The sequence below is a fragment of the Podarcis tiliguerta genome, assembly GCF_965153285.1.
Source record: "Podarcis tiliguerta genome assembly, chromosome: 1".
In the NCBI taxonomy this organism is placed as follows: domain Eukaryota; kingdom Metazoa; phylum Chordata; class Lepidosauria; order Squamata; family Lacertidae; genus Podarcis; species Podarcis tiliguerta.
Genome location: NC_139534.1, coordinates 27,156,539 through 27,300,717, shown reverse-complemented (window position 1 = coordinate 27,300,717; position 144,179 = coordinate 27,156,539). Strand labels below are relative to the sequence as shown.

The window sequence follows — 144,179 nt, the reverse complement described above, 5'->3', positions numbered from 1 at the left end:
ACCCCAACAAAGGACCTTGCTGCATTTCAAGCCGCTAATGTGTCCATACACTTCACCTCATTGAGCATAGAATTTACTTGCATGCATATGGAATTGTGCAAGTGTGATTTGACTCTCAATTGCTTTTCTATCCTATCCAATATTGCTGGGGGAATCTAACCCTTCAGCTATTGTTGGACTACAGCTCCCATCATCTCTGATCATTGACCATGCTGGGTGTGAGTTACAGTCCAACAACATCTGGAGGGCCACAGGTTCACCAAGCCTACTATATTTTTCCTTTGAATAAAGTGTTTGACTATGTGCTGCTGTGATGCACAATCTAATTTCAATGAATTTCTTGTAGGATATCTGTTGGAAAAAACTGTGCTTCCCTAGTCCTTAAGACTGAAGATGTATGTGTGCCATTTTTCTGCTGTCAGTGACTTTGAAGTAATGAATTACTGCTTAGCTTTCATTAGCTCTTTACCCATTCTCTAGAAAAGGAATCAGAGATGGAGGTCAGTTGAACCAGTAACACAACTATCAACTTCAGAAAATCTGCAGAGTTTTAATCCAGAGAACTCTAAAGAGGAAAAACACAGGGATAAGTAAGATGTAACTCATTTTAATCATTTTAAATTAAAATAAATGAAACTTAAGCAGCTGGCAAGGACCATGGCCAATCTAAGCTGTTACTGCTGAGAAGGTGTCTGTCTGTTGGGAGAGGGCTCAGCCAGTACTGGCAAGATGTGGCGGCAGTGGTGGTAGTTACTCTACAGGCAAAAGGCTGTGCCCTCCTGCAGTAAAGAACATGAGCTGCCAAAGTGGAAAAGCTTGGACAGCTTTTTAGGGCCCTGGCTAGACTGGAAAGTGGTGGTCCTGGCGAGTTTTGGCTTTATGCAGTTTTGTGTATGTGCACTCTTCAAGTTACAATATTGATTTTGTTTCGCTTAATTTCTAAGACTTAGTGCAATTAAAGATAAATGCTTGGGTGTTGTTGTTTTTTGTACAGTTGCATACCAGAGGGTATAATAAACTCATTACCTACTGTGCTGGTTGGAAAATGCAGCAGTTTACTTGATCCAGGCTTGCAATGTAGACTCTGCTTGAAGATCTTTCACCTTGGCCAAATGACAAGATTCTTGCCATGTAATCACAAGGTAAATAAAAGATACAACTGCCCAGCTCCCCCCCCCCCCCAAAAAAACCTCTTATTGTCATATGCCACCCAATGTTACTTCTGATACAATGCTTTTAAGCAGAGACCATTCAGGCATTCACACACACCTACCTGAAATGCAGGAGGTTGAATTAGATGACCCTCAGGGTCCCTTCCAACTCTACAATTCTAGGTGTGAGTTAAGAGGTGTTTACTAAGGTTGTGAAACAAGCTAAAGACTTGGTGGATACTTCATGTTTGGGTGCCAAATTCAGCCCTTCTGTCCAGTCCTTGACACATTCCTTAGCCAATGTTCCTCACTATTCCTGCGTTCCACCTCCCTTCCACCTCCTGTCCTTGAACTGTAATAATGTCTCCTGCTTGTTGGAATGGAGTATGTGTGTATGTGCAGATACGTCTGACGTTTGCATGGCTGGAATATAGCCTGCTGCACAAAGGGAAGAATCATTTCACTTGCTCCACCCACTTTTTCTGCTGGCCCTGCCCACACTGGCATGCAGTTCCTGGAAAGTTGCTTATGAGGGGCTGTGGCTCTCAGGCTAAAAAGATTTTCTCAAATAGAACTAAAGACCAGCAGCTGTCATACCATAGCCATTTCTCCTGTTTTTAGGAACCAAGCTTTCCCCATTGGTATATAATTTGCTAATTGGAGTGTTAGAGCAGGCTACATTATTGTTCTACTATTTGTTGTGTTTTTTAAGATTAGAAACATGATGCAGTAATTGAAACTTGTTTCAGCACATAATATGGTTCTTGTTCTCTCACGCACAACTCAGCACTACAGCACATGCATGACATGCAAATATGTTTATGGGTTCTTCACTGGAATCTCCACTTAAAGGATCTCAGGTATTGAGGCTGGGATAGATCAGTGGCTGAGGGTTTGGTGACCTGCTGCCAGAGTATGCAATGCTGAGTAAATGAATCAGTCTTCAGACTCAGTATAAGTCAGCTTGAGATGTCCAATTTTTAAACTAGTGTAGCTTATTGCTGTCCAGTTTTTAACCAAATCTTTTATTTGTATTATATTTTATACCAATTTATATGACCCGCTTCAATAAACAGTTGCACTGGCTAGCATTCAACTTAGCAGTTCTGCTAGTGCAATGACCTCCCTGCACAGTGTAACTTCCCTACTCTGTCCTCTACCTGTACACCTTCTGAATTTGCTCTAGTGGATCGGAGAAACCACCATAGCAGATTTTGCAGGGTACATGGGGGTATGTGGGGATAGGAGAGGGTGGGGAAACTATATTATGCAGCTGAAAGTCATTGTGCTAGCGTGACTTAGTTCGAAACCATCCATTGCTATGTTTATAATAAATATGCTCTATAGATTTCTTGAAAGAATGGAAAATAGAGTAACTGGAGAGCACTAGCCTGCAATCGAAGAGATGTTAGCAATGGATTTCAGAGAGCATTGGTTCAGTCATGGAATTTGTCTCAGTTAAGAGCACCATGGCTATTTTATTGATTTACAACAGTTTATAGCATTTGAGCAAATGCATTTCCCACAGTATATTAGTGTGCTTGGCCTGATGCTCCCAAGATAAGTAGGTTTGGATCAGTATTATTGTAATGGAACCTTTTAAGTTGCTTCCGATTTTCTCTAAAATGGAAGGAGAATCTGACCACTTTGCAAATAATTTGTTGATGCTAAATACCCTTTTGTCAATGAAGAGTATTTTGGTGGATAATTACTGATATATAATATATTATGGGTTTGTTTTTTTAGTTCCATAGGAAATGCATTGACAATTGGTTGCACAAAGAAAATGCCTGCCCTATTGACGGACACATTGTGTATAATCCATTAACCTGGGAGAATGTACGAAGCAAAGGTGAAGTAACCCCAATTATGTCTCAAGCAAAGAATAAGTTTACAAAGCAGGATGAGCAGGAGCTTTTTATACCAGGGACAGGATTGATTGTCAAGCAAATGAAACCTGGCCACGATCTTGAGAAGTCTCAAAGTCATATTCAAGTGCGTTGTAAGAAGAAAAATAATTCAGAATGTGAAGAGAGTCTAACACGGAATGGCGTCAACTATACTTGTACAAGAAGCTCTACTTCTAGCCAGCACCGTACTCAGACAATCAGAAATTTGAAGTTTTCTAGATATGCTAAGGGTTTGTCTCTTATTCCAAAGCCTCATGCTGATGTGTTTACACAGGAGGCAATTGGCACTGCCTTGAGAGGTTTATCTGTAACTCGAAATGCCTTTTAAATTTCCATTCTGTGCACATTTACTTGGGAGTAAGCCCCATTGAACTCAGTAGGACTTACTTCTGAGTAAATGTTTATAGAATCAGGATGCAAGTTTAATATATTTCAAAAGAACTATTTGAATTTATTATATTCTTTTTCGCTCCTATCTCATATTAGGAGGAATCTGTGCGAAATAGCCAACTTGGCTTAACTCAGTACTTAATCTTACAGCAAATTATGTCTGGCAACATTATGCCTGCACAAGTCATATACATCCATATTGTTTTCGTTAAACATGATGAGAAAAAAAATCTGTTAGTGTATAAAGCAGTAAGACATAAATTTGCCATTTAAATTTTGACATTAATACAAAATATTTTCATTTGATCCTGCATATCAAAAATTAGAGAGGAAGTCATGTGCACAAATGACTGCTGTGCATGTTTTCCCTCCTGATTTAGCAGCTGGAACTGCAGATATGTGCCATTTTAAAAAGTTTTGAAACATCATATAGTGGCTGCTCATGTGGGCAAAACAAAGGGTTGAGGTTTTTCCCTACCTCAGGTTTTTACTTTTAAAAAGTTTACATATGTGCTGTGTTGAATTGGAGCCACTATTTCTACAGCACTTCATTTTACGTAAGTACTCAGAAACATGTATAGTGGATGAATGAACTCAGAACTACACCATGTAGAACCAGGAAGTTTCAAGCAAAGGTTCAGCGCATATCATAAGGAGCCTGAAATTGCAAGAGAATAGGTATTAATGAAGAATGCCTTAATTTTGATCCCCTTGCCTTGGTTTGTCAGGTGAGATTGTTTTGCAAAATTTGTGAGTAGCTTCTGGATAGCATTCCTAGGAATGGAAGCCAAGCTTAGCATATCTGCTGCTTTGTTAATTTATATCTGTTTTTATTAATACAGCTCATTTATTGGGTAATGCTTATTTCAAGCAAGTATACACAGAACCTAATGTGCATCCTTAAAATCAGTTGATTAAAAACATGAATCTTCTTTGTTCACAGAAGTGGAAAAATGAATTAAAATATTATCTTCCACAATGAAAGAACACCCAGCTTTATTTTGTAACATCAAGGAAAAAATTATTAACTAACATGTCTTAATGCATCTTTTGGTTTTCATTAAATATATATATATATATACCATGAGGTTCCAGTTCTGTGTACAACTACTTCAGAGCAAGCGCCACTGACTTCTGTATAAGCGTGTTACTCACTTCTGCATAAGCATGTTTTTTTGGGGGGGGGGGGATAGCTTTACATGAGCAATTCGCTTTTTCATGAGAAGAGTGCATTGCTAGTGAAATAACAGTGATGCATTATCATGCGAGTCCAGGAATTGTTTTTTAAAGGACCAATAATCACAAAGGCTATATTTGCAAGTTTTTAAAATATTTTTATTATATTGCATGAACTCTTTTAACATCTTATAAATTTTAAGATACACTGTAGCAATAGATCATTAGTACCATAGCAGTTACACAAACATGATATGCCACCCCTGACAGAATAGAAAAATGGAGATTTTTTTTTATTAAAAAAAGATTGAGCTACAGAAGGTCATGAAATTGAAATGAGAATTAAATAGAATTCTAACTGTGTCTCAAAGAATTAACAAGTGGCAGTGGACTGCTTGTTCTCAGTATTTACAGCTTATAAGTGATGACCAGTATTGGCTTGGGAACACTCAGGCTGGAACTAGTCTTCTGAGATGCTGTGTGGCTCAATGCTGAAAACAGCTCTGCATGTTGAGTCCTTCTTTCCTCCCATGTTACATCCACTAAATGGTAGTTCATGCAGTTGCTGAGAGTGGAGGAAACAATACAAGGCAGTTACTTTTGAAGAGCATCAGCTGAAAAAGGGCACTTGCTCTTATTGGTGAGGCAGAAAAAGCAAGGACAGCTGGGGCTACAGTAGGCAGGATCAGTACTCCTGTATCAAGGACTCCTTTCAGTGGCAGCCACACAACTCTCATGTCTGGTTTCAGACTCTGTTCCTAGTGATTGAAGCTCACAGAACTGGGTTCCTGATTCAATTCATGCTCTTAGGCAACCATCTTATGTACACTTACCCAAGTGTAAGTTTTCTTGAACTAAATAGGACTTGCTACTGAGGAACCATGTGTAGGACTGCAGTCTTGGCATACAAAGAACAGAAAAACTTCCCAACAGAACATCTTGTATGTAAAAATACTCATTTTTTACAAAGACACCGCATTTGTTGAAGTACAATAAACTGTTGTGCTTTAAAGTAGAAGAACAGTGTATTAGCAAGTGGAAAATGTACAAATATTTGACAAGTCTTTTATCATCTGCAAAGTTACTTTAAATTTCAGTTGGTAAAACGAATTGATATAAAATTTCAAAAATGCTAAGAATTATCAGAATTGCTTCAGAAATCTTATTATGAAATGCTTTATTTGAAAGGGGTGGGATGGCTTCAGATGCTTACCAGCAATAATGCTTTTAAAGTTTTTAAAAGATAAAAAAGAAAAAGTTAAAATAAGTTTTAAAATATTTTAATATTCCAAATGTTTAGAAAGTTCAGTACAACCAAACCCAACAAGTGTAAATGTCATAGAATTTGAGGAAAAACATTAATATTTTATAAGGCTGTAATCCTAACATTACTTAGATATAAATTCCATTTAAGTTACTTAGAATAATTTTTCTAAGAAAATGTGCTTAGGATAAGGTTGACATTATCTTGCTCTTAATTTTTTTGTGCATACTCCAAAATCAGTGACAGAGTTAATTGATATATAAGTGGTAGCTTTTTCTGAACAGTGCCAACAGAGTGCAGGTTGTGTGGTGGTCACATGTTTGGGTATTCCATGTGCGTAGAAAACTTAAGAAATCTGAAAATGTTCAGCCTATCCTCTCTGACATGCATTTTTTCTATGTACTTCTTTCCTTTATATATTTTCTTAGTTACATTTCATGCAATCATTTCTTTTGGTAACTCCCCCCCCCCCCAACTTTACAATAAATTCTACTCCAAGGATGGCTGTTGTCCTATAGGCCAGAGCCACAGCTTACCTTCTTCATATTCAGAAACACCAACAGGTAGTGCTGAAATGTGTTCCTAGTACACAAATTAGGTTAGGATACACTTAGAGTGCATACAGACAAATATACTGTGAAAGGTGAGCTAGGAGTGAGCTCAGGAAAATGCTGATCAGTTAGTTCCTGCGGTATCACCCGCTCAGGCTTCCCAGAACCATTTTTAAAAATAATAAAACACAATGATTTTAAAATACACCAAGAGAAGGAACTTTCATGCTATGTTTTAAGAAACACAGCCCATCTGAAATATGGGAGAATAAAGTCATACTAGCTTCTACATAAGTACACTGGCATATTGTTTGCACTGCATAAGTGGAAGGAAGCCAGCCTCACTATACAGGGAGAATGCTTGCTTTCACTCCTGATCTCAGAGGAGTCTTAAGACTTTTAGGCCTTGAACCTGGACATTTCTACTTGGAAGTACATTCCGCAGAAATTAACTGGATTTACTAGATAAATGTGTTTAGGGCTGCAGTGTTTGTTATTTTCCACAGAAACAGAGCAGAACCAAATAAGTTCAATACAGGTTCTCTTCCGATCTGTTTTCTGGAATAAGAGAACTCTCAATCATAAACAGAGACAGATCATTGGGCCATTGAACTCACTGCAGACTATGCTGGTTGGCCCTGGCCCTCCAGGACTTTAGAAAGGAGTATTACCCAATTTTAAGAACTCACTGCACCATGTGGTCCTTTCCCCTTCACTTTGTCATTTTGACAGGCTTGCTTTCAGACTGGAGAATTTGCTTAATACAAAGACTGTTCTGGACTGGCCCTACAAGGCCATTTTCCCATGCAAGAAAGACATTGGCTAAATATATGGATACGTTTATTCAGATAGGAAGTCCAAGAGATTTCAAATGGCTCTTTTCAAGCGGCACAATGGACTTGCAAGACTGGGACCACAGCAAAAAAAGGAGGCACATCATCAAATTGCTTAAGTACTACTCTGTCTCTATCTCTTTTAAGGCTATTCAGTAGCATGGGGTTGTTTCTGGAAGCAATGTCTTCTACAAAGCCATCATTTTGGCTAAGTTCAAAATAATATTTATCTTGGACACTGAGGGGCACATTCTGCCCTAATGTACAAACCTAGTTATTCTAAAAATGGAGCACAGTTTGGCTCAATACATACCGGAGCAGCACATGAAAAGCAGAAGTCCGCATACTTGAAATACCATATGGATAACAAGTCCCTGAATTATTATTTTTGCCCCAAGTATATACAGAGAACAATGCGGTGGAATGTTATACAAGGTATCAAAAAGGGTTCTGATCTTGCATTTTAGATGAAAAACGGCAGCTTTTATCTCACTGCCTTGCAGGACATCTACATGAAACATTGTATGGTAAAATAACCATATCAGACACTGATTGTTAAAAATAAAATCTTGTTGTTCACTCACTGTGTGCCTCTTCCCCATGACGATGCAACCCAGCAGTGCTTCTTCCTTGTCAAATGTCTGATTCCAAAGCACACAATGAAGGTTGCATTCGGGCTTCTTCTGCAGCATGTGTGCACACCCCAACAGATGTATCCCAGCACATTTTAAAAACCAGAAGCTTTGTTCACGTAATTGCTGAAAAGCAAGAAGAGCTGGTTTGCACTCTTAGGAAGGTGTAACCTTCTCTACGAATTGAGAAATGGAATGTTACCAGATTCTGGTTGTCTCTTATACACTGAACATTTAAGTTTACAAATGAGACCCAAAGAGCCAAGGGGACACCAGACAGACCAAAATGCAGACATAACTGTAAGTTTAATTTATTGGAATAAGTGGCCTCTCTTCTCTCTTCTTCCAGATATTGGTCTTGCTGTCTCTTTTAGTTAGAGGTGGCCTTCCCCGTTTCTTAGCTGGAGGAGGGCTAGCCTCATGGTCTTCCGTTTCTTTCTTCTTAGGCACCTCTTGTGTGTGCTGCTCTATGACTGGATCAGTCCCCCCATCTGGCATGTGCTTCACAGTCTGATCTTCGGGGGTACAAACTGTGGTTCCACTTTCACTACTACTGAGATCCAAGTCTTCCAGGTAAAGGACCTTAGAATGCTGCATGCTTTTGATGAAGGTTTTCTCCCTCTCCAGTTTCCGACTGGGATTATGCTCATTCATGTCCACCCCAGAGTCCAAGCTAGTATCGTTACTCTCAGTCTTCCTGCCCTTCTTGAGGTCTATGAATGAATGCCTCACCTGAGCTATTGGCTTGCCATCCAATGAAACAAACCATGCCCGTGGATGCGGAGATTGTTTTCCTTTTGAAAGCTCCAGCAAGGTTTGCTCTGAAATGCCTTGAAGTTCCGATGAAAATGGTGTCATGACCACGGCTTCGTTTAGTGTCCCTGGAACAGAAACTGACTCCAGCAAGCTATTGGTGTAGCGCCCCCAATTTGCAGCTTGAGGAGATAAGCCTTGTTGGCTATCTAATGCAGCTGATTCATCTCTGGAGGTTGGCACCTGGAGGTGAGAGTGCATGGGCATCTTGGGTAATGTCTGGGTATAACTTTCCCGACTCATTGGCTCCATCATTGGGCTATAGACTAATTGCCCTTTCCTTGGCAAAGTGGCAGACTTGGCAGCATGCAGCTGCTCTGGAGAATGGAAAAGGTCAGATGTTTGAAGGATAGCAATAGGTTGGCTATAAAGATGCACCAGTTGCTCTGGGAGGGGAGTGAGACCATATATTTCCTCATGCATCGAGAGGTAGTGGTTCCGTTCTTGCAAGTCTCTAGCAGGAGAAATGCTGCCACCAATATGTTTTGCTGGCTGTAAATGCCTCACTCCTATGCTAGGTTCCAAGGATTGGGGTGAGCTACAGTGAGAATTTTTGCTGGAGAACTGGTATGAAATACCTTCTGTGTAGATTTTGAAAGTGTCGCAGCCTTTCCTCTCCTCCCCTTCAGCTGAAGCCCCTCTCTGGGGACTATAAGAGGATAATGTGGCTGAATACAACTGAGACTTGTCATCTGGCTTCAGTGACCCCTTGGAAATGCCAAGGTGATTTATGTGAGTTGTTGATGTTGTCTGGTCCTTTTTGGAGATGTCCCGTTTTGTCATATTTCTCCTCCTCTTTTTTGACTGACCACATGTATCCCTAAGAAAAAAAGTGGGGAACCAATAATGTTAAAAGCTCTACCTTGCCCACCAGCTGAAATCCTGACTGCAGTTAGGCTGACATCAATGGGATTTAAGCTACCTGTTCAGGAGAGTAGCCTACATATGTAACACATCCATTTTGTGTCAAATGACACAAGAATTACACACCCTTATAGGTTATCTGCATTCCTTTATTCTACAGTGGTGCCTCGCAAGACGAAAAGAATCTGTTCCGCGAGTCTCTTCGTCTAGCGGTTTTTTCCCTATTAGCGGATTAGCGCTATTAGCGGTTTAGCGGCTATTAGCGGCTTAAGGGATTAGCGGATTAGCTGCTAAAAGGCTATTAGCAGCTTAATGGGGAGCGAGAGAAAAAACGCAGGAACTCTCAAGACATTTTCGTCTTGCAAAGCAAGCCCATAGGAAATTTGTTTTGCGAAGCACCTCCAAAACGGAAAACCCTTTCGTCTAGCGGGTTTTCTGTCTTGCGAGGCATTCGTCTTGCGGGGCACCACTGTATTTATAAATGTTGCTTAGAAAACAGGGAAGCGTTGTACAGAATCCTAGAGCTAGAATCTTCTACACATATGACTGCATGAACATAAGAACATAAAAATAGCTGGATCAGGCCAATGTCCTATCTAGCCCAGCAGGCTGTTCTCAGAGTGGCTGAACAGAGGACTGCAAAGGCCATACCTCAAATATCTTTTCAAAACAAGACTGAACCATCATTCCAAGACTCCAATCGACAAAGGATGAAACACATGAATACATTGTGTCATAATTGCACATCACTATAATCTTGTTACTTACCTGCAGTAGCAAAGGAGAACTGCAAAGAACCCAATGATAATGACGATGGTGCCTCCCAATATGGCTGTAAGGAACACTGTGTGGTATGCAGTTATATCCTTAGTGACCGAGGCAATGATGGAGTCTAAATTTATAACCATTGAAAAAGGAGAGAGAAAGAAGGTGATTTCTTGTGCAAAACTGGATCCAACAATATATGGTGTCTTCCCATCATTTGTTTACTCTGTTTTTCCTTAACATTGTGTCACTGGATGTGCTGCTGATTTTTCCAGTCCTCATGAACACAGGGGTGGCTCACATGGGCAGAGATGATGTCCACTGTTTAGAGCCATGTTTTGGCATTAAGCAGTACCTATATATACATATATACACACACATTCAAGCAATATTGATGGGAATCCTGCCTCAGTCAAGACACCTGAAACGTTGGAATGGGATGCCTTTTTTTAATGAGTATTTTTCATGCCTTAAATAATATAGCCCTGTTTGCATATTGTTTGTGTTGGTTTCTGTGTATTGCCACTGTGCAGTGCTTGGAGTCACAAGATTCCAGAGATTCCAGGCTGTTGGAAGTCTCACGGAAGACAGGAGACGGATGTGATGTTACTGTTTCCTGTTCCTTTGTTTTTCAGTTGTCTCTCTGCTCTCACAGAGAGAGCATGTTTATTTCTTTTCTGTCTGCGTAGTTAGAAATAAAACTCTTTGCAATATAGTTCATATTTCTCAGCTCCTTCCCTGCTGCTGGATACTCTGCGTAATGAGGGAACGTGCCTGGAGCCTTATCAGAGGCTCAGGTCGTTAATCATCATTGGAGGCAATTCCGAAGGACTCAACCGGAGGAGTAGATCAGTAGTAGCGGAGTAGCGGAGGCTCCGACAGTTTGTGTATATGGCTTCAGTATGAGGCCTCGTTTTAGCCTTGCCTCTAAATCTATTTCTTTCAGTAATCACGTTACACATGGTTGTGTGAGAAGAAAACCCCAGTGGCCAAGCTCATGCTCCCAAGTAGGGGATGAAGTGATTAAGACACTTTATTGAATGAGGCCCATTTGCAGGGAGGAGCTTGCATGCTGGCCTTTCTTCTCACACAACCACACAGTTACTGGATGACAAAGGTGCAAGGTTTGAGGGCAGGGCTAAAAAGCTGCTCATTACTACACAGAGATGCCCTACAATCAAGTAACCTGTGAATCGTACTTATATTTCCACTAGACCAGGGAACAAAGCCTATGATTCCTATTAAAGTTGGGAGGGGGGCATTCTTCCCTATCCCATGTTCTGACCGCCAACTTGCACATAATTATTCTCCTGCAAACTACAACAGCTAAGTTCCATTCAATGATTTCACATTTCCATGGGATACCTCTGGTTCCAGGCAGTGGAGCTGCTATCCAGTAACCAAGACTTGGAGCACTGTATGTCCATACAAGATGATCCTGTGCATCCTTCACCATGCCCAACCCGCGATTCACCCAGGCACCTGGGAGAAAGAAAGGCTTTCTTTTAGAAGGGCAAGATGCCTTTAAATCAAAGCACAATAAGCCCTGTCTAAAACTCTAGAGGTCAGATGTGCCCGTGATGTTCCCAGCTGCATGAATGGGGAATCTGTGGCCCTCTTGTATTGCTGGACTCCAGCTCCTATCATTCATGGGGAGCTGTCTTCAAACACTAAAACAGCTAAGACCTTTCCTGTTCAAAAGTTCCAAGTACACATCAAAGATCTCCATGTAAACGAACAAGATGTCAGAGTGGAGAAACAGCATGTACTATGAGTTATGCCAATTTGGATTATCCAGGTACTCTTAAAGACATACTTAATAAAAAAAAAACAAAACAAAAAGCTGTCAGGATTAATCCAAGCTCTCATGTGCCTAGTCATTAGGTTCCTGCTATGTATGAGTGGGACCTGACGGAGAAAGTCAAGCTACTTTAGTCTCCAGGTGGGGTAAGGTAAAGGTAAAGGTACCCCTGCCCGTACGGGCCAGTCTTGCCAGACTCTAGGATTGTGCGCTCATCTCACTCTAGAGGCCGGGAGCCAGTGCTGTCCGAAGACACTTCCGGGTCACGTGGCCAACGTGACAAGCTGCATCTGGCGAGCCAGCGCAGCACACGGAAACGCCGTTTACCTTCCCGCTGGTATCTACTTACCTTCCCTATTTATCTACTTGCACCCGGGGGTGCTTTCGAACTGCTAGATTGGCAGGCGCTGGGACCGAACGACAGGAGCGCACCCCGCCGCAGGGATTTGAACCGCTGACCATGCGATCGGCAAGTCCTAGGCGCTGAGGTTTTACCGACAGCGCCACCCGCGTCCTACTCCAGGTGGGGAAGGTAAGCTAATTGTTAACTCTGCTTCCCGCTTTTAAGGATTTGGATCCCTGGAAAGGACACCCACCTGAGGTTGAAGGGGGTGTTATGGCAGCCTACTTGTTAGCTTCTGGCAAGGCCCAATGACCATGTGCTGCTCTTTGTCTTAGACTAAGTGAAAATCCTAAAGCTACACAGCTTCAGCCCTGTGCTAATGCAGAACAGAGAACACACTCACCAGTTTTCATGTCAAAGGTCCATGCTGGGATAGGATCTCCTGCTTTGACAGCACTAGTAGGTAGGAGAGGCAATGTTATCTGAATGGGACCATCTACGTTCAGTTCTTTCCCAGCCGAAAACAGGTTTACACATATTGCAGCAAGGGGAGTTAATTCAATACTTTTGAAACCTAAACATATAAACAAGGAGATGATTTTATTTCATTTTCAGTGTTCCAAATTAGTCATCTGGAACCACAAAAGTTATATAGTCATAACATTTCTAAAATTTCCAATATGCAAACCAAAGGCTTATTCTACATATATGTACAGCTGTTTAAACTGTCTGCTTTTTATTATTAAAATGGAGAAAGATGGATATTAATGCATTTCCAAATTAACATATATTGGTCCTCTAAAAAAATATCATTTCACAATAATTTATCGGGAAGAATATTTCAGTGAACATTCTAGCCAGCACCTCCAAAATCTCAAAATCTTTCCAAAAGGAGCAAATCAGTATTCCACCCAGCAGCCAGACTAGTTTGTGGAAGCAAACATTTCCCTCGTCTCCATTATACTTTTTGATTATCTGGCAACTGATACATAATGGACCTAGACCCATCACCACCACAGTAATAAAAAAATAATTAGGAAAATATGTCTCTACACACGCTCAATTTCAATAGCCATTAGTAGTGAAGGCAGTACAGAAATAAACCACTAGATGGTGATAAAAGGCATCAAAATAAGCTTCTATATTTAATCTTAATTATTTAATAGTATGACAGCACTTAAATAGTATGGAGCAGCACTTATTAAGAAACTGCCAGATTATTGGTTCACCTAGCTCAGGCTTCCTCAATCTCGGCCCTCCAGATGTTTGTGGCTTACAACTCCCATGATCCCCAGCTAGCAGGACCAGTGGTCAGGGATGATGGGAACTGTAGTCTCAAAACATCTGGAGAGCTGTTTGAGGAAGCCTGATCTAGCTCATGTTGCTGAACTACAACTCCCATCAGTCCAGTAAATATAGCCAGTGGCCAGGCATGATGGGAGTTGAAGTTCCGCAACATCTGGAGGGCCAAATGTTTCCTACAATTTTGCACTTCAGGATTGCAAACAAAGATCTAAGGCGAAAAATCTATTTTGCAGGTGGCAGAATTGTCACCATCCCTCTACAAAATGCAGTATGGTATCTGTACTATGGTTTCTGTATTTGAGCACATAGAGTAGGGTAAGTGTACAATCGGTAGCAGGGCAAACAAAATTCAGAAGTAAATCCACTAAGCATGATACTCGGGGGCCTGCAAAAGATCAGTTCAAAATGAATTTTGAAGATGTGTGGATAGTAAAGTGCTTTTCCACTTTGGCAAACAACAGCAACCTTGGAATGGATGAATCAATGTAACTCCGTTAGCTCAGAGCAAACACACACTAATCTGAGAGGCTGAGCATTAACCAACCCTTTTTCTAATCTCAGCTTTCTGACATTCAGTTTATAAACATGGGATCTACTTATAAATATGCAGGGGGAAACTGAATCAGAACACTATCATGTAAAAGAAAGAAAGAAAAACAGCAATTAATTAATATGCATGTTTCCCTGCAGCATCTGAATACTTAAGACATCTTAAAATATTAACTGTATCAACTAAAATATTCATTAGCTTAACATATCTATATATATATGTCCAATACTTCTGCATTTAACCATAAGAATTCTAATTTCTACGCCCAGTCAAAATGTTGTGAAAACCTTCCAGATGCATGGTGTAATATTACACATTGTCACATTTGTCACTCTCCCTTTCTACAAGCTTAACAGACCTGTGCACAAATGGCTCATCTTGGCACAGCTTGCAGAGGGAGAAAGAAAAGCTCAAGAACAGAATTAAATATCTGAATCCTTCTCAAAATGTGCACAATGTTAGATGTGGGTCGTAAGAAAACTGTCAAATATCATGTATCAATTAACTTCCACCTGCCCCTAGGATAAAAGCTGGGGGTTTTTTTTGCAGGACCACATAAATAATTTAAAAAGAAACACATCAGAGAGATTTCAGGAGGATCAAGGGGAAAAAATGAAAGCTGCTTTATTTGCTGATTCGTCAGCTGCAAAAGGTGTAGGCATACATTATTAATCCCTGTGTGTCTCAGTGTGTTCAAATACCTTTGAAAGAGTAGTGATCAGTGGCAGAAATGGAAAAAAAAAACTAGGCAGCCATTTATTGTTTGTTTATTTTAAACATCATTGATTGTCATTCATTATACAGCTTAATAATGAAATCATTTTTTTTGGGGGGGTGTACATTGTGCTAGGAGAAGGATTCCCACTAGCGCAAGGGGAATTCCAATCCCCCACGGGGGGGGGGGGCATGCCCCCAGAGGTATCTCCATATCTGCTCTGAAGGGTTGGAAGCAACATCCAGAACAGATTTAGGGGATGCCTTGAAGGTTCTGTTGTGCAAGAAAAGAGCTCGGGCTGATGGAATACAAGCCACACACTGGCACAGAGACTTAATTCAAAATAAAAGAAGGGAGAATACATTGAAATTTTGGTGACAGCACTCCAGTGTACAAGGAATAAAACTAGGACCCTCGTACCTATGAGGCCGCCTTTCCTGGTACACCCCACGGAGGACCTTACGGTCTACAAATAATAACACCTTGGAGATCCTGGGCTGGCCTCGGCCAGGGCCTTTTCAGCTTTGACCCCGGCCTGGTGGAATGCTCTGCCACAAGAGATCAGGGCCCTGCGGGATCTGACATCTTTCCGCAGGGCCTGCAAGATGTAGTTGTTCTACCAGGCCTTTGGTCAGGGCTCAGCCTGACTCCCCTTTTCTTTTTGTATAAGAACTAATATGAAAGAGGTCTTCCAGCATTCTCACAGGCCATATAAGATCAGCGTAAACAGTTGGGCCGATGAGCATTTAGTGTTCCCAACCCTAACCCTGCGGAAAGCCATCTAATTAGACCTTAATTTGATTTTGACCTGTTTTTAGGAGGTAATTTAATTATTGTTTGATTTTATACTAATGTTATATATTTGATGTTAGCCGCCCTGACCCTAACTTCGGCTGGGGAGGGCGGGATATAAATAAAAGTTTATTCTTCTTGTTGTTTAGAATACAGTATTCTACACTGACATTTTTCTTTCTGTAAATGATGTGGGGATCTTGAGTTGGTAAGAATTTGTACAATGGTACTGTTGCCAATATAAATGGAGATTTTAAAATTTCTATAGTTATTGGCCAATCAAAGAAGGTAGAGAGAAATAACTTCCCTTCTCTCTTGCAACAAGCTGGGGATGACAAATCTCTGCCAGCAACAAATGTAGGAGTGCGTGCTGGCTCTGAGCGTTCCCCAAATTACAAGATGAATCAGGGTAATTCAGGGAATGTTCTCGTGAGTTGGATCACACAATTAACAATGTGTTTTGAGAAAAATCAGAGACTCTTTACACTTCCAAGGTGGATAAATTGTTATTCAGCTACAATATTACATTTCAAGTCCTAACCTGTGGGTCTAAAAACCTATGCCGCTAATGTTTTAAAGGGATAGTCTTCAGATCCCTGCTGTATAACTTCAAAAGCTAGTGGAAAATCTGACATACCTGACTTATTTAAAAGAATTCCAGTTGTATAAAGAAAATGGTCCACTTTCAAAAACTGCTGTGGCACTGTAAGGTAGGCTGTAACATTTGTGATATGGTGGTTCATAGGAAGTTTTATTAAATATTTTGGAAACTGAACACTTGGTTGAGATTTGGCATCTGAAAAAGAGGAAGAATTCAAAGCCAGCAATTTCACAGTGCTTCTTTCAAACAGTTAACACTTTTGATTGGCAAAACTTTTAACTGTCATTCAAAGATTAATGTTCAAGCATGAACCACTTGCACCTCTTATCAATGTGCATCTTATATGTGCATTCAGATAATATGCTACATTTGGGTGTCGAGATCCATAGGAGTATCTTTGTATAGAACCTAGGCTTCTATCTATTCCAGACTTTCAATACAGTATGTCTAACAAAATGATTTTTAAACTCCCTAACTATAACCTTGTCATACCACAGATACCCATGCCAGCTAAACCTTAAAGTGTGACCTTCTAATTTCAAAATTCTTTTATTTCTCAAGGTCACCCACTTCTTCATCTAAACTAGGCAGCTGGCTGCAAAGTACAGTTTCAAGTCAGGCAGTCCCAGTCCTCCCCTTTCCTTTGCATCTTGCTGTAACGGTAAAGATAAAGGTACCCCTGACCATTAGGTCCAGTCGTGGACGACTCTGGGGTTGCGGCGCTCATCTCGCTTTATTGGCCCAGGGAGCCGGCGTACAGCTTCCAGGTCATGTGGCCAGCATGACTAAGCCGCTTCTGGTGAACCAGAGCAGCGCACAGAAATGCCGTTTACCTTCCTGCCAGAGCAGTACCTATTTATCTACTTGCACTTTGACATGCTTTCGAATTGCTAGGTTGGCAGGAGCAGGGACCGAGCAACGGGAGCTCACCCGGTCGCAGGGATTCAAACCACCGACCTTCTGATCGGCAAGTCCTAGGCCCTGTGGTTTAACCCACAGCGCCACCCACGTCCCTGCAGCTTGCTGTACTTTCAGTTTAACATGTGCTTTTTTACCTTGCCATAAAAACTTACATAAATCTTTAGTACTGCTGTTACTTACCAGAGAGTTTCCCAGTAATTAAAATTGTATCATCAAACAACCATATATTTGCCTGGCTTTGGGGGAACAGTGAGAGTGTGACTGATGAATATACTGTGGGAAGACAAAATAATAGGAATATATTACTACAAAGGTTTATGTACTGGAAAAGAAAGCTAGAAAAAAGACTTACAGTTCTGCAGAGTGGTAAAATTTAGGACACCACAGTGATGGATACAAAAGAGGACTGGTATTTCACATGGAAACCAGGAAATCAAAAGCCTTTGTTTCCTGCTGTAAATTTGCAAGAGTTTCTTACTATGTGCAAACTGGGTTTATGACCCTTACTTTAAACAAAACTAGAGTTTAAACTAAGCAGAGTTTCTCCACTAAGAATATAATGAGGCAATCTGATTAATTTAAAGTCATCAGTTTCAAAACTATATGCCTACGCACAAGCTGTTATTTTTATGCATTAGTTTATGTTGAGAATTTGTTTTAGCCTTTCTGCTTTGGTATTTTTTTTGGGGGGGGAATAATATAACAAAACAGAAGAGGGTATAAAAAAAGATGCTTTAGTTGAGATTTCTGAATTGCATGGGGTTGGACTAGATGACACTTAGGGTCCCTTCCAACTCTATAATTCTATGACCTATAGCACAGGATAAGAATTGTTCTATTCCCAACTCATCAGAAAAACACATGATTATTGTTTGAGACAATATGCTCCAGTTTCACAAACTGTTCAGCCTCCTTCAAGATAATCTGTATTCAATATTTGGGGCAGACCCGCATTAATTACAATATTTAATGGAAGCATTTGATATGTATTTTATAACTCTTTCAAGACGGCGGCATTTACCTTTGCAGTTGCATTCAGCACAACATACTTTGTGTGACTTCATTAAGACACATTCATTTGATGAAAATTAGATGGATTACCGAAAAGAAGGAAGAAAGTTCAAGTGCATTCAGTTTAATAATAGGATCTTAAAAGGGGCTTACTCACTTGGCATTCTTCCAGTCTTCCAAGGCAAAGGTGTTAACATATAACCATCTTTATAAGATGCAATAGTTAAACTTAGACCTAGTTGATAGGGAACTTGTATCAATACTGCTCCATTATTTCCAGTCAGCGTGGAATTTGTTTTTGTGTAGTTGACAAACACTTCCACAATCGCTTGGCTTAAATATTGATGGCTGATGATGTCATTGACTTGCACTTTCAGTGTAAACATAGATCCTAAATAAGACAAAAGGAGAAAGACAATAATCAACGTTATATATGCTTTGAAAGCTTGCTAGGGATGGGCTTTCCTAGTTCAAATGAATGCTTTTTTTCACTCCAGAAGAAAATGGTCCAACTAAGATAAGAGAGCTGGAGACTTTAAATCTGAATTCTTGAGGAAATACACTAATGTAGTTCACACAATGGTAACTTGATTAGGAATAAGTGCACACATCTGCTTAAAACAGGTCAGGATCAGACCGAGAAGAAAGCACAGTTCATACATTACAGGGTTGTGGACTTTATTCCTAGAAATAAACTTGCTTTTCACCACATACCTCCAGTAAGTCATGCACTGGTTTTGCACATACAGTGGTACCTCGGGTTACATATGCTTCAGGTTACATACGCTTCAGGTTACAGACTCTGCTAACCCAGAAATAGTACCTCGGGTTAAGAACTTTGCTTCAGGATGAGAACAGAAATCGTGCTCCGGTGGCGCGGCGCAGCAGGAGGCCCCATTAGCTAAAGTGGTCTTCAGGTTAAGAACAGTTTCAGGTTAAGAACGGACCTCCGGAACGAATTAAGTACTTAACCCGAGGTACCACTGTATCCACTGAACAGGACAGGTTCATACAACTTTCAAAAAAGGAAGAAAAAGGAGAAGATATGGACTGGGCCATTGCACATGCACAATGCATCCAGCTATGTTGCACAGTGCAAGAGGTGCATAGTGGAGGGGAAGGGCGAGTATCTAATACACCACCAAGCAAGGTGGACTAAATTTAACCAAGTTTCCCATTTCAAAGCTCAAACATTTCCTGAAGAAGCATACAGTCTCACTGGTTGCTGTAACAATGAAAACATGCTGGTTTGCGCCTTTATACAATTTAGGATCTTAATCTAAAGCCGTTGCTCATATAGGCTTAATGCTCTGTAGAGTGCTATCTGCTTAGAGATGAGCCTTTTGCTTGGTTATTTCCACCAAAAGAGCACTAAGGTCCTGAGCATTCATTTGCCATGGGATAGGTTCTCCTACCTAGATGTGTTTAGAAATAGCAGCTACATTCCTTATTCCCCCTCCACTTTTCCCACTGGACATCCTTGCCTCCCGGCGGTGCCATTTGCTGCAATGTCTAATGCTGAAATCCTGCACCTACTTGTATAGGAGCAATCCTGACTACTCTATAAATATGGGCTAGTAGGAAGTGGGCAAAACAGCATTCCCCTACAAGACAGAAAGGAAATACCCAAGCTCTCTGCATGTCAAGAACCATATACATTCATAACCTGAAAACTAAAGCAACTACCATGCTTTAGTAAGGAGAGGGCAAAAAAGAGGAGTGCAATATCATTCTGTGGCTTATCCTGTGAGATATGGAATGGCATCTCCCAGATACAAGAATCTGTGATTGTTTGATAGTCTCTGGATCTAATATTTTTTATTGCTATATAAGGTGGCTTATATTACGGACGTGGGTGGCACTGTGGTCTAAACCACTGAGCCTAGGGCTTGCCGATCGGAAGTTTGGCGGTTCAAATCCCCGTGACGGGGTGAGCTCCCGTTGCTCGGTCCCAGCTCCTGCCAACCTAACAGTTCGAAAGCATACCAGCGAAAGTAGATAAATAGGTACTGCTCTGGCGGGAAGGTAAACGGCATTTCCGTGTGCTGCTCTGGTTTCGGTGCATTTTAAACTGTATTCTAACTTATATTTTAATCAACTGTTTTTGTTTTGTTTTGTTGTTTTTGTTTTTACTGTATTTATATTCAGTGTTAGCCGCCCTGAGCCCGGTCTTTATTTATTTATTTAAAGCTGTTTCCCTGTCCTGCACCCAATTTTCACTTGTGTCTTTGGAAATTTATGGTTTGTTTGTTCAAGATCTAAAACACTATCTTACTGAGCAGTGAAAACAGTTATTGTACCAATATATTCCAAGAGGGGATGGTATTAGTGAGTTTTCTTTTTATTCATGACTGGTTGAATAAATCAGTTGTGTAGGAGTGAAAACATTTGTGAGTGTGCGTCTCTGCTTCAGAGACTGCTTTAATCACTAAGGTGCACATTTACAAAAGCAGAAAAGGGAAGGGGGTGGGGGAAGAATAATGGAGTAAAGCAATTTTAAAAGCAGTTTAAAAGTTGTTTTGTTTGCTTGTTTGTTTGTTTACAGCCTGCCAATAATCCTTCGACAGAGTGACTCAATTAGAAACAGAGTAAAACGGCTCACTGTACCTTTTCCTTGGATGTTAACTCATCAAGTAAACTGTATATGCAATACTGTCTAACAAGCATTCATTATAATCACTGCTAGCAAAGTGATGAACACTGAAGCAGCAACACCAACAATGGATGATTTTCCTGTTAATTTTCACTGGATATATTTTGTGCCACGTTATACATTACACACAAGTGCATTTATTAACCCAACAGCTACTTCTTCTACAGAAAAATGGCTTCTGGAAGGGCAATTGGGGGGGGGGGGATAAATAGAGGGCAGAGAGGTGAAGAGGGGTGCATCAGTCTTTCTCCATTTGCCGCTTTCCATCTCCTCCTCTCACCCCTTCTCCACTCCAAACCTCTATACCTGAAACTGCTCATCCCTAGGATGTTTGTAATGTTTGATTTGGCTTTTTATCTTACCTCCTCCTTCTCTGCATGCAAGATTTGACATAAAATCAGTGTGGTGATCTTTTCTTCCTTTTAAAAATCTCCCCTATTTTGAAAATGCCAGGCATACGCTTACGATTTATTCCCCGAAGGCTGCCTCCAACATGCATTTCCATCTCACAAGCGAAGCAGCTGTGAGCCCCCACACTGGGTGATTTGTTTGGTCTTAGCTGACTGAACAACCATCATTTTCCATGTCTCACTTTTGCTTTTGTAGAACATGCTATTTCCTGATCAGCCTTATTAGGGATACAAAAGGTGCACTGACCTATAAAGAAGAAATCAGTTATTCTGAAGATAATCAGGCCCTGTAAACCCAGCATGCATAGTGTTATTATAGGGCCAACAAGAAGGGAATTTATACGGAGTCAACACACAACATGTGTGGGGTTTTTTTTTGGGGGGGGGGGTTCCACGCCAGTGGTTTTCCTGAAACCACATTCCCACCATTTAATATCACTTATATCCTTTCTACCTTTAACTTGCCAATAACCCTGGTAAGTAACTGTGGGATAGAGGAGTGGTAGAAGGCCCAGCTGATATAGTTACTATATACAAATATACTGATGTTTATTAATTATGAGATTTTGTAGCGTACAAGCAGATGTGGTTACTTTATGATGTGGATTCTCCTCCCTTGGAGGTTTTTAAGCAGTGCTAGATGCTTAAATCTGTCATGGATGCTTTAATTGAGATTCCTGCTTTGGAGGGGGTTGAATTAGATGACCCCCCCTGGGCCCTTTCCAAATCTATGATCCTCTGTCTCTCAATAGAACAAACGAGTTTACTTGACAAGTCACAGGACTAAGGTAAAATTATCTATAAATTGGTAGAAGGGCAATGTGTTAAGGTTGCTTTTGTTTGTTAAACTGCCAATTGCATATAAGTGTGCTTTACTTTGATACACAGCCTTTTTGTATGACATCGTTACAATATACATTTCAGGAGAAGAAAGTTCTGAACTGGCCATACATTCATTTGAATGTGATTTGCAAATCTTGGATTTGAACTTTATAATGCACACAAGCTATTTTAAATCAAGAGGAGAAGACAGGTTTGTCAAAACTTGTTCCTCCCCATGAAAAATGCAGGTCACAAGCCACCACACATCGGAAAAATCTTGAGAGCTTTCTTCAGTCAAATACACCCCAAAGGCTATATTTAGCATACCCTTGCATCAAATTATTTAATTCAGCATTTAGAGCAGGCATTCTCATATTCTTATTCTACGGGGGGGGGGGGGAGTCAAGCCTCATCTCAATTAGTGAAAAAAACAAACAATGGGAGACAGCTGGTACATATTCACTTAATTACTGCTACTGTTCAGTGCTTATTGAGCAGAATGTAAGCTAGGTGTTATACAAATGTGTCACAAAGTCCCTACCGAGAGGGCTTACCGGTGAAGCTATCACCAGTTTGGTCCCACTCGAAAAATGCTTTCGTTATGTCGTTAGAAATGCAAGTTCAAATGTTGCATCTGCAGACCAGTACAATATTGTCCAGTGTAGTTATCTCTGTTTGGGGCTGTTTTGCTTCTCCTGCTAATTATGCTAATTAGGACCAGAAGTCTGCCATATGGAGTGCTAAGAATCAGCACAGTCTCTGTGTAGCTTGCAGGGCAGAGGTGGCTAACCTGAGGCCCTCCAGATGTTGCTGGACTTACAACTCTCATCATCCCTGACCAGGGCCAAAGCTGGCTGGGGCTGAGGGGAATCCATCCTCATTTGCAGGGCCACAGGTTCCCTCTCTCTGAAGTAGTACTGGACACCTGAATCTCCATGCATCACGGACTCAACCAATCCTTTGTCTGAAGCAGCTGGAGTAAACTTCTATTGCAAAGCAAACAGAAAATGATTTCCCCTCCACTCCCCAGCAGAAGGCATATGCAAAGTATACAATACTAGCAGTATGATAGAAATAAAAAAAGAGTAAATGGTGTCCTTTTAAAAGTAATTTCTTTTTTGTCAAAGAGGGTAGAAGGTAGAAGAATATATATTTTTAAATGAATGCTTTACATAAACCATGTAAGAGGTTTAGCTGATTGTTATTAAAATTCTGTTGAATAATAACAATAATAAAAACCTGTGTGTCTCATAAACTGTTTTAATACTATATACAGGAGAGAATAATTTTCAATTGTCCTTTATCTCCAAGGCAAATGCTTTATTTATTTATGGAAAGATCTTTTATCCAGCCTTTCCATTTTAGCAAAAGCACACAAGGCAGCTAACATTCATTAATTATAGAGGCCAATCAATAACGAATTAAGAATGAATGTTAATTAAAATATTAACAAATGAACGGGGGGAGGTAAAAAACATTTCTGATCAAAAGTTAAAAATAATGCCTGCCAGCATAAACATGTTTTTCAAAGGACATTAAGTGAAGTCACCAAATAAATCATAGCACTGTAGAGCTGGAAGGGACCACAAGGATCATCTAGTCCAACCCCCTGCAATGCAAGAATCTTTCACCTAAAGCAGGGCTTGAATCCGCAACCCTGAGATTAAGAGTCTCGTGCTCTACTGAAATCGCCCAAGGGGCAACTGTTCTACAACCCAGGAACTGCCATGGAGACCCCTCCCTTTTGACTCATCATGGTCAACTGCATCTCAGGACAAAAAGGCCTTCTGAGTGATCTGATTGGTTGGGGAGGATCGCACAGAAGGAGCTAATCCTTTGAGTACCTTGGTCCCAAACCATTTGGGGTTTTTAAAGATAAGGAATGGCAGTCTGTTATGAATGGCAAAATTTTGTAGCACCACCACTTCCAAATTTGCATGGGAAACCAGTGGCCCTCCACACACTGTTGCATGACAGCTCCAATCATAATACCATTGGCCATGTTGGCTGGGGTTAATGGGAACTGGAGTCCATCAACATCTGCAAGGCCAGAGGTTCCCCATTCCTGCTTTGCCTAACTATCTGTGCTTTGCCCAACTTATATAGCAAGGGTAGAGGGAGAACATAACCAAGGAACAAACCCAACTCTAGTTGTTAAGTATTGTTTTGCCAGGACTGTGATAAGACAAGGGTTAAACTGACCCACTGGCAATTCTGAAGGGTTTTTGTCTCAACCATTACAACAGCTAATGAGTTTTTGTAATATACGCTGCAGTAATTTATTCAGGAGAAATAAAACAGCTTGGAAGCCTTCCAAAGTTTAAGAATTACCCTGAATATATATGTGTGCGTACCATGAATGCTGCACTAACACAAAAATGGTATTGAACATCTTGATATATACCCAGGACACATTCAACACTCAATCATGGCCACATAAAGGAGCTTTTTATCTCCTGACTTCATTTTAATGACCTAAAAAGCCAGTGAGTTTCTCTATTTTCTAAAACAGCATTATCGCAAGCTTTAATGGTTAGCACAGAAGAAAAAGCCTACAGTAGAAATAAAACAAACATTCCTTCACAACCCAGAAGCAACAACCCTTAACAGTAAGTAAAATGTGCTACACAAGCACAGGTTTCTGGAACTGTGTGGTCCCCTACTGTGTAGTAAGTTACAAAGAAAATGTGCACACTCAAGAACTCTTTCGGTAATAGGAAAGGCATAAATAACCTGTGCTAAGTGATCCTGCATTGACATTCTTGGGTGAGAACAAAAGAATTACTTTGCTGGATCAGCTCACAGTTCAACCTACTCCAGCACCCTCTGCAAAATTCTCAGCAACTAGCAAGTTGGAGATGGTACATTAAAAACTAGACAGCAGTCCCCCAAAGGGCCACAGATGACCTTTTGCACCCATCACAAAAACTACATTTGCATTCCTATTACGTTTTGGGGCAGAAATCAGCCTTGCAAATAAAACCACAAAAACCCGTCCCCTGAAAATTAACAACCCGCTGGGGTTTCCATCATTTTTCTAGTCGCCTATTCCATTCCTCAGATCGTGAAGCTGAGGCTCCAATACTTTGGCCACCTCGTGAGAAGAGAAGACTCCCTGGAAAAGATCCTGATGTTGGGAAAGATGGAGGGCACAAGAAGAAGGGGACGACAGAGGACAAGATGGTTGGACAGTGTTCTCGAAGCTACAAACATAGAATCATAGAGTTGGAAGAGACCACAAGGGTCATCGAGTCCAACCCCCTGCCAAGCAGGAAACACCATCAGGGCACTCCTGACATATGGTTGTCAAGCCTCTGCTTAAAAACCTCCAAAGAAGGAGACTCCACCACACTCCTTGGCAGCAAATTCCACTGTCAAACAGCTCTTACTGTCAGGAAGTTCTTCCTAATGTTTAGGTGGAATCTTCTTTCTTGTAGTTTGGATCCATTGCTCCGTGTCATGAGTCTGTGTGAGTCTGTGTGAGTCTCTGTGACATGAGTCTGACCAAACTGCGGGAGGCAGTGGAAGACAGGAGTGCCTGGCGTGCTCTGGTCCATGGAGTCACGAAGAGTCAGATACGACTAAACAACAACATTCCATTCCTCTGATGGGGTTGGAGGCAGATACTTCCTGTGGCAGCCCACTAGGTTTCTCTGATGTGCACAGAAGGCAGGCAGAGCATGCCATCCCCCCTCCACCATGCACTTGGCTGCATGCAAATACTTATCACCTGTGCCCACCAGGCGAGTGCTTAAATGCAAGGCTGGCAGAACTAAGCATTACATGCATCTCGGTGTAAGGAAAGCTCAGTGTCTCAGTTTTCTTTGGAAACAGAAAATGCACTGTATGTGTATGTATGTGTGTGTATGTGTATGCTTAATGCTTTTCTAGCAGAAGCAGCTGATGGGGCCTTCTTGCACACATCTGTGTGCAATATGGTGGAAGGAATATGTTCTTAGAAGTGGGAAGGCATAGCTCAGTGGCAGAGCACATGCTCTGCAGCACACAAGAGTCTCAGCTTTAATCCTGGCACTTCCAGTTTAAAGATTTCAGCGACGGAGGCCTGATCTGTACTGCCAGTCAAAGTTGGAAGTACTGAGCTACAGGGGACCAATGGTCAGACTCAGTTTAAGACAGCTTCATATATGAATGCTGGAGGGATGGAGTAGGGAGAGAAACATAATTTTTGTCAATAAGACTTTCCAGTGAAGGCTATGGGCTATTTACAAGCAAGTAAATAGAGGAGACTGCTTCTTCCCACCGCCACCAGAAAAAGAAAACCCATCAAGGCTACTGCCTTAAATTTTAGGTTTTGGCTAAAAAATCATTCCAATACTAATCTAAGCATACCAGAAAGTAAAGGGCAGCACCCCTTACCAAATTTTTCATGGCAAACTGGCTATCTGTCAATGCTGGAGGAGTGCAGTAATACTAAAACAAATGTATGGCCAGGACCTACTAACAGCTGCCATAAGGCAAGAAGCACCATATGGGGCACGGTGTCCACAAGTATCCCTGGAGGTTAACTGAAGCTGAAGCTCTGATCAGCAACAATTAGGTATGAAATATATAATGGAGTACAAGCTCTTCCAGTTTTCCCCCTTCCCTTTCAGTGACAAAGCATGGAAACAAGCCTCAGCAGACAGACTAGACCAGCTTCCAGATCCAGCTTACTAGCAGAACAGCTTGTGTGATTTTGCCAACGCATTTGGACGTTTATTGATTGTGAGTATTATGCAGCAAACATCACCTTACATTGCGCTATTCAAATCAGGCGACGGCATGCACAAAGCTGGACATTTCTAAAAAGATATGCTATTTCCCAACATCCCCTTTTCCGTTTCACAAATGTTATGTATGAGACACCCACTGTCAAATTAATTCAGGCTCTGCCCATGGAACTTAAAAGCTACATCCACTATAATAAATAATATATGTCCAATAAAATATTTAAAGGCCAAAGTTGATATTTACATGAAAGCAGGCTGATTTGTGGAAACAGTGTTTTCTCTCAACATTGTTCACTAAATTTTTCATAGGAGAATAATCAATGGAGACAAATATAGAGAGGCGCGAATAAAGAAGAGGGCAGGCAACCAATGAGCTTCTCAAAAGAACTATAATAATGCGTTGGCTCGACTCCTTACATACAATCGTCGTGAAACAGACTCTATAATTCAAGAGGAATTATAAACTCAACATTTCAAGGCTGCCTTAAATGCCAAGAAGGTCTGCATACTGTCGTGACAAAAACAAAGCGATTAAGAAAAAAATTAACAGAAGATCTAGACTTCAGATAAATAATCAAGAAGCCAAGGGCTCTCTCCCAACAATTATTTACTTTCCACACAATGAAGACATAATGGCTGCTCATTTGTTCTGGCAGATTCAGTCATGGTCCATCAACATAGTATAGCACCTCAGTTGTGGAAGGCTGGAGGAACAAGGGTGTGGGATGGGGTACAGGGGTGAGGAACCTGTGGTCCTCCAGCTGTGCTTGAACTCCTACTCCAACCGGCAGCAGCCAGCATGGCCAATGATCAAGGGTGATAGGACATTCAAGTCCCAACCACATCTGGAGAGCCACAGGTTAACCACCCCTAGTGTAGTAGATCATGTCAGACTTTTGATCAGAGATCTGGGTTGTGCGGCAATGGACCTTCTCTCTCAGGATTAAGAGAATAAAATGGGCATATGTTTTAAACTCCTTGAAAGAACAGCTGCCCACAAATGCAAGATTAATATTATTCACAGATATAGCATTGCCATTGCCCCTGCAGCCCTTTTTATTCTGATACTACGCGCTGCATTGCCACATGGGTTAAAAGAACCCAGAGGACCTTCTTGGCAGGAATTCACAAATGCCATTGCTATTGGCAACCAGGATTCTCTTCCTGGTAACAGCTTTGTGGACAAGCGTAAGACAATAAAGTCCTGAATTAGTCACATAACACAGAACTCACCGGGGGGGGGGGGTATCACTTTGCAGGAGACAGACTCCCTGCCCCAAGTCCAGGCTGCAAGGCACATTTTAAATGCAAAGAGCGATCTGTTGCAAATTCATGTTGCTTCTCCCTGTACATCAATTCAGAATTTTCCCATTCCTCTGCCCTTGGCTAAAGTCTCAGTCCATACTCTAGTAATCTCCTACCTCGACTACTGCAACCTTCTACCTTGGTCTTCCCATCACAGCCTTCTCACATCTATCAAAAACTCCCCTGACAACGTTTTCCTACACTGACTCCACAAGACATCCCTTCCTCAAATTCTGTTGCTTGGCTTCCGGAATGGACTCCATGCCCTTACCTTTAAAGGTTATTGTCAGGGGTTCAGGAGCAGAGGCACAGGAGAGGGAGGAAATGGAGAGCGAAGGGGAGGAGTCCGAAGGAAATGTCAGCGACGACAGCGATCCGAGGTCTCTGAGTCTTTCCAGTGAATCGGATGATTCACAGAAAGGGGCTCCCATGGTCAGGGCAAGGGGGACACCCCAGGAAGAAGGGGCCAGAGGGGACTCAGAGAACAGCAGCTGGAAATCTGGACCAGCGTCCACACCAGAGAGCAGAAGGGGGGAGGAGTCCCAGGCATCGGGATCAGGCAGCGCGCTGCCAGCGGGAGAACACGAGGGAGGATTGACCACGCCTCCGTCGGGGAGCGAGGAAACGGTCCAGAGGAAGGTTGAAGGCTGCGCGCGCGCGCCAAGTTCAAATGTACAGGAGGGCGGCACTGTTGGCAGCCCGGATAGGGAGCCAGGTCCTAAAGCCCGACGAAGAGAGAGGGAGGACTCAGGGGGGTCAACGTCTGCGTCGGAAGAGTCCAGGAAGGAAGGAACCTCGGGGGGTAGCAGGACCCAGAGGAGAAAGGAGAGACGGAAGAGGTGGAGTAAGGCTAGAGTCTTAAACTGGTGTACAGGGGGCGGAGATTCAGACGGAGCTTCGCCGGTCTAGACTCTAGACGTAGAGCTGGGACGCTGAGGCTTGGAAATGGAAACTATTCTTCAATAAAGACTTTGATACTTTACTACCGGCTAGTGTTGGTCCTTTGTGAGCTGGGACCAGGAGCCAGCTCTGACAGTTATCATGAACTTACCCACTCTAGTTTTGGTTTTTATTCCTGTTACATACCTGTTCTATTATTATTATTATTATTATTATTATTATTATTATTATTACTTCCACTCCCCCATTTCTATCCTCAGCTGCCTAAAGGTATCTTGCTTGCTAATAGGGCTTCAACCATCCTCCCTCATTGCCTTCTATGCTAAAAGTATCTGCTTGAATATTCATGCAGTGCTACCTTTCACTCTTCACTTCTCAAAACACACCTTGTTTTGAAACCTTTGGTTTCAAATCAGCTGTAACTAAAGTTAGGTATGTATAACACCATTTGCTCACTTTCAGCTCTTCCTGCCTTTGTCTCTCCCTTCCCACCCACCTGTCTTATTTTAGAATGTGAGCTCCTTGCTGGCAGAAATAGGTCTGATGTTTCGTTTATAAAATCATGCAATGCATAATGCATAACCCAAAATAATAAAATTAGGGTGGAGACACAAGAGTGCGCGATCTTGTTAAATTCTAGGTGGGAATTCTAGGCAAGGGGGAATTATTCCCCAAGTAACCTAATTGGCATAACTACTTTTGATACAATTCTAAAGTATAACCATTCCATGGACAGATGAATGGTGTTTTGGTCATGACACAAGATTAATCCTGAGAACAAAGGACAAAAATGAAAGGACAAGACTGGGACATCAATTCAGAAACATAAAGCTCTGCTGTAGGAATAATTTCTTTAGCCCAGAAGAGCATTTTCTGTTACCTTAAATGACTTCACATTTCTGATGCAAGCAATTTATAGTATTTCATTAATACTAGTGGTAACACAACTGTAGTGTGCAAGGTTTGATATTAGAATATGTGAAATATCTAGAAAGAAAATTTAGCGGAACATGAAATGCACGTTTTAAAGAGGTATAGGCAATGCAATTCTATTTTGTCTAATCAGAAGGAAATTCCACTGACTACAGTGGGACTTACGTGCCATAAGTGTGCACAAGATTGCAGCTTTAACTTATTTACTCTCCTATATGCTGGCAGTATAATTGTATTCTTAGTTAAATAAATGGATGCCAACTTCAATACAGTATTAGTCAAGCTTGGCAATTTCAAAGTTTTAGCACTGTTCACTTAATTTGAGTATAAACATGTTAAAGCAGATCACTCTCTAGGCTAGGGCATCTTTTTTTTTTTTTTTTTTAAAGCAGACTAAATATTTCATAGTGCAAATTACCCTAGGAAAATTACCCTAATTTGAATCGGAAAATTTTCAAAGGCAAATTTTCCCAGAAAACCCACATTCATGTCTAGAGAAGGGCTGCCTTGTTGCTTCCCAGCTACGGTATCTGAAATATCTTTGAAGACAGTTCCCACGAACACTTTCCAGCACACATAAAATGTCCCAGCCAGGCCAAGCCTATGCAGAGGCATTGTTTGTATATATTGGCTTTTTTATATCATGATTGTACATGCTGACGCCATCGTTTGTATCACCACAACCCCATTTCCCCCCCAGTCTGCCACAATCATGCTAATCCCAGGGGTCACAAACACTGTGCAGCACCCACAAGAAGCCTATTGTTTACACAAAAGGTGAATCTTGCTTGGCCAACAATGTAGCAGTCCTGTAGATGCCCAAGGTACTTGAATGGGGGTCTCTGGGGTGTGAGGATAATAAATGATAACAATAACAACAATATTATACCCCACCCATCTGGCTGGGTTTCCCTAGTCCTTACTACAGTGTCAAGGTTTCAACAATGTGAATAGAGGGTGCCAGCTCAGAATCCAAAATAATGTGCCATACGATGGTTCAACAGGTAGACGTAGAACCTTAGGTCCAATTAAAGTATTAATAGTAACCGAAATCCCCAGAGAGATGTGTTGTGTGCCGACTCTGTGTGTACCCCAACTTATGAGGGGAACTGGGGTGATTGTGGGAAGGTTCTCGAGTGTAAAATCTTGTTGTTAACAAGGCATCTAGAGACAGACCACAGACTCTCCAATCTTCTGTATAATGCCCCCAAACAGGGTTCAAAATTACTGGTAGCATTTTCCTTGGAAATTACTTTCCCACATAAAAGCAGATGGGCAGCAGCAACCCCTGTTTGGAAATATGTGGACACCACACTGCACCAGCTAGTTTTCTGGGTCACAGCAGTTCATCTTGGCAGTGATGACACAGCTGATGACACTGCTGCTATATCTGTCAAAGGCAGCTGAACTTGTGAAAATACTGTCATTTAATAATGTCCCATTGCAATACATAGAAGGAAAGGGAGGGCTCATGCGCAGCACTCAAAATGTGCCGTATCAGCCTTCCCCAGTCTGGTCGCTCTCCAGATGTTTTGGACTAAGATGCTATAGTCCCTGACTATGAGCCATGCTGGGTGGGGCTGATGGGAGTTGGAGTCCAAAACATCCACAGGGCACCTCCTTGCCACATCCTCCCCTCTCGAGGTCTACATGCTTCTGCAATTAGTTTGGTTTGTTAAGAAGAAGAAGAAGATCAATTGTATATTTTGGGGGCAGTGTTAGAAACTGGGATGGAAAAGCTAGGAGCCAAATGGCTCCTGGGACCTGGGTTGTGGGCGCCAAAACAGAATGTCAAGTCGCCACTGGGGGACACACCACTTTTTATTTATTCTTTTCATAAGCATAAACCAATATGCGATTCACATAAGTGACACATTGTTAATATCATATTTTTAACAGAAATTGTTAAAACATGTTTAATATAGTGTTTACAATAAAATATAACGTATTTTTCGTCCCATAGGATGCTCCGTCCCATAGGACGCACCTAGTTTTTTGGGGGGGAAATAAAGGAAAAAAATGTTTTCCTTTATTTCTCCCCCAAAACCAGGTCAGGGAACAGCGGGATGGCGGCGCTGCGCCTCCCCGCTATCCCCCGAGCTTGTGGGGCTGGCCGATGTCTGCCCGGCGCGAGGGGCTCTCTGCTTCAGGGCTCCCTGCGCGCCGGGCGGCAGGCTGCTATCACGCTGCGGATGTCTGCCCAGCACAAGGGGCGCTCTGCTTCAGCCCACCCGGCGCTCCGGGAAGCAGGCTGCTATCCGCAGCCTAGACAGCCCCGCGGGAACTCCCGCAGGGCTGCCTAGGCTGCGGATGTCTTCCTGAAGCCTGGAGAGTGAGAGGGGTCGGTGTGCACCGACCCCTCTCGCTCTCCAAGCTTCAGCGAAAGCCTGCATTCACCCCATAGGACGCACCCAGATTTCCCCTTCATTTTTGGAGGGGGAAAAGTGCATCCTATGGGGCGAAAAATACAGTACTTCACTTTTCAAAACACTCTACTCTTTATTGTTAAACTCCTTAACATATTGTCTATGCTGAACAAGGTTTCAAAGGCTTCAAAGCACAAACATTTCAGTAATCCTTGAGCCAAGCACAAAAAATGGCATCCAGACCTTACCATCCATTTCTGATACTGTTTAAATTGAGTAGAGAATGTAAATCCTGCTGCCTTCCAGTAGATCAGATCCACCTGACATGATATCCATGCCACAGAACAAAAAGCGGTTCCTGACCCCTGCTCTATATCATTTATGAATAAATTTAATAATGCCAGTACCAATACAGATCCTTAGTGGATCCAACTTCTTACCTTCCCCTGTTTTGCAAACTGCCCATCAGCTGTTTCCTGTTATTCAACCAGTTACCACTCTGTAAGAGTTGCCCTCTTTTTGCAATGCTAAGTATATTCATGAGAAGCTTTAACAAAAGCTTTCTGGTAACTCCCAAAGGCTGCCAGAGCAGAACGTCCCTTTGTAGAAGCCATGTTCATTCATTCTCTGCAAGGCTTATTCTTCAATGTTTTTAATCATTGTAGCTTCAAACATCTTTCCACCATTTTACTTGGGGCAGATGTGAGGCTACTAGACCTGTAATTTCTTGGATTCACCTGAGATCCCTCATTAAAAGCTGGTAATAATATTGGTTATCTTTCACTCCTCTGATAAGGAAGCTGGTTTCAAGAACAAGTTGTCTAATTTTTTGCTAGAAGAGCCAACAGTTTCACATTTGAATCCTTTCAAAAAGTTCAGGGGTTTGCCATCTACACTAGATAATTTACTAATTTTAATGTACTGATGAACAGAATTTCATCTAGTCATTTCTATTTCACTTTTGTTTTATTGTGCCTTTCTTCAGAAAATTGGGTTGAGAACTATTTAACATCTTCCACAGTGAAGACAGATGCAAATAATTAATTCAGTTTCCCTGCAATTTTCCTAATTCATTCACCCATCTGTTGCATAATGGTCTAACTGCTTGTCTGATTTTCAATACATTGAAATAAATTATCAACCTTAATGTTTTCAGCAATATGTTCCTCATATTGCATAGGTCTTAGTGTTGGTTCTCCCCGTCAAGTTTTGTGCTCCTTCCTATTCTTTTCATTTGGCTAACATTCAGTCTTGTATTTAGGCATTCTAGCTGAAATTCCTGCACTGCAGAGGGTTGGACTAGATGACCCTCAGGGTCCAAATTCTGTGATTCCATGATATGATTCTGTTACTGTGATTTTAAATAATCTCAAGAGCATCATTTTGTCCATCCTGAGCCTGGAACCAACATATGTAAATCGGGAAAAAATAAGTCATAATATAATTTAGGAGGTGTATAAACAAAGCACAACCGCTACAAAGACCTTTAAAAAACCACTGTTTGTTGTCCATGGTCATATATTTGGCATCCAAATGTGACTATCATGAGTAAACATGTTTGCTCCCCTCCTCTTATTTTAGCCACATTTTCAAGAGGTTTACAACACCACAGCATTAAGAGCAACAATTATTTTGCTCAAGCTCAATGTAACTTAAACTGCTCTTTTTATTCTCCATGGAATAAAATGGGAAACATTTTGGAGCTGAAGCACCTTAACTGTAATGGTTTAGTCATATGATTATATGTTTCACAGGAATACCAGCTTCCTTAAGCACTTAAAGAAAGTGCCATGGCTTCATTATGTAACAAGCATCTCGTTGAACCTGCAGCTATGGACCTCCTGTTGTCCCTGGACTACAACTCCCATCATCCCTGCCCACTGGAAATGATGGCTAAGGCTGATGGGAGCTGGAGTCCAACACAATATGGAGGGCCCTCAGTTGGCCATCCCTGCTCTGAGGAGTTATGGCTCTACTTAAGGCTTAAATAACAAGGATCTGAAGGAAGTACAAATCTACAGGCATCTTAGTTACAAACAAGGATTCTCAAACAAAGCTTTAATCACCAATTGCTATGGTACAGGAGCATTTGCAATGCAAGGCTGATTCTAGAAACAAGCCAGAAACATCACATTTCTGCATACGCTACTGCCAGGAGGGGAGGGAAATGACACATTTTCTTGCTCAGCAGAGTATTCTGAAAAACAAGTGAGCTCATAGATTTTGCCAGTCATCGAAGACGTTTTAACATACACTAGCCATTTCGCACAAATTGACTGAGCTAAGCTTAACAAATAGTATTACCTTGGAAGCTAAAGACTAAGCTAGCACATCTTTTTGGATCTTGACCTATTTCCCTTAAAAACAACAACAACACTGCTGTATCCAAAGAGTAAAAAACAAGGGAGAGAAAGCCAACAAGGGGAAAGGGAGAGAAGAAGAATTCTGATTAGAAAAAGAAAAAAATACCATTATTTGGCATTAGAAAATGCAGACAGACACATCAGCAGCCAGTGTTTCATTTTTGCAAATTAGATCACCAATGATGTATCACGAATCACCAGATGTGCAACTTCCTTGTTGGATGTGTCACACTCTGCACATATATTTGAACTCATGCCAAGTGAGAGCACAAGACCCATTAAAACAAAAAACAAAAAAATTTATAAAAATTATAAAATGGTGAATTCAAACTCCAACTGATTTTCCTCAATATACGATGTTCGGGTAAGAAAGCTCATTTTGAGCTGCAAGAAATCCCAAGACACTTTCATCTCCCTTCTAGTTAAACAACATCTCTCCATCTTTTTTTTTAAAAAAGGAGTCTTCCGTGAGTAATACAAAATATTTCCCTTTCTGCGGATAGAAGGGAATGGTTGAAGGAATATCACATCACAATACACCAATGGAGCTGCTTTCAATATCAGCTTTAAAGTACAGCATAGCAGCAGCTGCTCCAGGTCAGCTATTAAATCCCCATAGAGGGAAAGGAACAGCAACTGGAGGGCTAATTCACATCCCCAAGAGGCAAGGAAGCTGCTTCATTCAACACACAGTGCCAAGACCCCCTCCTCAGCAACACTATCCATAAATAACAAGCAGCACATGCATGGTCTAGGCTAGGGCCAGTCTTCTGGGAAGAGGAAGGGAGACTGCGGGATTTAAAGGGGAAGCAGAGGCAAAAGGACCAGAGAGAAATAAGGGAATCCACCCAAGTGAGGAAAGCAGAGGGGAGCTTTGGTGTCAGTGTATAGGTGCAGCTTTAGAGAGGAAAGGGGAGGAGATGATGCAACTCATGGACGGGGCACATACAAACAAGGCAATATGATGAAATTAATGGTGTGAATAAAGAAATAGATTGCATTATGGGGGAGGGGGAGAGAGGCATGAGGCAACATTGGGAGGGGAGAGGGCTTGTGCATTAGATGCATCCCACTCAGTGCCTAATTGGAGGGGGTGGGAGCCGTGGGTTTTGCCCCAGCTGAAGCCTCCAAAGGAGAGCTATTGACGCTCCCATCCTGGGGGAGGGGTGTGTGCCAAACTGGGTCTTGTGAAAGAAAGCCTAGTTTCATCCCTGATCCCGCTGAAACTGCATCCTCCTGTTCCCGGGGAGAACACGCTGTCCTGTTCTTTCTATGTAGCATTTTAAAAAATGAAGGTCGCATTTGCAGTTGATGTAAATACATTTTACCATCCTGATCGCACTCATCCATCTGCATGGAAGAAAAGAGACGGGTATAGTGGCAAAAGTGAAAAACGTCGGGTGGGGGGCGGGGAGAGAGGGAGAGGGGGGAGAGAGAGAGAGATGGATGGATGGATGGGGATGAGAGGAAGCCGGTCTGGGCTTGCCATGTAAACTCTGCGAGAAAGCGAGGAGGCCGTCTATAAAATTGGGCAACCTCTCCAAGCAACTCGCCAGCCACTCCAGTGACACCGCGCTGTTCAGGCAAACCCCATACAAAACATAACAAAACAAAACAACCCGATGCGACATTCCCTCCCCAGATCTTAAAACAGGGGTGATGTTGTGGCAAGCTAGCGAGGGCAGATCTACTACCGCAAGCCCTCCACGCTAAAGGGGCGAATGCGCGTTCCCCAGGCGGGCTACTTAATACGGATGAACGGCATAAGGCGAGAGCAGAGCAGCACGCTGCTAAATACTCATCATCATCATCATAACAACAATCCAGATCAGAAGGTTAAAGGGAATGAATGGGTCTTTCCGTCCACTCATAAGGGCGGAGAGAAGGGATAGTGTGTGCATGCATTGCAACCCGGGGACGGGGGCGAAAAGGTGCAACGCGAGGGAAATAAATGGGGTGCGACGCAATACGGGGAAAAATGTGGGTGTTAAGTGGGGGAGGTTGTTTTTTTCAAACGGGAGCCTCTGGGTGCAAATACTCGCATGTTGCGCGGTCAGAGTGCGGGGAGACGTACCTGGAGCAGCGGCGGAGGAAGATGCCTCCGCCAGGGCGGCTCGCTGCGGCTGCTGCTTCGGAGGGCGCCTGGCGAGGTCGGCGGCGCCGGTGGAGGCTGCGGAGCCCGGGCGCCCCTTCAGAAACAGCAGCAGCAGAAGCAGAAACCCCGACGCGGCAGCCAGCCCCCGGAGCGAGAAGGACGGCGAGCTCCCGCGAATGCCCGGCATGGCGACCACCAGCCAGCGGGCAGCGGAGGCATATTGCGGGCCGAGGGAGGGCGGCCAGAAAGGGAAGGAGCGCGGACGCCCGGGCCGGCAGCTGAGCCGCGCGCGGCCACAGGGTCTCCCGCTCTACGCCGGTCCCCCTCACGCGCGCACACTCCCGCCCGCCCCTCACGCCCACGTGACGGCGAGGAGGAGGAAGGCGAGGCGGCCGTCGACGAGGCGCCTCAGCCCGCCTCCCCGCTCCCTCTCCTGGGCTTCACTTTGGAGAGCAGGCGCCCAGTCCGCACAAGCACGGGTCCCCTTATTTGCCCCACCCCACAGGGGCACCGCCCAGCCCGCCTTCTTCATAACCGGGGGCTCTGCTGCCGTGTTCCTGCCTCCCTCCCAAGCAGCAAGGGGCCTTGGAGCTCTCCCTAGAGCAGGCACCCCCAAACTCGGTTCTCTAGATGTTTTGGGACTACGATCCCCATCATCCCTGACCACTGGTCCTGTTAGCTAGGGATGATGGGAGTTGTAGTCCCAAAACATCTGGAGGGCCGAGTTTGGGGGTGCCTGCCCTAGAGGCAGCCCGCTCTCGCTGAGGTGTGGCTTCTCAGTGACTGGACGGGGGTGGAGGGTGATGGCGTCTTCTTCCCCCTAGCACCAGGGCTTGTGCCTCAAAGGTGCTCCTGGTGTTTCCCAAACTTGGGTCTCCAGAGTGGTGGTGGTTTTTTTTGGGGGGGGGGACTGCAGTGCCCATCGTTCATGACTGTTGGCTTTGCCAGTTCGGGATGATGGGAGTTGTAGTTCCAAAACAGCAGGATACCCAAGTTTGGGAAATGCTGTTTGGTGTATCTCTTTAACATCCCCCTCCCTTTCTCACGCACATAACACACACATCTCATGGCGCCTTCAAGGTGAATGTGTTTGCTGAGGACCTCCATGGGCTACAGGGGAAGGGAATCCTTTCCAAGCCAAGGTGCACATCCTGCTGGACAACATTCGAGGACCGAATGCAGGCAATGGTCAATGAACAAAACTGGGCAGAGCATCAAGCGTAAGGGCTTCTTTAAATGCCCCTCTCTGTCCTTCATCCAGGTAAGCCTAAGGCTGCAGAGATAAAAAACATAGCCAGGAAAAAACTCAAGGAAGCTGTGGAGTAGGGTCAATGATGGCTGGGGCTGGGGAGCCATGTGGGGTCGAAAAGCTGGACTTGGAGAGGAGGGCTGCATTTCAACCCCAGACCTGAGATGTACATTAAGCCTCATCCTTGATTCCTGCATCTGACAACGTCGGCTCTTGTTCACAATAACAGTTGTGTGGCAGACGGAAAATTGACAGGTGAAGCCATTCCTATTATAGAGATGGCATCATTAGCATGGATTGATAGGGAAAGTTATATTTCCTTGACCATCAAACAAGAGCTTACTTGTGAGTGAATGCTCTGGTTTGCTTGTTTGTTGCAGTCAACCCAAAGGTGAAAAATCAACCAGAACGCAGGTATTATTGTAGGTAGTACAATAAATGATGATTTAGCAGTCGCATTTTGTGGTCAAGGCTAATCAGATGGCTGGAGATTGACTTGATGAAAATTTCCAGGGCACCTGGTTCCACTTGACAACTATTGTTTTGCATTAGAAAAGTTTCCTGGGGAAATTGAGAAGAGCCATGCAGACGGGCCTGACTATGGGATATGCTATTCACACACGTACTCCCCACCAGCATTGGGATTACACTGCCAGTGCTTATGTCAAGGAAACTTGAGAAAGATAATCTTACCCTGTTAAGTAATTCTTAAACTGATCCATGGACTACTGGTGAATGACAGAAGCAATAGAGATGAATGCTACAGAGACGGAGGCTTCTTTGAAGTGTCAGTTGCAGCCATGAACAGTAGTGAAAGCTGAATTTAAATGGCTTCTTTTGCTCTCAGATATAGCACTGGGGTGAGGGGACGGCTACACACGGTCCAGTTTACAGATGCTCAAATTCAGGCATGATTCCTGTGTCATCGTCAGTCATCCAGCGGAAGGAGTGAGAAGTGCTCCTCCATATGGCAACATCAACGTGCTGGAGTTATTTACCATGCAAGTTGCCTGAGATAGCTGTGCCTTGACTGAAAAATGCCTTCGGCAATGGGGTCACGTGCAAACCTAGCACCAACCTGATTCCTAGCTTCACAGTTCCTTCCCCTTCACCCCTTGTGTTCGTTGTTCCAAGTGGAATACAATATACAGCTTTACTGTAGGGGAGGAGGAGGCGAGTTTCAATTCAGATGTTTTTCAAACAACCTCTGCACATAGCAGCTGTAATAAAATTCACAAATAACAAGCAAATATGGGCCTGCCGTACAACAGACTGGAAGCACTGCTGAGGGAGTGCAATTGTCTGCTAAAAAGCATGATCATCCCAAACAGTTATGAGGGAATGTTAGTTCAGTATGTATCACTAGTATTGTAGGTATTGTAGTATTGTAGGGAGCTGTGACAATGGACAGCAACACACCTAATGCCAATTGAGCAAGACAGTGGTCAATATCAGTGTTTAGTAGATCTGTACCAGAATCTACTTGACAACTATGGACTGATGGCATAAGCACTTAGGTTGTGCAATCCTTTTTGTTTAGCACTTAGAGGTTTAGGATGCTCTGGGCATAAGGCTGAGTCCTAAACCATCTGGCTCTTAGCCACTAACGGCCCTATCACCCAGGCATTTGCCGAAGTATTTTGAGTACAGTAATGTACTCACCCAATCTAATTCTCAGCTTCTCAAAATGCAGCTTTAAGGAGGCAGCAAAATTCTCTCTCAAAGCAAGCAGTGTTATTTTAAGCCCTGAAGCAGACAGAAAAGGAAGATATAACAGTTTTAGGACAATAGGATTTGGAGGGGGAAAATGAAAATGTGTGCGCACAGCCTAGAGATTCGCACATTGGCATTATCCTGACAATCAGTGAGCTAAGCTGACCCTATTTCCCAACCTAATAAATTTCGCTACTGCATTTGTAATAGTAAATATAGCCAGTGCAGGAGAGAAATCCTGCCACCACAATCCCTTCTGCACTGCTCCATAAACTACCGTATTTTTCACTCTATAACACGCACCTGACCATAACACGCACGTAGTTTTTAGAGGAGGAAAACGAGAAAAAAAATATTCTAAACGAAACAGTGGATGTATGATTTTTGTGGTTCATGCTGTGGCCACAGACATGTGATCTGACAGTGAGTTTGGAGTAGCCCAATGCAAAAATCCTGAGGATCCATGCTTTGTAACCATGTTTTAAGTGGGGAGGGAAGGAAAAGCACTCAAGGGACAAGGAGCATGCGTGGGGTGTGTGGAGAAAGATGCTGCTAATAATGAAGAAGAGGGGTTTAAGGGGAGAAGGCTTCTCTCCCCTCCCGCTTTGCTTCTTTAAAGCAAGCAGGCTCTCTGTCCCTCTCTCCTCCCCGCTCATCCCCGGCTTAGTGAGCTGAAAAACTTTGCTGCTATTTAGTGAGCTGAGTGGGGAGGAGAGAGGGACAGAGAGGCTGCTTGCTTTAAAGGAACCAACTGGACAGGAGCCGCTTACACTCGTGTAAGCAGCTCCTCTCCTCTCCCGCTTTGCTCCTTTAAAGAAGCAGGCTCTCTGTCCCTCTCTCCTCCCCACTCAGCGGCTATTCTCCCGCTTTGCTGTTTCAAAGCGAGCCACGGAGGAGGGAAGGAAGGGGAACCATGGATCCTCTGCTCACGACTGCACCAGATCCCCCCGCAGCCACCCGTAGGCATTCCCTCCATAACACACAGACATTTCCCCTTACTTTCTAGGAGGAAAAAAGTGAGTGTTACGGTGCAAAAAATACGGGTAATCAGAGGATAGGTGAAATGATGTGATGCCCAGTAAGCACTACTGTATTCGGTAGGATTCAGTCTTAAGCAAGGGTGTACACTGTATAGGATTGGAAGATGGCTCACTCAGTAGAGCATGAGGCTTAATCTCAGGGTCGTGGCTGAGCAAGATTCCTGCACCACAGGGGGTTGGACTAGATTACTCTTGTGGCCCCTTCCAACTCTACAATTCTATGATTTTAAGTCTTCTTTGGCCAAGGAAGTTTTCACTGAGGGAGAGTAGCTCCAACTTTTTCCTTGCCCTAGCAGATATTTGGTTAAACAACTGAGTTACCTTCCAACAGAAAAGGCTGAAGGATTTCATGGTGAAACAATACCTGTGAAATTGTGAATCTTGTCTCCTTTCCTCTTACTAAAATCAAAAGGCTGCTGACTCCTAATGTCCTGAGCAAACTGGGGCAACTGGGCATGTGCAGAAAAAAAGGGCACAAGGACAGCTCCTCGCCAAGGAACTAGTGCAAAACTGTTGCAGATAGGCTTGGTTTACAGTGGGGGGGGGGGCTGTGCTTTTGAAGGAAGGGACTAACTTGCCTGCAATGCTGCTAAGATAGTAACAAAGCAGACTGAGCAGTGGCGTAGCGTGGGTTGTCAGCACCCGGGGCAAGGCAAGTAATTTGCGCACCTTAACCTGGGGCAAGGCAAGTAATTTGCGCCCCCCCCCCGCTGCACTGTCCCTCCCCCAGATAGTCCCTCGCTCTCTCTCCGCACCGCACACCTGGCACCCTCCCCTCCACAGTGGGCGGCGACCCGGCGGCTCGGATCGGATTCGCACAGCCAGCACTGCAGTGAGAGAGAGTGAGTGAGCCAGGTAGGGGCAGAGAGCTGCGAGTGCGAGAGCGCCCCCCCCCCAGATGTTGCGCCCGGCCCCCCCTGCACCCCCCATGCTACGCCACTGAGACTGAGACTGACTATAAAGAGGTCAGCCAGGATTTTGTACAAGATCTTGGGACCCCTAAAGTGTGGGGCCTTGGGGGTCAATGCCTGGTTTGCCACTGCCCCCCCCCCCCCCGATACGGATCCTACCAAGCAAAGTGTTGGTAAGCTTACTTCATCCAATTCCCTGCAACGTCATATTCTTACATAATGTTCTCTTTGCATGCCTTATTAGAGCTGGTCTGTTGTAATGTTCAGTGTCTATAGGCCTGCATCATAATAGCACAGTGAACATTCTTTTCCCCAACCACTTAACTAACACCCATGCACCAGTCTGACTAGCTTTTGCTACATTAATGTAATGCATTAGTCCTGGGCAGTCCCAGCTAGTTTTATATCAGGAGAAAATGCAAAGCAATTTTGCGAATGTGAAGTGGTACATATCCTGATATTTGTGTTTTGCAAATAAATCCAAAGGACAGAGTGAAATAAGTATTTTATTCATCAACGAACAAAGAAACATTAGTTATCCTACTATTTACATTAAAGATTTCTTCGATTGATTTATGCGAACAATTTAAAAATATATCTGACTTTCTTTTCCAAGTGTTTTAACTTCAGTGGATTTGTGGATTAAGGGATGGGCAATGTAGTAAGTCAAGTAATACAGCTAATGTATCTCCTATAGGCTATCTTTACAGATGCTGTGAGTGACAACAATGATTTATTTGTTTTCAACATTTAAAATACTATTAATTCACAGAACTTTTATAAGGCTTAAAGTGTAAGTGCTGGTGGATTTTATTTATTGCTTTTCCAAATGCATTTTTTTAAATTCCTGAGCATTAACAGTGTCACCATCCTGTTCATGCACAGTCAAACCCAGTTACTGATGTTTCAATGTGTTGTTATTTTTTTTAAGGAAACATATACTCTTATTTCTAAGAGAAAGTCTAAAGTGCATTGAAGACTTCCACCAAATAAATACACAGAAAATATTTTGGATGCATCTACAACAGCACCTACAATTCCCAGGCTTCTTTGGGGGAAGGAATGACAGTGAAATTGGAGTAACAGGTGCAGGTATATGGCATAACATATATTATTTCAGCCTATATCCTATGGAATCACACATAGGAAATTAAAGTGGGTTGTGAGACATCTGAAAAGAAATGTTTGTGTGAGATGTTTAGATAAACAGACTGATGGGCTGAATAGCACTGCAGCGTCCTGAGACAAGAGGGCACATCGTAACCAGAAATTCGTATTAGCAAAGTGCATTTATGATATAATCAAGAAAAGGTCGTATTTTTTGCTCTATAAGACGCACCAGACCACAAGACGCACCTAGTTTTTGGAGGAGGAAAACAAGAAAAAAAATATTCTGAATCTTAGAAGCCAGAACAGCAAGAGGGATCGCTGCGCAGTGAAAGCAGCAATCCCTCTTGCTGTTCTGGCTTCTGGGATAGCTGCGCAGCGTGCATTCGCTCCATAAGACGCACACATGTTTCCCCTTACTTTTTAGGAGGGAAAAAGTGAGTCTTATAGAGCAAAAAATACGGTATGTGTAGTTACACTGCCAGTCATTGGTTTGTTTAGAAAATGACGCACGTGTTTCACAAACAATAAATCACTACATATATATAAAAAAATTAGGAAATGGTGAAATAAAACTAAACATATGGTGAAATAAAACTAAAACTAAACTAAAACTAAACACAAACTAAACATCAAGACCACAAACTTAGGTTGGAATCCAAAGATTTATCTTAGACCTGCTGAAAGTCTTGTGCTTACCCCATTGGGATGTTTTACTTTTATTTTTGCCTAACAACCCTCCACCCCATGAGAGATCATAAATTGCTTTTGCCTTTCCTTTGTCATATTAGCCAGATGTTACAGACAACTCCCTCTCTCCTATCCCCAGTTCCCTGTAATGTCTAGGCCAAAGATGGAGAACCCAGGGCCCTCCAGATGTTGTGGATCTCCAAGCAACATAGCTCCAGCATAGCTAATGGTCATGGACAATGGGAGCTGTAGTCCAACAACATCTGGAGCACGATAGGTGCCCCACCTGTGGTATAAATAGAAACACAGTACAGTGATGTGACATAATTGCACTGTGTTGTGCCTCACCTAATTCAATGTTGGCCAGCTGGGGCAAAGCAGAGCACAGTACAATAATATAATACCATGTGTGTCTTCAGACATTGCAAGGAACCTCTGGCAATGCTGTTCTTATAATGTCTAGTTAATCCCCGAGTTTGAAAACTCAGCTGTGCAGCATGAAGGACTGTCTAAAGAAACAAACAAATTAAGCAGCCTTAGATGAATGGATATTTGGGTTCAGGCCATAGTCTCTCACTGGTTACTATTAGTGTTAAGTAAAATGTGTGTTACTTTTTTAATGGTGGGTTAATTGATGTTGAATTGACATGGAACATTATTGTAAGGTCAGTATATTTAGAGGAATAAATGTCGGACACAATAGTTGCAGTGTACTATCAGCTCAGTAACAGTACAGTCATTATTTTACTTGCAAAGTTATAAAAAACTAGATAAGTTTGCAACTAGCAAACATTGCTAACGTACGCAGTGTGTCGCCCAATGTGGGCAATCACATTTCTAGAGCAATTATACAGACAAGGAGGCTGCAAACCTAAGTATTCTTACTAGTGAATACGTTCTGCTGAAAGCAATGGAGCTTACTTCTGATTAATCCTGTGGGTGATCATAATACTATCTAGAGCAGTTACATAGTCACTGAGGTTGCACGCCTAAGCAGTATTATTAGTGCACAGGTTCTACTAAAAGCAGTGGGGGTTGGCTATGAGTACACCTACTTAAACCTGCAAGGTCAGTTTAGTATATTTGCTCTCTGCCCTGCTGACCTCTGGGAGACAATATATGCTACATTCATCTCAGGTCAACATGTGTGTGAGGTGCCACATTTTATGCTTGTCCTGGGTTTGGCTTTGGTACTAATTCTGTAGCAAGGAGACACAGGGAAAAGACAAATGGAAGAGACTGACTTTCAATCTGAAGTGTTTGCACCAATATAAAGTCTTCAGAGAGCCCATAAGATGCACTCAAGTACTTCCTCTCTAGGTCCCTGGAATTCTTTATGCAAGTAAAAGAAAAACCCTAAGTGGAATGAGTATATAAATGCATGTTCAACATCAGTGATGACTTGCATAACTATAAGAGATATAGTGTATGAAACGGAAAGTGGAGTTTTCTGCCCAGAAAGTGTTTTGGCTCCCCCCACCACCACCTCTACAAATATTTTCAACTGAAGCAGTTCATACATACTGGGTTAAGTTCATGCATGCTCGTTGAGTGTATTATATTTGCACATGGATATTCCACTTCAACTTCACACACACAACATTCATAACATAAAATCACTTGATACTGCCTTTGAAATAGCCATCACAGGTCAAGCAGGACAGATAGAGGTTTCCGTATGACCTTAAACTCATTTAAAATAAATAAATAAAATTGGGTGTCCTGTGGCATGTAACAAACCTGCAAATGTGAATGAATTTTAAGTGACTAGAGATATGCGTAACAGGGAGAGAATGCCCCGACAGAATTACAGCATCTGGTTTTTCCTTAGTGAGGCCTGTATATGTTGATAATTTGGCAAGGAATTAATTAAAACTGGTTATAAAAGATGAATTGCATTTGATATATATATTTTTTAAAAAAAGAGCAGCGAACTCAGAAAAACATCATGCTCCATTCCCAGCCCGTTGATTCAGTTATAATAACATTACATTCTGTTAAATAATTCAATCAACTCAGTACCTCTCAGAATATGCCATGAAAATGAAGCAGTGGTGCACCCATATTAAAGCATAAATGCCTTATGGACAGATAGATAGCAGCTCTATCTGCAATAGAATGACAGTGTCTTATGAAGAATGGGTGGCTGGTTTCTGGAAGGGATTTTTATGAAGAGATCACACAGCTCTGTTGATAAGAGCATGAGACTCATAATCTCTGGGTCATGGGTTCAAGCCCCATGTTGGGCAAAAGATTCCTGCATTGCAGGAGGCTGGACTAGATAGCACTTGTGGTCCCTTCCAGCTCTACAATTCTATGATTCTATGGTTTGTTCTAATGCTGTGTATAATAACTTTGAAGGAAATATCATACTATATAATACCACTTTGTATTTTTTTAAAAAGCGGTTGCCTATACATAGTTCATTTGATTATTAGGGAGTCCTATATTAGTGATGGGACGCAGGTGGCGCTGTGGTCTAAACCACTGAACCTAGGGCTTGCCGATTGGAAGGCTGGCGGTTCAAATCCCTGCAACGGGGTGAGCTCCCATTGCTCGGTCCCAGCTCCTGCCAACCTAGCAGTTTGAAAGCACGTCAAAGTGCAAGAAGATAAAAAGGTACCACTCCGGCGGGAAGGTAAACGGCATTTCCATGCGCTGCTCTGGTTTGCCAGATGTGGCTTAGTCATGCTGGCCACATGACCCAGAAAAACTGTCTGCGGAGAAACGTCAGCTCCCTCGGACAGTAAAGCGAGATGAGCACTGCAACCCCAGAGTCGTTCACGACCGGACTTAACTGTCAGGAGTCCTTTACCTTTACTATATGAGGTATACTTTGGCAAAAAAGCACTGATGTTGCAACATAATGCCTCTCAAATTATGAAACCTCTATCTCACACCCCTAACACCACACAGAACTGAAAAACCCAGTGCTACCTTTATGTCTTTAATTAATGCATTTTGTCAGTTTCCTAAATCTTGTTGTTTTCAGATATTTAAATTTAAAGATGTCAAAACTCCCAACAGCTGTTAGCTGTGGGAGCATAGGACTGAGTTGTTAAGCTGCAGAGAAAAGAAATTCAAATTTCTAGTTAATAATACAAATTGGCAGATTGCTAAACGATATACCACTCGGAAATTTATGCTTTTTGTAATACAGGACACCAAGATGTGTCTATTCAACAATGAACTTGATTGATTACTCACTCTGGGTTGCAATTCTGTGCACACTTACCCGACAGTAAGCCCCATTGAACAGAATGGGACTTACTTCTGAATGCATAGGATTGTACTGTTAAGAAGGATACTTTCAGTAACAGCTATGTCTAGATACAGACCAATAGAACCACAAGGCCAGAAAAAAATATTTATCTCTTATCTTAACCATAAAGGTAAAGGTACCCCTGCCAGTACGGGCCAGTTTTGACAGACTCTAGGGTTGTGCGCTCATCTCACTCTAGAAGCCGGGAGCCGGCACCGTCCGCAGACACTTCCGGGTCACATGGCCAGCGTGACGAAGCTGCAGCTGGCGAGCCTGCACCAGCGCAGCACACGGAACGCCGTTTACCTTCCCGCTATAAAGCGGTACCTATTTATCTACTTGCACTTAAGGGTGCTTTCGAACTGCTAGGTGGGCAGGAGCTGGGATCGAAAGACGGGAGCTCACCCCGCCGCGGGGATTCGAACCGCCGACCATACGATTGGCAAGTCCTAGGCACTGAGGTTTTACCCACAGCGCCACCCGCGTCCCTATCTTAACCATATTTGCTTCCAATTAAGCAGACTTAAGTGACAGGACATAACCATTTGGTTTTGGTTTGGGGGGTAGCATTTTTTGTACATTTTGATGCATAGGCTTTTGCTGTGTACAAAATATATATTCTTCATGAAAAATTATTAAGTATAAAATGCTTAATATATTTCATTTTGCCTACTTCTGTGACATTCGTTCCTTTAAAAATATTTACATACAGTACAAATTCATTCATCTGAATGGTCTAGGAGGGGATATCCAAGAAAAAAGAGATTTGGATAAACTAGAGTACTATTTACAAAGTGTTGCAGCGTCATTGGCCCTTATGGAAGAACACCTGTGTATGTGGCAAAGCAAAACTATCCAATAACTCAGGAAACTGATACAATCTGTTGTGTTTTGCAGTTGCAGTTCATGCTTATCAAAAAATCACCTCTTTCAGTATGGCATTTGTATGGAAAGTGCTACTTTGAGCCCCATAGAAGCAATTGTCTTCTCTTTATTTTCTTAAGCCTAGTTCACACCTGCATGCTCATCACTTGATAACTTGCCTGTATGAAAGGGCCATCAGATCTGGCACCATGGCATAGATAGAGCTCTATTTTTCCAGTTGCTCCTAAGTTCACACATTCAGCTAACAGTCATCGGGTACAGTAATCAATATCCCCCCCAAAATCAAATGATGTGCATGCACCTGGTGCACTCGGCCTGAGATAAACACTAAAACTTAAGTCCCTTTGTATTTTTCCTCTCACAGAAAATAGAGATGATGTTAAAAATAAATCAGCAATTCAGAACCACATCGCTTTGATAAATCGACCTCATTTCCCAATTTTGGTAGTTCATCTACATGGCACACAGTTGCTCTCATAGTCCACATTTTTTATTTCTGCAACTAGGCATATCCTTCCCGTGAAATGTACTTACAATACCCCATTTTAGGAAAAGGTAGAAGCACCTAAGACCAAACCTTACAATTCAGCTTCACATTTGCCTCCTTCTGTATTATCGCCTCAGTGGTCACTCTTCTCCAGGAAAGCTCTCCATGAGAGCTCTTTAATACCTGGCTAACTATCTCCAATGGGGTTTCAGCTTCCTTCCATAGATCAAATCCTAGCAATGATCCCAGAAAGAGTGAAGGTACAGTCGACATCCTCTGAAATCCCATTCACTGGAACTGCCCTTTAAGGCTCTTTCCTGCTTAACAACATGCATCCTGCGAGCTGTTCAGAATAAAATGCTCTCCCTTCATTACTTCACTGCTTTCCTCTATGATGATTTTTTTTTTAACTTCCTGGCAAATGCAACTATGAGGGGGTCCCACTTAGTATCTTCACTGGGACATGCTCAGCACAGCATGTCTGCTATCACCGCCTGTCAACTTACTTGTACAAACAGGATTCCTTCTTTACATGTCTAAGGGTTTGATCTGTAAAGACCCAGAGCAAAGCCAAGATCTAGAGCGGGATGTGGCCTTCTGAACTCTTCAGTTTTCTACCTTAGGCTGCAGGTAAGAGCTGGAAATTGTGAGACACATTTGTTGAAGGCTTCTAGTGGGCTTGTAAGAGGTTACAATTCCAATTCATCTAAGCACCATTTGCTTTGCTCCCTCTATTTCCTCTTCTTGCTCATCCTCCAACAGGCTAGTTTTGCAAGAAATAATTCCGTTTTGTTTCATTTTGAAAGCAGAAGTAAAATTATGCATAGTAAGGTCAAGCAGATACTCTTAATTATTTTTATAATATATTGTGATTGAAGAATTTCCATTTCCTTGTATAGGCTTTGAATTTTCTGAAGTGCGGAAAAATTATGAAAGGCTAGAAAAGTTATCAGAAGTCTGGTGCACAAATCAATCATTTCCCAGAGTATGGGTATATTAGTGTCTAGAAAAAGGCTGATGATATCTCATAAATATTAGGAAACCGAAATAAATCTTTTGCATCTACGAAGTGGACAGCAATTCCTGAAATGGGTACCGTACAGTTGTCTTCTGTGGCGAACTCACTGAAAATCATATAACTGGAGCAGAACATTGTACGTTTTGTCAATTTAGATGTTTCTGGTTTGAAAATGTAGTGGCAAGTTAAGTATTTCTGAGGATTGGTGAGTACCTTGGAATGGTCCAGCCCAGACAGTCTTCAATTAGTGTACACACAGTTCATTAAACGGATGTAGTAGTTGCAGGTCTTCAAACTCTTGCTAGCAGTTCAAGTTGTACCAATCAATACATTTTATGTCTTTAGCCTTCCGAAGCCGGATAAGCAAGGCTGTGGCACTAAAAATATGCTCATCAGTGCACATGTATTAGTCATGTATGTGAACAGGATTAAATAGGAGGGAGGCTAACATATTGTTAACCTCTGACTACTGTAAATGCCAGAAGACACCTGCAGTGCAATTCTAGACAGTCTGTCCCTCAAGGCAGAAAAAATACACATTTTTTTTTAAAAAAGGAAGGTGTTGACCATTCTGAACCTTTTGGTAAATGACACAGCTAAAACACTGCTTAGGCCTCTGATGTCCCTTCTCCATTTTCATGCGGCTGCAGCTGTTCCCTTTCTTGTTCTTCCTGAGGTGGCCGCACACGCTTGAAGAAACCCACCTGTGTTGTAGAGAGAAAGGAAGGAAATACAATGCACATTGGGAGCGACACGGGAATTATCTCTGCCCATAAACACCCCTGGGCCTCACTCATGGGGGTATCAAAATAGTTAAGGCATCCCCACAACAGGTAGACAAATGCAGCCCCCAATTTCAAAAACATTTTACCATGCGCACAGAATCCGCATACAGTGGTACCTCAGGTTAAATACTTAATTTGTTCTGGAGGTCCGTTTTTAACCTAAAACTGTTCTTAACCTGAAGCACCACTTTAGCTAATGGGGCCTCCTGCTGCCGCCACACCGCCGGAGCACGATTTCTGTTCTTATCCTGAAGCAAAGTTCTTAACCTGAAGCACTATTTCTGGGTTAGCGGAGTCTGTAACCTGAAGCGTATGTCACCTGAGGTACCATTGTACGTGCATGGGACTTCCATATGCCACGCTACTGTTGTTACACGCACAACATCCACATAGTTGACCCAGCACATCAACAGCGCTTTAAAAATCTATTTACTGCTGAACCTCTTGCCACCAGCAGAACTCAGCCAGGCCTTCTGCAATAACAGATCTTTAAACATCTGGATGCAGATCTTAAGCAGCCAAGTCATTGTTACTATTTTAAAACATTTAAATATTTCCCGTGCAAGCTCCTGTTCTGTGAGGTTGGTCTGAAAACTGGTATAACTAATACTCTGAGTAAGCAAACCTGTAAAAGGGCTGGGGAGGGTCCATTTGAATCAACTAGAACCAGAGCTCTCACAGCCGACCGCTACAGAAATCTCAAAGGCTGTACAACATGTTTCCTTCGGTTCTTTTCCTTGTGTTTATCTGAAGCTGCAGCTAAATGGACAAACTCCCTGTTCTTCTACCTGTTTTGTGCTTTCATGTGATTGGGCACGTGTACCTCTACAACCATGCTGAATGCCCCAAAAGATTACTCATCTGATTTCTGTCTTTGGCTACTGGATTTCTGCCTTTGATTTCCAAATATTTATATGGAACACAAAAGGTAAGTCAGTTTAGAGGAACAGGGGAACCTTTGGCCATCTTTAGGCTTGGTAGAGGTCCCAGTTAGACAGCTTCCCCAATCCACAGCCTTTTGCCCTGCACCTGACATCAAGTGTAGGGCATATACCGACGTTGCTGGGATGTGCTGCACTACAAAGTGCCCTACTGAGAACTTTCTAATACAGCCAATCAACAGGCTGGCAGAGGAAATAGGTCCATTTTAATTGAAACCTGTCTGCAAACAAAAAGGGCACATTCTTTGTGCCCATCAGCTGATCTCCTTTGCGGGTGTACTGCCAGTGCCCATCAGTGGATTTGTGCCCAGTGATCCCCTCTGGAGAGGTCATCTTGGGGGATTGACAGGTGGTCAGTCCCACCCATCTTTCAAAGTTTCTTTGTGGCAGAGGTAAGGATCTGGCCCACTGACTGGATCCAGTTTCCCACCCAGAGGCTTCTTCCCCCTAGGTTGAACCTACTCAGAAATAAGCTCCACCAAGTTCAATGGGAGCCAATCACAGACGAGCATAGGAGTGCACTCTGAAAAGTACCATAGTACAATAAAATGAGCCAGGATAGCTCAGCTGGTTAGAGCATGGTGCTGATAAGGCCAAGGTTGCAGGTTCGATCCCCATATGGGACAGCTGCATATTCCTGCATTGCAGGGGGTTGGACTAGATGATCCACAGGGTCCCTTCCAACTCTACCATTCTACGATTCATTAAAGACACCACTTACCCTGTACATTATAAAGACTAGAAGTGCCAGAAGTAATAATCCTGCTAAGACGGCTAGTATGATTACCCAGACTTGCACGGTCATGGGTGCTGGCTGAATGCCCCACAGGATATTCGTGGTAACCTAAAGAGGAGGAGATGACAACATATTTTATAGAGAAACAATGTAGAGCATTGGAGGGATATGCTTTGGAAATTCTTAATGATTCACTTGCATGTGGCACACCAGTGGGCAGAAACAAACACTGTTCAACGAAAGGGAAGGAGCAAGGTTTTCCTGGCCTATGTTTGTGTGCATGCTGTGATTTGGCAGGAGCAAAATCTGACACTGCTTGCCAAATTGCTCGAAAGATAAAGGTAGCTTCTGGTCAGAAGATGATCGCATAGCTTCACTGGCTTGGATTTTGAGTTTGCTCCCACTGATGGGAATATGCTTGAGTGGTATTCACTCACAGGACACTTGATGGCAGAAGTGGGAGAGGCAAGCTTAATCAGTGCCCTCCCTTTGCCCTGCAGCCACTTGCACCCTATGAAAATCTGCTGTGGAGATTTGGAGGAATCTCAGAATCGCCTCCCAGCTTCTGGAGCAAAAACCTTCCATGAACAGAAGTACAGTTGTACCTTGGAAGTCGAACGTAATCTGTTCCGGAAGTCCGTTCGACTTCCAAAACGTTTGGAAACCAAAGCACGGCTTCTGATTGGCTGCAGGAAGATCCTGCAGCCAATCAGAAGCCACAAAGCCCCATCGGACATTTGGCTTCCAAAAATAGTTCGCAAACCAGAACAGTCACTTCTGGGTTTGTGGCGTTCGGGAGCCAAAATGATCGAGAACTAAGCTGTTCGAAAACCAAGGTACGACTGCAGTCCTTCCATTTGCGGAAGGTTATTAGGGCCAATTAAACACCACCGAAGCCTCCATGCTGTCTAGCTTAATATTGCTGGCTTTGATGGTGATAAATCTGCTGAAGTTCAGGGCTGCAATCTTGTGCACATTTACATGGAATTAAGCCTCGATAGAACACATATGTCCTAGGTAAACATGCATAGGATTGGGTCTGCAATTGTGTGATTAGTCGATTGCAATGCAATGGGCTGGCTCCAAGTTCTGCACCAATGCTATTCTGTATGCCAGTGCCAGACACGAGCCCATTCTGGAGCAGCAGTGTGAAGGCCGCATCTAAAGCTTTTAATTGAAGGCTAAAATTTAATTAAAAGCTTCAGCAGCATGCGATAAAACTGAATGAGCCCAACAATCCACAATTTAATATAGCACAGTAAAAACATTGGAAGCAGATCAGATGAGTGTTTCATTTTGACAACTCTTTTCAGCTTAATTGTGTTGCCCTGGGTCAGACTAATTTTGAATATCAAATAGCTTACTATTGTAGAATTGTGGACATCTTCGGGAAAGGAAAGATTCTTGTAAGGGAACTCGATAACGCTGAAGGAAGCGGATGATTTGAGAGAATAGGAGTGGTTCTGGTTTTCTTTCTGTGATGGGAATGATAAGAAAGAAAATGTCAAATTAGAGCCCATATTATTCAGGGGCAGGCAGATGTCGTAGAAACAGCAATGGATGCTTACGTTCATGAAAGTCTGAGTCCAAAGGCGAGATTTTAAATACAGAATTGCCGTCTTCTCCCTCTCTAGGCGACCCACTTGGCAGAATATCTTTAAACATTCTGCAGTTCCGCAGCCCTAAGGTTAAAACAATAGGTGAGGAAGAGCTGTACATGAGTTTTCAGATCTTATGTTCCAAGGAAACTGGTACCACAGAGCTATCCATGCTTCCATTTACTTCTTGACTTATTTCCTATGTGTTGGATCCACCTCCCGAGAGCTACTTGTTATGCTGTTATTACTACAATGGTGACCCAACATGTTTGGTGGTGTAACAACTACGAAACCCTGCTTGGACACCACTGCAGCGAGACTTTGAATTACGCTGCTGGTGACTTGTGTGATATTCATACCAAACGTTGAAGTTTGGGTAAAGGGAGTAAAGTGTGAATTAAAAGCATATGTTCCTGAACCATTTTTAGCTAGATCTCCCTGGCTAAATTTACCTACATACATTTCCACTATAGCATTCACCAAAATGTCTGGGAACTAACAGCAACTTGTTTTCCCCTGAAGATGTTTATTTTATGTAAGTAGAGTGGCATGAAACGACATTTCTGCCTGTTATCTCATTCCCTTTTCTGCTCCAGTTTCTTCAGCTAGAGAACAGACTGTCAAAGCTGCCCTGGATGCTTCAAAGAAACAGCAAGAAGAAATCTCATGTGTTCCTGTTCTTATTCTATTCAATGAGATTTCTTCCAGCAAGAATATTATTAGCTCAACAATGGAAGCAAGAGGAAATGCCAACAAAAGAAGAATGGCAAACGAAATTGATGGACTATGCTGAGCTGGAGAGACTAACAGGGAAAATTCGAAATCAGCAGGACCAGACTTTCCTAAAGGACTGGAAGAAATTTATGTTGTATCTGAAAGACAGTTGTAATTACCCAACATTGCTTGCAGGGTTACAAGAAGTTTTGCAAGGAGGACTATATAAATTATTGTGAAAAGGACTAAGATCGCTGATGTAAGATTGGACTTTTAGCAATAAGCATAGTAACAAAATGCAAAATCAGAAAGGAATTTAGAGAGAGTGGTTGAAGGAAGTCTTAGCCAAATATTTGTTATGTTGTTTTGGAGTTGTTAGGTTGGAAAATTTGTGCAAAATCTAATAAAAATTATATTTAAAAAAAAAAAGAAATCTCATGTGTTGCTTGCACCTCCATGTTTCCAGGTCTTATCTATTGCTGTGGGTGGGGAGAGATGAATGTTCCATGAATGAGAGCACTTGAGAGATGAGATGTGGACAGAGAGAAGAAACAGAAATAGTTCCATCAGTATAGGATGGAATTATTTTTTTCCAAGTGGCACCATGGAAATTCAGAATGCAATTTTTTTAAATGCCCATTTTTCATGAACACACCTTTGCTCTGTGATTTCATGCGCATACAGCTCCAAGCAAAATTAAGGTGGTAAAGAACAAGGGTGCCTTTTTTGTGTGTGCTTTCCTTTTCATCATACCTACAATAATAAAGCTCCTTTTGGACACAGGAGGCAGCACCCTTGAACTGTGAAACCACAAGGTACAAAGGTAAGTCATCAGCACATGATTTTGAGAATCCCATTGTCCTTGACTTTTCCATTCCTGGAAAGGCTTGGAACAATGAGTTATTTGTCAAGCTGGCAAATCAGTTGTAGAGGTTTGCACCTCGTATATCACAGGCATCTGAAGTGCAATAAACATGCAGCATTAAATCATCTCTCGCTAGGGCCATTAAAATCCAATATTTGCTACCCTGCAGTGGCTGATGTAATGCTGTAACCTCTTCCTCCTGATCATGGGGAAAACATTGCAGCAGCAGCTGCAGGCATGCATGTTGCATTTCAAATTGCCATTGCTGTCACCCAAATGCAGAGGGGATGGGGGAATATGCCAGTGGCAAAGGATGTAGATGTGCACCATTTGTGTGTGTCCCGTGTTAGGATTTTGTGGCTCTGGGTTATCTAAGTCATGTGTACGATTATTCATACCATGCAAAGTATTTACATACATTTAAATGAGTTGCACCCACTTATTCTGAGAACTCCAAATGAGCTTAGCATGCTCAGTCTGAATCAGTTGTTCTAGTGGTTATAAATCATTCCGTATAAGGATTTTTCTCAGAGGCATTGCTAGTGGAACATCCCAGGGAACTAGAATTGCAATACTCAGGCTCTAAGAGGTTTTGAATTTGAGAAACGTAACCTAGCAAGCAATATATGCTAAGGTCACTGTAAAACGACCCTCAGGAATCTTTCATAGAGTCGGTTCCCTTCCAACCTTACAGTGCTTTGAATCCTAGAGCTGGTACAGTCTTGGCTGACCACTTATTGCAACCCCTGGTGGCAACCTCAGCTGGTGTGCAATTTACAACCAAACCAAAAACAGTGCCTGCAAAAGAAGAGGTGCAAAGTTGCAGAGTGGTGTCTGCAGCGATTTGGATTCTGCAACCCTGCTTAATTCACTGGGCTCCTTCAGAAAGGGAATTTAGATAAAAACCCCATGTAATTTGCAGATTTAAATAGTGCTGAGCCAACACACCTGCCACTATACACCTAGAAGCATCACTACACACCTAGAAACATACACCTGATGTTTTAATATATGCTGAAACCCAGCCAGATGGGTGGGGTATAAATAATAAAAGTATCATCATCATCATCATCATCATCAAGGCAAAATTATCTGTAGTTCACAGGTATCTCTGGTAAAGGGAGCTTGCATTGCTAAATATCCAAAGGAAGCTATGTAACATTTTCTCTTTCATTTTCACACACTCCCGTTATGATGTATGCCCATAACAGTCTTCCCCTAGTCCAAATCAAATCTTGATTCAATGATAGGAACTGCCTTATACTGAGTCAGATCATTTATCCATCTGTGTTGACTGGCAGGGGTTCTCCAGTATTTTGGACAGTAATTTAATCAGCCTCTCCAACCCCTACACCGAGAGATGTTCAAATACACCATGTTGCATGTTTCGTGTTAATCAGGATGTCTTGCATTACATAGGTACCATATAGCAGTCGTGTGTGGCTCTGGCTCGCCAGAGCAGCGATATCACGCTGGCCACGTGACCCAGAAGTGTCTCAGGACAGCGCTGGCCCTCGGCCTCTTGAGTGAGATGGGCGCACAACCCTAGAGTCTGGCAAGACTGGCCCGTATGGCCAGGGGTACCTTTACCTTTACTCATCAAAAAGCATCTGATCGGTTTCGATCTCCTGTGAGTGAGGCAGTAGGGCCTCAGCATCTTTACCTAAAGACAGAGGCAGGCTGCCAAAGGTTTGGGCAACCATCCCACCAGCTTGCTCACCTCTTTTCTCAGGGTTTCCCTAACTAATCTGTCCATCATGGTCAATCAGGGCTATGCATCTATATCAGAATTTGCTTTACACAGCAATCCCTTGGGACACATGAAGCATACCTAAGATTCTCAAACAAACCAATAAACAGACGTTACCAAAGTTTGTACATCTCCCTCAGCTGCGCTTAGGTCCCTCCGGTTGACATTGTGACTGCGGCTATCTCCTCCATTCGTTGTTTCATTCTTTTCATCTTGGTGAGGCGTTGACGTCTACAGCATCAAGAAGGGTTCGATTATCAGTACAGATTGGTGACACATTCCTAAACACTTTGTGGATGGGTGAACATCATACATTGGAAATCGAGAGCGATAAACGAGATACCAAAAAGCCCACGGCCATTTTGAAATGGTCACTTGCCCTGTCCACATTCAGGGAACTGCTGTTGTCAAGTGAGCCCACAAGGGGATGGGCTGGTTAGGGAGTGAGATGACTTCAACCAGATCATTAATGGGGAAGGTCTATGCTGCTGAGCAGACAAGATGAGAGTATGTTTGCATCATCACCCTCCCAAGGTCACTTCATTTCTCCCTGTACCTCTCTTCTCTAACGAATTCGCTCAACATTTGCACAGAAGAACCTCTTTGCCCAAGCATTTGGGCAGATACAGGCGAACAACCGCTGGATTCCCCGCTGCCCCTTTTGATGACAATGAAGTTGAAAATTCTTTAGCATTATAACCATTAACAATGATTTGTATTGCTTTAAACATTCAAGACATTCCTCAGTACACGGAAAATCTGAAGATGCTTTCGACTTACCTTAATTTTTAGCGGGTTAATCTCCATATCAGAAGTGCAGTTCATGGGGCCTTCAATTTCATATTCCATAATATACAACAGGGTGTTGTTGTTATACTTGTAAGGCCACTGAAGATTGAGCATCACTTTACTGACAGCACTCGGGCCATTGTTTCTGAGCTAGTGAGAGGCAGGAGAAACAAATGACCATGAAGAACGATGCTATTTTCACTCTTGCAGTACAGTCCTCTCCCCTCCTATGGCTATTGTGGCATATGCCCCAACAACTTGTCTGTGGGCATAGCCAGGCAGTCCTATGTATTTTAAAGGCCATCCAGATGTTGTTGGACTACAACTCCCCTCATTCCTGACCACTGCTCATGTTGGCTGGGGATGATAGAAGCTGCAGTCCAATAACATTGGGTTGACCACGGCAAATGCTCTTACCTCAAAGCTGTGTGACATTGGTTCAGAACTGGGCCACCTGCCACTACAGATGTTAGAATGGGAAATCCTGCCCTACTCCTCAGGTCTCCAAAAGCCCTTGTTTAACACTTTTGTAATGCATATTTGTTATGTTAAATACCACCCAAAGGTTGTGAAGCACCTGGCAGGCTACAGTACAGTGACTCATGGGTTGTGTTTGGCTTGGCAGGTAACACATTTTTCAGGCATGCTCTTAAGTCTTTCTGTTCTGTTTCTGGCGGGGAGAGGAGGGTAGAAGGGTGGTCTTGGTACCATAAATGCATGAACACACCATGACGTGTGACATCACTGTATACAGTACTAAGATGTCTGGTGAACCTCGCTCTGCAGGTTTGCAGCCCACAAGGCCATCTGATTAGTTTACCATTCTGGCAAGAGGTAAGGCATGATTCCAGCAGGCATGGCCTTCTGGTTACAGCCTTGAGCACAGATTTACCTCATAGATGTGTTGAACCAGAGGCCCGATGTCATCCTCCGTTTCTGGATTCTCCTTGGGTTGCCAATTAGGAATTGGGAGAAAAAGATGATCCGGAGAAGAAACCCTAAAATTACACAAGGAGCGCACAATAACCACCAGGCACCACGAGCATGCAGCATAAGCCACGTAATTGTGAAATGAAGGAAATGAGGCACTAGCTACAATGGCACTAAGGCCATCACTCACCCTCTGATTTCGACAACTGCTAAGATGGCCAGGTCCACCTGATAAGATGTCACGGGGCTTAGGTTGTTGTACATGTTAGAGCTGTGAAACAATGCAATGGCACAGTGAGTCAAGTCATGTGCTGCTGTTGAAGGTAAAAGGAAGGAGGTTCTACCCTACAAGCGGCATGCACTGAAAGCACATGGTTCAGTTCAGTAGCCCATTTCAAGTGAGTTGCTTTTCCTGCAATGCCTGAAGAGTGGCTGCTTTCTGAGAACTTTATCCTTTAAATCAGAGGTGGGAAGCTAGTGGCCTTCCAGACATTGTTGGGCTACGACAGGGGTCAGCAACCTTTTTCAGCCATGGGCCGGTCCACTGTCCCTCAGACCATGTGGTGGGCCAGACTATATTTTGGAAAAAAAAATGAACGAATTCCTATGCCCCACAAATAACCCAGAGATGCATTTTAAATAAAAGGACACATTCTACTTATGTAAAAACACCAGGCAGGCCCCACAAATAACCCAGAGATGCATTTTAAATAAAAGGACACATTCTACTCATGTAAAAACATGCTGATTCCTGGACTGTCTGCGGGCCAGATTGAGAAGGCAATTGGGCCGGATCTGGCCCCCGGGCCTTAGTTTGCCTACCCATGGGCTACGACTTTGATCTTCTCCAATCACTGGTGATGCTGTTTGGGGCTGATGGGAGTACAACACTATCAGGAGGGCCAAAGGTTTCCTATCCCTGCATTTAAAGGGCAGCAAACTGTCGATTTAGGAGCCAACCTCTAGAATTTTTTGCCTCAGGTAACAAAATGTGTCAGGCTCTCTCTGGCCATAAATTTCATTGGTCTTAAGACAGCCATTTAAAAGAGGAATGCAACCCAATATAAACACACTTTCTTTCTTTCTTTCTCTCTCTCCAACTCACTCTGTACATCCCATTTTGGAGATGCGCAAATCAATACATTCCTTTTACAGCGTATGTTGACTAATATGCTGAGTATCTCAGTCTCTGCGGTTAAATGTAATATATTGGCAATGCAGTCCTGACTGATGTTAGATTGCAGGTTTTTAAAACAATAGATTCTGGAAGAGAGGCAGTGGCCTTTTAAATGCAAAAGGCCACAAGTACACGAAGATCCTCAAACAAGATTTCATTTATGACATTAACGGGCAAAATGTTTTAATGATATATTGTTTCTTTTTAGACTGCATGGTGCTTGGAGATTTCTGAAACATGTGAGATACGCATACATGCTTTTAAATAAATTAAGAAAATGGCTAAAAAGGGAAGTCGGTGGTATTAAATAGGAAATGTGTGTGTTAGTGTGTGTATATGACCATATAATTACATTGTTGCAATTTAATATTCTTACAGACAATAATATTACTATTATTTATAATTTATTTCTGTTTCTGCCTGTCCCCCCCCCCCCATTTCAATAGCAGCCCCAGTTATTAGGTGAGTACACAGTGCTAAGTGTCCCATACCTACGAATCTGTAGATCAAACTTCACAAAGGTGTCCATCTCAGATTCCTGATGAACACTAAAATGGAGGCCGGCTGAAAGCTTGAACACAAAAGAAGATGTACAGGATTTAACATGTGACAGTTGGAAAGAGATTGGTTTAACCCGTCGTGTGGCTCATCCAATTAACCAAAAGGCAGTCAGTATGAGGCTGCCTCCCAAACCAGCAAACCCTGCTGCTGTAGGCATAGGGTTCTCCTTAGTTTTTGTTAATTCTTACTTTTGTTCCTGCTTTCATTGGATTCCCAAGGTCGCAGACAACTAGCCGGGTTTTATTCTCAGTTTTAAATGCGCATGAAAGCCTTGCCAAATCCTGCAGTGAAACAAAGGTGACTGTTTTCAGAGAAGAGCACAATACTTATCATTCTCTAAGCACGTTCTCCTTCTGACATATAATGATATTTATTGTCTGCACTGAATTCTTTAGCACTTCCAATGGTTATGAGCGGTCTATCAAACATGACATTTTAGGGTTCAGAACCTCTCTCTCCGCTGGCAAGTGTGGTGCAAAGATCACTAGTGTTTTTCAAGTCCAGAGAAAATAATCCATTATCAGGCTGTAATCTCTAAGCACACATTTATCTAGATGTAAGAGAGGGAAAGAATTACTTTTTCCATTGTGCATATGACTAAAGAGGAAATCGAACTCAGGTCCAAGTTCGGAACTGTATTGACAACACCAAAATGGCTTCCAAATGGGCAATGCTGCTTTGTTTAAGGCAGCGACATTTCATCAGTACTCTAGCAGGCCAGCTCCATTACTTAGGCAATAGTACAGTTGTACCTTAGATCCTGAATGCCTTGCAAGTTGAACGTTTTGGCTCCTGAAAGCCACAAACCTGGAAATGAGTGTTCCGGTTTGCGAACGTTCTTTGGAACTTGAACATCCGATGGGGCTTCCACGGCTTCTGATTGGCTCCAGGAGCTTCCTGCAGCCAATGAGAAGCCACGCTTTGGTTTTCGAACGTTTTAGAAGTCGAGTGGACTTCCGGAACGGATTCCGTTTGACTTCCAAGGTATGACTGTATTATTTTTTATTTTTTAAAACTTCACCTAGAACTTTGGCTCCTAAATCTTCTTTAAGATACCAATACAGTCAGTTGCTAACAACTCTGAAGTAAATCCTGAATGCATCATGGCGGGGGAATCTTGACATGGCAGAATTTTTCTGGTGCATTTATTGCGTTGTACAGTCTTAATTATTGCCATGTTAGGGACAAAACAGCAACAGCTAAGGCACTTATCCCAGTCCCTTGGGATCGCCCCCTTTATTTCCCAAGGTATAAGAGCATGAGCCTGAATTAATTTAATTACCAAATGTGTGGCTCTAAGCGCCTCAACAGAAATAGCTTTGTCTTAGCAGCCTGGCTCGCTTTGCACAGACTGCTCCCTGTTCCTAGACAAGACACCTCTCTCCCAGTTTAGGAGAGGATCATCCAGCTTTATCTTCCAGCTGGCAGGTCCACACTGTTCATCAGCACCATATGATCAACTAAAAGGGATAAAGCAAAATAGCCACAAAAGGTGGCACGTTTAAGCTTTGCCTAACAGCTTCCTTACTTTAAATGCTAAGTAGACATTTTGAAGGAAGGAAAATGATGATATTTATAATGTGAAATTACTGAGGCCTATCATGAAGGAACTGGGATGCAGAGGCAAGAAAGCACACCCCCCCCCCACCAAGTGAAAGTTTGGGCTACACTGAACTAGCGCTTGATGAGAGTGTGTGACATGGTAGACAGAACTATGGTTTGGGATGTGGGAGACCCAGGTTCAAATCCATGCTTAGGAGCCTGAAGCTCAATGAATGGCCTTGTCTAAAGCTCACTGTAGTTGCCCAGAGCTGTTTCCCTAGCAATCTTATTCCACGTCCCATTTGTAATGTACAGATCTTTTGATCATGTGAGTAGCCCACTCATATTGCTGCTTCCCACATCAATTGTTTGAAATGCAACCACATGAGCTAAGCATAATGTAGAAAGGATTTTCAGCAACCAATGCAGCTGATGTTATTTTCTTGCATACCTCTCCCTCCCCAAACAGAAAGCAGCATACACATTTGTGCTAAGAGCACAACTGAACTGAGATCTCATTTGTACTGCCGTTTTTCATTTTGAGATGAGCAATTGATACCAAGAGATAGTGAGCCGCATAGTGGGTCTACAATTGAGCAGGGACCTGTGTATACGCAGATTATTTCAAAATACAACAATCTGCCTCCTGCACCAGACTTGCCACCACAAGATTGGTAGGTAGGACTGCAGACCATAACGCAAACCCATAGCAGGAAACTTCCATAGCAAACTCCCCCAAACTGGTACCTTCCAGGTTTTGCTGGGCTCCCATTAGCTCTCTCAGTGGTGATGAGACTTGTGGTCCAAAACACCCTGAGGAGGATGGCAGGCTGCAGAACGTTGGTTCCACAGCATGCTTTTGTCAGCAACCAGATATGTGATATCAAAAACCCAAGTAGACTCCAACAAACAAAGGAAGACTGTGTATGTCGTTGGACACTTAGCACAGGTCTAATTTTATACCACTGCATTGCCAGTTTGGTGTAGTGGTTAGAGTGTTGGACTAGGACCTGGGAGACCAGGGTTCAAATCCCCGCTCAGTCTTGAAGCTGTCCGGGTGACCCTGGGCCAGGCTAACCCACCTCACAGGGTTGATGTGAGAATAAAATGAGGAGAGGGAGAATCATAGAATCATAGAGTTGGAAGAGACCACAAGGGCCATCGAGTCCAACCCCCTGCCAAGCAGGAAACACCATCAGAGCACTCCTGACATATGGTTGTCAAGCCTCTGCTTAAAGACCTGCAAAGAAGAAGACTCCACCACCCTCCTTGGCAGAGTGTGCGACCTGCATGTGACCTGGAGCCAAAGGAAAGGGATATAAAGGCAGCAATAAATAAACACAAACTTGTTGCAATAAACTCTGCTCACAGCGTACTCACTAGACTTACCTCCTTGTTGCGAACTATGCCAATGAAGTCTGCCTGAGGTGGGACGGTAACAAAGAGTTCAGCTTCATAGGCTCCCTCGCCTAGGTTCTCGGCATTGACGACTAGGGTTAAAGGATTCTCATCCCCAATATAGATCTGCTTCTGATCACTGCACAAGACCAATATGGAACAAAAGTGAGGCCTCTGGATCAGTGTTTCTCAACCTGATGGTCATGACCTGCAAGTGGCTTTTGGGCTTTATAATAAAGCCCAAATAATGTTTGCTGTTAATCCTTAACTGGCCTAATGAATACCTCTTACAATGTTTTGTCTGAAAGGCTCGACATTTTAACACTTGGGAGCCACTCTCTGCAGGTTGACAGCAGATCCAGTGACAGCTCACTGTGAGGTGCTTATACAGGGAATAATAATAATAATAATAATAATAATAATAATAATAATATATTATTTATACCACGCCCATCTGGCTGGGTTTTCCCAGCCACTCTGGACAGCTTCCAACCAAATATTAAAAACAATACAGAATCAAACATTAAAAACCTCCCTAAACAGGGCCGCCTTCAGTTGTCTTTTGAAAGTAAAATAGTTGCTTACTGTCTTGACATCTGCTGGGAGGGCATTCCACAGGGCAGGTGCCACTACCGAGAAGGCCCTCTGCCTGGTTCCCTGTAACCTCACTTCTTGCAGTGAGGGAACCACCAGAAAGCCCTCGGAGCCAGACCTCAGTGTCTGGGCTGGATGATGGGGGTGGAGACGCTCCTTCAGGTATACTGGGCAGAGGCCGTTTAGGGCTTTAAAGGTCGGCGCCAACACTTTGAATTGTGCTCGGAAGCATACTGGGAGCCAATGAAGATCTTTCAGGACCGGTGTTATATGGTCTCGGGAATTGTTTGGTATGACTGTTACAGCTTGCATCTTATGCACGAGCACATTAAAAAAACCCCAAACCGTTCATGTATGAGCACCTTGTGGTGAACAGTGATTGAATATGCTGCTAGGGTTTGTTAAAGGGTAAGTTTGCTTAGAAACAGAAGTCTGAACACGTGCAAAACCATTACGCAACTGATGCAATGAAGTTGCCTTTGTTCCAAAATAACAACCCATTGAACTGTCGTGTGTGGGGACCCTCAAAGATAATTTTTGGAAATTGAGGTTAGCTAAATTTTGGCTTCATGTTGCTAAGTACCCTGAGCTTGCTGATGAAGCAATCTCCATGCTGTTGCCATTTGATAGCACATATCTTTGCAAGACAGCCTTTTCAGCAATGACTGCTGTGAAGACGAAATACAGAAGCAGGCTATGTATCAATAATGATCTGAGACTATGTCTGACAACCATCAAACCCCACATTGACCTACTCTTCAGCAAAATGCAAGCTCAGCCACCCCACTGATACTTGCCAAGATGGACTTCGTTGTGAATAAAACTGTCAAAACCACTCATACTTTTTTTTTTACATCTGATATGGCTTGTGTATCTGTATGTTTCTGCAATACATTTTTATAGCTTATGATTGAATATCCTGCAATCAGATGGTTGGTGTCCTTACATTCCCACAAACAAAACTATGAATAACTTTGAACGTACTATAAAAATTTCAACAAATCCCACATAAATGCTATTAAGTAATTTTTTGCTTGGATGTCTCAAGTAATGGTTATAAAAAAAAACCAAAGACTTGCGGTTAAAATGAACGAAACCAACAGCTGCCAAATGTCTAAGGTCCAAAATCCATGTGATAATTAGTGGGTCACCATGCCAAATACATTTAGACTTGTGAGTTGACCTCTCAAAAAGGTTGGGAACCACTGCTCTAGATCAATGTGTTTCCATAGCTGTGTTGAAATCATAGCCCAGCACGGCTCCTCACCACAAAAAACCTTCTTGAGTCTGGGGGCATATTTGGGAAACTAATAAACCTATAGGCACCACAAAATACCCATTCCACAGAAGAAAACTGGTGATGTACAAACCCTGCTCCCACAGTAAAACGTCTAAACGGCTCAAAACAAAAACATAGCAAAAGAAAACAGGCCTCCCACCTCCCACAAAAAAACCTGACACCTGTGACCAAAGAATTTCAGAAAACAAAACAAAAACCCAACTAATTAAAAAATAGGGTTGTAGGGGGGCTGGGTGGGTACTAAGTAGTCTGTCCAAGGGTGCCACTTTGGAGACCTCAGGCCCAGTGAGGTACTAGCATCACTCTGACATTGTACTCATTAGATCAGCAGAGTGCTTTTCAAAAACAGGTGTTCCGCAAGCACAAAAATCATAGACTAAACAGTCCATCCTTCAGAAAATGCTTCTTCCACTCAAGCACATTTCTTCAACACCAGAGTATTACAGAAACTAGCCCACCCACCGCTGTAGCTCCCCACCCACTACAGCACATTAAACGTTTGAAAGGGCCTGTGGCAACACTTCTCCTAGGTGTTCCCAGGAACAACTTCATTTGTAAATTGCCAAGGTCATGCAACACATTAGCAGAACTGTACAAAAGCAATTGAATGGCCAGCTATAGCAGAGGGCTTGGTATCGTGCTGTTTCCAGCTAAACAGCAGAGTCAGAGAATCACAGAATTGTAGACTCTTGAGGATCATCTAGTTTTCTCAGAACTCAAAAGCAGGGACTGCGGGTACGTGGAGCTTGGCAAAGGTACAAAAATCTATTGTATCTGGCCTGCCTAGATGTAAACTAATTATAAAGAGCTAGGCCTCACGAAACATACAGTATAGAAACAGCACTGCCATCTGCTGGATAAAATGACACAGAACCACCCCTTTATTTAGCAGTAACTAATGAAGATGTGGGGACGCGGATGGCACTGTGGGTAAAAGCCTCAGCGCCTAGGGCTTGCCGATCGAAAGGTCGGCGGTTCGAATCCCCGCGGCGGGGTGCGCTCCCGTTGTTCGGTCCCAGCACCTGCCAACCTAGCAGTTCGAAAGCACTCCCGGGTGCAAGTAGATAAATAGGGACCGCTTACTAGCGGGAAGGTAAACGGTGTTTCCGTGTGCGGCTCTGGCTCGCCAGAGCAGCGATGTCACGCTGGCCACATGACCCGGAAGTGTCTCTGGACAGCGCTGGCCCCCGGCCTATTGAGTGAGATGTGCGCACAACCCTAGAGTCTGTCAAGACTGGCCTGTACGGGCAGGGGTACCTTTACCTTTAATGAAGATGTGAGATAAGGGAAACTAATTTTACACCGTCTTTATGTACATGGAAGAGCCCATCCATGTGCACAGCCCCTTTGCTCTGCCCTTCACAGCACAAGCAATCAAACCAAGTAACCTCTAATTAATCAAAGTTTCTCATTTTGCCGAAACCATGAAACAATGGCTACCGGCTTTAGAACAAGCCATGATACTGAACCACAGTTTGAAGTTGGTTCAGTGTCTTAGCTTTTTCCTGAAGCTAGCAGCCACAGTTTCTTGGTTCAGGTGGAACAGGAAACCATGGTTAATCAGAAGATTCCTGAATGCTCGTACCAGAAAAGAAGGAGTAATGGGGCCGCACGTGTGGGAGAAAGGCTTGCTCATACCTTAGTGAGATCGTCTGAACTGGGTCAAATGTCTTTACTATACAAATTTTCCATTTTGCAGAAGAGTTAGACTCATACCTGTCCACAGCCACTTGCAAATCCGGACGACAGACATTGTCCTCGCCACAGTCCAGAAGAATATGAGCCTAAATATGTAAATAATAATAGTAATAATTAGGTATATGATATTTGAATTGTTCAGACGATCAGAATATGTATGCATTATATACTCCATGCTTTTACCCTATGTGGGAAAGTTAACACTATTAATGTGAAACTCTTTCCCTATGTAGTAAGAGGGAATAGCAAAGGGCAAATTTGCAGCTTCCTTGCTATTTGAACAGCGTACACCTGCTATCCGGCACTGAAAAGGGCAAATGACAGAGGGGAACTGTTACAGAACACATTCTTCTGTGTTGTGGAGATTGAATTTCAAACTTTGCTGCAATGCCACATCCGAGGAACAAAGTAACTTGTGTGTGTGTGTTTTCAAACATTTAAAAAAACAACCATGAGAATTAACTTGAGGAGAACCTGCCGATTCAAAAGTACGTTTTGCCATTAAATCTCTCAGCGTTGTACCTGTCTGCTAACGTTTGCAGGAGTGAACTGGTTGAGGATGGGCTGCAAGCCAGTAGAGTCCATAGCCGTTTTGTAATCTAGCTGATATTCCATGAATATGGTGATTGGAGTAAGCTTGTCTCTAAATTCGGAGTCGTCCTAAGGGAGAACAAAAATGGAGTTGCTTTTAGAAAACGAAAACTGCACGATCATACTGGAATGGAACTCAATCTCCTACAAAGGTTTGTGGCTACCTACCACTTTAATGGAAACAATAGTGGATGGAATTAAAAACAACAACCAAGCAAATAAGAGGCAGCCATTTGTAAATTATTTTGGAGAAAAGAGAAGGGCTGTAGCCATGAGGCACAGCATCTGCTTTGCACGCAGAGGGTTCCAAGTTCGAGTCCTGGCACTCCAGACAGGGCTCTCCCTGATTCCGGACATCAATAACGTTAACCCTACATATAGCAAGAAGGCAGGAGGTGGGTGGGTTGCGGCCTTGTATGACGCTTACCCTTAAAAATGCCTGAAGTTCTTCACAGCTCATTCGACCCCCTTTGGGGACAGTCATGTTCTTTGAGTGGACCGGTTGCCTGTTGTGGAGAAACAGCGCCCTCCTGATGGCACCTTTTTGCTTCAGCTTGTCCAACAGCAGCTCCACATGGAAAGCTGCCGCCAAAGGAAAAGGCATTTTAGTCAAGCAATGCTCACGTCTTGCCGTGCCTTACTGCAGCAGCCGCTGGTAAGGCAGGATGCTGAGCTGGAAGAGATGCTGTGGCTGAGAGAATCAGGACCATACAGGAAAGGGGTTGCTGACTAAGACTGGCAGGACAGGCTGCTAACATCAGCCTCTACCCAGTTCTGCCAGCTAGTCAGGAACTATTCGCTGCATGGCACTGACTCTCGTTGCTCTCTGTTTCCACTGCTGCCTCAGGTCTCCTAGATTAACTGTTGCTCAGTGGGGACGTTCCATTCCTGTCTCTTAACTTCCCAGCATGTCTCCTATTAGTGTCACAATTCCTTAGTGGCTGCTGCTAGGCCTTGTTCTCACAGACCAGATACGAGGTGGTACATTCTAGCCTAGCCTTATCCCAAGATCTAGCTTTTTCTAAATGAAATAGTTTTTCCTCTGCAGAGGAACACACACACACACTATATATATAATTTTTTAATTAAATTTTCTGTTTTACAATTTAAAATACTCATCTTACATCCTTAAGAGATCAATGACTTCCCTTCTTCTCTTTCCATGGTTCATTTTACATATAAATCCCTGCATATTTTACAAAAACTATACTATTCAGTATTCCATTATTGCATCCATCAAAAGTTCCACAGAGAAAGTGGAAGTCTCTGTGCAAACAGGACAGCTCTAGTGGATGCAATCAACTGTCACTTGGCCTTCTTCAACTCTCATCTCATTGTGTGCCACACAATGTTCACAACTTTGCCAGCCAGTAACTTACAGCTGTGCTCCCTGATACTTCCATCCTTCTTTAAACCACTCAGGGAACCCCACATTTGAGTCCAGATAGGTCCATTTTCCAGGGTTCTCTGACCGATTCCTCAGAGAAGGAGATCTTTCTAGCTAGCAGACCACCACAAAGTTGCCCCCCATACATTGAGAAGAACAATGATGTGAAGTCTGAGCCAGAAGATTTAAAAGGGGCATGGGTTTTGCATGTGTCTGATACCAATGGGGCTAACAGCTGAAGAAGTTTGACAATTTAAATTACTGCCACTGAACATCTGATGACAATATGAGGAGAACCGAAGTGCATGGTAAGTAAATCTACTGAGGAACTTACTGAGGTCCCTGGGAAGACTTCCTTTGCCATCCGCTTTTAAACAGAACTTTACTTTAAAACTGTTGGGGAAAATTAGAGAATATTTAAAAACAAAACACATTTTGTACTTGAAGGTCAAGCTACATCTATTGATCAGCAAAAGTGCAGTAGTGGCTTCCAGACCTAGCCTTTCATGACTGTTAATAAGATCTAGTTGCACGTGCAGATTCCTTGGTCGGTGTTGTTGGGTTTAAAGAAACTTTAAAAAGTTCCCTCCCCTGGTTCCTTCAGCTCCCGGTTATTAAATATACTTTCTTAAGAGCTTAGTTTATCTATTTTGGTAAGATTTTACTGCTATAACTGAGCTCTTATTAGGGCTGGTCCACGACTTTTTGCTGCCTGAGGCAGAAACTCCCCAAATTCCATGTACTTAGGCCAACTGAATTAATATTTCAGCACCACATCTGAAGGCAGCAGGCTAGTCTGTGTGTGTGTGTGCAGGGCAGGCTGTGTAGCACACACCGCTATGTTCCTCAACACCTCATTGCTGCTGCCCATTATTGGTATGCTTCCCCCACCTGATGGTAAGGTCGGTCCTCACTCTTATAAAGGCAAAATGGAGTTTCCCATAAAATTACACTTCGAGGAGTGCTAGAACTATGTTGGCCATTCAAAAGAGTTGGCAAGACACGAAGCACAAGCAACTCACTTCCTTTCCACATCCTTACAGGACTTGTCCATGGAGGCGGGGACGGCTAGAGCACATTCTCCCAATGGGGTGAACAGATTTCCACCCTGCCATTTAGCTAGCTCTGTTGATAGGCTCTTCCTGCTTCTGGAAAGCGCTTAGAATAGGACACGTTTGCAAAGCTGTTCATGCTTCAGATGGGACCGTATAGCATTACACAATGAATCCACTTAAGTTTCCCACCTGGGAAGAGCCTTTGACCATTTTTTAAACAGCAAGGAAGGATTTGTATATATGCTTGCTTCTTTGGAGCATCCACAGGCTATGGACCTCGCCGAGGAGGAAATTGTGTCCTTTGCTCCCTTGCATAAGGCCAGGAAGTGTGGGGAAACACATTCCCTTTGCTCCTTTGATTGACTGAAGAGGCTCCCAATCCATTTCGAGATTCCATTTCAAAATACAAACGAGTCATCTTACCAAGAAACTTTCTGGCCATTTTCATTCAGTTCACAGGATTTGTCTTCCGGATTTAGAATGGTTGGGGTGACTTCTAGTCCAGCGTTTACTGTAATGACTGGCCGTGCCCTTTGAAAAGAACCAAATGGTAAGCAAAACAGGGTTACTGCATGAAAGAACCACCTTGTCCTCTTCTTTAGGCTCAGTGGGGCCTACCTCTGAGGAGACCTGTCCTAACTGGGGCTGGTGGATTATCTGCTACATTTGCATCAGACTGGGGTCCTAACTGGGCTCTTTTGCAGGGAACAGACTGGCCAGACTGCACTGCCCCACGACTGTAGTAGTGACCTTATAGTAGCTACTCCCAATTTGAACACCCCTAGCGGTGGTGTTTCCTCTGCTGCTGTGCTTTCCAATGCTGCAGTGGGGCCTTCATGGTGGGAGAGCTCCCCCACTGGTGGAGGTCACTGGAGACCTACAGGCAGAATGTCCACTCAGTCCTATGGATCAGGGATCATGATTGCAAACCGGCTGATTGCAAACCACTCATGCTGCTGCTGCTTAACGCCAGATTTGTGATTGCAGCCTAGTTCCTATGACTAAACCTCAGGATGGTAGCTGCTGCTAAGCTCAGCTGCTGGCCAGAGGTTAACACACATGAAGGTAGCTGTGTGCAACATGGAGGAAATAACAGAACACCCAGAGAACAGAACATTGTGCCCCTTGCTTGCAGGCCACTGAGCAAGGAGGGAACCGTTCCTCACTCCGATATTCCTGTGGAGACCATGATGCTAGAAAAAGGCAACGCCTCTAACAGTGAAGCAAACTTTGCTCCTCAGTAAAATGCAAATATCACTGGGTTTTTCCGCTCTGACTTAATTTTGAGCACTTACCTATATAAGGCAACTTTGTCAGCACCAAAAGCACCTACAATCAAGTCTGGAAATAGAATAAAAGAATATTGTTTTTAGATTTGAGACTTTTTTTTGAATGTTACACAATTCTCTGATTAGCAACAGGTCTCCAGTACATGAATTAGGAACAAGTGCTTTTGCTGAAAGAGCAAGTAGGTAAACATTTTAACGTGGATGCAAAAGGGTAAAGATTGGGGATGCTTATGGAACCTAAATCTGCTGAATTCTGTCTTAGATTTTAAGGAGCTGCTTTGCCAGACATGTTTACACAAACTCAAAAAGTTGATATCTATTATTCTTCTAAGATATGTCTTTGGAATTTTGCAAGCTGGTTGAACAGAGAATTTTTGCTCTTTTTCCTGCCTATATTCAGTCACAAATATATCAAAAGCAAATAGAAAAATGAAAAGAAACTCTTCCTCCTTCCGCCAAATATTCCTGAAATTATTATTTTTCTTTGTTACAATTGTAGAAGTGCTAAGGTTTGTAGGGTGTTTATATATATATAACTTTTTAAAAGTGATGGGTTTTTTTATTTTATTTTTTAATTCCACTATATTTCCACAGGAGAACAAAGGGTGGGGGATTTTGCCAATATTCTGAAATAGCAGATATTCTGAAATCTGAAATTCATTCCAGAATACAAATGGTGTAGAATCCAAGGGATATCACAATGTCAGGATGCTAACAGAGTAGAACTGAGAGAATCTATTCATCCCTAGTAAAGATCAAAACCTCATGAAATCTCTTTTTCTTACACAGTTCTGAATTGGGCTCCTCCCTGTGAAATAAATGTTGGATTAGTTTACAAGACACAGGAACCGGCATTGCTATTATGAAAGATCACCTGGGTAGCCATTTTTGTCCACGTCGGTAGCTCCTTTCAGTGAGTAGCCAAAACTTGGTGGCATTGTCTCAGAGGCCCATTGTCCTTCAAGGACCTGAGATGGCATCCCATTCAAACCTGTAGCTCTCCCATTGTAGATGTAAACCAGCCCTTTCTTGTCTTCTCCACCATAAGGGGCAGCAACTGCGATGTCTACAAGCCATAACAAGGAATCTTTAGCATACCCAAATAGAAAGGAATCAAAATATATAATAATTCTGCAGTAACACATATGAATCAGGGGGAGTATTGCTGGTTGATGCCCATTGGCAAAAGGCAGGGCCACCAATGATAGGCGGAACCTGAACCAATAACATGCAGAGCTGACTAATTCCAGTTTCGCCCCCATCCCTCTCCCTGTTGAGTTCTACAAAAGCAGCACGGAGACTAAGGACGAGGAAGGTGACTGTTCCATCCCTGAGCTGGTTGTAAGGAGGAAGTCTGGAACGTGGTGAATGGCTGAATGAGGTCAGACTCAGGTTGGTGCAACAGTGCTCCACTTGTCCTAATGGACTAAAAGGTTCCCTTGGTAAAGGACCCCTGGAAGGTTAAGTCCAGCCAAAGGCGACTATGGGGCTACGGCACTCATCTCGCTTTCAAGCCGAGGGAGCTGGTATTTTTCCACAGACAGCTTTCTGGGTCATGTGGCCAGCATGACTAAACCGCTTCTGGCACAACAGGATACCGTGACGGAAACCAGAATGCACAGAAATGCCATTTACCTTTCTGCCCCAACAGTACCTATTTATCTACTTGCACTGGTGTGCTTTCGAACTGCTAGGTTGGCAGAAGCTGGGACAAAGCAACAGGAGCTCACTCCATCATGTGGATTTGAATTGCTGACCTTCCAATCACCAAGCCCAAGAGGCTCAGTGTTTTAGACCACAGTGCCACCAGCGTCCCTAACAGACTAGCCTCCACTGAGTTGGAGGCTTTGTATTCTGTTCAGATCCGTGGATTTCCCCCTGCCTATTCAGTTTTGCACCATGAGGTTGACTGAGATGGACTCAGCAATATGAGGCAAATACCTCTGAGTCAATGAGTGTTTGAACCTCCCCAAAAGGCTCAGCTTGTGCAGGGATCTCTGCCCAGAAACACAATAATGCTCCAAAATAAATTGTATTTGAAGTGCAAAGGCTTTCTGCTGTAGGTCTGAAAATTAAAGGTTAGAGGGCTTGGAGTGGGGAGGAAGTTTCTCTATAGGCTTGCCCACTCCTTCCCCAAATCCACTCTGTAGGGTCAGGAGAACCCACCAGAAAACATTTGTAGGGGGGAGGAGAGGGAAAATTCTTCTATCTGACAAGTAGTAGAAGAAGAAAAGTTTGGATTTGATATCCCGCTTTATCACTACCCGAAGGAGTCTCAAAGCGGCTAACATTCTCCTTTCCCTTCCTCCCCCACAACAAACACTCTGTGAGGTGAGTGGGGCTGAGAGACTTCAAAGAAGTATGACTGGCCCAAGGTCACCCAGCAGCTGCATGTGGAGGAGTGAGGAAGCGAACCCGGTTCCCCAGATTACGAGACTACCGCTCTTAACCACTACACCACACTGGCTCCTAGATACGCTTGTGTTGACAGAATGATCAAAACAGTGTAATATTGAATTCCTCCCAATGACCCAACGCTTTACCATTGAAGCCGTCCTGATCGAGATCTCCCAAAGGTGCAATTGAACTGCTGAACCTTGCAAAAACCTCAAAGCCGTTCAGCTTCATAGCCTGACTCTGAAAGCCTCCAGAGGCTTGTTGGAGATAAACAGAAACTTGTCCCACTTCAAGAAGTTTGCCGTCAGAACCACGATCCATGAAGAGTGGGGCTCCTATGAGTAGATCTGTGTAACTGAAGAAAAAGAGAGAGGGGAAGAGATCAAGTATTTCAGTCACGGCAAAAATCCCTACGTTTAAGGTGCTTCCATATGACTGCAACCTGGTCAGAGAGATATCACAAATGGGTCACTGGCAAAGCGGCAGCCGTCTGAATATGACCCTTGGATGAATGGAAAAACCCACACAGGACTACAATTGGTTTCAACTCGCTTGTGGAGACTATCAGAGGTCACAAAGAAAAAGGAAAAATATATGAAAACAACAAGAAGAGATGTGGAAAACAACAAGAAAGGATTGGATAGAATTGTGAGCATCATTTGGACAGATTTGTGGACATCAAAGCAGCAGCAACAAGATGATTGGATCCCTTTCGGAACTTGAAATATGGGTACCCCCAACAAAAATTAAAAATTTGGCTTTGTAATTTGGAGTTAATGTGATTTGATTGGTCTGTTAATAAAAAATATTTTTAAAAAAATGGGTCACTGGCAAAAAGGTTTCTTCAGCTTCTTATATTTTCTCCCACGAGTGCCATTGTGCTCATGTTCCGCCCATGTTCTGTTCAAGCACCTGGTTGGCCACTGTGAGAACCAGATGCTCAACTAGATGGGCCATTGGCCTGATCTAGAAGACTATTTTTATGTTCTTAAATCCAGATTCAAAGGGAAAGAAATATGGGCTGGCATTTTGATAGCAACAATGTAATGTGGATCCTGAAACATATGTGCCTGCATGAGGAACCCCAGTCCTACAATAAACACCTGTCTAGAAACATTCTTCACTTCACCGACAGCTGCAGTCTAGCCTAGTGAAGTACCTTTAAGGATCAAAGGTTTGGTGGTTTGAAAACTATAAAAATTGCAGGTGCCTAATGCTGAGCGGATCATTCCCACTGTATGCTTTTAGTTTTGTTCCTTTGGCTTAAGAATTTATAAAAGTGAAGATTCCGACAGTCCTGTGTGCATGCACGGAACCCATTCACCCACACAGTTAAGGGGTGTGTGGGCTTTGTCAGTTTCCCTCCAGTGACAGCCTGTAGTGTTTTTCTGGAATGGCGTTCTGGAGGGGTCACTTTTCTGCAGGATGGGGAGGCAGAAAAGCTTCACCATGTATGCAGCGTAGCTAACGGGTTGTAGCCAACTAAGTTCTACTTAGGACTCAGCTATACAGCTGCAAACAAAACATTCTAAGTGTGTTGTAAAGTGCATTATACAAATGTGACACTAGGTGGTGATGGTGAGCTATGTCAAATTCAATATATTTTTCAAAACATTTTTTTTTTTTAAAAATCAAAGTGTTTTTTTATATGTGTGTAGCTTTCACCTCAGAGTAGACTTGTTTAAATTACTGGGCCTAAGTTAACCATGTCCATTAATTTCAGGGGATCTGCTCCGAGTATGAGTAACCATGGATATAACCCAAAATTTTCTGCCCAAAGACACCAAGAGCAATTAGAATGCCCAAAGACATTTAAATGTGTCATCACACGGTATGATTTAAAAGAAAATCAGCTAATCTATCCCACAAAACGAGCGGTGTCATTCATTCTCAAAAGGGCATCTGTCAGATGTACCTAACACAAGGAATGAAAGGGGAGGAAAGGGAAAATAAAGGAAGAAGTGAGATAAAGAACTGAGGGAGCTGCATGGGAGAAAGGGATGATGAGGCAAGATCTGTGTCTAGGAACCTCTAGAATTACAAGCACGCCACTCTCGAGGGATTCATAGCTGTACTATGTATAATGTCTTCACAGGACAATTAAGCCATGCATGAAATGTTTAGAGATTTATATACCAAGCACTCCAGATAAGATGCATGCAGGGACCCCAGCAGAACAAGCCAGCAGAAGAAACTCTGTGTGCGTCACTGGCTTTCAATTACTCTTTGCAAATCTTCTATTTTTATCCTAAACAAGATTTTTTTTTTTAAGGCAAGCAATTCTTTCCAGGAAGAATGAAAAAAGCATCACTTACTCATCCCCATTGATATCTGTGGCAGCTACAGAATATCCAAAATATGCAGCCATCTGGGAGATAAGATTAAACAGGAAAATGTTGCATTTTATGTAAATACTTCAGTAAAGATATTTCAGAATTAGTGACTGCCCCCTCAATAAAAGCTCCCTTGCTTGTCCTCACTTGCATCTGGGATGTGCTTAGCTGTACTGTATATGTTATTTTAGAATATTATTTCTTTCTTATAATAAAGGTTTTTTTAAAAAATGTTTTAAAAAGGTCCCTTGCCATGCATTCTTTAAAGGCTTTGGATTACTCCTCCCACTTTTGCCTCTGGCTCCGCCCACAACTGTCATGTGGTTCCTTTAAGTTAAAGGATGCCCCCCCCCATAATTAATCAAGAAAGAGGATTTCTCTAAGCAGAGAGCAGCTCTTTATTTCAAAATAATCTCGTTGATTTCAGGCACATTTGGTCAACAACCATATATGCTGCCAGTTTGAGCTGATGTGATCAGGGGTAGATTGCTTATGGTTATGTTTCCCTGTTCTTAAAACAACTCCCAAATCGACATTCTCTGATTTGCTGTAGGTTACTTTGTGAATTTATAACACCTAGATTCCACTAACGAATGGTAGATAATATAAATCAAAACATTGCAGAGAAAAGCATACCTGCTCTCCAGTAAAGTTATACATGGACGCCATGGTGTCTCCATTATAAATAGACACCTGCATGAAAAAGATAGAAGTTAACATCTGCACTGCACAATATTTTAGAAGTAGCTGGGATAATACCAGCACTGAAAAGTATATTATGTAAGTTCCTTACCATGCCCAAAGTTCTTGCTGCTCTTGGGACCCCAGAGACAAAATCTGAAAATAAGAAAGACGACATGACCTATATGGATGGTAGTCAATGACCTTCAGAAACATTTTCCATTTAGGCCGCCATTCTGCCAATAGTTGCACATAGGTAAGGACTCTTGACTTTATCCTCTAGCAATGAGCTACAAGACTGCAGCCTTAAACTAGGTCCAGTGGTAAGCTAGGAGCTATGCAGAAGCCCCACAGTCCCTACTAAAGAGTGCTTAAAATTTACCAAAGACTCGCAAAACGGGGATGAGAGGTGAGATATTGGCAAACAATAATGGAGCCGGGGCAAGCAAAATCTTATCAAAGAGGGAGCAAAAGTTAATAAGCCATACCTTCTATGCCATCGTGGCTGAAATCTCCCACAGCTACTGAATAACCTGTCAAACATGAAAGGGGTAATCATGACTTATCAATGCACATGACCTATTACAACCTTAAATAAATATCAAGAGGCAGTTTTCCCTGCATCTATTCAGGTCTGTCGATCTGGCTGCTTATGTTTTAGCCATCCTAATTAGCTAATCTGATTCTCCTACTTTTGCTTGATGGGGAGGCGGAAGGAGGTGTTGGTGGCTCAGAGACCAGGGACAGAGAGGCTGCCAGCTTTGCAGGCAAGGGGTGACATAACGGAGGGGTGAGCCCTTTGGGCGTGCTGCAGAAAGAATGTAGTTGGTTTAGGGAGCCACGGACTCAAAAAGGTTGAAAACAAAGAACAAAGCTTTCCAAACTGTGTGTCGCGACACATCAACGTGTTGGCTGCAGTGTGTAGGTGTGTTGGGTGAACACTCCCCGCGCTCCTTCCGGGGCTGGAAAGGGGTGAGTTTAACCTCTGGTTTGCTAGTAAAACTGTGTTGCAAAATGATGCATGTCTAAAAAGTGTGACACCGATATGAAAAGTTTGGAAAGCTCTGCCCTAGAAACTCACCAAACCACCAACATGTGAGGTAAGAGCAGCTAGAAAGCAAAACAAACTTTGGAGAAACAAGCCATGGTTTACCTGATCATCTGTGGCACAGTTCATCATTAACTCGTGGTTTGCTTTACAAACCATGGCTTAAACAATTGCTTAGCATTATGGGTCATTCCCAAGGGCGTGTTGGCACCTGCTTGGCACTAGCTTTCACTAATATCACTGGATGGGGAGGGAGGAATGAAGAACCTCAGACTCAGTTTTACTAGGAACACAATTTTTACTAGAGTTTTACTCTCAAGTAACCTACCCAAGTAGCTGTCATCGAAAGCAGCATTGGCCGACCGCGTTGCTAACTGGCTGTCATACTTGGTGGTGTAGACTTTAGGGTTGTATTTTGACACAATCTCAGCCACTTTATCAGAAATGAGCTGGCCTGTTGGGTACCAAGTAGAAGAGGGGACATAAAAACACAGACGGAGCTATTAGACGATACTTGCAGTCTCCTAGTTCACATTAGAAAAAGACAAATGGAAGCAAGGAGCTGGGATTAAAAATAAGCAACTTGAAACAACTTCTTCATTAAATTAAATTGAGAGTTACTGAGGAGTAACTTTCTTCTCAGAGGAGAAAGATTCTATAATGAGAGGCACGTTAATCTGTTGCATTTAAAAAATACAAAGAATCTTGTGGTGCTTTGAAGAGGGAGGGTGGAATTCAACATAGCACAAAGGGGGTTATGGACACGGGGAATGAGGTGTACTCACATGACGGGAGTTTGCCTCTTCTGCTCCCCCTAAACCTGTTCTGGGGGTTCCTCCCAACCCCCTGAAGCAGATTCCAGGGTTGTGGGGTAAGGAGGAGGGGAGACCCACTGAGTGAGCAGAACTCATTCCTAACAAGTAACAACTTAGTCCAATCAAACCCCAATGTATTTATTGCAGCATAAGCTTTCATAGGCAGGCATTTAATTCATCAACTACATGAAGAACCGAGACATTACATTACATTACACTACACATTACATGCAAATATGTATAACTAAACCCCAATGGAATCCACCCTGCTCCATTCCAGAAAAAGCCACTTTAGGATTTGAGCAGAAACGCAGTCAGGGGAGATGCTTGGCCCTTTCCCCTTCTATTACTCCAAACGCCCCACAGCTGCTTTTCATCCTCACAGGATTCCAAATACATGCTTGCAAAGGCAGTGCCGTAGCTACGGGGGGCAAACTGGGTTCTTTGCCCTAGGTGAAGCCTCCAGAGGGGGGTCACTGAGGCTGCCGACCTCTCTCTGTGCGTACGCAAATGCTTGTGTGTGGGGTGCCATATTGGGTCTTTGACCTGGGTGAAATAAAGCCTAGTTTTGCCCCTGGCAAAGGTAAAGTCTTGCGAGGGTCAGGAAACCTGCAATGGGAAACGCAGCTGGGAGGGACAGTTTGAAGCAGAGAAACAGCAGGCAGTGAAAGTCACCACTTCTCCACTCAAAATCGTCCCCTCTTCAATTAACCTTGCCAGAAAGGAAACTTGTTGCATATGGTTTATTTTGCTAGTGTCCTTAAGAGGACAGCAGAAGATTAAACAGAATGGTCAGCTTTTTAACAGCTGTGTCTCACCTTGCCAGTAAAAACTTCCAGGTCCTCCAAGAAGTACTCTATCTCCCTGGGGTAAGAGTGGAAGGAAAAAGTAAGGCTGGGCAAAATAATATGTAAGTTTCTTTTCTTGTAATGTCTAAGGCAGGGGACAGTAACCTTTTCGGCCTGGTGGAAGACAGACTGCTCAGATTCCCACCAACTGCTATTCTACACTCCCTCACAACTACTTTAACATTCCATACTTCAAGCAATCTTCTCCCCATCCCCCTCTGAATGCAAACCATAAACACGATTTAGTACAAAAAAATTAACCTAACCGCAGTTCCTAGTTTGAACATATTGAGAAACTGTGGCTAGTTTAAACTAGGAAACGGGTGCGTCCTGTTGAACCTTAAGGTTCCAGCAGGCTCGTTCCTGTAACACTAAACTATGGTTTAGCGCTATATTCAAACCAGGTAATTGTATTCAGTGCCCTTCAAAACTTTAAATCGCTATCCAACCCAATGCGCTCCGGATGTTGAGAACTACAACTTCCCATCATCCCTGACCATTGGCTGTGCTGGCTGGGGCTGATAGCATAAACCATTCCTGTTTGTTTCTTTTTTCCCTCCATTATCTGGTAATCAGATAGACTGCTTCTACATGTGGAGGTTTTGTTCTTTAAGTCAGAGATGGAGAAGCTGTGGTTTTTCAATTGTCGTTGGGACTCCCAACTCCCATCAGCATGGCCAATGGTTGGGAACGATGGGAGTTGTAGTTTAGCAACACCTGAAATGCCACAGTTCCCCTATCCCTGCTTTAAGAATCTGTACCTGTTGTTGCACAGTGAAATAATGACAGAGACCAGTATATATATTCTGATTTTCAGACTAATTAGTGTTGTTAAAAGACAAAGGCAAATGGAAATTCTTAAATACATTGTTATATTCTGTAGCAGAATTAACCCAGTAGGAGAGATAGCATCTCCTTCTTATTAATTCCTATTCTTCCCTGATTTGCTCACACACTCTTTGAAATCCTGAGCTGAATAAATGATTTCTGTCTAGCAGGCTACATCCAGATGCATAAATCTAAGCCAACAGGAGCGAAGTGTAAGAAGCCCCTTGAAAAGCTGATCTGACAGATATGCCTTTGCAGAATTGATTTCTACAGACTCTTTCTCCTTTGCTGTCAGGTACTGAAAAAAAGGAAGACGTACAGTTATAGCTTCCCTACCTGAGTAAAGTCAATGCTGAATCCACCTTGACAAAAGCCCTGTCCTTCAGCGTCAATGCTTGCTGTGAGAACAAGAGAAATGGGAAACAATCGATGGTGAAGATGTTTAACACAAATCCCTGTGCATAATAGTGTCAAGAAAGACCTTTATCTGGAACAACCACTGCTCTAAGCCAAGCTGCCACCTAACTTCCTCTTGTTCTCTTCATATGGAAAAAAAAGGTACTTAAGATGCTTACCTGGGAGATGCCCTACCTGGTGAACTGGTGATGGCTCCCCATTGGCCAGGAAGAGTCAAAAGAGACTCTTCCTGGCCCTCCTCAAAAGAGAGAGCCTTTAAAAAGCTGAGCTGCCCTTGCAGGTGGGCTCCACCAGCACTAGGAAGCTGAACATCCTCACTGCCTACTCATATGTAGACTAGAAGTATTATCTTTAATGGCTAGGCTAGGATTAGTCCAGTTTTTAGAGCCACAGTGCTCTGGCTTATTTTTGGTGGCAGCAAGCACCGTATCTTGAGACCCAGCTGGAAGTACTGCAGGGCTGTTGTGCAGTAGCCCAGCAAGCAAGCAGGTCTGAGAGGTTCTCCTGAGTGTCCTCCTGAGCAACAATAGAGAGAAGGGGAAGGAGGGACCTCCTCTGCCTCCCTTGCCCCTCTTCCTTCTCTCTCACTGGTGCTCCTCCTCAGCCACTGCCCACTGGTTCTCACATAGTGTGGGTCTGTTGCCGCTTGGCCCCCTCCACCACCCTGACCTCTCCTCTCCCCCTCCCCACTCATGGGCGAGAGGCTCGAGCTGTGGCTCAAGTCACCCTGAGAGCTGGCCGTCTACCCCCAATGGCCCTGCCTGTCTATGTGAGTCAAGGGGAAGAATGGAGCCTGGGGGGTGATGGAGTCAGGAGGCAGAATGCAGGGAACTCCCACTCCACAAAGGGGGGGGGGGGATTTTGTGTCATGAAAGTGTGTGTGTGCCTCCCAATCCCCATCCCGGTGCGTACTTTGTTTTGCCAGACCTGTCCTGTATTTTGCCCAACCCAAAGTGGCAGCTCCATCCCAGACCCATAGAATTGTAGCGTCGGAAGGGACCCTGAGGACCATCCAATCCCCTGCAGGGAGCACCAGTATCAGAAGGGGAGCTCTGCCCAGTCACCCCAGATGCAACCGAGCTATGTGTCTTGTGGCCTGTCATTGTGGCTTAGCCATTCCCCACCCCCACCCCACTTTTAAGATTCAGTCCAGCCAGGCAGCACAAAGAGGTTTAGTGGGCCTCTGGTCTGCTGATATGGTTCATTTGGCTCTGGGTCTCATAATCTGTGCAGGCCTGACCTACGCTGGTCAGAACAGAATACCCCCCTCCCTATTGTTAAGGCCAACACAATCGATCCAAAGGGCGCTGCCTGTTTCTGAACACGTTAAGTACGAAATCTAGCATGGCGGGTATATGCTGCTTTTCTTCTCTATTTACAGATCAGCAACCTACAAACAGCTTTATGATGTCGCCTGCCTTTAAAACAGGGAAAGAAAGGGAATTCCAGAGCTAATCCCTCGCATGCCACGAGACAGCCCAAGGAGGCTTTCTTATGATGTGGTTAATCCCTCTGAATACAGAGCTTTATAACAGAAATGCTAACAGTCTCTTATCGGTATTGCGGTGTATAACAGAGTGCACATTTCACTTAGGGCATTCCGTGCCCCTTTGATCCTGGGAGTGACTCTGGAATGCACTCTCCCTCTCTGGGCTCTTGCTGTTTAAATAGATTGTATGCATGTGCACACAGGGGTGGAGGGTTAATTTTGATCACCACTGGGGATGCACTAAATGCGTCTGTTCTAGTTCGGAAGTAATTTGGACTTACTGGGTTCCCTCCCCTTTTTTTAACAAAAATGGCTGGATATCCAAGTTTGGTGTTCCAGCTCAGCTGGAATAATAACCTTTTGTGACCTGGAAAGTCACAGGGGCTGTAGTAGATGGTTTTGCCCAAACAGGATGCAGCTTACATCCCAGCTGTTGGAGCCAAGCTACATGATCAGCAGCTCTGCATGATGTATCTCTTACTGGAACATATTGCAGGGTGCTTCCTCGTGTAAAAAACAACACATATTGTACATACAGACCAGTAACCTTATCTAAGACCTGCTAGTTGTTACATAGGAAAGGGGCTTGATATTACTATTTTGCAAGAAAGCACCTAAACATTTATTCTCCTGATTGTAAAAACTTTCCTACCTTGCCAAAAAAACGGGGTTTTTTTGGAGGGTGGAGGAGTGGTCCTAGTACCCCTGTGCTTTGTTCTTTTCCGTACACACCAAGGTCATGACTAGCCTTCAACAGAGCCTGCCATTTACAGTTTGTTTGTTTTAAAAAAGATACAGTGCCAAACCATGCATATAATGTCACACGTCATTTGGCCCTTAGCCTTCCCAGTCGTTTGTCACAGTCCCATTGCAGTGACTCTGCATTGAAAATGAACAGATCATTGCTGTCATCATATTTCCACTTCTATCTTCAGATCCCTATGAAATTTCTATGTGCTGTGAAATTTGGAACCAGACTGAGCATTCAATTGATCTGCAGAGGATCCTATCATCTCACAGGTTTTGTTTTTGTATGACCACGCACCCTAGTTCTAGAACCACCAATGTGACACCATTTGTTAGATACCCCCTTCCCAAGTGCCTGCCAAGGTTTCCTGCCCCTCTGATTCCCCCCCCCCCCATGAGCTTTTTCTAAAAAACTTTTTTTTTGTTTGGTTGGTTGTGTATTTGGGGAGGGGGGTAGCCTGCTTTCTTTGCTTTTGTGTTGTATTTGTTTTGGAATGTGTCTAGATGTTTTTCCTGTTATTTTGTGGGAGAAGGGTTCTGATCCTCGCCAGTTTTTCATTTTGTGGTGACCGCAAGAGTTTCTTAGATTTCTATATATTCCCCTTGGGCCCTGAAAGGCTGGGGACGGCTGCCTTAAACCACTGTTGCAAAGATGAGGGTGTGGGTGTGTTTCTTCCACACACCTTAAAGTTGTGCTTATAATACGACAGCATACAGAAAATAGATTCAGGGCTGTAATTACAATAGCAAGACATTCTCCACATACTTGACCTGCAGGGAGCGTATTCAAAAGCTTTGGACCCGTCATGAAGATAACATGTTCCCACAGGTTCCCTCTCGGCTTTCTGTTCCGTTCTCCAGTGGTACAATGGGGCACACGCCTGCGGGGGAAGCAAAATGGCAGCATTTAGAAAGCTCTTTTTAAAAGTCCACCATTATACACGGTGCAGTGAGAGGCTGAGAATCAACGGGGGGGAAATGCTTTAGAAAAGGGGACAAATGATGCTTGCCTCAGCCAACCATAGAGAGGGGAACGCCTGCCTTGTCTGCAGCTTAAGCAAAGTCACTCAGTCTGGTCAAAGCAAATGAGGTGCTTCGCAAAGTGATTTGGCTGAAGTTTCGCAAAAAAATAACAAGAAGGGAAGGGAAAGAAACGACGCAAGCAAAAACCTCCTCACGTCAGCTAACTTTCAGGGTGCCCTAGCCGTTAATTTCCTGGCACCAAGGCTGTGTCAGCATCTGCCTCAGCCTGTAGCTCAGTTAAGCAGCTCAAATGATCCAAGCAAACACTTGAAGGAATAGGTGCTCACTGACTGTGCAGTAAGGTGCTGGGCAGCTGGAGGAACTCTGTCTATCTAAAGGCCAAGGAGTGCACAAAGGTCTGTCAAACTATGGTACCCTACATATATTGTTGGACTCCAACTCCCATCAGCCCAAGACACCACCGTCAATGGTTAGGGATATTGGGATCTGGAGTCTAGCAACATCTGGAGGGCATGTCAACTGTCTCTGTGCTATAACATAGCTGAAAAATGCAACCTATGTTGGGGTCTTTGAATTCCTCCAAACCTGTTGATGTTGCGATGTGTGAATGGTTCTGTTTTGGCTGTGTAAGAATGGACACTCACAGAAATCACCGTTAGTATATACAGATGCGGCACGGCAACAAAATGCTGCAGCATGGAGTGCTTCTGTTGAAGGCTCCAGCTACTCCATGCCATGTCTCTGGGAACACCCTGCTTTCCACCACCACAATCAAATAGTGAGTCTGCCTTTTATAGGCCCACAGAGCACCCCAAGTCTCTGTTGAGCTGTTTGGGTCCCCTGCACCCCCAATTCTTTACCGTATAATTTTGCTCCATAGGACACAGTTTTTTCCTCCTAAAAAGTAAGGGGAAATGTGTGTGCGTCTTATGGAGTGAATGCAGGCGGGAGGCTCTTGCTGGAGCCACGCCTAGCGTGTGTGCTGCTCTTGCTGGCTTTTCTGTGAGGTGGGAGAAGGGACTGAGGGCTGCCCTCTGTCCCTTCCCCCACCTCCTGGAAAAGCCAGCAAGAGCCACTGCCAGGCTCTGCTCAGCGCTCCCTTGTAAGGGCTCCCTTTCGTCCCTCATCCCGCTTTGCTGGGAAGCCAACAGAAGAAGAGGTGCTGCGCCTTTTGCTCTGCTGGCTTCAGCGAGAGCTGCGCAGCTTGCTCTGCTGACTTCTCAGCTAAGCGGGAGGAGGGACGGAAGGGTTTAAAGCAAGAAAAGCTTGCTGATTCTACTCTCTTTTGAGTGGGTGGTGTACGAAGATGTTAATTGATACTCAATCAATTTGATTGATTGACTCGTAAAAAGATACGATGATAACGGCATGCAATAGACACTGAAAATGAAGGCTTACCAAAATTTTGTCATCTTTAGATCTCACCGATGCACCAAACCATTGATGGGACTTGAATTCCAGAGGATCATTTTTCGCAAAATCTCTGTTACCTAGAAGACAAACAACCCCGTCATGGAGCTATGAAAATGACATTTCAATGTTGCAACATCTGAACACTTCTCCTGCTATGCCCCGCAGAGGACCTTAAAGTCCATGAATAACCATAGTTTAGAGGTCCCGGGGCCCTAAGGAAGTCAGACTATCCTCCACCAGGGCCAGGGCCTTTTCAGTGACAGCTCTGACCTGGTGGAATGCTCTGTCCCATGAGATTAGGGCCCTTAAGGATTTAACCTCCTTCTGCCAGGCCTGTAAGACAGAGCTATTCTGCCTGGCCTTTAATTTGAATTCGGCCTGATCTTTTCTTTCCCTTCCCTTCTCTTCCCCTCCCCTTTTATGAAGATTACCCACTCTGAGACCCCACAGCTAATTCTCCCCTGGCCTCCTCGCTGGCCCAAGTAGGACTAATTCAGCCAGCTAGCCTTGGTGACTATCTAATGCCTATTGGATGGATTTTCCCCAAATTGATTTTTGAACTTTGAATTTTATTGTTATTCATGCTTTTATACTGTATTTTATGCTGCTTCTATGTTGTATTAGAATTAAGTGTTTCAAATTTGTTGTTAGCCACCCTGAGCCCGGTTTTCTGAACCAGGAAGGGTGGGGTAGAAATAAAAATTTATTATTATTATTTATTACCGAGTGCTATAATGTCTGAAGTGGGCTTGTCCCTTGCACCAAGTTACACATCATGTATCCATGCATCACTTTTTTTATTTGTTTACAAGATTAGTTTTCACATTCCATTAACAGCTGTCCCAGTAGATCTACAATCATAATTAACAAAAAGGCTACACAGCAATAACCCAGCAAAGCCCTGACCCAATAAGTGCGTCTTCAGCTGTCACAGGAAGTTCATTAATGTTGGTGCCGTCCATGTCAAAGAGAGCTTTCCCCTTACTTGATTACTCTGCCCTTGATGTCTTGCAATGCACTGAACAGGTTCCACTGAAAAACAGGAGCCCAAGCCATATCCACACCACACATTTAAAGCTCATGGTTTCCCCCAAAGAATTCTGGGAACTGTAGTTTGTCAAAGGTGCTGGGAATTTTAGCACAGCAAGAGCTAAACTACAGTTCCCAAGATTCTCTGGGGGAAGCCATGACTGTTAAAGTGGTACCCATGTGTTTTAAATGTATGGTGCGCATGTGACCCTATTCAAGCATTCCACTTATGTGTTGATTAAACACATGAGAGGGAACAGCAAGAGTGCTGGGTCTCCACCCCATCTTCCACAAGTCACAGAGCAAACTTATGCAGTTCAGAATTTCCTGCACTTACAGAGGCTCTCTGTGTGCTTTGGAATCTAGAGGTCTAAACTGTGCAGTTCACCCTCCAGCTTGTGAAAGGCAATGGGAATGGCTGCCAGGTGTGGTGGAGGTGGCAGAGCTTAGTGTGCTTATTCACATGTGTGAAGAAGGGCTACTCCACCTGAAGCATTTGCAAAACTGTTTGAAGTTCTCCTATCTGTGGTGTTTGAGTTGGCTCATTCGCACACCAAGGAAGCATGCATTCATCAAAAGTGATAATGTTGCCCATTGTCAGCCTACTAGATTACAAAGACCTGAATCACCTATTGAAAAAAAACACAGTATCTGTTAAAAGACTTGCATCTTCTTAAAGACAGAATGGCACCTTAGAAGCTGTGCCTAGCCTATGCAAACAAATCGGGCAAATGGTTGGCATGGCAAATTAAAAAAAGGAAAGAACAAAGTATAATAAATAAAATTATGGTGGAAGGAGAAGAGATAGTCAACCCGAAAAAATAGAAGCTGTGCCTAGCTGTCTGGAACCAGTGATAATGGACAAGGTCTCCATGAGATGAGGATATGGCTCCAGTCTAAAGGTCCTCATTATCTTGGTGGAAGTGACCCTCATAACTTGATCACCATGCTGGGAACATAGGAAGATGCCTTATAGTAGATCAAACTATTTTGTCATCTACACCAGTGTTCCCAAACTTGGGTCTCCAGCTGCTTTTGGACTACAACTCCCATAATCCCTAGCAAGCAAGACCAGTGGTCAGGAATGATGGAAATTATAGTCTGAAAACAGCTGGAGGCCCAAGTTTAGGACACACTGATCTACACCAATACTGTTTACTCTCATGCAAATGTCTCTTGAAGGAAGGGATGGGGAACTTTCAGGTGGTACTAGACTCCAGCTTTCACCAGGACGAAACAGCATGGCCAATGGTCAAGGATGATGGGAGTTACAATCCCATCTGGAGGGTATCAGGTTCCCTTAGGGAACCCTCTAGGGTCTCTGGCAGAGGTATTTCACATCACATACTACCTCATTCTTTTAACAGGAGATGCCAGGGGTTGAATTTGGCAAACAAAGCATGTGCTGTGCTACCACTGAACCATGGTTTCACCCTCATGGGAGTGCGTTCTCATAACAGCCCAACCAGAATCTACCCAGTTCAGGAGACAGATTGTGAAACCTTTCTTCCAACTTTCCTTAGTCGCTGCTGAAGGGTGATAAATGGCTCAGGCAGGGGTTAACGATCACCACTTTTCCCAATGAAAAGGAATAAATATAGGACCTTGTTAGGCCTGTTGAACTCTGCATTCACAGTATCTTTTGAATACATCAAGAGGGCCAATAAATATTTCCAGAACCTGCACCCTACCCCCAGGCTTGGCCAACAAGGCAGATGTCTGTGTGACTCACCAGCTACATCAGCTTAAATTTTTGTAATCTACCTCAAAAGATTAGCTTTTGACTAACAACACTGCACTTCCCACCCTGCTCTATGTCACCCACCACGGTGACCAAGTCAATTTTTGTCCCCAAACCATTCTGAAGCCAAGACTGCCTGGAGTTGAGAAGATCTCACCTGCTCCAAAGCCTTGTTGACAAATTCTGGCACTGTTTCATTAGCTAAGCTGTGTTCACATTTCTCTGGACACAAACCACATAATACTCTGTGGGATATTCTCAAAGAATAGGGCTGCAGTATTGCATCTGTCCATGAAGATGGCCTTGCCAGAATACAACCCAAAGCAAGGCCATCTTCAAAGGTTATGCAAGCACCGCTTATCATGGTTCTCACGAAAACAAGAGAGCCATGATTAAGAATGATCCTCTCTTCTACGAGTCAGCAGCTCCACAGTAATTCAGCTCAACTGCTGGCGACTAATCTAAACTCCTTTGTATGCTATCCACCTTGTAAGGAAATCTCTGCCTCTTTAGGCATATTATTGCTTCCTGTCCGGGAAATCCTGGAGAGAAAGGTTTCCGTCTTTGCTGGCAAGCCGAAACAAATAACAGCTGGTTTAAAATCTTAGTAGGATTTTATAACCATGCGGCAAAGGGATGGGTGAAGATCTACCACTTTACATTCCACACCGTCATGTGTACAAAATCTCTAGCAGGGAGCTATCGAGGGTCTTTTCAGACAAGAAGCAAAGCTCTCCCATCTAATCATAAGGTGATTTGTTTTTAATGCAGGAAGTTTACTTATAAGGTTGCAGAGCTGGCTGTAGAAGATGCTAGATTAATAAAGATTTTGTCGTTCTTACAACACAATTCAGAAGGAAGGAAGGAAGTCCCTGGACATAATGTTCAGTGGGGTTAATTTCTAGGATAAGTGTGTACAGGTTTGCAGCCTCAATTTGTTAAACTGGAAGCACAATTGACTTGTCTGAATGGCCATCGCCAGATTTTCAGTCATTAGTCCCTTCTAGATGCATTGCCTTGATTGGACTTGTTTTAATTTGCCTCGGTATGTAATATTGTGATGGGTTTGGCCACAATACAGCTTTGGCGGCCAGCTATATAAGGTGGGGGGAAATGAAACAGAATAAAATAACTCGAAAGGTGGCATTTCTTCACAAGTGCATTATGGACTGTTATCATCCTCCTATTCTTAATATAATATTGTAGGAGCCTGCTACTTTACAAACTGTACACTAATTGATATGTGTGTGTGCGCGCATTTGCACGCACGCAAAATTAAGTAAAAATGTGTGATAAACTGGAGCATACTGAGGTATATGCTATGGTCGGTGCACATAATGAGCTCCATGAGGCTTCTGTGCTTTTTCTGGACAGAAGCACTTAAAATAGCCCGTACTGTACTTAGTATTTCAAGAACGATTTTTCACTCGCTTCCGAACTTAAGATCTAATGTTTCAGTGCAAGCAAGCAAACAAAACAAGACCAGACAAAACAAAAACAAGTACCTAAGACCAGAAGGTGCAACTGAAATTTGCTAGAATCTTGGCATAAATGTGAGACCACATTGCAATAGTTTCCAAATTTTCTGCCTGCAGGTGATTTTTTTTTTTAACACTAGCCTCTTTGCTGAGGAATCTTAAGTCACACAGCGCCTGAGGAAGATTCTTGAACATGTCCTGGGCCGCACATTCAGTTTATGCATAGCTCTGGTTAGGTCAGGGCTTAGGGCTTCCTTTCCCCAGGGTGGACTGATGCTTCAGCTGAGATTCCTGCATTTGCAGGGGGTTGGACTAAATGACCCTTGGGGTCCCTTCCAACTATACAAGTCTATGATTCTATGCTTTACTCTATACCGTATTGCTTTCTGGCTGGAGATTTCAGTGTTAGATACTCTTCATACTCCCTTCTGGCTCTATATTGTAGAGAAAGATCAGCCTTGGTTTGGAGAAGTTTGTCTGGCTAACTTCCCAGCTGAGAAACTCTGGTTTCCCTAGGAGAGTTTGAAAACCAACACCTCTATTGGAAGCAAGCCTGTTGATTGAAGAGCAAGAAAAAGGGCGCTTCTTCGAAAGCATCTCTTCAGCTAATGGAAAGGCAAGACATGACCTGTTCCTCAAGGCAGTATGTTTTATCTGCTTTTTCAGTCAGTGGCGGGGAGTGGCCTGCATCACAGCTGCCTCTTTAGCTCCTTGCTTGGGGTGCTTGAAACGCCAATACTTCCAGAGCACATTGTTGTTCTGAATTAGTCACGATTATTTATGGAATTTATAACCCAGTCTCCAAACTCAAAGTAGCACCCGAATAGTTTACTGAAATACTCAGCAGTAAAAACCATAAATCCAGTAAGAGTGTTAAACAGCAACCCATCAGCAGAGGAAACCAAATCTTAAAATCTGCCTTAGGCCTGAAGGAAGAAATATTAACCTGATGTCTAGAAACAGGGTGTGTGGCTGTATCTGCAGCAGGAGTTTCACATCCTGGGGGCCAGTACAGCAAAGGCCCTGTTCTATGCTCCCACACAAAAAGTTTCTCTCCCCAAAGTGTCACCTTGGTAACACCCACACACAAGTGAGCCTGTTGGGAGCAGGCAGCAAAAAGGGGCAAGGCTGCTGCAGTTGCCTCACCAAGATCTTCTCTCAGCCCCGGGCCCCTTAAAGCGGTTGGGCAAACGCTAACATGTTGGGCACCTCACTGCTTAGTAACTTTCACAAGGGGAAATAATGGCAGCCAGGCTGGTGCCCTCCAGATGCTGTTGCCCTACAACTCCCAGTGGCCATGCTAGCTGGGGCTGATGGGAGTTGCAGTTCAGCAGTAGGGGACCCCTGGAAACAAGGGTCATTCAGCCCCACCTAGTCCAATAATCTTTTCTCACAGTGGCCAACCATAGCTGTAAACTTTCCCCTTTTTTAAAGGAAAATCCCCTTATTCCGAATAGGATCCCTTGCAAGAAAAGGGAAAAGTTGACAGCTATTTCGCCAACTAGCTGCCTATGGGAAACCTGCAAGCAGGCCCTGGGAGCAACAGCGCTCTGCAAGATGTGACCCAGCATTCCTCTTCTCTTCTTGCGGCCCTTCATATACATCAAAAATGCATAAACTGAACCAGAGTCCCTGGTTGGCTAGGAAATCTAAGGAGGAGTGGACTGCATGGGGTGGGAAGCCTAGCCAGAAGTCGCAGATTTATTGCATCTCGAGAGGGATCATCTATTTGCAGAGATGCTTCGTCTGCTTTTGTGCCAAGAAAAGACGGCTTGTGATGTTGCTGCCTCCTCCTCAGTTTGTTTAGAGGCCTTCCAATGTTAATATCTCCAGAGCGCATTGTTTAGCACAGCAGTCGTTGCAACATACACAATGTAAATGAAAGCAAATGCTAGTTTTCGGAGGGCAGGGGGTGGAGGGAGGCGGAAGGCCTGTGGGTTGGCTGATCCATGTCTTTAAACGCGAGTCAGCCAGTGTAAAGTGTGGGGTGGTGTGCAATTTAAAGAGCAAAAGAGGTGAGCAGGTAAGGAATGCCAAATCTCTCCACCCACCAACCAAGCTCACCCCTACAGTTTACCTCCCAAGAACATTTTCTCTCTCTCCTAGAGGGCTCTAATAGTGGAAGCAAATATAACTAAATAAAAAGCAGCTGAGGGAGAGACTTCTGGAGCAGGGGAAGGATGCAACACCACCATCAAGAGTGCCATAGGAAGCTGCCTTATACAGAGTCGGTGTGTTGTTGTTGTTGTTTAGTCGTTTAGTCATGTCCGACTCTTCATGACCCCATGGACCAGAGCACGCCAGGCACTCCTGTCTTCCACTGCCTCCCGCAGTTTGGTCAGACTCATGTTTGTAGCTTCGAGCACACTGTCCAACCATCTCGTCCTCTGTCGTCCCCTTCTCCTTGTGTCTTCAATCTTTCCCAACATCAGGGTCTTTTCCAGGGAGTCTTCTCTTCTCATGAGGTGGCCAAAGTATTGGAGCCTCAGCTTCACGATCTGTCCTTCCAGTGAGCACTCAGGGCTGATTTCCTTAAGAATGGATGCGTTTGATCTTCTTGCAGTCCATGGGACTCTCAAGAGTCTCCTCCAGCACCATAATTCAAAAGCATCAATTCTTCGGCGATCAGCCTTCTTTATGGTCCAGCTCTCACTTCCATACATCACTACTGGGAAAACCGTAGCTTTAACTATACGGACCTTTGTTGGCAAGGTGATGTCTCTACTTTTTAAAAGTAGAGTACTTTATAGCTCAGTACTGCTTACATTGAGGGGCAGGGGATCCCCAGGGTTTCAGATGGGGTATTTCCCTAGCCTTACCTGGAGAGGCCAGAGATTGAATCTGGGACCTTCTGCATGGAATCAGACGCTCTACCGTTCAACTCAACCTCTCCACTTTGCACTTTTAAAGAAATAGGCCTGCCACCCTCACATGCACTCAGTTTTCATTTAAACATGCATTCAGATGGCAATAGCCCTTATATGCTGGCGCACCCTCCAAGTACCTGTATTTTCCAGGGACAGTCCCAGATTTACAGAAGCTGTCCTGGTTTCTGATTTGAATGTCTCACTTTTCCTTAGGACGTTCCTATTTTCCATCAGAGAAATGTTGGAGAGTGTGAAGTTATGCAACAACTGAGCCAAGGAGATAAGTAACTATATGACCTTTAGAAGACACCTGAAGGCAGCCCCATATAAGGAAACTTTTTTAAAAAAATGCTTTATGTTTGATTATGTGTTTATATATGCTGGAAGCCACCTAGAGTGGCTGGGGCAACCCAGTCAGATGGGTGGGGTATTATTATTATTATTATTATTATTATTATTATTATTATTAGACATCCCTATTTTCATCAGATAAATATTGGAGGGTGTGTGTGCTGAAAGAGCAGACAGGACCTCCCCCCCTTTTGCCACGCTGATCACATCAGGTTTCTGCCCATTTGTGCAGGATGGAGGAAGGTGAATATGGTGCTCATCCAAGGAGGAGGATACCTGCACAATATGCAACATGACATGCATTGTGGAGGGGAGAGGGCATGCTTGCTCCTCAATCTGTGAGGATATATTGTTGCACCAGGATAAATATATGAACTCGGCCTTCAGGATTTCCTGCTGGGCTGCACGGAACAGCTCCAAGAACCGACAAGACAGTCACAAGCATTGGTTTGCTGTGTAGGCATGTTCACAATAACACCGGCCATGCAGTCAAGACCGCCACAGGCTTTGCCACAGCTGTAGCACCAACCACATTTCAATTGGCCCTCGCTGGAAATGCACAGCTCCTGCTTTGGGCAGGAAAGAACTGCTTCTTCCTCCAGAAATCTTTTAAAACACAAATAAATCATTCTATCTTGGCTAGTACGAGCAAGGCATTTTATCCTCCCATCTAGTTATGACTTGAGTAAACACAGTTTAAAACTATCCGAGCAGGAATCTCCTTAACCGTGCGCACAATGACTCATGCCGGGAATTGCACGCTGTGGTGGAAAAGAGGCAGAGCTTATTTCCTTGCAGCTTTGCATGAGGTATACTGGATTTAACAAGGGCCCCATAATAAATTAAGTGCATAGGTATACATTGCAACTTGCTTGAACCAAAATGAAGCCCAGGTGTTTTTCAACCAAATGTTCAACCTGCGCCATGGCGCAAGGCATCAAAACTCTCTTATCTCAACAGTGGCGTAGCGTGGGGGGTGCAGGGGGGGCCGGCCGCACCGGGCGCAACATCTGGGGGTTAGGGGGCGCAAATCCACGGGTTAGGGGGCGCAAATTACTTGCCTTGCCCCGGGTGCTGACAACCCACGCTACGCCACTGTATCTCAAGTCATACTATTGATTCATCTAGCTCAGTATTGGTTTACACTGGCTGGCAGCAGATCTCCAAGGTTTCAGGCTGGGGGCTCTCGCAGCCCAACTTGTCAGTGATCGAATGTGGGGCCTTCTGTATACGAAGCAGATAGCCTACCACTGAGCCCCAGCCCTTCCCATGCCCAACAGTGTTTTCTTTTTACTTGCACCACTATCAGTTTGTGAGATTACACTTTGGGGCTCCAATGTGAATGAGGAAGACGAGGAAATAAGGAAGTTGAAGCAAAAAAGGGCATCTTGACTGGGTCAGGTCAATGACCTGCCTCAGCCCCGCATCCTACTTCTGACAGTGATCTGTTCCAGACACTTCTGAAGGGTGTAAGGAAAGAAAGCACAAAAGTGCTTACTTGGCAACATAATTGTGACATCCAGTAGACATACCATAAAGTTTTTGTTTCTCAAATTCCCACAACTTAAAAATGCTTTTAAAAAACAAACAAACAGAAAATTCAGAAGGCATACAGATGTATGTCATCTGTAGTCATTTTCATCGTACATCAACTTCGTTGGACTGGTCATGTGGTTCGGATGCCTGGTTATCGTCTTCCAAAGCAACTTAAGAATGGAAAGCAAAATACTTGTGGACAGCAAAAGAGGTTTAAAGATGCTCTCAAGGCAAATCTATTTTTAAAAATGCAGTATAAGCACAGATAATTGGGAAACATTGGCCTGCGAGGGCTCCAACTGAAGAACAGCCTCTACCAAAGGTGTCACAGGCTTTGAAGAAGCACAAACTCAGGACGAAAGGGAGAAACAAGCTAAGAGGAAGGCACATTTGGCAAATCCTCATCGTAATCAAATCCTGCCCAGAAACCTATGTCTCCACTGTGGAAGGATGTGTGGATCCAGAATTGGCCTCCACAGTCACTTACGGACGCACTGTTAAGACTGTGTTCATGGAAGACAATCTTACTCAGCTACGAGTGATCGCCAAAGAATAAAGAAGGCTATCTTCATGAAATTTCCTCTTTATCTTAACACCCACCCGCACACCCAAAGCACATGATCAGAGGTTGGGATTGGTTTGCCCAAGATATTTCTCATGGGTGTGCCACTTTACATATCCAGTGGCGCTGTGGGTTAAACCACAGAGCCTAGGACTTGTCGATCAGAAGGTCAGCGGTTCGAATCCCTGTGATGGGGTGAGCTCCCGTTGCTCGGTCCCTGCTCCTGCCAACCTAGCAGTTTGAAAGCACGTCAAAGTGTAAGTAGATAAATAAGTACCGCTCCAGCGGGAAGGTAAACAACGTTTCCGTGTGCTGCTCTGGTTCGCCAGAAGCCACATGACCCAGAAGCTGTACGCCTGCTCCCTCGGCCAATAAAGTGAGATGAGCGCCGCAAACCCAGAGTCGTCCAGGACTGGACCGAATGGTCAGAGGTCCCTTTACCTACCATTTTGTGTCTCAGTTGTCCTAGCTATATTAGATCCTTTCAGAGGTGCCACCTTCTCCAGAGGATTGAGGGGGCCCAACATGACTTCCTGACATCGCACACAGGGCGCTCTGAACATTGAGGAGACCCAGCCCCCTCAAAAAAAAAAAATTAAAAAAAATTGGAGGGGCCCCCACAGTGCATCAGCTGCCAGAAGCAAGCACCCTGGATCTTTTGTTAATTCTTCTACAAGGTGCTCTGTCTCTTTCACCTGAGTTCAAATCCCTACTCAGCCATGAAGCTTGCTGGACGACTTTCAGCCAGCCACAGTCTCTCAGGCTAACCTACATCCCAGGGTTGTTGTTAAGATAAAATGGAGTGGGTTAGAACCCATATATGCCACTTTGAGCTCCTTGGAGGAAAGTTGGGATATAAATATAATAGTAATAAATACAGGATCTTTGGCTTGCTCCCTCTATACTTTTTCCTTGTGTGTTTTGCCTGTTGTTTCATAATATCTTAAAAAATAGCTTTTTAAACAGCTTCAGTGAAAGGTTTTGTCATATACACACTGAAAATCAACATATATTAAACCACGTATCACTTGCAACACTTTCAAAATAGGCTGGGAGTTTTGCAAGAAGCACGCTCCTTGCACAAATGTCATATCCTGTTTCACCATGTGTTGAAAAGCTTTGATCTGAACTGTAAAATTAAACCAGAGGAGAGGTCTGGCAGGACCCTCCAAGAAATGAGAAACTGCAATGTTTCTTCTTGCTAAAGGGGCCCCTGTCCATCCTTTGCTTCCTTCTGCAGAACCTTAGGAAAGGATATCAAACTCAGTCACACAAGGGCCCAAATCCTGAAACACATCCACAAGACCTGTTAAACACAGCAGGACTTACTTTTGAGTAAAGATGCGAGCAGAAGAGGGGTCATCTCGTCTAGCATTCTGTTCTCACAGAGGCCAACCAGCTACCCACATGACGTCTGCAAGCAGGATTTGAGTACAACAGCACTCTCCTCATTTGTAGTGCTCAGCAACTGGTATTCAGGCGCATGCTGCCTCCCAAAATGGAGGCAGAACATACCCAATGCGGCCAGTAGCCACTGATAGCTTTATCCTCCATGAACTGGTCTAAACCAGTGATGGCCTAACTTGGCCCTCCAGCTGTTTTGGGACTACAATTCCCATCATCCCTGACCACTGGTCCTGTTAGCTAGGGATGATGGGAGCTGTAGTCCCAAAACAGCTAGAGGGCCAAGTTTGGCCATCACTGGTCAAGGCTTCTCAAACTTGGGTTTCCAGCTGTTTCTGGACTACAACTCCCATCATCCCTAGCTAGCAAGACCTGTGGTCAGGGATGATGGGAACTGTAGTCCAAAAACAGCTGGAGGGCCAAGTTTGTAAAAGAAACAAACCTGGAACATCTTTTAAAGCCATCCAGGTTAGCGGCCATCACAACATCTTGTGAAAGCAAATTCCATAGTTTGACTATGCACCGGGTGAAGATATAATTTCTATTTGACTGCCCTGAATCTTTCAACTCTAGCTTCATTTAACAAGTTCTTAGTATTATGAGAGATAATCCTTTCCCACCATCCAATTCAGATGTGCAGGATTGTGCTGTTTGGGTCCAGGATGCCTGACCCCATGTCAAACCTCTAAAGGAACTTCTCTTGTTGCTGCCACTGTCTAAGCTGGGTGGCAGTGAAGATGAGTCTCCTTGATTTGAGCGCTTTCCCTTGCTGGCAGCACTTTTCAACCTTCAGCCCCCAGATGCTGTTGGACTACAACTCCCATAATCCCTGACCCCTGCCTAAACCAGCAGGGGACAATGGGAACTGTAGTCCAAAAACACCTGGGGACCTAAGGATGAAGAACAGTTACCTGGGGAGGCTCCTCTAACTAGCTCATATCACAGGAAGGTGATAAATACTTTCCTGCTCACATAAGGGTTTCAGTCAAATCAGCTGTTCCTAATATTATTTTATCAAAATCAGCTTGATTGGCTTCCTCTTTCCCTCCCATTTTGTAGTGGACTCGGTGTTCTAAACGTTTTCGTTGGGGTTTTATATTTTGATCTGCTCTTTTGCTGCCACAGGAGGCTTTTGTGGGCTTGTTGGCAAGATGTTGTTTTTAGACTAAAGCTATAAATAGGAAAAGGACCTTCCCGTGACCCACCGCCCCCAAACGCAGCCTTTGAACAATGACACGCTGGATCAGTTCAGCTTCGGCTCTGCCAGCTTCCTCTGCCGTATGCCGAGAGACGTCGGCAGGCAGCTCCCCACCAATTCCCCCCCTTCCCAGACCCCTGGCACACATTTTCCGCATGAGTTCTCGGCACCGGCAGCAGCTCCTGAGCTGGAGAAGGCTGAGAGGACGGCGCTACGCAAGGCCCTTTTAAATATGCCAGATGCTAAATGGGTCACAGCAATGGCCATGCCTGACCGATAGCGTCGTTTGGCTCTCAAACAAGGCTTTCTATTGTTGGCGAGGGGATCACCCACACACAATAAGCAGAAGGGAACGTGGCTCTGTTGCCCTGAAAAAGGAATTCTACACTCTTTTTAAATCCATGCTTCCCCTTCTGCGCACTTCAGAAATGAAACCAGAGCTGCAGAGTTTCTCCTGGGGAACATTTCAACAGTCAAATGAAGGGGGGCGGAATTCACTGGGCTTGCATCACACTACAGCTGACCAGTCTCAGCCCATGGGCTGGTTTTTTGGAACTGTCAGGCTACAGCTGGAACCAGATGACATGTTTCTATAAGGTGTTTGTGCGCAGGCTAGAGGGAGAATCTTTGAGATGGATCCAGACTTTGGCCATGTATACCCCGGTACATTGCCAGCTTAAAACACAGCTAGGTTGTTCTTTTTCTCAATTTAGATTGAAGCAGATTGGGGGGGGGGGGACACAGTATTTCATAAGAAACGACAGGATAGATATGGATTGCAGCCGATGTTGTGTGTACATCGCTTCCCAAACCAGCAGTGGGAGCACACTGGATGCAGTAAGCAGCAGTGTGTACACAGCCTTAGTGATGCTTAATGTAGTCCAGTCTGCTCCAATCTGGTGCCCCTAAATGTAGCTGGACTAAAGTCCCCATTGACCATTGGCCTTACAGGCTAGGACTGATGGGAGTTGTAGTCCAACAACTCCTGGAGGAAACCAGCAGGACTCAAGTTAGCCATGACTAACTTTCTGCACAGTCCTAACTATTCAGAAGTACGTCCTGTTAAATTCAATAGGGCTCACTCCCAGGTAAGTTATGTTGAGATTTCCACTTTAGGCCCCATAGATTTTAGTGGATCTACTCCAGCCTTTGCCAATCTGGTGCCCTCTACACATTTTGGACTACAATTCCCATTAGTCTTAGCCAGATGATGATGATTTCTATGCCACCATTCATCTGAGGATCACAGGGCTGTTTACAATATAAAAACACTAACATAAACAAAAACGATACCCCATAGATTTTTTTAGATTGAAGGCCATAGATTAATTGGTCAAAGGCCCGGAAGAAGAGGAATGTTTTTGCCTGGTCCTGAAAGATATGTAACAAAGGTGCCAGGGGAGCCCCTATCGGGAGAGCATTCTACAAACAGGGAGTCACCACAGAAAAGGCCCTCTCTCATGTTGCCATCCCCTGGACCTCTCATGGAGCAGGGCTCAGTTTATGGTCTCAGGGTCCAGATAGGCTCATATGGAAAGAGGCAGTCTTTGAAGTTTGTAGTCCTGAGCCATTTAAGGTTTTATAGAACAAAACCAGCATTTTGAATTGGACCTGGAAACTAATTGGCAGCCAGATGACAAACATGTCTGTTAACCTGTATTTATTCATGCCATGTGTTTTTCAGTGGTTGTTACGGTTAGCTGCCTCAGGTGTGGCATGAAGAAATCTGGGCAACAAACTGACCATTTGCATAATTGCAAATGTGGAACAGATAGCTGAATAGGTAGCCTGCAACTAGTGTACCCGCAAGCCCAGCACTGCTCCAGAAATGCCTTAAATGACTGCCTGCCCCTATAGCACGCTTACCAGGATTCCACCACATGTCCACAAGTGGCTGTGGGGCTGCATGTGCAAAGTCATGCTGCGTACATGGTTTCCCTTTTTAAAAATAAATAAATAAATCTAGCTTTAGTGGGAGTGACTGAGGGACTGAGTAATTTGCAACTCGTAAGCACAGGAATTCAAGCCTGCCTTTTTGAGCATATCTCCCACTTCAGGACCTCTTGACTTGGAGCCTCAGGCTAAGTGAACTTAAGAAACTTTCTGAATGGAAAGTTTCCCATCCCCTCTTACCTGCTACCCGTCACCTGAGCACCCCCTAGTATTGTTCCCTGGAGGGTTAGGGAGGGGGCTCCTAAACAATGTGGGGCAGGGCATGAGATTGCTGCTAGGAACAGGAACTAGAATTTCCCTTGTGGTTCAAATTTGATTTGGGGCAATTCTCCCCTCTCATAGCAGCCCACCACACCACACCCCATATTTTTCAGGAGGGGTCCTCGACCCTTCAAAAAGGCTTTTATTGGGGGTGCAAATCACTGCAATGGAGAGGAGGGGACAAGAAACCTCCCCCTCCCTCTGTGAAATTCCAGAATCCAGTCCTCTATGTTATGTCTACATTGTTGTAAGCCCTGGACAAGGAACCGATGTACCCTTTGCTGGAATAGCCAGCATATAAAAAGCACTTTCAAATGGATTTTGCCACTGTAAAGCAGAGAGTTCTTTAATTCCGGAGACAAAGATTCCAGCTCACCAGAAAGCCAGCCTATTTTAACACACTGAAACTGCCAAGAACGAACAGTGATGGCTTAGGGATGTCTTCGAATTGGCTTATACCCTACCTCTCATCACAGGCCGTCATTCCCTCCCTTACATTTGCAAATCCGGTGCACTTCCGCCAAGAGAAACTTTATCTGCTAGGATTTGCAGTTCCTTGAGGGGCTGCCAGAAACAAGCAGAAGATGGCAGGGAGATGGGGGCTGGTTTCCAAGCAGTACAGATTCCCAAGATCACGTGGGAAAGCTACATCCTCCCATCCTGCTCGTTCTGTCACCAGGATCCAAACTGTTCACCAACAATGAATGTGTTGGCTGTCTTGTCACAACCATTCCAAATCAATGGCATACTATGCATGTCGGCAGGCCTACCACAACAGGCATCACTACCCGAGCCCTCAAGATGGTTCACAACACTGAGCTAAGAGCACCTCCACCATTTTGAATGACTATGGCATGAAGACAGGCCAACAAAATGAGCCTTGTGTACAATGACCCTTATTGCTCCAAATCTTTTCCAACAGGTTGCTGATTTGCTTTCCTCTTTGCAATTCACCCAAATCCCTTGGGTTGGCAAAAGCCCATATTGCTATATTACCTGTGGCGTCGAATACAATCGGCTGGCAGTTTCTTCTGTTGGGGTTCCAGTTACACTTGAGCACCTGGCCTCCTTGCACAATCCCAGGTTGAGTTGTGTTTGCCTTTGGAGCACCCACAAGGAGGAACATCCTGCAGGAAACAAATGAAGAAGCAAACAGTTTAGGAATCCTCATTATGCCCCTGAAGGAAATGGATTCAAGTGTAGCATGGCAGCTACTGTAATATTAGGTAGGGCTAGAACCATAGCTAGGACCATGTAGAAGCCAAAAGATTGAGGTGGGATTGCTGGAGGGCTTGTTTGTTCTTTCTATAGTCAGATTTGCTGCATAGAACAACTTGTGGTCCACCGAGCCAAATGCTACCCCACCAGCCATACGTGAGAGTCAAGCCCATCTAAACATTGTGGTTTTGCTGCCCAGCTGAGACTAGAAAAATGGTAGCTAGAGTGGGAGGTCATTCACCTGGCAGAGCACATGGCTCATGGGCTGTAGTCATCTTGGTGGGTCACCATTAGGGAGGTCTTGTCCCATGAGATTTTTTATCACCACAAAAAAAATCAGAGCCAGTGTGACTCTCCCCCAGATTCCTATGGAAAGCCCAGAAGCAGGACATGAGAACAGCAGCACTCTTCCAACTTGTGAATTGCAGCAACTGATATTTACAGGCATACAAACCAACTCCTAGGGGCCAAGGGGGCTTCGGCCTCCACAACAAAATATTTGAGGGGGCTGGGCCTTCCCATTCAAAGGGTGTGTGTGCGCACTGCATTGTGTGACTGATTATGCGGAATGGGGCTTTCCTGGGTCCCCACAATATTTTATTCAAGTTGGCCCCCCTGTTTACAGGCATACCAGTGAGACCTAAGATTTCAGCATGAGGGCGACATCCCCTTAAGAGAACTTCTCAGGGGCTACATGTCAGTGGTGGGCAGGCCTAGAGGCAAAAAGTGGGAGCAATGAATGTGAATCTTATCATGCAGTATCAGGGACAGGTAATATGGAACCTGAGTGAGGATAAACTTTGGCGCCCCCTCCCCCCTATTTCTTATTTTCACAATAAGTCTTTTTGGTACAGTTGCTTTTTAAATGGATCTTCTCAGTAGGTGCCCGTATAAATATACATGTTGCTGTTGTGATTTTGCACACCCTTGGCTCAGCGCCCTGTGTGAGGGAACTGTGCTCAGTGCCCTAAATCTGGCACTACCTTCTAGCAAAACAAAGCTCAGAGGTTTCTGCTCTCACACACATCTCCATCCCTTATCCAGGCAAGCAAGAGGCATTATCATACTTCAAGGACACATTCCAGTCAGTAAGCCATGTAGCCTTTGAAGCCCAAAGACCAGATTAAAAGGCCTATAGGACTGCATGAAGGCCACCAGGCCTGAGGTTCTCTTTCTCTCTGACCTAGGCTCAGAATGTGCTGGAATGGCAAAAGTTGCAGCTTGCTTACCCCACCTCAACCAAAACGATATACAGTCATTCCTTGGCTCCCGAACGCCTTGGGAGTCGAATGTTCCAGCTTCCAAACAATCGAAAACCGGAAGTGAGTGTTATGGTTTTCAAACGTTCTTTTGGAAGCCGAACGCCTGACAGGGCTTCTGTGGCTTCTGATTGGCTGCAGGAAGCTCCTGCAGCCAATCAGAAGCCACACTTTGGTTTTCAAATGTTTTGGAAGTCGAACGGACTTCCGCAACTGATTCTGTTCAACTTCTGAGGTACGACTGTACAGGGCTGGACTGTAAGACATAAGAACGTAAGAAACGCCTGTTGGATCAGATCATTGGCCCACCTAGTCCAGCATCCTGTTTCACAATGGCCAAAAAGATGCCTGTGGGAAGTCTGCAAGCTACACATGAGCACTCTGCCTGTCTGCATTTTCCAGCACCTGGTATTCAGAGGCATAATGCCTCTGACAGTGCAGATAGACAGACCACAAAGAAGAAGTCTACATGGCAGATGAGCCTTGCGTGATGTTTCCACACAACAGATGTTTCCATGTGCTGTGTTTGAGTAACCAGCAGCATATGAGGTTTAGTGATCTTCTAAGTTGAAGGGAATGAGTCTTTAAATTCCATGGCATTCAATATATTCCAAAGCTATTCTGGCCTTCAACTCCTCCCCCAGCAAACACACTTTAAGCGCAAACAAATCTACTCCAAAAATAAAACAAACAGCCTCCTGCAGTCATTAGAATAAATCATGTTCCTTGTACTCAAGGAAAGTCTCTCCTGCTCTCCTTCCACTTCAAGCAACATGCCTCTATAAATCATCAGGCATATTCCCCTTAATTCACAACATCTCTGCTCAAATCTACTCTCCAGAACAAATACCCTCAGCTATTCAGTCTCACTTACTTCTGATGTTTTGATTTGGCAAATCTTGGCCGTGACAGTATTGAAATGACAGCTTAAAATAGAAAAGAAGCAGTCAAACAAAAAACACACACCATAATATCCCAATTCTGATGTTGACTATGCCAGGAAATAAATGCAAAACACATGGCAAATAAACTGCTCTACCCACTGCAGCGCCTTACAGCGCAACATTTTGCCAGGGACATCAATGCTGTCCAACACAAATGTTTAAGATTGGAGTGTTGCATGTTGATCCTACAGATATCAGCAGATGCAGTGGTGAGCCACAGAGTGTGCTCTGTGCCAACACAAGATTGCCACATTCCAAAAGGATTATGGTTCCTCTCTCTTTCAGAAGAAGTTGAAAGTTCCACAGGTACAGTTTGCTTACCACCATGTGAACAGAGATAAGAGAAAGGGAAAATAATGTCCACTCCCTCTGTTCCTGCCAAATTTCAATTGTTTCACTTTTATCCCAGAATTAGTATTTGCATGCTTTCAGAACATAAGATTCCTCCTCTATTTCTTTCTTAACAACTGCTGAATTTGCAAAACTGAAACCATGGCTTATGTCTTCAGCAATCGGAACTGTGTGTAGACAAATATCCAACTAAGTTTGTGCCATGTACACACCTTGCTTATTTGGATCGCTAGTCAAGTTTATACCTTGGGCATGTTTATATCGTTAAACATGTAGAAATGGTTCTGTGGTTCACTGGATCCCCAGCCAAGTAGATGAATCCCAATTATTTGAATAGAACTTTTTTCCAAGTCTTTGTTCCTTGGCATCAGAGTTCAGGAAAATTAGATATACAATGAGTCATGCTGTACTAAATATAACAAGGCAAGTCAACTATTCTAAGAGCATGATACCCAACTAAGTTGTACTCAGAGTAGACCCATTGAAATCAATGGACTTTAGTTGGTTAAGTTTGTTAATTTCTATGGCTCCATCCTGAGTACAAATAGCATCGGATACCACCATTCATTTCGTTTTTGCCTGGGGCACAATTCATCTAAAGAAGAACAAAAGGAGGAGCAACGTTCACCAAGGAGAAACAGTGAAGCAAAATGGTCAGTCATCAAGCTTCTGCAAAGTAGGAACGTAAGAAGACTTCTGGATCAGAGCAAAGGCCCTTCTGGTCCAGCATCCTGTTCTCTCAGTGGCCAGCCCCATGCCCATGGAAACCAGCAAGCAGGACATACAAGCATACACACCTCATTTTATTCACATGCCACCTTTCCACAGTTCAAACCGTGCTCAAGGTGGCTTCCAACATGAAAAAACATAAATGACTACAACTAGGGACGCGGGTGGCGCTGTGGGTTAAAGCCTCAGTGCCTAGGGCTTGCCGATCGAAAGGTCGGCGGTTCGAATCCCTGCGGTGGGGTGCGCTCCCGCTGTTCGGTCCCAGCGCCTGCCAACCTAGCAGTTCGAAAGCACCCCTGGGTGCAAGTAGATAAATAGGGACCGCTTACTAGCGGGAAGGTAAACGGTGTTTCCGTGTGCGGCTCTGGCGAGCCAGAGCAGCGATGTCACGCTGGCCACGTGACCCGGAAGTGTCTTCGGACAGCGCTGGCCCTTGGCCTCTTTAAGTGAGATGGGCGCACAACCCTAGAGTCTGTCAAGACTGGCCCGTACGGGCAGGGGTACCTTTACCTTTACCTTTAGGGCTTGGTGATGTATCAATACGTCACCCAAAATCGGTTTTCCCTATCCCTATCATGATAATGGTTTCATAATATCTGACATGGTGATATCACAAATCACAATGTGTGTGTATGTTTGAGTGCTATATAAAAAATTGTGATGGGGGGAAATAATGGAGCCGGTCATAACTTCTCTCATGATTTCTGCTGCCCCTGCTGCTTATAAAATAGCAGTTTTAACAGTATGCTAAAGGCAAGTAAAAATGTATCAGTTTTAGACCCCTATGTCAGAGTTCTTCAAACTTTTCATGGTGACGGCACATTTTCAGACACGCATCATTTCGTGACACAGTAATTCAGTTTTACTAGCACAACGGAGGTTAAACTAAGCCCCTCTCAGCCCCAGGAGGAGTGTTCACATGACACACCTACACACTGCAGCCGACACACTAATGTGTCGCAACGCAGTTTGGAAAGCTCTGCCTTAAGTAGTAGCAGTTGCCAGGACATTATCCTGTTTGCCTCTACATAGTTACATCCTTATTTCAGACCGTGATCTATCGCTATATACCACTGTGTTCAGCTGATGATATATCACAATGTTGAAAACCAGATATCGCCCAGCCCTATCTACAACTTAACAAAAGCATTCATAAACAATAAATTAAACATTAAAAGTTACAAAACTAAACTGAACAATTTCCACATAAATCACAACAAAATCTAAAATAAAGTTACAAAAAACCAACAGCACCCCCCCTCAAAAAACAAAACAAAAAAAACCTCAGCCCATGAGTCTGTTCAGCAGCCTCAGCTTTTGTAGTTGGAGTCAGTCCGGACCGCACCCTCCCATGCCAGGTGGGAAAAGGCCTGTAAGGCAGGGAGCAGGTCTTCCAGGACTCACAGCCAAGATGGACTTGAACACAACAGCACTCTTCCAGCAACTGGTATCAGAACATTTGCTGCCTGCCTTCGACAGTGGAGGTTGAGCATATCAATCAAGGCTAGTAGCCAACTGATACCCCTATCTTCCAATAATTTATCTAATCCTTGTGAGGTCTCCCTGCTCCTTCTTTGAATGATTCATACAAGTTGTGCTAGATGGGGATCTGCCCATAATCAAAACAACTGCCACTTATTAAACCAGCAGATATTCTAAGTTATCAGACTTCTGTCAAGATAAAGCAGGTCTATTCAAGCTATCATCCACAAGCCCGACAGGTCAACAGACATGCGTTGTGGGCTGCAGGCACTTCCCCTCCCCAATCCTGGCCCCCAGTTTTGCAGGCAGGAAGCACAAGGGTGTGATTTATCTCACCACTGGTGGTGCGCTCATACATGATTGATGGACTAGGTTCAGCTTGAGGGGCCACTACTAAGCACTGCATTGTTATCAAGATGCTTGCAAATTGACTGCTTCATCATCTGCCCTAGGATCTTCCCTGGTACTGATGTCAGAATGACAAGTCTGTTATTTCCTGGATCCTCCCCCACACTCTCACTTCCCAGCCCTGGTTTTTTTTATACACTATTTGGGCAACATTTGCCTATCTCCAGTCCTGCGGCATCTCAAGATGATAGACAGCAAGCTCTTTGTACTACCCAGGCATACCAAGTTCCATACAACAAGGTTTCGGGGAATTTCCTGAATTCCTCCTGCAATTCATCATGCAAAACTGCTCTCCTGAGTTTCTGCAGAACAAACCACTGTAAGCATAAGCTGCTACTGACCTGTTTTCCTTCATCCTACTTGGTCATAAGCATGGCTTTCCTCCGACCTACGTTATGTGTACAGTGGTGCCTCGGGTTAAGAGCTTAATTCGTTCCGGAGGTCCATTCTTAACCTGAAACTGTTCTTAACCTGAAGCACCACTTTAGCTAATGGGGCCTCCTGCTGCTGCCGTGACGCTGGAGCACGATTTCTGTTCTCATCCTAAAGCAAACTTCTTAACCCGAGGTACTATTTCTGGGTTAGCGGAGTCTGTAACCTGAAGCATATGTAACCTGAAGCGTATGTAATCCGAGGTACCACTGTATAATGTACACATATTTATTTTACTGTACTGGTAGAAGAAACCTATGCACAGGGTGGATTTGATTTAAATCACAATTTAAATCAGTAAGACTTGAATTTATTTATTTATTTACAGAACAGACTCATTCTTGCTGGTATAATAATATTTACAACCAGGTGAAGGTTTCATTTTTGGAATAATAAATTTTCAGAGTAGTTTTTACAGTTATATCAAAAATTACTCATTTGGTTATACTATTAGAAATACATTGACAGATAATTATGAAATTATTGTGAGGTTTAATGAGTTAACTGTTTATATTTGGACAACTTTTCTGCTGTACTTTACTGGAAGGAGAAAAATAATCATTTCCTTAATAACAATTTAAACTATTTATTTAACTAAAACAAAAACATTATAGCATATGTATCCATGTTTGTTAACTGATGTGGTTAAACGGTTTGTTGTTGTTGTTGTATTTTAAAAAACACCTTAGGCTGAGTTTTAGCACACATGAAAAACTCAAAACAAATCCTTATTTCCTGATGAATAGCCTTTGGACTATAATGTAACTTAAATAGAAAACTATCTTTAGAAAGATTTTTCCTCCAAAAGCATTTTATTTTAAAAATCCGATTTAAATTTTAAAAAATCCATTTTTTAAAAAATATCATTGATTTTTATCCACCCTGCCTATGCATATTGTTATAATGTGAATATTAGGCATTCAACACTAAGGGGTAAAAAAGGTAAAGGTACCCCTGCTCGTACGGGCCAGTCTTGACAGACTCTAGGGTTGTGTGCCCATCTCACTCAAGAGGCCGGGGGCCAGCGCTGTCCGAAGACACTTCCGGGTCACGTGGCCAGCGTGACATCGCTGCTCTGGTGAGCCAGAGCCGCACACGGAAACGCCGTTTACCTTCCCGCTAGTAAGCGGTCCCTATTTATCTACTTGCACCCGGGGGTGCTTTCGAACTGCTAGGTTGGCAGGCGCTGGGACTGAACAACGGGAGCGCACCCCGCCGCGGGGATTCGAACCGCTGACCTGACGATCGGCAAGCCCTAGGCGCTGAGGCTTTAACCCACTAAGGGGTAAAGGGCAGTAAAAATGGTTGTCAAAAAATGGGCAGTCTGAGGCTGATTGATTTAGATTTATTTCTTCTATTATCTGTCAGCTGGAGCAAGCTAAGACCTGCAACTCATGCATCATTTTGGCCTGGTTATTTAGCTTAACATACTGCTACTATTTCCTGCCTTATACACATCACAATTGCATTTTGCTTTGTACCTGGTGACCAGTACCCATTCTTTGTACTGTTTCATGCTATTCTTAACCTAAATTTAATTATTAATAATTGAAAAAGGAAAAAGTGGCAGTCAATTCCGGGAACATAAAGCATAAAACAGAAGCTGTAATATTTCCGTTGGGATTTAAATATATGCCATACTTTTCCATGTATAAGACTAGGGTTTTTTTACTTAAAAATTATGTGGAAAACTGTGGGTCGTCTTATACGCGGATTGTGAATGGTGGCGATTTCTTAAATTGGAATGCCTAAAAATAGGGGGCGTCTTATACATGGGGGCGTGTTTTACACGGAAAAATACGGTATATATAATGCATCAGCTGGATAGCTCATCTGGTTAGAGCATGTGCTGATAAGGCCAAGGTTGCAGGTTTGATCCCTGTATGGGAAAGCTGTATATTCCTGTATTGCAGGGGGGGGGGGTGGACAAGATGATCCTTAGGGTCTCTTAAAACTCCACAATTCTATGATTCTTTGATGCTACGATCTGCAATTCAATCCATAATATAGCTTTTAACACCCACCCCCCATTTTAGATATCTATACAGTAAGGAACATGGAAATCTATTTATAATGTGGCATATTTATTTATTTGACTTTTAACACCCACTTCCAACCCAGACTATTCTTCTACCTGCATCTCTACCTGCAAGTTGCCTCCTCGTCCCCATATATCCAAGAGCCAGCTAGACAAAGAATGACTGGGAGCGGGGAATTGGCTTTTCCTGCCCTTAGGCCTTGAACCAGAACCTGATGTGCTGGCATGAGCAGGTGAAGTTTTTCACTGAGCAGCCATAAATATTGGGTTGCCTCCAATGCTAGGCGATTGGCATTCTTCTCGCTCAGTGGGACTTCTTCTCCTCTCCCCATGCCTCATCCGAAATCTGCTCCAGAGGGTCCCCCAAAAGCTCTGGAGCAGATTTTGAGGGTAGGTGGGGGGGGGGGCTGCAAAGGAAAAGAGAGGAGGGGGAAGTTCTGCTGTACAAGTTGAAGCTTGCGCAAGCAAAACAGCAATTCTTCTAAGGTCTGCACTGCAAGCCACCATTAGAGGCACACCTACAATGGCAACTGTAGGCAAAGGTGCTGAGAGCTGTGCCTTCTCCATGGTGATGCCAATATTACGGAAAGCCCCTTTTCAGACAAGTTTTCCTGCTCCCTCCACTGACAGTCTCACATCACCATCTAAGAACTATGGCAGGCATTATCTGCTGGTTTTCCAGGATGTGGTTGAAACAGCTGTGCTGTTTTTAGCTATTTATAAAGAGTTTATTGGGTTTTTAAAATTATTATTCAAGTCTGACTGATATTGCACTTATCATGGGTAATATTATTTATATCATGTGCCTCTTTGGGTCCCATCTGACAGCAGATGCCCACAGCTTATAGGCGTTCAAATACACACCCATCTCATGGGTGACATCCACACCATTTCTTTAAACCACTCTTATGCCACATTTAAAAGTCACGGCGTCTCCCAAAGAATCCTTCGAACTGTTGTATCCTTGTCAGAGAGCTACAATTCCCAGCACCCTTAGCAAACTACACTTCCCTGGATTCCTTGGGGGAAACCATAGCTATTAATGAGGCATAAGACTGCTTTAAATGTATGGTGAAAATGTGAGCACACTTACCATATTTTTGCGTCTAAAGACGCCCCCATGTATAAGACGCCCCCTATTTTTGGGGACTCCAAATTAAGAAAACATCCCTCAGCACTACCCATGTATAAGACAAGCCCCTATTTTAGACCTAATTTCTGGTTAAAAAAAACCTAGTCTTATACATGGAAATATATGGTATGTCTTCCCCATTGCTACTGTAGTCCTATTTGGGCATTATCCTTCATGCAGACACACCAGCTCCACCCTGCCCAGCCCACTGCCCCTGCCCCATATTCCCTCCCCTGCTGGCTCTGCCCCCCACCCCCATCCATGGGATGCAGATAAGGTCTGTAGAACAAAGCCCACCATAATTTCGAACCCAGATCATACAGGGCTTATAAATCATGGAAGTGAGGAACCTACACACCAAGAGCAGGTGATACTGAGCTAGATTGATCAGTACATACTGCTACGTACTGGAGTAAAGGGTTAAAACCTATCTACCCATAGGCAGCCCCTCCTCAGACAAGACATTTTGCTGCCTGAGGCAGACAAGATGGTTCTCCTCCCAATGGCACATACAGAAGCTGCCTGGGGATTGACAGCTGAATTTTACTTCAACACTAGACACGTGTCAGCTTTCCCCACCAAACCTGAGGGCTTAAGGCTAGTTTAGGGGGTGCAGGATAAGCTCTGTCCTTCAACATCTTGCTGCCAGCTCCACCCTCAGCATTCACGGCCTCAGGTGGCCACCTCACTCTGACTAATGGTGGGGACGGCCCTGCCCAAGTCTACCTCAGGCCCAAAACTTATTTGGCCATATCTGGTCAGAGGCCTTTCCATGATAGACCTTTGGTTTGATCCATAATGACAGTTCATATGTGAAACGGTCTTATAAGACAATGCTACTCATGTTTACCCAAAAGTATATGCCATGGGTTCTGTGGTGCTTACAAACTGGTTAGGGCCTTCTGGCGGTTTCACAGCGAACCAGGCAGAGGGCCTGCCCTGTGGAACCCCCTTCCACCAGATGTCAAGGAGATAAGCAACTATAACTTTTAGAAGACATCTGAAGGCAGCACTGTATAGGGACGTTTTTAATGTTTGAAGTTTTATCATTGCAGGCCTAGGCTACCACTTATTCCTGGGACCTCCTCTAGGAAAAACACACACATATGACATTAGCAGCATATCCCAACCTTTGCACCAACTTGGAGCACCTCAGTTACATTCAAAATGTATATCCTCTGCCACAAACGCCTATCTGGAAAGAAAATCACAATGAGACTGGGAGAATATGCACCAGAGCACAGCAACCAGCTCCTAGGGGCTGAGGTGACTTCACCCCCCCCCCAATAAAATATTTGATGAGGCTACCCTCCCCCCAAGTTGATGAGCATTGCCTTTCTAACGCTGTGCTCGATTATGTGGGGCGAGGGTTACCTGCCCCCCGCCCCCAGATTTTATTCAAGTTGGCATCCCTGGCTTCAGAGCATTAAGTTTAGCCATCACAGAAACAAACGGACCCAGGACCAGTTGACCCTCTCATTTTGGGGGACTTAACACAGCAAAGTTTGTGCAATCTGGACGGTTCTGCCCCCTCATCCCCATAATCAAAATGAAAAGCTGTCAGACCACATTAGAGCCTATTAGACAAAAGTGCTTTCAAATGGATGACAATATCTGAATCACACATCAAGACTGGCTCACAGGCTGCAAATATCCTGACACAGAGTTTGTGTTACTCCTGGTAACGGATCCGAAGTTCAAGACAGCATTGCTTAGGATTCAGTGGATGGGCGGGTTTAAGAGAGGTTCACTTCTTATGGATTCATCTTCCACAGTTTTATACATTTCCACATATAATTATGAAACATAGCATCTGTCCATAATTACTCCATTTATACAATAGTAATAATATTAATAATAAAAATGTCGGCCGGGGTCCTCTAAAAGGCAGGATTTAAGCATGACATTGTCCGCCGCTTCTAATTAATCTGGGACAAGCAGGTAACAAATTATGAATAAGGAAAAAAATATGTTTCCTTCTCTCCCCTCCCCCGCCCCTTTCCTCTGCAATTACAGCATCAAAATGGCTCACACCACATAGCACCACTATCATCTTCTGATACAAAGTGTCCCTCACGGATTTGTATGGCCAGGATAAGAAGAGGCAATCTTGCCTTGTATCAGGGGGAAGGAATGTGAGCTAAGACTTTCAGTACTTGGGTTTTAGCCAAATCTTCCTATATGCACGTAGCTTTCCAATGATTTCAACGGGATTCCTTCCTAAATCCGGGCTCCCAAAAGCCTACGCACCCTTACTTGGGGAGTTAAGTCCAGCTCAAAGCACTTTTGAGGAGGTTCGCTCTGTGGTGCATTTCTTATGGTCCACTGAAATCAGCGGGATTTGGGAGAGGCAGAAGATGGGGAGAACGTATAACTGAGCGAGGAGGAGGGTATCTAAGCGGGGAGTAGAGGCGCGGAGGGAAGCCTACTCTATCCCAATTCCAGACACACTTTTGCTCGGAAGTTCCGTTCCATTCATTCCAATGAAGCTCGCTTCCAAAGCGGAGCTGTGCTCAGAATGGAGAGCAGAACAGGCGCGTTTCAGTTTCCCTTGCAGGGCTCCATCAAGGACTTTCCTGGGGCTTGTCCAACATTTTCTGGCGTCTAATAATTAACGAAAAAGAGAAAAGACTGCAAAGATCCCAGGGTCCTCCTGGCGAAGGAGCGCGGCGCCTTTTCCCGCTTCGGGGTGGATGCGCTCGAGTGACAGATTATACTTACGAGGAAAGATCCGGGGCGAAGAAATCCACCGCGAAGCCGAAGTAACTCCCTTCGGAACCGGAGTAAACAGTTGGGCTCTCCACGTCCAGGTTGAAGGCGCTGCCCGGCGCCAGTAGGCGGCCCACGAGCAAAAACAACCAGAACCCAGCCATGGCCAGCAAAAGCGATGCCCAGCAGATGCCCTGTAGGGACGGGTCCTTCCAAGCTCCCCCCTTGGGATTTGATTTTATTTTTTTGCGGGCACCTCAACTCTCCAGCCAAGCAAGGATTGCGGGAGATCCGATTCCGACAGGGCGAAGAAGGAGCTGCGAAAATTACTCCACAGCCAGCCGGTGGGACTGACCACTTCCTTTTTTGTTTTGTTCCCTGTTTCTCCAGGACGGGCACTGAGTGGGTCGTGGGCGGGGAAACAGGCGCAGCCGCCGCCAACGCCGCCAGCCTTGAGCCGTCGAACCGCCCCCATCGCTCCAAGGGGGCCGGGCGAGGAGAGAGCGAAAGGCGGATCATCGCCATCATGTGACTGTCTGGAGAGGAGGAGGAGCGGCGTGCGCTTGAATGCGAACAGTAGGGAAAGGCGGCCTTGGTCGCTTCCAGGGGTTGCTTTCTCCTCGGTCCGGCCGGAGGCGGGAGAGCCTCGGCTCCTGCTGACCGCGGAGCGAGTGCACGATCAGGCTGGATAGGCACCGAGAGCGCCGAATCATTTCCTGGAAAACCCGAAGTTCGAACTACAAGGCGAACTGAGCTGGGCCTCAGCATGCCCACCTGTAAAATGGGGGTTCTAGCAGTCAGGTGCGGTTAACAGGAAATCTTGGCGGGGGGCAACATGGCTTTGGACGGAGGGTCCCTTGGTTAAGCATGAATTGGTGAGTGAATGGGTACCCGCAGTAAAAACGGGCACCGTTTTGCTCATCCCCTGGTTGGTACTGCTGCTCTAAACCATGGTTTCACTTCGCATTGTATCTGAGCCAAGGTTCATGGTTTGTCTCACTCTGTAATGAAGGTTTGTTCATAGTTTACTGTTCCTGGCTTATCTGGGGAAAACAAACCAGGAACCCATATTTCCTTTCCTTACTCAACTAATGAAAGTTGTAGGAACCCTGTGTTCTTCTTCATCTGGCTACTCTGAATTTGCTGGACCAGGATTGCTACTTCTGAACTGGGACATATTTGGTTCCACAGTGAAAAGGCTGAATCAAAAAGAATTTTCTTTCTGATTTAAATAGTTTGTCCCATCAAGTAGTTGTTTAGCATCCTGTTTATTGAAAAGTGAACTGAGCAGAAAAAACCCTAGACCAGAAGAAAACGTACTTGGTTAATTATTACTAGGTTTATTATCCCTCTTCCTCATACTCCCACCATTGTTGGATTAAAAAAAAAAAGAATCCTTCCGTAATATTTGTTTCCTTCTTGTGTTTTGATGTGTGTCAGAAGGGCAGCAACTGAGTTAATTAAGGCAGTTGTTTTGCCAAGTCAGCAAACTGCCTCCTACCACGCTGAGTCATCTGAAAGAAAAGGAAGTCACAGAGTCATTTACTGTATGGACTTCAGTCCCTACAGGCCTTGCAAAAAAAAACCAGCAACCCAACCCTCCAGCTGTCTAGACATATTCAGGGTGTAGCTACACATCCTTATATGGAAATGTGCCTCCCCCCTACAATTAAAAAAAATAAAATCCCCAAGGGCACCAGAACTAGGAAAGGTAAGGATGTGAGTGTATCCTAACTAGTTTGTAATATGCCTAAAGAGGAATGGTCGTAGGCCAAGAAGATAATGTATTACATTCATCTGCAAAACAATTCCTGCCTTTTGGAATGAATGACTAAATCTGATTGATCTACGGCTAACAAAGGATTACAAACACTAATTTTAGGTTGAATAGACGAGAATGACTTGTGACTAAGTGGAGTTCTGGTGAACAAAACCCTTATCTCGCCTAGAAGTTGAAAACATGGTACTTTTGATTCTGCTTGCTCAGTGTTTGGGTACAGCTGCAAAATGAACAACTCTAGAATCAGATTCCAGATGGTAAACAAAAATGGGCCGGCATGCTCTTGTTTTTTGGTGTTAGGCTCAGATACCTATCCGAAAGTCGCAATTAAGGGCAGACTTAAGGAGAGGAGGCTTTTATTTGGTATGCTGTAATGTTGTTCTAGCTATTCAAAAAAAAAGAAGCAAGATCAGTGACTATGTTGCACAGCTGTAGCAAAAAAAGTCTTGTGGTACCTTTAAGACTATAAGGCCCCATCTGCGGTATACATTGAAAACAGCATACCACTTCAAACTGTCATGGCTTCCCTCAAATAATTCTGGGGGCTGTCGTTTGTTAAGGATGCTGAGAGTTTCTAGGAGACTCTTATTCCCCTCCGAGTGCTACAATTCCCAGAGTTCTCTGAGAAGAGAGATTGACTGTTAAACCATTCTGTGAGAGGAATAGGAATCTCTTAATAAACTATAGGTCCCAATATTCTTTGAGGGAACCCGTGACTTGTTCCAAGTGGTATGAAATTGCTTTAAGTGCATAGTGCAGATGGGGCCTAACAGATCTCCCATGCATGCTTTCTCAAAAGTAAATCCCACTGAGTTCAGTATGGGTTACTTCCAGGATTGCAACCTTATTGGGGCTCACGTTTTCATAGACTAAAGCCCACTTCATCAGATGCAGCCCTTCATAAAAAAGAACCCTTATGTAGTCCACTCTTGTCATGTCCCATTATATGAGCACTGCAGCGGAACATTTTGTTTTCTTTTTTAAAGAGGCATGTTGTGATTAGCCAGGGAAATTTGGTGTTTTAAGTTTGCTTATGCTTTAGTCCTTTGGGGCCCAAGTTAACTTCTACTGATGTTCCCTTGTGAACTTTTATCCTATTAAAGTTTTGTTTTGTGATGGCCGAATGTCTCAGTACAAATTAATCTAATCTAATTTGAGCACAGTGGTTTAAGGTCACCACACTGTACATTAAATAGAATTGGGATTAATATTTAATTATCTTTAAAAACACTGCTTTGCTTTCTTCTTCTTTTTATAAACTATGTAATATTGAATCTCTAGCCAAGAGAAGGCCTTCCTAGCCAGCTTCAATTTTCTCTTTCCACGCTGGTTTAATCTTCTCATCCCCTGAAACCTGAAATGTTGTTCCTTCACAGAGGTGGGCTTTAATTATAGGATACTTCAGCAGTGTTTTAGAAGGGAAAACAAGTTGATGTGGTTATAACCAAGCCTATATATTTAAATCTCTGTCTTCCCCTAGCTGGAAGGTTCATTACTGGATTTCAGAGAAATATGAATAACCTTTTATACTGGGGTGGGGAAGCCGTGCCCCTCCAGGTGTTGTCAGACTTCAGTTCCCATCATCCGATCTAGACTATTTGTCATGCTGGTCAGGGCTGATGGGAGCTGGAGTATGACCATCATCTACAGCAGGGCAGTTCAACTCCTCATACCAAGTGGGCCACAAGAATACTTGGGAGCCAGTGTGGTGTAGTGGTTAAGAGCAGTGGACTCGTAATCTGGGGAACCGGGTTCGATTCCCCGCTCCTCCACATGCAGCTGCTGGGTGACCTTGGGCCAGTCACACTTCTTTGAAGTCTCTCAGCCCCACTCACCTCACAGAGTGTTTGTTGTGGGGGAGGAAGGGAAAGGAGAATGTTAGCCACTTTGAGACTCCTTAGGGTAGTGATAAAGCGGGATATCAAATCCAAACTCTTCTTCAACACAGAACCTGTTTTAAGCAGTACGCAGCCTGCAATTAATGCTATTTCCTTTCATGCCCAGTTGCCCACCAAAGATATGCTTGTGAATAGCACAATGCTGAATCCCACCTGCATTTTCCATTGATAAAAACACCCATTTATGAAGCTGTCTTTTTTCATGGTGGTTTGGATTTAATTTTTATGATATGTGTAAACTGCCAACTCGTAAGAATATCATGGCAGCATACATTAAAATGATCAAGACATTCCAAACCCTCAGTCTTAACGGACTGGCAAATGGGTAGCCGTAGCCTGGCATGTTATGGCTAGGGGTTTGACATAGCATTGTAGAGTTGGAAGGGACCCTGAGGGTCATCTAGTCCAACCCCCTACAAGGTAGGAATTCTGAGTGGGCTCAAACCAGCAACCTCCTGGTTAGCAGCCAGATGCACTGACCCATTGTGCCACATTTTTCTGGGCCCTGAGCACTGTTTTTCATGGGTCCTGCTGCGCTGATTCTGCACCTGGATTCAGGCAATATCATTTGAAGTGAGGGCATGGCTTTATAAGATGGTTTACGTTTTTTTTATTTATTCTTTACACAGGAACTGTGGTGTTGTTTTTTAATTGTAAAATTGCCTTGGGAGCTGTTACGGCTGAAAGGCAGTCTATAAAGGCAGTCAGTAAATAAATAACTACATCCTGCCGAAGCTGCGGTTCCTTCTGCCTTGGGGCTGTATAGCCTAAATGCTAATCTCTTCAAACAGGTGGGAGAAGAAAACCTGACCTGACTGAAACAAAAAAAGGCTTGTGCATCTTAAAGACGATTAACCGAGTGCTGGTTCTGAGTGCCATACCTAGTCCAGTAATGTATTCCCACAGTAGCCAACCAGATATGTCTGGGATACCTGCAAGCAGGAAGTGAGAGCAATAGCACATCACTACTCAGGATCCCCCCTGCAAATGTTGTGATGCTGCTTCTGCAGGTCCCAGGTTAAATCTCTAAGTGCCTATCCAGATAGGGTTGGGAAGCCTCAGGCCTAGGGGCAGGGCATATGCAGCTCCCCAAGTTTCTCTGTCAGGCCCTAAAAAGTCTACCTTTCATTAGCCCTGTGTGCAGAGTGACGGGAATAGAGCATACAAAAGTCCAGAGAGAGAAGAAACTGTAAACACTTTACTGAAGTCAATTGAACAGGAACAGGAGGGGGAAAAACATAGCCTTGTCTGTCTTAAGTCAGGCCTACACAGGGAGGGTAAGGGCGTGGGAGAGAAACTCCTTCAGAACCACTTTTCTTAATAGTAATAATAATAATTTTATTTTTTATACCCCGCTCATCTGGCTGGGTTTCCGCAGCCACTCTAGGTGGCTTCCAGCACATATAAAAACATCATAAAATGTCATTCATTGAAAACTTCCCAATACAGGGCTAAACTCAAATCTCCACAGTCTTCTTCACTGAAAACTACCTCTGAACTGACTAGAACTTTCAGAATTTACAGACAACCAGTCTGCTGCTAGCCAAAGAACTGAATCAATGCCTTGATTACTGACTGAGTAGTCCATGCTGTTGTAATTGCTTGACTCGCATGGGACTCTGAGAATTCCTCTTGCGTGGAGGGAGCATAGAGAGGGGTGTGTGTAGAAACTAACCTACAGCACAAAGTTAACATTTGCATCCTCTTCCCTCAGCTCCCCTTTGCCCCTAACCTCACCCACCTCTGGCATGTTGTCCTTGGGAGGTTGATAAAGGTTTCACGCCCGTGAGGAAGGGCTTGGAAAGTCTGTCTGAAACCCTGGACACCTGCTTCCAAGTCAGTGTAGAATATGGTGGATCAGTGCTCTGTCTGTCTCAGGCAACTTCCTAATATTATGGTGGTCGTATACAGCTGTCAGGACTAATAGACATTGATAGATGCATCTAAAGAGATGGTGGGAAGGTAGTTTTATACGTTTGTTTTAAAGCTGCTTTTGTGCAGCATATTCTCAAAAAGCAGCTTGCAATAAATTCATTAAATAGGGGGAAACTTATTAGAAAACCAGAGGTGGTTTTGCAGTGCTAAAAGACAGCTCAGGCTCCAGATTCTTGAACGACACTAGCTTGTCGTGGGTTCAGACAGCATCACTGAGCAAATCCACTGAAAGCATTTCTCCCCTTCAGATTGCTAAAGGAAAGGAAAAGACCCTGAGTGGTAGGTGGCTGAGTGGGCAGGCCCGGAACTCAGCAAAAGCGAGGCTTCAGCATTTATCTGATTAAACAGCCTCTATGGGAGGGTGATTAAAATGAAAACCAAAGCCCTGGCAGTGTTTACTCTGGAGACTGCATGGTTTCTGGTAACTCGGGGTTTCTTTGAGGCCAGCAGTCTGATTCATAGATGGCACAGGCATGAAGACACAATTGAGCTCATGGATTAAAAGCAGAGACCAAAGGGTTTAGGGGGTTTCCTAATTGATGCCCAAACTGATGCAGCTCATTCTTCATAATTACAGTGGTACCTCAGGTTACATACGCTTCAGGTTACAGACTCTGCCAACCTAGAAATAGTACCTTGGGTTAAGAACTTTGCTTCAGGATGAGAACAGAAATCACGCGGCGGAGGCATGGCAACAGCGGGAGGCCCCATTAGCTAAAGTGGTGCTTCAAGTTAAGAACAATTTCAGGTTAAGAACGGATCTCTGGAACGAATTAAGTACGTAACCAGAGGTACCACTGTATTCATTTATGAGAGTTGTAATGAGTGAAGCCACAAGCCCTTATAAAACCAAGGGCCCCCTTTTGAATACTTGCAAGCAACAAGGAAGCAAATGGGGACCTACTCACACCTTGATCCTGGGCGTGCTGCCACCCTGTTCTCCAAACCTAGAGAGAGCAAGGAAAGGATGTGGGTCTTAGCAGTGGTGGCAGGTGCCTCTGGGGGCCATGGCAAAGCATATTCTCTCATTGGTGGTGGGAATGGAGTGACTCATTCCAGAATCCCCCAGCACTGAAATGAGTCTGATGGCTTGTGGGGGAATATACTCTACTGAGACTCTGGGAAGGCCTGCCACCTCTACCAACCTAGGGAGACAGTGAATGGTAGTGGGAGAGATGGGCACTCCTACAGATTTCAACACATGTTGATTTTTTGACAGCCCTCCCTCCCCAAATATTTATACTTGCCACACGTGGAAGGTAAATAGAACTGCCTGGCTGCCAAAGTGTTAATGGTCTATGCCAGCCCTGATGTCTTGGACTACAGCTCCCATCAGCATAACCAATGGTGAGTGATTACAGGAGCTGTAGTCTAAAAACTGTAGGACATCAGGTTGGTCTACAGAAAAGCAATATATAGTTCAAGAAACAGACCTAAAGGGTTAGTTGCTTGAGCTGAAAGCTCGCTTCAGTTTCTGCTCAATCTCTATATTGATAAGAATCAATAGTGTCTCGCCCTTCCTCCTTCCTCTTTGTTCTAATGAATAAATGACTCACCAGAACTTTGCCACCAACCCGGGCCAGGCACAGTCAGACTCACATGGAAGCCCACCACCCTCTAAAATGGAACAGTGATGCCCAGAAGACCTGCCCCTTAACAATCATTTCCCCCCTGAGGAACTATTCTGCAGATGTCTAAAAATGCATTAAGAAACATTTAGGCATTTCCCTATATGTGTATAAAAATAGCAACGGAATGATACATGAACAGCCAGCATCCATTCCAAGAGTAAAAATATTTGCGGATGTCCAAGTTCTTTTTGCTGTACAAAGTTCTCGGTCGCCAACAGAAAACAGCCTGCTTCTAGGAGCCTTGTATATTTCACAAGTTATTTATTAGAACGTGGGATATTTTCTTTCCTGCTTCTAGATTATCTTGGAATGTGATGAATGTGACAAGCAGAGAGGAGATCCAAATCAAAACACATAATTTTAATGAGTAAGAAATGTTTTGTGGCCTGTTTCTTGGTTAGTGAATTGAAGTTAGTGAATACACGGCAACTGAGAGCCATGTTAACTGTTCCTACATTTATCCCTTTTCCCGATTAATTCTGGCTTGCTAAGAACACCCCCGAAATGCATAGCACAACCTATTACATTAATGCACACACCATTGATTACATCTTAAGACAGCCAAAACACGTATATTTCTTTCCTCTCTCTTTTATTTAAAGTGCGAGGGAATATAGTGGGAGAGGATTCACAGTGGCATATTGGAGGAATTTTCTCATATCAAGTTAGACCACTGGTCCAGTATTGTTATGCTGACTGGGTTTCAGACAGGATATTCCTGGTCCTACCAGGTTGCAGGTGCCCTACCACTGTACAGTGCCAGATTAAACGCTGTGGAGGCTCCTCAGCAGTCAAAATCTCAGGGGCCTCCATGCAAATTATCTCCTAATATGTTCTTGTAAGTTTCTTTCAAGATCAAATCAATATTTTGATCCTGTGTTGTGGGGCCCCTAAAAGGTGTGGGGCCCATATGCCCGTGTCTACTCTCCTAGTAGGTAATCCGGCATTGCCACTGAGCTACAGCCCCTTTCCTGAACTTTTCCTATTATCACCATATAATACTTATCCCAAGCTTATAAACAACCACTTACCTGGCATCTATGGTAAACAATACAAAAAGGCAAACATGGAAGCTTTAATATTTTCTTCCTCTTTACACTCAAGTGGTGAAAATGTATGTGAACTTAATCGCAAGGGCTGGTGTATTCCATTTGACAGTCATTTTCCCTTTCCCTTCTCTTGAACTTTCAGGTTGGACAGGATGTAGATATGGGATACAGTGAAAATACTGGTTAGTTTGCAAGACACAAAGCACTTGCTTATTCAATCATCATTGATCTGTCATGGGCCACAAATGGACAAAGCTAAGACTTTGTATCAGTTCATATATTACACTCTACAGTTCAAAGATGAGACCAGGACCAAGGTCTCTGCCTAGAAGAGGGGTGGTGAACTGGACCTGGTCTGGATTTCCCCACCTTTGATGGGCCATTTTTACAGGTGGGCCAATCACCTGACACCCTTATGACATCAAATGACCCATTTGTAGCATGGTAAGCTGCACTAGAACGGAAAATCCATCCCCAAGCAAGTGGAGCTTGAAGTTCCCACCTATCAGTACCCATAGAAATGGCATGTGTACTTACCTTCTTTCCAGCTTGCACACTCTGGAATGTACATACGGTTATGTACATGCATTGATTTATTTGCTGTCCAGATGTAGGTAATTTCATGCTGACATAGGGTTCACACATAACAACATTCGGCTGCTTTAGACTAGAACTACATATAAGGGCAGCACTTTAGTTGCTATAGCAGATAGATTTCCAAATTCATCCTCAATACTTTCCCCTCCAGTGATCAATGGGATAGCCCCACTTGCATTTACTTGGCTGTATTTTTAGCAGAGAATCCATGCGCCAATCAGCCTTTAAAATGCAACTGATGCTGGAGGAAATTGTCAAGCATCTTTATTTTTTAAGTGGCTACGAATTGCATTATAGCAGCGGGCCTTTGGCAATTAGTTTTGCCTATTTAAAAAATAAAGGTCAGGGTTATCAAAGTTGAAATGTACATGAGATGCTTTAAAACACACATTGATTTGTTAAAGGCAAGGCATGCTTCCTTTAACATGGGAAGAGAGACATGACTGGTGGCTGAACCAGTCTGGTATGCAGATGGCAAAGCTGGAAGAATCCCTTTTTGTTTTCCGTTTCTGGATTACATCTGCCTTTACTCATTTGACTCTAACCAGTAATTCTGTTTTCTAAAATTTTGTCACCAGTCAATGCTGCTGTTTTCTTGCAGTTTAGCATTGTAATTTTGAACAGATTAAAGGATAGAAACAGCATCTTAAATGGGATTAGCTTTGTTTCCACATTTGCAGTTCCAGAACTGTAATGCCACACCAGGATATACATGCCTACCTCAAGGAGTACGTGTTCACTCACCACAAGACTAAACCCATGTTATCTACAGCCAGTTACAGCACTTTTGTGATAACAACAACAGGGCAAGTTGTCATTGGCTTTGAGCTTTTCTTTCTTTTTTAGCTCAAATGTTCCTACTGAGTTTGGTTGGTTGCTCTACAATGGTCACTAGATAAGAAAAGCCATGCATGACCCATGATTTCTGTGCTTGTTTCTACACCCACACCTTTCTATACAGCCAAGCAAGAGCAGAGCCGGCTCACTGATGAGGCAAGGTGAAGCCCCACTGCTTCTGCCACCAGTGGCGGAATGTCCCCCTCTTGCCAAAGTCAGTGAGAGGGGGTTGTTCTGGCGCAAGGCGTTTCCACTTGTCTTCCCTGCCTCTGGGGCAGAGACGAGCGTCAAGGGGCTTTGCAGAAAGCCCCCTCACTCTTGCCAAGTTTGGCAAGGAGGAGTGTTCCGGTGCACAATGGAAGTGGTGGTGGTGTGGTGGCCCAATCCATTTTTGCCTCCGGTGGCGAAACAAGACAGGCTGCTTCTGAGCAAGAGGCATGATCAAACAACAATGACACATTCCAGACAGACAAAAACACTCAAGGAAGTTATGAAGGAGGGCTGGGGAGAGTGTAGACTGAGACCTCCAAAGGCCAGACAAGAGGAGCATTCAGTTTCTGGTCCTGTGCTATGGGATGAACCCACAAAAGTGGTTGTCACTTCTAAAAGGGGCTGGTAGCCATGTGCATGTGCGTCACTTTAAGAAAGCATACAACCTACAATTCAAAGGTGCATTGGGTTAAACTCAGACGAAAGTTGTTTATAAGATTACTTACTCACTCTTCATCATAGGAGTCTCGGGGCAGGTTACAATATAATAGTTGATAATATGGTAGAGCCTTAAAAGGATGGTGCAACAATAAAACTGCTAACACATCTGACTGCAAGGGGTAAAACAAATGCACAAGGATCTAGACTTAAATCTCCTCATGTGTACATGAAGCTTCAAACTCCTCTTTGGTAAAGCTATACAGTGGTACCTCTGGTTACGTACTTAATTCGTTCCAGAGGTCCGTTCTTAACCTGAAGACCACTTTAGCTAATGGGGCCTCCCGCTGCTGCTGTGCCACCGGAGCACGATTTCTGTTCTCATCTTGAAGCAAAGTTCTTAACCCGATGTATTTTTTCTGGGTTAGCGGAGTCTGTAACCTGAAGTGTATGTAACCCGAGGTACCAGTGTATAGGCTCACAGGGTTAGTTTCCCTTTAAGGGGCAGGGATGGGAAAGAAGCTTCTGATTGGTGCTGTGGGTACTTTCCACTCTGATAATAACAACATGACTGAGAGCAGAGGAGGAAATCTCCAAGTCTATGAGCATTCAACATCACGCTCTCCTGCATTTCATTAATGGTTCACAGCATTAACAGCAGAAGCAACAAACACAGGAAACAGCTCATTTCTTGGATGCCAGCACAATGACCAGCAGGTAATTAAACTAAAGAAAGCATTTATAACAGAACAGGGTATGCAAACCTGGTGGTTATTAAAGTGAGACCAACAATAGAATTGTAGTTTGGATACATCTCTCTTTCTAACTGGGAAATGTGTGTGCTGCTTATGGGGTGGGTTGGCTCTGCATATGCAGTATATACCGTATTGGCCTGAATATAAGCCTCACTTTTTTTACCAAATTCTGACCCTGAAAAGTTAAAGTGCAGCTTAAATTTGCGACCTTACAAAAATGGGCTTTTACGATATCGCAGCTGAAACAGACACACTAAAAAGGAATAGGTGTGAGTGCCTGCAGAATTTTAAGGGAGCAGCTTATATTCAGGTATTGTCTCTCTCCCCCCCCCCCCCGAATTTTAAAGGTGTGGCTTATATTCGGGTGCAGCTTATAGTTGGGCCAATACGGTACATGGGGTGGGTAACTTGTTTCCCAAATATCTTTGGCCTAATTTATTGTAGGTTGCAAAATATACCAAGAAAGCCTAGTTCGGTCAGAATTGAGTATATACTTCCAGAGTTAATGTTAAATACATTACTTCTGGTAAATCAGCCAGCATAGCTACTAGAGGACTGTGAAAATTTGAGAAGATGGTGAAATGGCAATTTTGTAGGCTCACTGATTTCCATGTCAACTAATTTAATATACATCACCACCTGCCAGCAATGCCCACCAGTTAACTGGAAAAAAAACCTTATGGGAGCACTTAAACAGGGTTTTAAATAAAGGTAACAGCTGGTTCTCTCGTCAGAAAAGGCATCCATTTGCTGATGTACTAGATCTGCACAGTAGCTAGGCAATACTTATTCTAGGACACCAAGTGTTTTAAGTTGTGCTCTGTATTTGAGTAGTACCCTCACTAGTGAATAATCTTCTTGCATCTCCCTTATTACGAGTATGTGAGCGTGCAAGACCATACAGCAAAGGGGGCTACACTGCATTCAGACCTTGCCGTAACTCCATTGACAGAGGACTACAAAATCACAATTTCCAATTTTTAAACCCATGTAAGCATGTTTACTTCCCAGGCAAAAGTATGCACTGATTTCAGTGCTGAAGGATAGGAATTGTTTTAGTAGCTGCCTCCCCAATCGTGATCACTGGTGGACCGCCCCACCCAATATACATACACACATTCAAGAGTAAATATGCTAGGCAGGATGTAAATGATGATTCCTACATCACACACTATGTACAAAAATAGAGGATATTTCACTCACCTTTTCTAGTGAAAAATGTAGGCAAAGTGCTGTTCCTTTACAGATCTTATACAGATGACCAACATCTGTAAGGTTCTCTCACCCCTTTGTAACAAAGTAAGGCAGAATTTTCAAACTTTTCCAGCTCAGCTCCCTTTCCAAGTTTACACCTTCTGCCCCCCACTCCTTCATCTCCTTCATGAGTATCTAAGGGTGAGGAACCTGTGATTCCCCCAGATTCCAACTCCCAGCAGCCTCAGGCTGCTTGGTCAATGGTCAAGGATAATGGGAACAGCTGGAGTTTCATCTCCCCGGGCCTACAAAAATCGTTTAAGCACAGCTGTGTCCACTGCAGACTATCCAGAACTTTGGGTGGTGGGTAAGACATGCTGCGTCTAAGGGTCTTTACACCTACTCTTCGTTCATTTCAAACCTGACGGGGATACCATCCTACAATTTGGGAATGATCAAACTAGAGCTCCCAATTATCCACTTGGGACAAAACATTTCTAGGCACGGTTAAAAATTCAGTAATCTCTAGAAAACAACCAAACACAAAAATAAGGGCCACAAAGCAAAGTCATGACTATAACATGACTAGAAAGATATACCACACCATACCACCTGACTAGATTAAGTTTGGGATCCCCTATCCCTACAGTTTCGGACGCATATGAAAAGATGACTATTACAGTGGTTTCCTAACTATATTTCAGGGAATCCTGGAGTACCTAGGAAGCTTCTCAGGGATCCCTTAATGAAAATATCATTAGTGGCAATCAAGTTTACAACTGCAGAGGAGCAGTGGGAACACCTCAGCCTCAGTTGAAGTAGGGGGAACACAAAATCTAGCAAACCATGAAAATTCGAAAGCCACTATTTTGCTAAACTACGTGTAGAAATTTCAACTACTCTAAAATTTTGTGAGACTTCCCCCAGTTTAATATGTCTTGTACCGTATTACTTAGTAAGAAATTTGGGGGGAGTCATCTTTCAACCAAGGCTATTTATAATTTTACAAAACACTGCCAAATGCAGGAATATGGCTGAAATGAATATTTAGTCAGGAAACATGTTATAGTTCTGGAAGAGAACATTTCCTAACACACGGTACATGAGAAAATTAAGAGCTGCAGAGCCACTGATTTACAAGAATTCCCATGTTATATGATCTAGATGCGTTTTCTCCATGTGGTTCACTGCACACTGCAATTAAACAGAGGATTCAATCTCAACATGATCTTGTCTTTTCCTTCACTATAACTGAACTTGAATACAAAGTTATTCAATGCCTTTTGGAAAATAATAGCACAAGTATAAACACAATCATCCACTACAATTCAAAAGGCTAACCCACTTTCAGGATAGAGGAATCAAAGAATGTGTCTTATTAAGGTTTGTTTGGCATAGTAATGCTACTTCAAAAATAAGCAGGTCACATTAGCCACAACTGAAAAGGGCTGGGTCTGCTGTTTAAACTCCAGTCTACATTTTAGAGAGGAAAGTTTTCCAAACTTTTGAAAAAGAGAATAACATCAAGATGCTCAACGTCATTTACTCTTCATTTTCCTTGAAAACAAGCATACTGCAGTGCTAAAAAAAATAATTCAGGTGCTTTTTAAAAAATAAAAAGCAGGATGTATGACAAACGGAAGCCCACAACTCTACTTGAGTCTGGAAAAATTAAGGCAGATAAGCAAGACATTGTGATTCAAATGAATCTCAACTCAATAAGAGGTCTGCATGAAAAACAGTGAGCAATGAAGGAGACGGTGAAAAATAAAGTACACATAAAATATATAAGCAACCCTACAGATCCCACTTAGGTATAGGCTGATCCAAGTTTTTCTATTTTAATCCAGCCACAGGCTGGGAAGGTTCTATGAACTTTTGATGGCTAGTCCATTAACATTCAGTTCTACAAATCAATCTTCAGCATTATCTTATTTAGCATTATGTTTTAACTCCCCCCCCCCCAAGTACTGGATGAAGCATTACCTCTCACCAGCTGGACAGATTAGTCAAGGCATTTTCAGTTTCCAGTGTTCACAATATGCCTTCCAAGTAATTTTCCATTTTTTTAAAAAATCTATCTAGAATTTCTAGATTTAAGTACTCGGGTCATATAGCAACATATCCCATTCGTACTAAAATATGGGACTAAAAACACTTTTGAAATGAACGAGGCTATATTCACATTCTAAGCCAAAGGTCTGTGCCACATGAAATGTAACATTTGTCTGAAAGCTCTCTCCACATCACTGGTTTGCAAGCTACTCTGCCAGAAAAACTTCTAAACTTTGCTACAAAAAATGCAAAGCGAGCTGCTGTATTTAATGTTGAAAAACCTGGGCTAACACATTTTTGTAAAATACCACTGTGATATGGTATTTGTCTTTTCAACATTACAGCTAAATTTAAATCCATTTGGCTCTGTAGTCCAAAGAATGCAGGAATCTCCTGCTTTGATTGCTGAAAGCAGAATTCCAGTACTACTAATTCCCAAATCTCACAAAATTTGCACTACATACAAATGGATATGCCTGAAAACCAGAAAGAATGATGAAGTCATGGCAAGTACATTTTGCATATACTGGGATTTTTCAGCAGGCAGAAGAAGCAGCCTTTTCACACAGAGGCAATCTATAAATTACACTTTCAACTGCAATTAATCATACTTGCAGAAGTGCTTTTGTTTAGGTCTGCTGCATATTTGCAAAACATGCATATACACTAATGTAGAACCAACATGGTTTGTTTTTTTAACCAGATAGTCTTTATTTACACCTTGGTGGATTAACTTTAAAATTTAGAAGCAGGGACCATACTTGTGTGATTTTATGAATCTCTACCTTAGGTATCTGTTTGGTCAAATAATCAAAAGCAATTCCAGCACTTTTAAGAACACAGCCATTTCAACCTGTTATCACTTCGACTTACAGTATTGTAGCACAAACTTAATCACTCAAAATACTTATTTCAAATGCAGTTCTACTGAAGGAATTCTTGACCTCTTCCTGGACTTGGTAGCAACACACACCTTCACACATCCTGGAAAAGTTGTGATCGACTTCCTACTTTTGGCGGGGATTTCATTACGTCATTGTACATTAAGAGAGTTCTTTCTCAGTGTACTATCTGGGAAGTTTATTAAGCTGGTTAAGACTGAATCAGGAAAAAACTGGGGGGAAAGATATTTCTGTTTAATGTTTTTTTTCCCAGAATCATGTGAGGAACCAAGAGTACTCCACATAAGAATGGAGATAGTATTAACGTTGTCAAGTAGATTTAAATTCATGTGCTGCTTGTTCATTCCTCTAAATCAAGTGTGTTTAGTTCTTCTTCTAGTTCTTCCAAATCCTCGCCAGTAAAAAGATTTTCATCGACTGGGACTGCATCAATTACTCCATTTTCCTGGGTGCCCTCCATGTCGCTGTCAACTTCCAAATCACTTTGTTCTCCATTCTCCAGTCCACCTCCAGAAGCTTCACTCAACTTGTTATCTGAAAGTGAAAACAATGCGTACCATGTACCATTTAAACATGCTATTTTTCCTGATGATGTTAAGCAGGCTAAGAAAACTGGCTACACAACTCTAGAAAGTGAGGCTGATGTATTTGAAAAATATATATTGGATTCCAATGAAGGAATTCTATTAGCGCTAGGAATTCCATTTGTGCAATCAAACATTTCTTCCCTCTCCTCACATGCCCTCCCTAAATGTGCTCAAGGATTGGCGGAAACCCCAAAACAGATTTAGGGAGTCTGTGGGGAAGGGAGAGGGAGGAGAAATTCTACTGCATAGCTGGAAGTTTGTGTGCTAATCAAACTACTTTGCAAACCACCCTTATTTTGAAGTAAATGTCACAGAAATAATAAATATTTGCTACTTAGTCCTGAGCACATTTACACTCAAGTCCCACAGAGGCTTCCCGGACTTAAAAACTGTAGAGTTATCTGAGCCTTCTGCTTGAGAGGAATTTCTTGGGAGTTTGGTGGCCATTATTACACTCAGTGGCATAGCGTGGGGGGTGCAGGGGGGGCCGGCCGCAACATCTGGGGGGGGGGGGGACGCGCGCTCGCACTCGCAGCTCTCTGCCCCTACCTGGCTCACTCACTCTCTCTCACTGCAGTGCTGGCTGTGCAAATCCGATCCGAGCCGCCAGGTCGCCGCCCACTGTGGAGGGGGGGGGGTGCCAGGCATGCGGTGCGGTGCGGAGAGAGAGCGAGGGACTATCTGGGGGAGGGACAGTGCAGCGGGGGGCGCAAATTACTTGCCTTGCCCCGGATGCTGACAACCCACGCAACGCCACTGATTACACTGCTTTAATTTTATAGTGTTCTTCCACATTTTTTGCTTGTGAGCTCACCGAGAGTGACCGCTTTTGTTGCTGATATTTTTGTTCTGTGATTTTTTGTTTTGTTTTGCTTTTTCCTAATGGTAGCAGAGGGCAAAGGAACATCAGGCCTCTCTCCATAGACCCGGTTTAAAGATCAGATGGTAATTTAGCCTCTCCTCTTTCTGAACAGTTTCCATTCAAGCTTGCCATTTTAAGAACTATGTGACCAGGCAGAGGGCCTTCTCGATGGTGGCTCCCGCCTTGTGGAACACCCTCCCATCAGATGTCAAGGAAATAAACAACTATCTGACTTTTAGAAGACATCTGAAGGCAGCTGTGTTTAGGGAAGTTTTTAATGTTTGATGTTTTATTGTGTTTTTAATTCTGTTGGGAGCCACCCAGAGTGGCTAGGGAAACCCAGCCAGATGGGTGGGGTATAAATAATAATGATAAATAATAATAACAATAATAAGAGCTGCTGCCTGCTTGTTTTCCACTCCCTATCACCCCCACCCCTTTTTCTCATGTCTTTTAGATTCCAAACTTGTAGGCCAGTAATGTTCTCTTTTTAATCTGTGTATAGTGACTATACAATTTTAGCAGCTTCAGAAATAATGTGTTCCAAAGAAAACCACAAGAACTAGAAAATGGATATTAAATATGCCAATGCATTTTCCCATAGTCTCTATCCTGAAGATTTCAGAAAGAATGAGAAATGGACAGGAGGGGAACGGGGAAATGAGTGACATTATTGCAACCCTAAGTTACAAAGATGAAATTTAATTTTCATGCTGGTAATGGATACCAGCCAGATGGGAAGGGTATAGATTGATTGATTGATTGATTGATTTTTACTATTATACAATCTATATTCCATTATATATAGAGAGCTGGATGGGTCATAATGGATACAATGCTATATATCATCACACATGTCCGTGTACAAGAAAGATACATAAGTAACTTTTTAAAAGGGATAGCTACCTACCCAAGTTAATGTTTTGCAATCTATTCCATATACAAACTGCAAGGATAAATTAAAAACATAGGAGTCACACACTGTGGCACGAAACATTAAAGCATGGGCGTTGACAGGAATTATGCTGGAGGGGGCAGAACCTCAGTTAATTAAGTATTTTTATTGATTTACTCGATTTAGGGGAGGCAGCTGTCTCCCCTGCCTACACCCATGCATTAAAGGTTGAATCCAATAATGGAATTCCATTTGTGCCAAGGACTTCCACTTTAACAATGGAATTTCCTCTGCCCCCAAATCTGCTCTGGTGAGTTGGGGGAACCCCTAGAAGGGATCAGAGGGAGTGTGTGGGAGGAATGGAAAGGCCATTCCGATGCGCAAGGGCAAGTTCTTGCATAAACAGGGCAGCTTCATTCACTACAATCCTGAATATATCAATTAAAATCCTGAATATATCAATATCCTTTCAAAATTTAAATACTACTGCAGATCTTAAGAACACAGAACACACAAATCTTACCATCTTTTTCAGCCGAAGTGTATGTGCTAAATCGTTCCAGACTTGCTACTGTAATTCCAGTCTCATCTACGGCTTTTGGAACATACAGGTTCAAGTCCACATCATTTACATCCACCTGCTCATCAACCTGAAAGGGGGGAAAAGTTCTTTTAATTTTACTTACAGCAGAATCAGTGTAAGCTTTAAGTCCCACTGCATTCAGTGCAGATGAGCCACAGTAGATCATGCTGTGATCAAAAGGCATCTGGTACATAGTGGTCACTAATAATGCTACAGTTCATTATGTAAGTTCCTCAACCATGGAAATAAGCTTATTCTTTGGTTGTCTTGAGATTGCATACAATACTCTTGGATCTCCTTTACCTCATCTTCACCTGTTCCTTGAATATAACGGGTGTCATCTGCTTCTTCATCATCTGCATCGACCAGCTCTGGCCGGAACTCAAACACTTCACGCCCACTGATCTAGCCACAGAGAAAGAGCACAATATGAAACAGTAATATGTATTTGAGAGTTCGGAACATTTCGCTTCACTGAAAAATATTTGCCTGTAGATCAGGCTACACAGAACTTACCACCAGTGCTTTGCCAGCCTTAAAGTCTGCTTTCCTTCTTTCCATATCTTGCTCAGCCTTATTAATTTTTTCTTGTCTTTTCCTTTTCTTCCATGCCAGAAAAGACTCTAAAGTAATTTTAGTAACATTTGCTCCTAAGGCTGCACGCTGTAAGAGAAAACATTATTAACTGAGCACGCTTTTAGAAGATTCATTTTTTCTCTCCAGTACATTAAGAAAAAGCCTTAAAGCAATTAAATACAGTCCTTCTGCAGAAGCTTTTGTTCTATGAATCTCAGCAAATCTCCATTATTGTTCTCATAGATTCCTCCGAGCCTACAAGGAACTAGTAAACATGAAATACAGCCAGAATAAAGAATTAGGTAAAGGTAAAGGTACCCCTGCCCGTACGGGCCAGTTGTGACCGACTCTGGGGTTGCGTGCTCATCTCGCTTAAGAGGCCGGGAGCCAGCACTGTCCGGAGACACTTCCGGGTCACGGGGCCAGCGTGACGAAGCTGCTCTGGCGAGCCAGCACCAGCGCAGCGCACGGAAACGCCGTTACCTTCCCGCTATAAAGTGGTACCTATTTATCTATTTGCACTTGGGGGTGCTTTCAAACTGCTAGGTGGGCAGGAGCTGGGACCGAATGACGGGAGCTCACCCTGCCGCGGGGATTCGAACCGCCGACCATACGATCGACAAGTCCTAGGCACTGAGGTTTTACCCACAGCGCCACCCACGTGCCTCCCAAATAAAGAATTACCTAATGTCAAAAAGACTAGATGATGCACTAAAACCCATAAATGTTCTTCTCTGAGTAAACATTTTCCAAGCACATGGCAAGCCACATGCATTAGTAATCATATATTTAACATTAAGTGCTACACTGTATTCAGTTTGAATATATGAACACATTTTTAAGAAAAGAAAACATAGCTGTCCCTTGGAGGCAGGAAATCAGTACTGATTCCTGATGATGCAGTTTTTTTAAAACCTAACTAGAGTATTACAAAAAAATCTGCTGTAATCCAATAAATCTACTCCAATTATAGATAGAAATTGCTAAATGTTACTGAAATAAGCCTTTTAAAAAATTAAAGTGTCCATATTAAGGCTCAGGTATACAAAAATCCAGTTAACTAAAAACTCCTCATTGCTAAAATAACCTCACAACATCAAAGTGACAAACTACTGTATTTTTATAGAGAAAATGACTACAATGTTACCTCTTTTTCTATTAGATCTTCTAAAGAAATTTCTTCTTCCTTTTCTTCTTTCTTCTTGTCCTTCTTGAGTACGAAGCCAGGAGGGAGCGCATGGCGGTACATACAGTTGTCCCCTCCACCAGGACAGACCCAAAACCATCCGTATTTATTGTTTTCAATAGCATCGAGGAAATACTTGCAGACCTGCATGGAACATTTATTATCACACATTGTCTTCATTTTATAGACACAATAGGCAGAATGAATCTTAGGCTCTGGTCACCAAACCAGGTGTCTATGCCAAACCACTGGTCCTGCTAGATTGGGATGATGGGAGCTGTAGTCCAGAAATGGCGGGAGACCCAAGTTTGGGAAACGGTGCACTACACAGTGGATGAAGTTACCATAGTATGATAATTAAATCTACATTCACTCAGCAATTGTACCTATTTTTAAAGTTATCAGATGCAATGGGCGAGATTCAATCAATGAGTCCTATAAGTGGAAATTTTGTATAACAAATTCAGCTTTTGCAATGGGGCACAAACATTCCTCCTCCCTACTGCATCCCCCCAAATTGGGACTGAGATAACCCCTGCAACAGCATGTAAGGGAAGACGAGGGGGATCATTCTGTCTGGCAAATTGAAATGCTTGCCCTGATGGAACTATTACCTTAGCGTGACAATGAATTTCTTCCACAACCCCTAAATGTATGACATGTATAAATCAATCATGACTGAATAAAGTAGTTACATAGCAGAATCTGGCACAATACAGAGAAATGTTAAGTTCTCTTAACTTTGGCAGCAAATGCAGAAAACCCCCCACTAAGGAGTCTGTACATTCAGCTGGGCTTAGAATGTATAGGGCAGCATTCCTTACCACTCTGGCTTTATGGCAAACATTTCCAAAAACTCAAGGAGTTAAAAAGAATTGGTGAAATGAAATAGGAAGGCCATTATCTCAACAAAGGGTAAAATCCCTAATGAGTGTATGCAACAACTTGTGTACATCTGAGCTAGCTCTCTGGTTTAATGGTTACCTTTAGCCAACATTTCAAAAAAGTATACATATATCTTGATTTGGAAGAATAAGACCTCCATGGAACAATTTTTACCTAGGAAAGTAGTATCATGTTTCAATCATTGTTCTTTGATTTTCAGGTTACGGTGAATATCTACTTTTAAATAAAATCAAGTTTGAGATTACAGTCTATGAAATAATTTTGTGACACCACAGAATTGCCATCTATATGTCATTGTACTATACAGTGAACAGCAATTACACATTATACCTCTAATTTAATAGTAATGGGTTATAAAACTGGACTTCCACAAGACTCCATTTGCTGAATCAACTAATTATCACACATAAGGTTTTGATAAACACTAGTAAATAGTATACTTTCAAAACAAGAGTACTTGTAATTATTATGGACTGGATTTTACCTATATTGTACTAATAACTACATAAAGTAATTACATCTCTGAGCTACTTCTCATTCTATTTAGTATTGTTTATCGTACCTTGGCATTATAATATAATGTCACCAGGTGGTCCCTGAGCTATTTTGTCCTTAAAAGTTCAAGCTGTTGTCATAGTATTTTAACAATTCAGCTTATTTGTATCACAGCTTATTTTCAGCCACAAGTCACACAATAAAAATATCCTGTCATTTTATAAACTGTTTTTTTTTCCTGCTAAAAATGAGGTATGTAATATATAAGATTTACACTAGGTATTCCAATACAAAACAAGACAGACATACTATTTGGGTTTTGGGTTTCTTCTTTTCAGCTTCACCATGCTTCTTGTTCACTACCTCCTCCAGTTTCTTTTCATCCCAGTTATCCATTGTGTCTACATATAGCAGCAAAACATTTCAATTATACAAGGGAAGGACTAAGCTTGTTCAACACCACCAGCAAAGTTCTCCTATATAAATATTTGAATTCTACCTCTGTGTTTATACTGCAAGAGACATATAAAAAGATGTAAGGCAGAAGGAATCAAAAGTGCAAAGGAGGCAGGACTAAGATGAAGACAAATAGGGAAATATTTGGATGACGCAACAAGAGTAATGAAAGAATTCAAGGAAAAATCAAAATAATTACCTTAGAAAACCGGGTTCAGGTATCAAAAGCAACTAATTAGTAAGTACAAACTCTTGTGAAGTGGGGGGGAAAAAAGAAAAGCTTCCAAATTGCTCCTCTTAGCCAAACCAGAGGAAGGGATTGGGTGCATGAGTCCAAAGTCTGCACAGGTTTGTTCATGTAACACCAAACCATAATTTAGCATTGCATCTGAATTATGCTGAAGCATGTTCACAGGAGTCTTTTCCTAAGTGCTATGTTTGTAAATATAGCCACTGATCAATCTGCAGCTCTCTTATTTTACATTCATTCTCCCAGAGTAAAAGCACAAGACAGTGCCAAGAGATACCATTATCTAGGACAGGGGCAGGGAACATTTTCTGGCCACTGGGCCAGATCACACTCCTCACATCCTGGTGGGCCAAATGTGACAGATGAATGCAGCTGCTATGACATCACTATGCCAGCTGATGCTGCACTTTGAAGTCCCAACTGTTGAGACTTCCAAAACCAGTATAGAATTGTTTTAAAGCCTATTTGCTGTTTGCAAAGGGGGGGGGGGGGGAAATCCCAAGATGGACCCCCTGGCACGACAAGATTGGAGAGACACCATACCAGATCAAAGAGCTCCATTTCTTCATTTTAACCAATTTTAACCCTGGTTTAAATGCTTATAAAAATTGAAAGCACACACCACAGTGAATCTGCAGAAATGCAGGTAATTCATCCTTTACATAAGTGTGTATGAAAATCCAATGAAGAGAAGAAGCACCTATTTAGACTTGCATTTATATCTACTTCCTCAAAGACATGACTTGTTCTAAAAACTACAACAGAAAAATAATTTGTCTGCAATTTTCAAGAAGTAACCTACCCTTTTCGAGATCTTCATCTCTGGCATCAATGTAAACACTCCTCTTTTCACACTTTCTCTCCAAGGTCAAGTCATGAGAAAATTTGCACTTGTCCCCTTTTGTGCATTGCCCTTGCTTGAAGAAAGCACAGACTACTGATTTTGGATCGGCACCTGCAACATATGCTGATTATTTAGTACCTTTCTAGATCAAGTAATACATAAATCTGAGATGCACTGAGGCAGGAAAATGGAAGTCATCCAAAGAAAGCTTGCCTTTACTGATTTTCTGTGCAGCAACCACAGGTTTGAAAAGCTCATTCAGCTCCTGTAATTCTTTCTTCTTATCATCTTTCTTTAGTTTCTTGTCACCTTCTGCTTGACCAGCCTAAAACAACACACACAACAGGTATTTACAAGACCACCAGGAGTGCATAAGTGCATACCACAACTCTTAAGACAAAGTGCATGATACAATATCCATAAAACATAATTCATAATGGCCTTTTTCCAGACATTATAAGTGGAACGAGCCTGTGCATAACCTGGGCTTGTATGTTTCCCTCTCCTCTCTGGTGCAGCTGTGAGGAGTTTGAAAGCATTTTCTTTCATTTTTAACTATCCATATTTTGGCATTTTATTGTTGTTATTATCTATATTTGTACAGGTACTATATATTAATTGTACAAGTATTTAATTACTTTTCAATTTTTATTCTTTCTTTGTTTTTCGTTTTTTCTATTTCATCTGTAAACCACATTGAGTCCCAGTCTGGGAAAAAGATGAGATATAAATAAATATAATAAAAAAATTAAAAAGACACATTAATATATTTCGAACTGTTCAATGTAGCCCAAGGGCTATCTATAGCCCATCACCTCTTTTTCTGCTGTGAGTATGGCCTAATCTCACAATACATCCATAAACATAATGGCTGCCCCTTAACACAAATTTATCCAACAAAGAAGGACCTAACTTAATTGTCCCATCTTCTGACAGCTCCACGCTCCTATGATGCAACATAATAGAAAAAGTAATCGCATTATAAGAAGTGCAAAGAGAGAACAGTGAAGCCAAGTAAACATTTACTTACCTGCCGTGGGTTTTGCTGACCGAACTTAACTTGATGGGTCACAGCCTTGATAAACTTTTGCTGTTTCGCTCCTTTTTTATTCTTCAAGCCAAAGGTTTTGTCCTAATTTCAAAGGTTTGTAGGAATGTTATTAGCTAGCATGATTTTTCAATGTGTAGAAAATGTAGTTTAACACTCATTCACTTTTAGTGCACATCTGTTTAGTCAAACACTTAAAACTCTAAAAACCTTTTTACTTTTAACTCTATTAGAAAATAAATACATTTTAACTGCTATCTAGTGATGAAAAACACCAATTCTAGTATAAATCTCCTATGAAGGCTCTTTACAGGTCAGTTTAAATCATATGCATCTGTCTTGCAATGTGTATCTAATATTCTCTTCAGTGATAAAATCTGATGATTCAATAGAGCCATGCAAATAAAGGAGGGTGAGCCTACCCAGTTATCAAGAGTTTTTTAGTAACTACAGAATTGTGATAATTCTTTTTAAAAGAACTTAAAGGTTTATGAGTTCGTGGATTAGAACAAACTACAATTTAGAATTACAATAACCATGTTTAGATGACCAATTAAAATGGAAGCAAAATATTCTGCATGCAGAGGACGTTACTGACAACAATATACAACTGATTTGGACACCATATTGTGTAACATGGTCCCAATTGCTACTGTAATAGCAGTACATTTAAAATTGTAATTTCAAATTTTCTATAATATTAATTTTGCCCCATATAACACATATGGCATTTTCTCTTTGAATTCATCTGTGTTCATTAATACAGAACTGCTAAACAGCAATACATATTCATTCGAAAAAAGAAAGTTTTTTTGCAATTGAAATTGCTCCAGTGTTAAAAGAACCAACACTATTCATCTAAAAGTTTTAAAAGATGTACGTCATGTGGATCATATTTAGGCAAAGTAACATATCAATTCACCTTTCACTTCTAACACTGTCATAACTTAATATGGTGTGTCAGGTGTACTGCTTATATTATTTGAATGTTGGGCTTAAAGTCCAAAGAACAGAGTCTTATTTTATCATATTATTATATTAATAATATCAAGGAGCATATGATACTTTTGTTTTGGTTCAAAATCCATCTAGCAGTCTCACTCCAATATTATCTGGTTTTAATCCTACCAAGGGGAACACCATTTGGTTATTAGCATTACAATTCCATACCAATGCATGTTCACTCAGAAGTAGAAACCCAACAGGGTGTTCAATGACTCAGATTAGTTTAAACATGATCACTCAGGAATAAACCAGACTAAGTTGTGTGGGTTTTACTCCGAAATGCACACAGCTCTCTTAATCCCACCATTACAATTAGTTTTGTACCTTTCAGTACTTTACTTTTTTGAAGAGATGCTGGAGGGCTTATCCACCTGAAAACATGACCCTTTGATCAGGAATTTGGAAGCCTTTCCCATAATAATGATGTGTAGGAATTTTACCACCATAGTTCAGTGTACAGAGTACATGTTTTGTATCACTTGCATGAGAAAGGGTCCAAGTTCAATCCCTAGCAAATATGTAGGGCTAGGAAAGGCCTCATTAAAAGTGTAGCTGCCAACCAATGTAAACAATAGATGAATCAATGACCTGACTATAGAAGGAAGTTAAGTTCAGGCACTGGAAACAAATGCCTGGGCTCAGCCTTTTTATTTATTACCATGCCACTTTCAAAATAATACTGAAATATACCCTCTGAAAAATAATACTGATAGAAAAATATGAGGCATATAGTCCTGTGCATTACTCTAAAGTTGGCATTGTTTAAGAGATGTCCAGTACCTATATCTTCTTTAAAACAGGTGGCTAAGCTGTGGGCCTTCCTGATTCTGTGGGGACTCCCAATTCCCATCAGCCCAAGCCAATCTGGCCAAAGGTTAGGGATGACAGGAGTGATAATACATCAACATCTGGCAGGCCACATGTTCCCCAGCAATGCTTTAAAGCCTTGTAATAATTAACAGGAGCAGAGAGCACATAAACAGGAATGCCAATACTAATTTATGACGCCACCTGAGAATCTTGGACTCGGCTCAGGACCAGAATTAGTGCAGCCTCTGAAACCTGTACTGGGTGCTAAGTCCAGCCAAGGGAAGCGAAGCAGGTAATTACAGAGAGGTGGCATCTTCACTACCCTGCTAAAAGTTGCCTACCTCTTTGTCTGGATCGCACAAAATCAGAATACAAATGGGGGGGGGGGGTCTCCTGGTTTATTGGTTCTCTAGATGAAAACACCCACCACCCCAGAACATGTCTGGGAGAAATGACATGAGCGGAAACTTCCCCCCTTCCTAAAATGTTAGCTTTCTACATGCAGGGTACACATTGGGTAGGTTTGGAGGCCACGCTGTAGCTTTCCCTACAGTCCTTAGTGGTACAGCCCCAAAACAGAGCTTGACCCCCCCCCCCACGATAATTGGGCCTAAATTGTCTCACCTCGATGATCTTCTCCTTCTTTTTCTGATCTGCCTTTTTGTTACCCGCCCCCGATGCTGCCGGTGCCTGTTTTTTGGGGGGCATTTCGGAAGGGGGGGGGGAGGAAGAGGAGGGAAGAGAACGGGTGAGGGGAAGGGAAGAAGACGCCGCCGAGGCCCAGAAGCAAAAGCGACCCCCACGCCTTTGCTTAACCGCCAAGCGGAGGGGAGGGGGGCTCGGCTGGGGGGTGGTGTGGTGGCGGCGGCGGGCAAGCTGTGAGGGGAGACTGATGGAATCCACCACCGGCAGAACGAGGGCTTCGCGTTTGCGACAAGCCGTCAGTGACGGAAGCGGCAGAGCATTATGGGAACGGGAAGAGACGAGGAAAAGCCGAACGTGACGAGCGAGAGCGCGCACGCGCGCAAGAGCCTTTCCCTCCCCGGCCCGCCGCCGCTCTCGACGCTCATCGCCTCGCTCCCACAGTGCATTGCGAAACCCTGACAGGACAAGGCAAAGGGCGGAGCTTAGTTAAGCCCCACTCGCCAGGGAACCCTCCCGCCGCGTGCGATTGCGTCACTGGGCGGGGCTTAGGTTTCCGTTGAGGGTTCGCTTTCGCCGGGTAAAGGGGAGGGGGAAAGGTTCGGAGTGCTTCTCCTCAAAGGCTGTTAGTCTGAGGTGGTCAACTGCTTGTAACGTTCCTCGCGCCTCTGCCCCTCGCTTGTGTTAAGGACAGCAAAATATCTGGAAGCCTTCTTTATTAAAAGTATGACTTCGGCCCTCCTAAAGCGTTCTGAAAACGTCCCGAGACAAGATGAGGCGGCTGCTTCAGGCGGCAGGGCTCGCAGGGGCAGCAGATCCAGCCTCACAAGGGATGCGTCGCCTGCTGCTGCTGCAGCTGCTGCTATCCTATCTTTGACAAGGTTAATGGAATCCAATAGCCACCAAAGTTTTGAAGGATGGTGTGACAGAGAGAAGCAGAAAATTAATATTTTGGTGAAATACGCACACGGCGCAACCCCACCCCCCCTTTTGTTCTACGTTCGAGGTGGCAGTCATCCCAGTCATGGGTGTGGCTGGGAGGCAAGTGTCCCCCCCCCCACTAAATCAAGTAAATAAGTAAAAAAAAAACCTTAACTAAAAGTATACATTGTAGAAAGATTTTGACAGGTTTTTCTGAGCACGGGGTCAAAATAAAGTAATTTAAAACAACAGTTGTTGAGAAGTTTAGTTTAGAATCTGCTAGACAGAGCCAGACAGGATGATGACAGATAGGTGCATCCCTGTTTAGTGGTGCTTACTGCATGTATGCATAGAATTGTGCTGCATGTGTTTGCCTTTTTCTGGCTATAGGTTAATGCAGATTTCCCCTTTAAAGTTACAAACAGCTGACACCTTGTGGCCATTTGTATAAATGACAAGGACCTTTCTTTGGAGCAACACATTGCTCCCTTCAAAAAGCGTAGCTACATGGTTCAGGCTACACGTTCTCGTTTGTGTGGTGCCTCTGGTGTTGTGGGTCTGAATCCAGTGCAGGAGCGTGCATCTTAGAATAGGTCCTTTGACAGTATGGAAACTGAGTGGGCTGGCAAAGAAAAGCACTCTGTCTCTAAATCACTAGAGTAAAGCATTCCCGCGTCACCAGTTTGTTGTGCTTCCCTTTTCTAAACTCCGCTTCTTTGCTGCACGTTCAAAAAAGGGAGCCCCTGTCTCAGTACAGTACATGGGGAAAAAATGGAGCAAGCAAGTGATACAGCACATAATGATGAAGTCAAGCTGAGAGAGGTGTGCAGTATGGTAATGGGTGAGAACATGTGTAATGCATGTGTGATTGAGATATGGATGGATGCTGTTTGTTCTTGTTGTTTAGTCGTTTAGTTGTGTCCGACTCTTTGTGACCCCATGGACCAGAGCACGCCAGGCACTCCTGTCTTCCACTGCCTCCCGCAGTTTGGTCAAACTCATGCTGGTAGCTTCGAGAACGCTGTCCAACCATCTCGTCCTCTGTCGTCCCCTTCTCCTTGTGCCCTCCATCTTTCCCAACATCAGGGTCTTTTCCAGGGAGTCTTCTCAATGGATGGATGTGGGCACATGCAAATGTGCAGTTTGTGTGTGTTGAGAAAGAGAATATAGTATGTAGTTCTGTGTGTGCATTTGCATGTTTTGGTCATGTCTGTTTTGGGCAACTATTGTGGCTACTTAACTGTGAAACTAGTATTTTACCCTTTCCTTCTGTTCAGCTTTTTAAAAAAATGTTTTTGTGTGCTGGTGTTTTTAATAATTGGAACAATATGCAAATACATCATACTCAGAGTATATCCATTGAAATCAATGGATTTAAGTTATTAACCCTATTGATTCAATAGGTCTCATCTGATTGCAAATAATGCTGGCTATAGCCCTTGGGTTTTATTATGGGGTGGGGAATGTCCAGTCTGCAAGTCAAGAGCAGACCACTGGACTCTCTCTAGGTCATTCTCCTCACCAGCTGTACACCCTCAAAATGTTTCTGCCTGGTTGGAATATTTTCCTGAACTTCGATCATGCTTCTTATTTAAGCGGATTGAAGGATTGGGGGGGGGGGAGCCTCTGGCTTTTACATAGCTGGAATGAAGCCTACTGTACATAGATGTGTGTGTGTGTGTGTGTGTGTGTGTAGCGGGGGTCCCTAGAGGGAAATGTGACCCTTGTGCTGAAAAAGGACTCCTACAATCATTTTATGGTATATCCTTCCCTGGTATCAGTACACATGAAGGTTGGTTTCTATAAATATTTTTAACAATAAACAAGCATACAAATAAATCACTGCTGAGATGTACCCACAATTGTGAGGCCTGCAGAGATTATAATGATACATCTCCAGCTGTTGCCACTGGCTACAGACTACCTGTGACATCACAAAAGTACATGGCAGCTGAGTGGATATGAAGGTGGGCCTTTTCCTCTTCCCCAACAGAACACAGCAAGCAACAGCTGTGACGTTTAGTCTTCTTCCACCTGGAGGAGGTGAATAGGCAGATGGGTGGAGATGATCATCTGGCTGTAGGATGCTACGGAGCAATAATAAGGCAAGATCACTTGCAGTGTGGAATTGTTGCTTGAAGGCAGCTGATATCCATGGTTCAAGGTGTGTGATGTTCTAGTGGTAGACCTAGCAGAAGCTGGCAGATGTTGGTGGGTGGAAGCCAATGGAGTTCTCATTTAGATGTTGCAAGGCTGAAACATAGTGATATTTGTGGTTGTAAACTGGTTGAACTTCACCTTTGGGAGCTGATTGACAGAAGCCAGCGGATATTTGTGGATTGAAATTGCGCAATGCATATGACTAAATGGTGAGTGGAAGATGAGTGGTTGTGTCTATTAGTGTTCTGGTGTATGCTTGTGTGCATGACTGTAAGATTTTGAAAGGTGTTGGGGCTAGTGGTGTGCATGACTGTGATGTGTGAAAAGAAACTGGTGTATATTCATGAATAGGTGAAACCCATGGAAGTTGGCAGGCTGAAGTTAGCAGATGAAATTGGCAGGCAGAAGCTGGTGGAGGTGCCTGGGTGATGTTGTGGAATAGCATCCGTCTCCCTCATTTCTGTGGTTTTTTATTTTTTTAATTGGGATGAATGATGCTAGCGAGGCTTTCTCAAGAAAACCCCCTGCATCCCCTGTGAAAGCAATGAAGAGAACTGCAGGGCATAAGTGCAAGTCACCTTATACCTCTAAATGTTTTTCTAACTACGTATATCTACCTGTAGTGTCCATGCTATCTTTTTTCTTGAATGACAGACAATGGAAGACAGACAGACAGCCTGCATTTGTGGTGTGACCCTACCCCCCAAATTTGCTTTGTGCTGGTGTCTCCACTCTCCCCAGATTGCTTCCCCTTCTTTCTCCCAGACTGATTTATTTTACAGAAAGGCCTGCAGCGACTCTCCCGTCATATGGTTCTTTATTTTTTCACCAGCCTATCAAATAGAGGACTGGTCTTTGACATCCCTCACCACCTTACTTGTGCCCCAATACTTCTAACGCTACCTCTGCAATGGAAAATGTTAGGTTGTGATGGCTGGCACACCTCCAGTATAGAAGTAGCAAAATGAGGTTGGACTCCACCCTTCAGACTCTATGTGGAGAGGTTATATTGTTGAGTGGTGCCCTATATAAACATCTCATAGAAAATCTTTCTAGATGTGCTAGTTTACAAGAAGTGTGTGTGTTTGTGTGGGAGCACTCAACAACACAACTCTTCTATTTGGAGTCTAAAGCACAGTCAATAATTCTATAGCTATATTGTACAACTGGATTCTGCACAGCATGTAGAATCATCACTTTCAGCCCTTGAAAACACTGCATTAGGTCTAGCAGAAGATGGGGCAATTTTCCAGGATCCCAGAAGATGGCAGTCCAAACCTGCTGTAAGTACTGTACCAGCATTCTGTTAGAACATGGATAATTGTATCCTAAAGTGTTAAATTTTATTTTGCTTTATTTCAATAACCCAAGAATTCAGCAATGTCCACATAGCTAAATTGCACCCTTAAATATGCAGAATGGAAGGAACATACTTCAAAATTTATTGTGTTTTCTTCTTTGCACTGTTTGTTTGTGGGGGTTGGCTTCAGGGTAATTACTAAGAATGAAAGCAACTGTAGTAGGAAACTTTTAACACTTTCATTTCTTTAAAATGTTTCAGATTACAGCTATGATGTGTGTGTTTTAAACACTTTGTCGTAAGTGTAATATTTTATGCACTAAAAGGCTTGTGTGCATTTTGCTTCAGCACATACATTGGCAGTTATATGTAACACCTGTGATGAGAATAGGCAAAAAAATCTCCACTTTGCTGAAGCTGAGTCACCCACCCTGTTGGTCCCAAGTCTGACAGGCTTCACACATTGCGTACATATACTGAAGTTGTTCACATATACATGAAGGACACAAATGGGGAAGCTGCAGCCCTCCGGATGTTGCTGGACTCCAGTTCCCATCATCCCGGACCACTTGTCCTGTGCATGCTGGCTGGGACTGATGGAGACTAAAGTCCAACAACAACTGGTGGATCACAGGTTCCTCACCTTTGGTGTAGGCCAGCCTTTCTCGGCCTTGGGTCCCCAGATGTTGTTGGACTACAACTCCCATTATTCCTTACCACTTGTCCTGTTAGCTAGGTATGATGGGAGTTGTAGTCCAACAACATCTGGGGACCAGAGGTTGAAAAAGGCTGGAGTATGCTGTCCGTTTGACAGGACTTCACAGCAAACTTTGGCTTGTGAACTCTTTCTCATATTGTGTGTTGGAACTTTAGCATGAGTCAGGAGAACCCTTGTGCATGTTTTATGCATGTGATCCACCATCCACAAAACAGAGGGATCATATGAGCAGAGCCTACTAATGCAGGTTATGTGTTATGATGATGTATGTGTGTGAATATAGTATTCTCTCCCAACCTTGACATATGTACAGCCTGAGCGTTGGACTAGTGTAATGCTATCTTCGTGGAGTTGTTTTATAGTGCCTTGTAAAACTTTACATAAAAATGCAGTTTATAAAAAATTAAATAAAAGAATGCCTGCACCTTCAGTTGCTTCAAAACGGAACCAGATTGATAGCAGAGACTCACAGAATGGTTCACATTATACCTTTCATATGTCACTAGCTCTTAGGTTGTTTCCAGATATAGTTCAAGGTGCTTGGA

At 43.3% G+C, this 144,179-nt stretch overlaps 4 protein-coding genes and 1 long non-coding RNA gene across 5 annotated transcripts in view; 2 read left to right on the top strand and 3 right to left on the bottom strand.

Moving 5' to 3' along the window:
* Nucleotides 1-4,530, top strand: part of ZSWIM2 (zinc finger SWIM-type containing 2) — a 12,491-nt gene extending 7,961 nt beyond the window's left edge. The window contains exons 7-9 of the mRNA XM_083414531.1: nt 481-590; nt 995-1,142; nt 2,898-4,530. Coding sequence (XP_083270657.1) covers nt 481-590; nt 995-1,142; nt 2,898-3,389 — 750 coding nt within the window. The 3' untranslated portion in view covers nt 3,390-4,530. The remainder of the gene's footprint in view (nt 1-480; nt 591-994; nt 1,143-2,897) is intronic.
* A 234-nt stretch (nt 4,531-4,764) lies between these two features.
* Nucleotides 4,765-37,417, bottom strand: FAM171B (family with sequence similarity 171 member B). The gene is made up of 8 exons (XM_083408048.1): nt 36,945-37,417; nt 18,546-18,779; nt 17,558-17,650; nt 16,493-16,651; nt 12,897-13,067; nt 11,715-11,831; nt 10,353-10,476; nt 4,765-9,540 (listed from the first exon to the last, which is right to left on the bottom strand). Exons 1-8 carry the CDS (start codon nt 37,150-37,152, stop codon nt 8,214-8,216), a joined length of 2,433 nt encoding a protein of 810 aa, XP_083264174.1. The 5' UTR covers nt 37,153-37,417; the 3' UTR covers nt 4,765-8,213.
* Nucleotides 37,418-47,428: 10,011 nt separating this feature from the next.
* On the bottom strand, nt 47,429-112,598 carry ITGAV (integrin subunit alpha V). The gene is made up of 30 exons (XM_083407092.1): nt 112,122-112,598; nt 100,404-100,534; nt 85,013-85,104; nt 83,397-83,511; nt 80,314-80,375; nt 79,120-79,165; nt 77,815-77,940; nt 76,927-76,971; nt 76,551-76,594; nt 76,394-76,450; nt 75,740-75,792; nt 73,571-73,779; nt 71,902-72,093; nt 71,034-71,079; nt 70,162-70,269; nt 69,018-69,076; nt 67,724-67,878; nt 67,228-67,365; nt 66,724-66,791; nt 63,105-63,252; nt 60,362-60,454; nt 60,104-60,183; nt 58,626-58,706; nt 58,398-58,503; nt 57,497-57,655; nt 56,834-56,947; nt 53,358-53,471; nt 53,154-53,264; nt 51,775-51,897; nt 47,429-50,031 (listed from the first exon to the last, which is right to left on the bottom strand). Exons 1-30 carry the CDS (start codon nt 112,271-112,273, stop codon nt 49,936-49,938), a joined length of 3,123 nt encoding a protein of 1,040 aa, XP_083263218.1. The 5' UTR covers nt 112,274-112,598; the 3' UTR covers nt 47,429-49,935.
* A 45-nt stretch (nt 112,599-112,643) lies between these two features.
* LOC310665009 lies at nt 112,644-118,901 on the top strand. The gene is made up of 3 exons (XR_014505143.1): nt 112,644-115,594; nt 115,838-118,310; nt 118,539-118,901. It is a non-coding gene; the product is annotated as an uncharacterized lncRNA (long non-coding RNA).
* Nucleotides 118,902-127,174: 8,273 nt separating this feature from the next.
* On the bottom strand, nt 127,175-138,970 carry ZC3H15 (zinc finger CCCH-type containing 15). The gene is made up of 10 exons (XM_083411628.1): nt 138,518-138,970; nt 136,061-136,162; nt 135,244-135,355; nt 134,989-135,141; nt 133,790-133,881; nt 132,041-132,223; nt 130,834-130,980; nt 130,621-130,722; nt 130,258-130,384; nt 127,175-127,924 (listed from the first exon to the last, which is right to left on the bottom strand). The coding sequence occupies exons 1-10, from the start codon at nt 138,599-138,601 to the stop codon at nt 127,731-127,733; spliced, it is 1,296 nt and encodes a 431-aa protein (XP_083267754.1). The 5' UTR covers nt 138,602-138,970; the 3' UTR covers nt 127,175-127,730.
* Nucleotides 138,971-144,179: the final 5,209 nt, after the last annotated feature.

Excerpts from the sequence above, each read along its gene's own strand:
- FAM171B (XM_083408048.1), bottom strand. The coding sequence starts at position 37,152 with ATGCCGGGCATTCGCGGGAGCTCGCCGTCCTTCTCGCTCCGGGGGCTG. Across the intron at positions 18,780-36,944 it reads TTCCTCCGCCGCTGCTCCAG|GATCTATGTTTACACTGAAA; the intron begins GTACGTCTCCCC and ends TGTCTTATTTAG. Across the intron at positions 9,541-10,352 it reads GTTCTCCTTTGCTACTGCAG|GGATACATGTGGTCAGTCAA; the intron begins GTAAGTAACAAG and ends TTTTTTTCTTAG.
- ITGAV (XM_083407092.1), bottom strand. The coding sequence starts at position 112,273 with ATGGCTGGGTTCTGGTTGTTTTTGCTCGTGGGCCGCCTACTGGCGCCG. Across the intron at positions 58,504-58,625 it reads GCAGTTGTCGAAATCAGAGG|GGTTTCTTCTCCGGATCATC; the intron begins GTGAGTGATGGC and ends GTGTAATTTTAG. Across the intron at positions 50,032-51,774 it reads TAGTCTTTATAATGTACAGG|GTGGGTTTCTTCAAGCGTGT; the intron begins GTAAGTGGTGTC and ends TCTACAACACAG.
- ZC3H15 (XM_083411628.1), bottom strand. The coding sequence starts at position 138,601 with ATGCCCCCCAAAAAACAGGCACCGGCAGCATCGGGGGCGGGTAACAAA. Across the intron at positions 136,163-138,517 it reads AGAAGGAGAAGATCATCGAG|GACAAAACCTTTGGCTTGAA; the intron begins GTGAGACAATTT and ends CTTTGAAATTAG. Across the intron at positions 132,224-133,789 it reads AGAAACCCAAAACCCAAATA|GTCTGCAAGTATTTCCTCGA; the intron begins GTATGTCTGTCT and ends TGTTCCATGCAG.